General features: G+C 32.2%; 12 protein-coding genes and 1 pseudogene across 19 annotated transcripts; 6 read left to right on the top strand and 7 right to left on the bottom strand.

The window, feature by feature from the left end:
- The first annotated feature begins 1212 nt into the window (after nt 1-1212).
- Nucleotides 1213-2541, top strand: LOC133288935 (transcription repressor OFP5-like). Its single transcript, XM_061486778.1, has one exon. It carries the CDS (start codon nt 1220-1222, stop codon nt 2459-2461), a length of 1242 nt encoding a protein of 413 aa, XP_061342762.1. The 5' UTR covers nt 1213-1219; the 3' UTR covers nt 2462-2541.
- Nucleotides 2542-5277: 2736 nt separating this feature from the next.
- Nucleotides 5278-9391, bottom strand: LOC133288892 (heat stress transcription factor A-4c-like). Of its 7 annotated transcripts, none has more exons than XR_009748416.1 (4): nt 8712-9391; nt 7570-8617; nt 6627-6703; nt 5278-5816 (listed from the first exon to the last, which is right to left on the bottom strand). XR_009748416.1 is itself a non-coding variant. In XM_061486723.1 (2 exons), exons 1-2 carry the CDS (start codon nt 8925-8927, stop codon nt 7634-7636), a joined length of 1200 nt encoding a protein of 399 aa, XP_061342707.1. In that variant the 5' UTR covers nt 8928-9391; the 3' UTR covers nt 5949-7633. The 7 variants fall into 7 exon arrangements, 1 of the variants encoding a protein (XP_061342707.1); XR_009748418.1 differs by having other exon boundaries at nt 6627-6683; XR_009748415.1 differs by having other exon boundaries at nt 6627-8617.
- A 9202-nt stretch (nt 9392-18593) lies between these two features.
- On the bottom strand, nt 18594-23564 carry LOC133288921 (uncharacterized). Of its 2 annotated transcripts, none has more exons than XM_061486761.1 (4): nt 23439-23564; nt 21788-21835; nt 21365-21669; nt 18594-18922 (listed from the first exon to the last, which is right to left on the bottom strand). In XM_061486761.1, exons 3-4 carry the CDS (start codon nt 21633-21635, stop codon nt 18843-18845), a joined length of 351 nt encoding a protein of 116 aa, XP_061342745.1. In that variant the 5' UTR covers nt 21636-21669; nt 21788-21835; nt 23439-23564; the 3' UTR covers nt 18594-18842. The 2 variants fall into 2 exon arrangements, with proteins under 2 accessions (XP_061342745.1, XP_061342746.1); XM_061486762.1 differs by having other exon boundaries at nt 21788-21832.
- A 3603-nt stretch (nt 23565-27167) lies between these two features.
- LOC133288875 (uncharacterized) lies at nt 27168-34927 on the top strand (annotated as a pseudogene).
- A 1208-nt stretch (nt 34928-36135) lies between these two features.
- Nucleotides 36136-40843, bottom strand: LOC133288905 (uncharacterized). Its single transcript, XM_061486740.1, has 5 exons — nt 40495-40843; nt 39204-40130; nt 38326-38526; nt 37364-37559; nt 36136-36490 (listed from the first exon to the last, which is right to left on the bottom strand). Exons 1-5 carry the CDS (start codon nt 40606-40608, stop codon nt 36306-36308), a joined length of 1623 nt encoding a protein of 540 aa, XP_061342724.1. The 5' UTR covers nt 40609-40843; the 3' UTR covers nt 36136-36305.
- A 5957-nt stretch (nt 40844-46800) lies between these two features.
- On the bottom strand, nt 46801-47743 carry LOC133288938 (uncharacterized). Its single transcript, XM_061486780.1, has one exon. The coding sequence runs from the start codon at nt 47739-47741 to the stop codon at nt 46896-46898; it is 846 nt and encodes a 281-aa protein (XP_061342764.1). The 5' UTR covers nt 47742-47743; the 3' UTR covers nt 46801-46895.
- Nucleotides 47744-62779: 15036 nt separating this feature from the next.
- LOC133288907 (pyridoxal 5'-phosphate synthase subunit PDX1.3) lies at nt 62780-64183 on the top strand. The gene has a single exon (XM_061486742.1). The coding sequence runs from the start codon at nt 62952-62954 to the stop codon at nt 63879-63881; it is 930 nt and encodes a 309-aa protein (XP_061342726.1). The 5' UTR covers nt 62780-62951; the 3' UTR covers nt 63882-64183.
- A 4260-nt stretch (nt 64184-68443) lies between these two features.
- On the bottom strand, nt 68444-92901 carry LOC133288919 (nodulin-26-like). The gene is made up of 9 exons (XM_061486758.1): nt 92788-92901; nt 92310-92534; nt 92004-92201; nt 91594-91655; nt 91259-91461; nt 69467-69648; nt 69161-69358; nt 68798-68859; nt 68444-68663 (listed from the first exon to the last, which is right to left on the bottom strand). The coding sequence occupies exons 1-9, from the start codon at nt 92899-92901 to the stop codon at nt 68444-68446; spliced, it is 1464 nt and encodes a 487-aa protein (XP_061342742.1).
- Nucleotides 92902-103590: 10689 nt separating this feature from the next.
- Nucleotides 103591-105429, bottom strand: LOC133288901 (aquaporin NIP1-2-like). The gene is made up of 5 exons (XM_061486733.1): nt 105310-105429; nt 104945-105169; nt 104649-104846; nt 103943-104004; nt 103591-103810 (listed from the first exon to the last, which is right to left on the bottom strand). The coding sequence occupies exons 1-5, from the start codon at nt 105424-105426 to the stop codon at nt 103591-103593; spliced, it is 822 nt and encodes a 273-aa protein (XP_061342717.1). The 5' UTR covers nt 105427-105429.
- A 14204-nt stretch (nt 105430-119633) lies between these two features.
- Nucleotides 119634-120196, top strand: LOC133288873 (catalase-4-like). The gene is made up of 3 exons (XM_061486695.1): nt 119634-119693; nt 119770-119866; nt 119982-120196. Exons 1-3 carry the CDS (start codon nt 119679-119681, stop codon nt 120194-120196), a joined length of 327 nt encoding a protein of 108 aa, XP_061342679.1. The 5' UTR covers nt 119634-119678.
- Nucleotides 120197-127794: 7598 nt separating this feature from the next.
- On the top strand, nt 127795-128362 carry LOC133288928 (ATP synthase epsilon chain, chloroplastic). Its single transcript, XM_061486771.1, has one exon. The coding sequence runs from the start codon at nt 127924-127926 to the stop codon at nt 128323-128325; it is 402 nt and encodes a 133-aa protein (XP_061342755.1). The 5' UTR covers nt 127795-127923; the 3' UTR covers nt 128326-128362.
- A 5190-nt stretch (nt 128363-133552) lies between these two features.
- LOC133288899 (nodulin-26-like) lies at nt 133553-135257 on the top strand. The gene is made up of 5 exons (XM_061486731.1): nt 133553-133672; nt 133961-134185; nt 134294-134491; nt 134804-134865; nt 135038-135257. Exons 1-5 carry the CDS (start codon nt 133559-133561, stop codon nt 135255-135257), a joined length of 819 nt encoding a protein of 272 aa, XP_061342715.1. The 5' UTR covers nt 133553-133558.
- A 5630-nt stretch (nt 135258-140887) lies between these two features.
- LOC133288920 (seipin-2) lies at nt 140888-143958 on the bottom strand. Its single transcript, XM_061486760.1, has 2 exons — nt 142774-143958; nt 140888-141618 (listed from the first exon to the last, which is right to left on the bottom strand). Exons 1-2 carry the CDS (start codon nt 143881-143883, stop codon nt 141157-141159), a joined length of 1572 nt encoding a protein of 523 aa, XP_061342744.1. The 5' UTR covers nt 143884-143958; the 3' UTR covers nt 140888-141156.
- Nucleotides 143959-144179: the final 221 nt, after the last annotated feature.

Here is a 144179-nt window from a genome sequence, read left to right as displayed (position 1 = left end):
GAAAAAGAAAAAAATTGCACAATTTATCGAAGAATTTATAATAGGAAAAACTATTCTAATATAACATGAGAATAATTTTTCATATATATATATATATATATAGGGACATGTTATATTTACAAACTTTTTTGTTTACAAACTCTTACAAACTACACTATCTTTTTCCGGGAGAACACTAGTTACACTATCTTCTCCCGAAAGAAGATAGTATAATTTGTAAAAATTTATACAAAAAATTTGTAAATGGATCATTCCTCATATATATATATATATATATATAAAGCGGCTGTAGTGATTTTACCTATATATATATATATATGGGTTTTATAAGAGTTATGTTGTAGGAAAAATGATTGTATTATGTTATAGAGATTCGTTTTGCGTGCTGAAGTTTTTTTTTTTTTTTTGCTGTGGGCCCCACAAAATGTTGTGTGTGTAAAAAAATTTTGTGGTTATGTTAAATGATAGATTATAAACCTTATATATATATATAATGGGAGAAAAAGCAAAAGAGTTAGCTGACCGGGATGAGTACTTGCAAAATTGGAATACTCACCCCACAGTCCACCATAAAATCCAAAAAGAAACTCCAACAAGTTCTTTATTTTCTCTTTTTATTACAAAACCCTTCCCTTCACATGGTTTGTTGCAAAAACATAATATTTAAGTGAACTACTAATATATTAGCCACCCTAATCTTCCAGGCCAACCCCACTGACAACAACGCTCAGGGTCAATACTAAGTAGCTGTTAATGAAAATGACTAGGACCTGCTTACAGGTCTAGTTATGATTATTGCACTACTTACAGACAATGAGACATCCTCTTCTGTCTTAAATGTCCTTTAATAAAGCTCACCAAACATACTACCTTCATACGATGTTCTTTTCTCTCTCACACAAAGTAATTTTTGTTAATTAATATTAAAAATTGCCAATATGTAATGTAACCACTAATATATTATTACTCTGTGGGCCTAAAAAAGGGGGTCTCCCTCATTGGCACAGAAACTTTTTAACAAGCAGGAAAAGTGGGTAAGAGGTCACAGGATTTGAGGCGGGTTTCTCTTTTGAACGATGGCAGAAACCGTAGGAAACCCACGTTCCTATTTAACTTCCTAACCGTCCCACTAATTGCTTGATATCTCTCACTAGAAATCTCTTGTTTGTAAACTTTAACCAAATCAACAAGAAGAGAATCATCACCTTGCCAACAACAAATGATGAAGTGGGGAGGAAGAAAAACTTCTTCAGCTTCTTCTTCTTCTGGGACTTCTTCTTGTACCTCTCATGCATCTCTTTTTTCTTGGTTGTCCAAGTTCAAGCATATGAGAATCAATTCACAGCCAAATCCTGAAAATATTAAGCAGAAGGCAAAGCAGAATTCTGCTTCTGTTGGTTCACCACAGCATTCTTGTGAGACTAGAGACAGATTCTATGGAGGGGATGATGGTGCCTTCTGCAGAGTATCGTTTGATGAAGAGGGTCTTGAAGATAAGAAAAGTAAAGATATTGATGAGAATGTCATTCCATCCTCAAGTTTCCATGGTGGTAAAATGAATGCTAAGAAACATGGAAGAAGAGAAGGCACCCTCAAGTTAAAGGAGAAGGATGTTGGTTTAGGAGAAGAAAGAAAATTGCTGAATGATAGGAAGGTTTCAATGGAGATGGATGAGTACAATCGAGAAAAGGAATATGAAGACTTAAGGAGGAGATTTGAGAGGAAAGCACAAAAGGTTTTGCAAGAGCAACTCTTGAAATTAGAAAGAGAAGCAGAGGAAGTTGAATTTGAATCAAGTAAAACAGTGGAAAAAGATATGCTGCAATTTGAATTACCTAGAACAATTTGCACACCAAGAGCACATTTTTTTGCCTCTTCTTCAGATTCAAAGAATTCTAGCCTTGGAAATATTATAGAAGACGGTGTGTTAAGTACACAGAGCTTTGAGAAAACTGAAAGGGCATCTCATAAGAAATTGAGTTCTGATAGGCAAAATTTGATACAAACTGAGGAGTTGAAGATAAAGACTAACAAACAGAGGCAACCACTTCAGAGGAGGAAATCAAAGCACAGCTCCAAGGTCAGAATACATTCTCCAAAGATGGTTTCCAAAGTTGAAATATGCAAAATAAAGGCTCTAGAAGACATGAGGAAAGCAAAACTAAAGATGAAGAAAGAAAGGTTGGAAATTTTGGAAGAAAAACCAGGATTAGATAGCTTTGCTGTGATTAAATGTTCATTAGATCCGAAGCAAGATTTCAGAGATTCAATGATTGAGATGATCATAGAAAAACAGATTAGCCAGCCTGAAGAAATGGAAGAGCTATTAGCATGTTATCTGACATTGAATGCTGATGAATATCATGATCTCATCATCAAAGTATTCCGGCAGGTATGGTTTGACATGAGCCAACATGGTTTGGGTATTAAATCAGACATGCAATGTTGTTACTATGAATAACAACCTCTCACTAGTTGCTAGGCTTGACTTGAAATGTAAATAGTTCTACAAACAATTGTTGTTCTTTGCTTTAATTTTAACTGAAGCTCTATTCTCTTCACATCTGTCGCATAAATTTCAAGATTAATTGCATCAAGATTTCCACTAATTCTATGCTTCCAAATAACTACTCATAAGAGTTCTTTATGCATGCATATGTACATGACATATGCACTTAGTTGTTGACAATCAAATTGTGTTTATCTAGTAGATGTTTGGAAAATAACAGTCACTTCACCCCAAAAAAGTTAAGTCACAATTTACAGTGCCAGAATATGGTTACTTGGGATAGCTGTTAAAACTTAGAAGCAATGTAAGTTTTTTTAGCCTCTAAGAACTCAAATAGTGCAATCTACTTGAATCATGCTGCAACAGGCTTTGTGCTCAGTAACTTAAAATTTATAGTTACGTACCTTTGACATATACATATTAATTTTTTCTGAACATAAACAGAACTAGCTCCTTGATACTGAAATTCTTTCTGAAATAGCACGCTAAATAAGAGTCTCTTTCAGAGTCACATGATGCGTTTATTGAGCTAATGTCGTTCACAATAGGGAGGGCTATGCCCTGTGAGTTGATGTTACAAGTCTACCAGTATATAAACTTGAGTTGCATAGAGGATCAGGATGTGCTTTCCTTTTAGATGGCCCTTTAGCCACAAAATTAAATATAAAAAAATATGCTAAATCACTGGATAACATTTTAACGAATCCAAATACAAATGTGTAAAAATTGTGGATGGTGATTGAATATAAATGTGATAAATAAAAAGGAAGTATTTCATTGATGAAAGCAGGAAGCCAAGCCAAGTCATTGGTGGCTGAATTCGTTAAAAAAAATAAAATGTCTTAGCTTACAGCACTGTTGATTATATATATGTGTATGTGTGTGTTTATATATATATATATATATATATATATATATATAGAGAGAGAGAGGTAAGATCTTTTGACACCAGTGTCAAATTTGAAATTTGACACCTCATCTAAAAGCCGTTAAATCAAAAAAGATCAATGGTGTCACATGCTTACAAATCAGAGTCGTTAATCTTTTTTGATCTAACGATTTTTAGATGAGGTGTCAAATTTCAAATTTGACACCGGTGTCAAATTTCAAATTTGACACCGGGGTCAAAGGATCCTACCTCATATATATATATATATATATATATATATATATATATATATATATATATATATATATATATATATATATATTGAGACAGGATCCTTTGACACCGGTGTCAAAAAAAAAATTTGACACCTCATCTGAGAGCCGTTAGATTAAAAAAAATCAACGATTCTGATTTGTAAGCATGTGACACCATTGATTTTTTTTAATCTAACGGCTCTCAGATGAGGTGTCAAACTTTTCCTTTGACACCGGTGTCAAAGGATCCTGCCTCATATATATTATCTCTACTTTCTTTTGTAATTTTAGACACTCACGTTATTTTAATTTTTCCAAGCTAGTTATTATTCAATATGACTATTTGAGTACAAAAATATTGTTATTTGGTAATAAAAAAATACTTTCCTAATAAAAATTTAATAAACATGAAATTGAAATACATCTAATATTATTATATAAATGAAGGTTTTTGCCAATCCATTTCACATGACACCATTATATTCATTTATGTCCTCCAAAAATAACTTATATTATAAGCCTTTTCTTTTGAATTTATTATTTATAATAGTCTTTATCATTACACTCAATGCAAGTATGAATCAATTAATATAAGTATAAATCAATCAACATGTATAAAAAAAAATAAAGCAATCAATTGATTATTTGTATATCAATTTCAAGAACCTAAAATAATAGGGGGTCCACTCCCAGAAGAAAAATCACCCATGGGCTCGCAAACGTATCTTGGACCAGAACGAGGAGCAAAATCATCATAAGTACTTTTTTTGTTTATTTGTTTTAAAAATTTAAAACTGTTTCAGAAACAGCAATCAGACAAGCCGTTTAGGCTTTCTGTGAGATGTTTCGGTTTTTTGTCATCCATTGTAAGCGGGTTTGTCACCTTTATTATCAACTAAGGATTATGGTTCTTTTTGCATTTAACATTACTGGAATTTATGCATTCTTTGAATAAGATTAAGGTTAGTCTTAGGGTGAAATGTGTTGATCTAATTTTAATGTCATATTCTAGTCAAGAACCCAGTAATGTTATTGTTACACATAAGGTCTACTGAAACATTTTTGTATAACAATATCAAACTAACAAATATTGTTAAAATTAAATAAATTCTATATTGTTTCAGTTTTTTTTTTTTTTTGAAATATTTGTTGTTCGTGTTTGAAATTTTATTTACTCTATCTATCTTTTATTATCATTTGCATTTCTTTCTATATTTTTACTTTATTATTTTGACATTCTTACTATGATGTAATTTCAATTTTGTTCTAATATTGTATTTAAATAAGGTAGCATCCACTTGTCCAAAAAAAAAACAGAAATTAATGAGAAAGGTTTTTTTTAATATGTTAATAATGAACAAATTAAGTATATAATTATATTAATTCTTTAAAAATAAAATAATAAATTATTTATTACTTATAATAGATTAATCATATTTTATATTATTCTATGCCTCTCAGATATATTAATCTAATTTAATTTAATTTAAAAAGAAGGAATTGTTACCTTTCACTTCTTTTTCAATTAGAAGGCTTCAAATTCAAATCAATCATGAATAAATGAGTGCATTCAAAAACGTATCAAATCTCTTAGTAATTGAAACAACCAAATTGTGACACAACGCGAAGAATGCTGGAAAATAATATCAGTACACCAATGACGACCTAGAATTAAATAAAATAACATAATAATGTTCTTAATCTTATCTATATCCTAGATTTAAAATTATTATAATTGTAGAATGCGTGTGTAAACCAATGAATCATAGTCACGAGATTCATCAGACACCACTACGATTCGCCATGCCATCTTCCATGCCACTTTCGTCAAAGTCTAAGGTTAGTATTGCCTTTGACAGGGTCACATAGATATTATTTTTATTTTTATTTTGGAAATGAGTCACATAGATTACTTTGAATGAGGAACAAAAGAGCTTAATCCATTCCGTGCGTTGTGAAAGTGAATGGATTACAACCTGTGAGCAACTTCCTTTTTCTCTTTTACAAGTTGCAAGCAAAAGCATTTTATTGATTAGTAAGCTGACTTCATATATCTATATATATATATATATATATATATATATATATATATAGTTTTATTAATCTCATGTTAAAGGATATAAGTTATCTCATGTTATAGAGATAAATTTGTGAACTCCACGACCTGAAAAAAGAAAAGAAAAAATTGGCACAGTTATCTAAGAGTGTGTAAGAGATAAATTTATCACATGTAGAATAAGAATAATTTTTCCCATATATATATATATATATATATATATATATATATATGGGGTTTACATTTCTGCCGCTGTTATATGTGTAGCAATCAAATACTTGCCATATATATATATTTGAAAGCATTAAATGCGGAGAATCATAACCATACAAATGATGAAAGCATTAAATGTGGAGAATCATAACCATACACATGTCGTTTCTGTACGTAAAGCGGCTACAGAAATGATTTTATCTATATATATATATATTTTACTTTAATATAAGACCTTGTATAAACAAAGTGAAAAAGATGATAACAACGATTTATTCCGAATTTCTTTTAATATTTCTACGATACTCTTCTTCTATTCTTCTCCTTTCTACGAACTTAACTTAGAATAAAGACAAACTGCTAAATGCAGCAGGCAGCAGTAAAGTTAGGAGTCCACTAAGAACTTAAGTGCACATCATGTCATCACATAGTATAGCAGAAAGTTTCATGCCCAAAACAGACTAAACAGTAAAATTGAAACGAAGGCCAGAAACATAAATTGATTAACCAGAGATCCATGGTCATCAGCAATAGCAATAATCAATGGAAAAGCAGAGGGCAATTAGTAAAAATGGATAACTAGAGCCCTGAAAAGCTACAATTCAGCAATCAGAATTTTTTTAAACTTCCAACACAAGTTAAAAACCCATGTACAAGAAATATGATATTTACTAGAGGTTAATTTCACATCATAGTAGGTCTTACCACTCTATCTTGAATCTCTTTCCTCGCACCTTGTACTCGTCTGTGGTCAGCCTCATACTATATGTAGTTTTTGTGTGCTATAAAAATATAGTAAGATTGACGAAAAGATGGAAACATTTGAAACTTATTGAATGAAGAAAGTAGAACTAGAATTATACACTCACAAATAACAATATCTTGCATTCCCACTAATCTCTTGTTTAAATGCAATACTCTCAAGTCTCAATACATCCTGTGAAAATTATTGAATGAAGAAAATAGACCTAGAAGTTTACACTCACAATATCTTAGATTTACCAATATGAAAAACATTAATTTCCAGTAATCTCTTTTTAAATGTGACACGCTCAAGACTAGTTTTCATGTAAATGTAATAGACTCAAGTCTCACAAACTCATTATTCAACAGTTCTTTCTATTCTCATTAACGAATCAACACAACCATTCATAATCTCAAAAAAATATTGGCGTTCAGAGTGAATACAAGGGAACAAAAACTACCACTCCTCAACCTCAGTCCCAAACAACTGGAATTTACAACATTTCCTTCTTCACAAGCAGTAGGATATAGACAATAGAGTGCATATTCTTTTCTTACTTTACTTCTTTACGCCTAATATCAGGCCCTTTTACTCTATGGGGCATCAGTAATTCTAGAGCGCTAAAAAAACAATTTCCACTTTTGATATTGGGTATCTCCCTGCAGGAGATGGCAACCGAGGATATATGCAGTTGGCTTCTATTATATGGTAAAGTAAGATAAAGAATGGATCAAAGGGAGGGAAAAGTGCAGAAAAGCAAACCACATTTCTGTTCAGGTTTTGGCATAGTAGAACTATATGAGACTAGTGAGCTGTATAATAATTGACTAAATTATATACAGGATGCAAACATTCAAGCAAAAATATGGAATATGTATTTATAGCAGAGCCAACCACACATACCTACATTTATTACATGTAATTGCGAGGTGAGGCATCCAATTGCCACTAAATTTTCTTTGCTTGACTAAGAATGCCCCATCTGTTCTGGAAGGTTATTTACATTCCTAATGTTCCACCAAAATCTTCCATGGTCACCAGTTTTTCCATCATTATTTCTGCCATCAGAATCCTTTCTTCCTGACTGTGCTTCCTGCATTTCGGATGTACCGGGATTCTCTGTCAAAAATTGTTCCCAGAATACGTCATTAACACCAGTAGTAGCCACAGGGGTTGTTCCCACAGGTTGTTCTTTTGATGTAGCAAGATCAGGAACAGCAGCCACGGCTGGCTCAGAGTTCATGTCGATTCCAGATGACTTAGGCAGAACTTCAACATCTAGTTGCACACAAGATAAAGCTGGACTATCTGCACAACTTGTAGATTCATCAAAGTCCATGTTTGAATGACTTGGAACAAAGGAGTCAACAACATCATGTGCAATATTCTCCCAGAACACCACGGATGATTCAAGCAGATCCAATCGCTCCATGTTTACTGTGAAATCAGAGCAACTCTCTGCATGATCTCTAGGTAACACTTGCGAACTTTCCATGGGATCTTCAATGCTAGCTTCATCACTAAAGTGACCACTTCTCCGCAACCTTCGTTTTCTATCCATGTTTTCTATCAGCGGCAAGAGATTTAAGGCAATTCCAGGTTTGTGCAACACTTGAGAAACAGAAGAGAGCATATCTTGTTGCTTCTTTTCCAACTTTTCCAAACGATCCTTTGAGCACTGCATTTGTACCTCATACATTTTCCACTCCTCTTCATGTCTCTGCAACTCCAGAAGAAGTTGTTCTTTATCATGTTTAAGCTTCTCCATCTCATCTTTCAAACTCTGCCGTTCCGATTCAGTGAGTGGAGAAGCCCCTTGACCTTGGAGATTCTGCAAAGAATGGCTATGAACTGGTTTGCGCCTATGGATATTCTTCAAAAGATGTGGTTGACCTCTTACAAAATCATCATTTGCAAATTCCCATTGTTCTGGGTCAATCTTTCTAAAGCCCTGATAAACACAGAAAACCATGACACAATTCAACCAATCAAAGACAAAACAAGTTATCAAATCCAAGAGTATGAAAGAGATTGACTTTGCTTACATAAGTGTTCAGCTGTCTGATGAAACTAGAGAAGTTATTGTGCTTAAAGAATTTGGGCAACAAATCCCTTGCAAATTCTGGTGGGTTCAAGACAATGAAACTTTTATTGGTGGCACTCCATGAAACAATGGAATCAGTTGAAGGATCATCCACCATCTCATAAGTCTTGGCGAGGAAAGGTGGCAGGGAACTGGAACTGCCCTGAGCTTCATCCATCACGCAAGCTTTAATCCAATACAAAAATCTCACAGCAAAGTGAATCCTCAAACACCCCTTATATATACTTACTGAGCCGTCACAGAAAAACCCTTTTGCTTTTTCTCCAATCTAACCTAAACAAAACAATAAAAAACCTTCCTTTTCCTTTCTTGCTAGGTTTTATCAATCCCAGTTTATGTCAATCAATAATTCCCAAAAACGAAGGAGACCCCTTTTCTCCAATTCAATTCACAAACCCTCCAGCAACCAAATCAAAGCTCACACGCTTACCTCCACACTACCAGCTAATGATGAATCACAACCCACCCCCCCAAAGCTCACACGCTTTTGCAAATTCAAATGCTCAAAGCTGAAAGTGGAAGCAGCATAATACAATCACAGAAAAAGATTGTAAGCTTCTCCTCTAAATAATAAATATGCAAAGTTCATGTTTCTGTCCATATTTGCCAAAAAGCTCAAATGATTCTGACCGGCTTTTTCAACTGCATCAATTGGATTGGTTTTTCCAAAGAAAATGGAATATTATTTAATTTATTTATTTTTTAAAAGAAAAAAAAAACTTGTTCGTCAAGTAACAAACTAACAATAATCGGAAATTTAATTTCAATTTGAAAAAATTGAAAGACATTAAGATAAATAGCAAATGGTAACAAATGTTTTTGGGGCAACTGTTAATCAATTAAAATTTAAAAAATTTAAATAAAAAATAAAATCTTATGTTTTTTGTAAATTAAATATTACATTTTTAATGAAATATTTTATATTTTATAATCTTTTATCAAGTACTATTTTATGGAAATAAGTTATTCTTATAATGATGTAAGAATAAAAAATATCCCAGACCATTCATTCATATGAGGAACCGAAATAAATAAAAATAGATTTTTTTATATTTTATTTAATATGAATGCAAGAATTTTAATCATCTATCAATAAATTAAGGGAAAAGTATTTGTCTCTTTTAAATTATATAATCTGTATCATTTCATTCTTACAAAGAGATGAGATCTACACCTTTATAATTTTTTGTCCATTCTCTTTTCTTTTTTATCTATCACTTTCTTTCACTTAAAATAACACAACTTTATATTCTTTAAAATATATACAATTTATTCATAAATCAATGATAATAATTGTATAACTGTTAAACCATCATTTTGATGAGGTGAGCGTGTGAGAAGTTGAAGAAAAAAAAGGGGTTCTTTTGGTCTCTATGTGCTTCCAATCTTTTGGATCCTTCCAGGTCACGGGGTATACAACTTTGAATTTTCATCTTAAGCTATTTTCTTATTTTGTGGGCTTATTTATTCAACAAAAAAAGTACATAAAAATAATAAAAAGGGAAAATTCAAGAGCCATGGATTCTTTGGAGAATAGAAATTTTGTTACTTTGTCCTCTCGTGCATGGATTAAAATTTCAATAGCTTCTTCAAATTTGTCTCAATCTTGCATTTTTTTTTCTGTGAATATTTAATATAATTTTATAAGATACTAAAAAGTTAATATTAAATAATAAAAAAAAAGTATTATTATTTTATTTTATTTTTGCAAGTTTTCCTTGATGAAATAAGGTATTTACTTGCAAGTTTTTGGTAAGAAAAATCCAAATTTTCTTTTCATTTCCCCCCTCCCTTTCTTTGAGTCGGAAATTAATTAAAAAAGTTGATAAAAAAATCATATTTTTTGTGAGACAAATGAAAGAAAATAAAAAGTGAGAATGCTTATAAAATAAGATATACTTTACTCAATAACACTGACCCTAAACCCTAATTGTGTGGACGGAATGAGGGCTGAATAATATACATAAATACAATCTCTCTGCCTCGTTCCTGTCTCTATCTCGAAATTAATTGCTATTATTTTATTGCATATCATTATTTATTATTATATTTTGGTTGAAGCTACGGGATTTATCTTTAATTTGCACGAGGGTGACATATTGGTATGTGGTGGCTGCAGTTGAATTTAAGGGATCTGTCCCATAAATTTTTGGATGATCATAAAATATAAGAATATTATAACACATACATATATACGGGAAAGAGTTTTCCCACGTAATACATAGAGAAAAGGAAAAAGCTCCTTTGGTCATAAGTGAACGCCTGGCTTGCATCTATTTGGTTTAGTAAAATGAATGATTGAGATAAGTATTATGCTGGCCTATGATTTGAATTTTGTTATGATTATTTGATAGAAGAGAGACAAAGTTTGTGATTTGAAGAATACTAAGAGGAAATGCTATCAGCCCATCACTTTCAGGTTTCTCTATAATTCGTTGGGGTTAAATTTATAAAGTATAGGATTAAACTAGAAGCAAATGCATAGTGCAGATATATATCTATAAGAAAAAAGGTGTCAGAATATGTATAAATTATTCCATGTCTTTTTGTTTCTCTTTATATAGCAGTGCTATTTTTTTGAAGTTTCATTCATAGTAGTGCTTTTTATTATGAAAGATATACTGACAAGTCTTATACAAATATACATGGTTGTTGGTGGCATTTTTGTGATCTTTATATCTGTACTAAGAATTCAAGTAATTCGAAGAATCAGCACTAGTTTAAGACTGCTTTATTAGGGATTACTTAGTTCCAAAATTAATTTCAATATCTTGCATCTTTCTTGTAAATAGCCTTTTGGCAACAACAACAAAAAAGAGAGGGGTATATCATTGTGTGTGGGTACTCTACGACTTTGTAATATGTTTTGTTCCAAATTTCCAACACTCCCATCATAGTCCTTAGGTGAAAACTTTGTGTGGTATTCTTTGACTTTTATTAATTTATTTAGTTGATGTTGTTTATATTTTTACACACAAATTTTTTTACAGTAAATTATTGTTTTGGCCTCTAAAGATTAGGTTGACATCGAATTGGTTCTTAAAAAATATGAAGTAGGATTGTGCGGATATCGGGAGAAGTCAACTCGCCTAAAAGAGGTAATTAAGATTGAGTTAACTCCAAAAAAAAAATATGTATTATTAATTTAGTTCCTTAAAAACGAAGGTTAACACCAATTTAGTTCTTTAATTTATTAGTCTTGAAAAGTTTGATATTAATTAGTCCTTCAATCTTGTAGTTTGTATTCACAAGGATGATGTTACTTTTCATAATTGAGGAAATAAATTCACAAGGATGAGAGTTCAAAGTGATATTAATTCAATTATAGTTATCAGTATTTTACAATACACATACAAAATAACGATACACAAATAGTGATGCATGTTGTGAAGTGTATCCTAAAGGAGTTTATATCATACAGTACAAAATGTATCGTATATCATACGATACGAAAATTAAATCAAATTTTTTAATTTTTAATATTAAAAAAAAGAAATAAAAGTTTGATTTATAATCTAATTTAAAAATTTTTTAAAAATTATTATTAATAAGGAAAAGAAAATAAAGATTTGATTTGTGATTTAAACTCAAAAATCAATCTAAATTTTTTTTATTAATATAGAAAATAATTAAATAAATATTTTAATATATATTTTTAAATTACTTTTTATTATATATATGTATCTTATAATTCAATACGTTTCAGGATCCACAATACAAAAATCCAGCCAAACAGTACATAGTACGTATTGTGATTCGACAATCTTGAATTCAATCTTTCAAGAATTCAAATGGATGTTTACATTTGTTTTATAGGGAGGGTTATATTTATAAATTTTTACAAACTACACTATGTATTTTCGTAAGTACACTAGGTTACACTATGTACTTTCGGGAGTACATAATATAATTTGCCAAAATTTGTAAAAAATTTTTATAAATGGATCATTCTCATTGTTTAATTGGTCGTAAATGCCAATTTTTAATTAAGTGTGTGTTTGAGAGTTTTTTTTTTTAGTTTCTTTTTTCTTTATAAACAGAAGTTAGATCAAACACGATTTTACAAAAGATCTTATAATAAAAAGAGCTTTTTTATAATGAAGAAAAAAAATCAAAAAACAAAAATTTATAGGAGAATTTTGTGTTAAGTTGTATTAGTTTTTTTTTTAAAATGAATAGTTTTTAAGTAACTTTTAAGCTAAAATTTTTATATAATCATCGAATAATTTTTAACTTTATTTTTTCTAATTTTAGCTTAAAAGTAATTTTTAAGCTAAAATTAAAAAGGGTGCCAAAGCAGACTCTAAACAAATTATGTGTATATAATTTAAACTACAAAATTTTGCAAGAATAAATCCCAATTTCACTTTCATTTTAAAATAGTTATCATGCATTCCTTTCTGATGCTTTTTGAAAGTCATTGATTTTCTTTATTAATGAAAAAAAAGTCGATGTCATATCTGCGGTGATGAAAGAAACAATAGACGGAATATCTTCTTCTTTTTAATTATGATGTCATTATCATTACTAACTTGCTTATTAATCAATTAATAAAACATCGCATGTATGCAATTGTAATAAAACAGCTAACTAAAATACCTCGTTAAATAAAATAACATAATGTATAACTCTAGTCACGGATCTACAACACGTAGACCGGACCAACTATCAGTTTATACAACCAAACTCAAAAGTACTAACGACATAGTGGCATGGACAACTCTCATGCTCACCCAAATAGGGCAACAAAGCCCAACATAAGTCTCAACATGAACAACATATAACAGTGCGGAAAACATAAACAGCTTCCAATCCAGTCATGCTAGCAAATAAGCAGTAATATTATAATCAGCTAAGCTCTGGCCTCCTGCCGCCAGAGGCATCAGTCACCATACTACCTGAACCTGAAATAAGCATTCCCCAAACGTGGGGTGAGATCTCTAAACAAGACATCTCAGTAAGTCAAGGGCTCCTCAAGGATCTTCCACCCCAAGCTCACTTACATGTGCAATATAAGTTTAAAAGCAGTTCATCAATGTCATTTCTAAAACAGTGCAATGCAGCAGGTAATCATGTCATGTGTGTCAATTCTATTCTACTGGCCAGAGAAATGCAGGATTTATATACGCCAAATACCCACACATAGTGCAAGACGCCACTTGCATTCACCCCGGATCACCATATCGTATGATGTCACATACTCAGGCTTACCGTCTAGATGAAACAACACATGCATATTAAAAGTCATCACACATAAAGCTCAACAGCAGTTCAAATATTCAAAGCATGTAACACAGCATGCTTATAACTACACCCCCATGGGACATGGTGGAACCACAACATGGCTAAACCGAGGACACGAAAGCTTACTTTGCAAGCTAACACCCAAAGCCAAGAGTCCACAGCTCAAAGTCCAAACACAGCAGATTCACAATCTGTTATGGACCAATACTATATCAAAAATAATGCACCACAAGCATATAACTTAAAGACAACGCCTTTCCTTTACGTTTTACGTCTTAAGGCTCCATACCAAGCCATAAGCCCTTAATCACTTGGTTCTGACTTAGTTCATTAATTACAGAAGTTCAACTTCATCAATCTAGGGTCCACAAACCCCCAATAGCCTACTGTACACACAGCACAACTACTGTTCTACGAAATCCCAGAATATCCGGATATTCCTCGGGACCATATCCGGATATTCAATATCCGGATATTTCACTGCACATATCCAGATATACAATATCCGGATATCCAGATTCCCATATCCGGATATCCAAATCCAATATCCGGATATTTCTCGCACAGATATCCGGATATTTCACGACAGAATGCAAAAACTGCATTTCGTGAAGATATCCTTCCAATGTTGGGTTTTTACCGATTTTCAACACCTAAACATGCATTTCTAGGTGTGTTTGACATTACCCAACGTTAAGTTATCATCTTTTAACCTATACATGCATCAAGGTTTCATTTTTAAGCATCAAAACACAAGTTCAAGGGTTCAACCACTCACCCAAGCTTCAAACAGAAAATAGGGATGCTCTTGGAGCTCACTACCAACACCAAAGGTTCTGACTCCTTCAAGAACGAAAATGTAAGTTGAAGGTTGGTCCTTTCTCCACAAAGAACACACCTTGAAGCTTAACAAGCCAACTCCAAGGTTCCCACAACTCAACTCTCCAACTCAGCCCTCAAAGCTGACTTCCAACAGCCTCTCAACTCAGAACAAGAGCTCTCTACACACTCACAAGGCCACTCACACAAGGCTCAAGTGTTTGGAGGTGAAGAAACCAAGCAAAAGGTGATTACTTGGCCAAGAAATGGAGAAGAAGGCCTTTGGACACTATTCTGGTCAGTCACCCTCTCCCAAGCCTTGTACATGCATAAGTTATTTAGGGTTTTGTGCCCAAGTGTGCCTATTTATAGTGATTTAACATTTAAACACACAGTATTAACTTTAATTGCTATGCTTATCATTTTAATCTCAAACTCTGGATTCTTAACCTACTCAATTTTACAAGAATTATCGTATTTTTCTTATAATTTTCGGAGCACCTTTCCGGTACGCGCTTTTCAAAGCCAGTACCGATTTCTAGCACCAGTTCTCATTATTTGGACTTGAAACTCGTTTTACCATTCCTATATATTAATCAAGTAATTATCATGCACTTATTATAATTTTCCGGAGTACTTTTCGATACACATTTATACTGACTAGCAGAACCGACATTTGCACTTTTCTTCCGAAAAGCGACTTTCAGTGTTCTTAATCACTTACTATAATTATTAAAGCCTCATAATAATTATTAGGGTCAATTATGGAATCATTTCCTATTTTCTCATAATTTATTAATTAAATTCCTTAATTAACGGTGCGGGTTCTTACACTATGTATTCCCGTAAGTACACTAGGTTACACTATGTACTTTCGGGATTACATAATATAATTTGTCAAAATTTGTAAAAAAATTTTGTAAACGGATCATTCTCATTGTTTTATTGGTCGTAAATGCCAATTTTTAATTAAGTGTGTTTGAGAGTTTTCTTTTAGTTTCTTTTTTTCTTATAAACAGAAGTTAGGTCAAACACAATTTTACAAAAGATCTTATAATAAAAAGAGCTTTTTTATAATGAAGAAAAAAAAATCAAAAAACAAAAATTTATAGGAGAATATTTTGTTAAGTTGTATTAGTTTTTTTCTTAAATGAATAGTTTTTAAGTAACTTTTAAGCTAAAAATTTTATATAATCATCGAATAATTTTTAACTTTATTTTTTCTAATTTTAGCTTAAAAGTAATTTTTTGCTAAAAATAAAAGGGTGCCAAAGCAGACTCTAAATCAAATTATGTGTATATAATTTAATCTACAAAATTTTGCAAGAATAAATCCCAATTTCACTTTCATTTTAAAATAGTTATCATGCATTCCTTTCTGATGCTTTTTGAATGTCATTGATTTTTTTTTTTTTTTTTTGGTATGCGTCATTGATTTTCTTTACTAATGAAAAAAAAGTCGATGTCATATCTGCGATGATGAAAGAAACACAACTTTTTTTGCAAGTTATCTCCATATTAGTGGAACAATAGACGGCAATTTTTTCATGTTTAAAATCTTGAAAATTAATATTACTCATTTTTATAACTCAAGTCATATGCTTAATATAATTGTAAAATAAAATGGTAGAATAATGAGTAAAAATTGTCGAAGTATGTTTGTATATATATTTTCCCATTATTTAACTTTAATTAGAACACCTTTAATTAAAAAAAAAATCTTCGCAAGAGTTCCTAAAGTTCTATTAATGTACAAAAAAAATAAAATTATTTATCAAAAAAAATAAAATTTCAAGGACAATGGGTTTTACATCTCTTTCTATTTTTTTTTCTTCTGTTTTTACTCTGATTTATTAAAAAAACTTAGGAAGTCAAAGGATGAATGTTTTATTATTTAAATATCGTCTCATATTACTGAACCGGTTTTGATAAAAAAAAAAAAAAAAAAAAAAAAGATTGTTGAAATTCTCATTCGTAGTTGATGATTGCAAATTGTTCATATCTGAATCCTGTAGTTAGAGAGAAGTAGACTCAACTATAAATTCGAAAATCATGAGACTCACCTCTTAAACTCATATATCTACGTCCACCCGCAGAGGATAAATCCAAATTATTTCCTATTAGGCCAATAAGCTCCTAATCTTGCCAATTATATAACAAGGTCATGTTATCATGACTTAGCTAAGGACAAACATGTAAAATAAACGTTATCATTATATTTTAAGACAAGTTTAGAGTCATTTTGAATATTTTATGTGTTTAACAATAATATTGTACAGTCTTAAAAGTTAAAAGGCAACCGTTTGACTTTTTCGTGTGTTAATCCTACTGCTCTTCCAAAATGCAGGCCTTATCTTTTTTATTTCTTCCTCTACTATTGCTTCGATTTCTCTCTCTTGATCTCACATAAACCTATTAAATAAAAACATCACTGTGTACTGTGTAGGGCCACCATAAATTTAAATGATCGCAAAAAACTATTATCTTAAGCCCTCGATAATTTTGAAATAAAAAATGCACGATTGAAAGTAATTGTTGTAATAGGTTATTGGAAGCTTAGGTTTAAAAACTTCAGCCTCAATAATGAAAATTAGTTATTTCTTGAACAGTTCTGTGTACCCTTAAATTTTATTCCAAGTAATTACAAGAGTAAATACCTTTTTTGGTCCCTGGCAATATCTACGAAATTTTTTTTAATCCCTAGCAATAAAAAAGGACCAAATTGGTCCCTAAAATTATGAAAAAAGGGCCACATTAGTCCTTATGTCAACTCCTCCGTCACTAACGTGACCCTTTTTTCATACTGTTAAGGACCAATTTGATCCTTTTTTATTGCCAGGGACTAAAAAAGATTTCATAGATATTGTCAAGGACCAAAAATGGTGTTTACTCTAATTATAATTCAGTTGCGCACGAGGAGACGGATTACCGTGAGTATTAGAACAAAAAAAAAAAAAAAAATCCAATAATGGAATATTGGTTCTAAATCATCTTCGGCATGAATCAACAATTTAAATTGTTTTTTTTTTTTCAAGCCGGCATTTATATATAAATGTAAAATGCTCTGTTTGGCAAATCAGAAATTCCTTGGTATCTCTTCATATGTAAAGGATTTTCGATGTGAAAACACTGACAAAATGTTGATATTTGAATAGGAAAAAGAATGAATCCGCAAGTTACCAAATGAAAACTCATCCTCATCATCATAAATATTCTACTTGCCTCGAAATGACCCGAAGTGCAACATTTGTAGTTCTGTAATCTCTTCATGTATTAAAACAAAGGGTTTAGTATTTATCTTTTTAAAGAACATAAATTATGTCATTTTAAGTGAGAGAAACATACACAATAAAAATCATGATAGGAGAAAGTAAATAATTCTTTTAATTTACATTTTAAATAAAAAAACACTAATTTTAATTAAAATACCCATCCTTTAAAAGAAGAAACATTTTCCCCTAAAACAAATTACATTTTTGAAACTATTTCAGATTATTTTTTCTGCCAAAACAAATATGACCCTTTTATTTTAAAGCAAAAGCCGGGTGCAGAATTCGCAACTTATTCCGCAAGGCTACCTTCACATTTACTAGCAAAAGAATTCAACTATAACAGAAGAAAAGAAATGATCGAATCTGAGAACATCTCTCACTTAACAGCACGGAAACTGTAACAAGGGAGTCAGCCCCAAATTTACCCTATCGTAAACCTAGTCAGAGGCAAACATTTGTCAAGAGTTGATCTCACCTCATTAATATGGGTCAGTTTAAGGGGACAAGAGAGGCACAAAGGCAATATTGCCTAATGGAAGAATTTCATGCTATACTTTTAAGGTAATTTTCTAATCTCACAAAACTTTAAAGCATAAATTTTCCAAATTTTGTCACTGCATTAACTACATATATAACAAATATGATTACACTTTTCTATAATTTATTCAATCTATGCCATTGAAGCATATAAGTACCAACCAAATTTGATCGAGTTTTCAAGGAACAGCTCTAATGCTCTAATAATCAGGAATGGCAGAAAAGCGGTATCCTTTGGCACCCCGCCATGCATAATACGCAAGTCGAGTCTCATAAAAGCCTGTATCCAGAAATCAATAAAAGTTTGGTGCAGGTTTAGCAAACAAAAGATCATCATGACAGAAAAGTTAATCTCTACGGAGTTAAATGGTGTTAAACAAAAAAAGGCGGCATGGTAAATACAAACTAAAATTTTCTCTCGGATTCCAGGTGCATCTATAAACAAAAAGTAGTTAGACATTCAAAGCCCTAGAACAAACCAAATAGGTAAAAAATCATGTCAAGCAACATCATTCCACATATTAATATGATTTAAGGAAATCATTAATTCGTAATGATAGCTGATAAACCTTTAGTTTATCTTATTTTATAGACTAAATTAATATAAAATATCAAGTTAAATAAGTCAAAAACTAGGGTTTAATTTAATAATCATGAACATTATCTGTTTGTTGGAACTAATTAATATATTTGTTATTTTTAAAGGGATTGATAACAAATGATTCAAATATGAAGATTTGGATAAAGGGAGATCAAATCAGATAAGATATGGATAGATGGAAAGCAAAACAAAAATATCTGAAGATCTTATCAAGATTCCCAAGTTGTTAGAAGAGGGAGCTTAAGCCCCCATTCTGAAGCTTAAGCTCCCTAAAAACGCAAATAGCTACTGCCTCTGGGCGCTTAAGCCCCCAACTCAGGGCTTAAGCGCGCCACAAGAAGAAAATGTTGTCGCGAGGGGAGCGCTTAAGCTCCCTCCAGAGCGCTTCAGCACGCAACGCGAGTCAGAATTCACTGTCCTAGGGCGCTTAAGCGCGCTACAACAGGCTTAAGCGCCCAGACAGACCCAACTTAGGCCCATTCGAGTTTTCTACTAGGATACGAACTCTTGGCCAATAAAAGGGCCATTGGGGACCAGGAATACATAACTTTTACATTGCTAAACAACTCTTGGGTGCTCGGAGGCTGAAGGAACGCAAAGAAACATCAGATTCATGTTCGTGAGCGGCGGAGACGGATCAACGTCAAATGTTCACTGGAGATATTGAAGATCCACCAATCACTTATGGAGTTTGGGGGAGCTTTTCTATTTTCTTTTGTTCTTGATTTTGCCATGTCCGGCTAGTTCTTTAAGTAGTTAGGGTTAGATGGATTTTAGTCGATTTATTATGCTTTGAACAATTCGTACGTTAATTTTCCTTTTTATTATGAATGAAGTTATCTGTTTTTAATGCTTTATATAGGCTTGAATCTTATATAATGATCATCGGTAAATGCATGACAATAGGAATGTTGGTGTGTGATCCATATCTGATAACTTCATCGTAAACGCTATGATTCTAGGGATAGACATAGAATTTGCGTAACCTTAAGATTCTTGAACTTAATGCTTGCATTCTTGGGGAATAACCGGGGAACTAGGGTTCTTTCAAGTTTGTAAAGGTTTTAGGGTAACAAGGGATTGAGCTCTAATAACACGCGAAAGAATTGGTTAGATTGATATTAAGGACGGTTAACGTAAAGAAGGACTTCGAATCATAATAAGGAGATTAAAGGAAATCGAACCCCTAGCTACGTTCTTTTACATTCTTAAATCACATCTTTAATTTCACGTCTTTAATTCTGCGAGTAATTAGCTTTAATATTTAATATTTTAATTTTGCAATTCAAATCCTGTTTCCGAATACAACTTCGATTGTCCAACTAAGTTTGCGATAGTGAATTAGTGTTTGAACCGTAATCCTCGTGGGAACGATCTCTTACTTAATCAGTATATTACTTGTACGATCGGTGCACTTGCCGTGAGTAGCAACAGTAGCCATAATCATAGAGAAGGAGATCGCCTGTCCCCATTCCATGCCCATTTCCTCTCCAACTCCCTCCAATTAGAAACTATGATACCTAAACATTAGAGTTAGTTAACTAAATTGTGTTACTATTAATGACACTTTATGTCTAGGTGGCATATTTTAAGTGGTGAGAACAGGCGATCTGGATACATAATTGTAAGCCTCTCATTATGTGCAATTCTAGTTCAGAAACAGTATGTTACCTTTTCATTGTAAAGCAGCAGCTTTTCTATGGGACAATCAATTTACAGTTCTCAATGAGTGTTGGTATGTCCCATTTCTTTGGAACATTTTTTTATGATTCATTGTAAAGGTGTTGCTAAATACAAGATGGTTGCGTAGTTTATGATTTATGAATTCTCTGCTAATCATGAAGTGTATCCACTATCCCCAATTTGACCAAATTCATTTGAATACTGACAAAATTTAGAGATGTATGCTTGTTTGTGCTTCTGATTGTAAAGCTAAAAGCATTTGCAGCAAAAATATCTTTGTGGCTCTTAAAGCATATGTATCAACAAATTCGTCCAAAGGCATATTTACGTCTCACAGGAGCTGAAAAAATAATCAATTTCCTTGTTCTTTATATTAATTAAACTAGAATTCTTAGCGTAAATAAACAATGCATATGACATTCTGGGAATCAAACATACCTGGGAGAAAGCTAAGAAACCCAAGGGCTAAAAGGCCATAAGCTTGAGACCGTTCTCCACCCATATGACCAGTGAAGATAAAGTATGAAAGAAACAGAAGTCCTGTACCAAGGAATAACAGGAAAAGTGCAAGAACAATGGATTTCCAGGGAACTTTATCCAAAGATTTCGGCATATAATCAAATCGAGCATCAAATGGTCTATTCCTATCACCAACATAGTCATCCTCATCCGTGGCAAGAGGGGTGTAGCGAACGCGTTTAGTTGCCATATCAAATTTCCCGAGTTCTTTCTTTAACCCAAAACTGAGACCCTCAACCCAAACAAAAAAGTGCTATTTTAGATTTAGATCTGACGGGTGCTGCGAAAGAACTGAACCAGAAACTTGAACAGAACAAAGTAGAAGGGTAGGAAAAGACTTACACTTAATTGGCAGGTTGTTGAAGATTGAGGCTATCCAGACAAGTTCTGCTGCATATGAAAACAAATCTCTCACTTCATTCTAACAAATATATATTTTTAACACATAAAAGTTTAGATTAGAGGAAGATATGACCCATTGCATGATCAAGGAAGATCACCAACCTTAATGAGGGCTTACGGTGGGATTACATATTGCTTACCAAAGAGGAAAACCTGAGAATTGAACCCAAGCCACAGCTAACGTGGGTGGAAGGTTCAACCAGGTGTGCCAACCCTCATTCTAACAAAGTTATAAACAAAGGAGATACAATAGTATGCCCAATTTCAATATTTAAATAATAATTTAATCAACATTGCATTTGAGACCAAAAGGTTCTCTATGCAAACTGTAATTTAGAACCAAAATTCAATTATGTGATTATAGGAGGCTTATGAGTCAGTTTGCAAAGACTTTGCAAAAGACACTCATTTTGATATAAAAACTAGATGTATAATGAATAAATGCATCATCTATCCGATTCCAATGTTTGAACAATTTTAAATCCACTGATATTAAGTATAGTCTTGCTTACAGAATATAGATACGTAATAGTTCTGTCTTCAATTCCATTTTTGGTTCTACGCCATATTGAAATTGTACTAGGGCGTAACTGTTAAAGATTGTAACAGGTTATCATTCACTGACACAAGGGAATAAAATTAAAAACTGAATATTGATCGTTTATTTTGCTACTATTGATTCAAATTAAATTCCTTGAATTTCTCAGCACTAGAATTCCTTCAAAGTTACTTGGCAGAATAAACAGAACTGAAGATAATTTCGAATCAAAACTCAGATAGGTTGGATATCATTATCATCTCAAACATTTTTAAAATATCCAAGGGAACTGTTTCCCAGTAAGATCAACTCAAAGATTCTCATACAACTTTGAAAAATCTTGGGAGTTAATTTTAAGAGCACCTATAATCATTAAGTAAAAAAACTCTCTTAAGTCTTAAATATTTTTTGAAAAAAAAAAAATACTCCCAGGGTGAGGGCAATCCTTGTGCATAGCTTAATCCTAGTGTAAACAGGCCTAGTAGTTTAAGAAAAAAAAAAGACTAATCTAAAGAGCTTACTAACCTCAAACTCCTAGAGTCACTAAACTTCCTAGACAAAAAAAAAATTGTGCCTTAGCCTTTCTAATACGTCCAAATTTCTACCAGATGTTTTCCCAACTGCCATGAATGATTGAGTAGGCTTGAACATATCCAACCTCCACATATTTATGCAATTTCCAAACCACAAGTTGTATAGATTTTTCACGAAATTTCTCATTCATAAAACCAGAAAAGGCTTTTTCACTCTATCACGCAAACGCAATTCCAATAATCCCAAGGACTAGTCTAAGATCCCCAAAATATCACATAAGATTCTGAGAAAACATGAAAAAAAAAAATAATTTATAGATATATAAATCGTTCTTTTTTGGAGGAAGCAATAGAGAATAGGTTGTTTTTGTGAAAGAAAGAGTAGATCGTAGAATGACTTGTGTCGAAATGCATGGAAAGGAAGCGGGAAATAGGTAAATCAATCACATATAGCGATGCCATGAAATTGATTAGGGTGAAGATGTGTAGAGAAATTATGAAAAGGTGAAAGTGAAGAAACCTTGAGGTAAAGCCTGTTCGCGTTCGCGTTCGAGTAAGGAACGAATTGGAGGCTTACTCAAAAGAGCTTCGACCTTCTTTGCTTCGGATCCGACCCGGTCGCAACTTCTGCATGCGCATACTGCCTCCACAATTAAACGCTTATCCATTTTATTATAAAATTTATATTCGTAAAAGATGAGATTAGATTAAAAAAAATTAAAAAAATGTTTTCATCCAGTCTTATGTCTTCTTAATAGGATAACGTAGCGTCTTTTTTATATCCATTTTATATATACTGTTAAATCATAACCTCAACCGATCTCATATCTTTTCTCTCATCCAGTTGGTTAAAATTGTGATATAATAATATGCATAAAAATAGGTAGACTCTCACATCACTGTTTGTTAAAATTGTGATTTAATAATGTGGATAAAAATAGATAGAGTAGATATAAAAAAATAGATATATTATCCCATTTTTTAACATGTTTTGTAAAGTAAAAATAAGATATTATGTCTATATTTTTTTATATCTATTTTATCTACTTTTATTCCGTTAAAATAAAGATAGGCATAATACTTTATGCCATAAAAATAATACAAACTAAAATACCCATAATAACTATTATATGATCAAGGAAACGTGTTTAATTATTATATATTAAACATTTTGTGGCTTTTCTTAGATGACATTTTTATGTGGCTTTTAATATTAAGTAATAGATATTATTAACATTGACTATTCAAAATTTCAACTTAAAATACATCTCTTTTTGGTATGCAAACATAGCTCTAAGCAAAGTTATGTATCCTTTAAAGTGAATTTATTTTTAAAGTGTAGGTGTATTTATTCTTGAATTTTAGAGATAGTTTTATTTTATGATACACACACAATCGAAATCTTTTAGTATAACAGTAATACTATGTTTGTAAAATATAAATTCATGTAAGTTATTCAAATATTTCCTCGGCAACCAATTCTAAACAGTTCAAATCATTTTATTATTTACAAACATCATAAAAAATTATCATGTGATAAATATTATACCTATCGAATTTTGTTGCAATATTGATTTTGTTTTTCTTCATTTGTCTTGTTGTAGTGTGAACTAGCGAGCCTCGATTAAGAAGACTTGTATTTTTGTTTCAGCTCCAGTGCATAGTTTGCTCTATACTTTTGGTTTGTTAGAATGCTCCAAAGATTGTTGGCGTAGTAACAGTGAAAGTACTTTAAAGATACCTTGACGCCTACGTAAATAAAAATCTAATGTAGTTCAGAGGTTTAACGTATAAAGAGAACGTAACAGTATTTAAATATTTTTATCTCTAACCTGCCTTACACTTTAAATTAATCTCATAATCACCTCAAAAAATTAAAATTTGTAAGAATGTCGGGGAGCCAAAAAAAAATTAAAAATTAAAAAAGAACATAACATGAGTTTCATAAACTGGGTTGTATTGCCTTAACCGAGTATACGCTTTTTACCTAAAAGGGTTTTGGATTGAGGATCCAATATCATGCTCCGAGGCCCATGTCAGGTGGCATTGGGCCTTGTTTCGATAGTCTAGTACAGTCCAACTTGCAACAAGTTCATGGGGATGGCATGTTACAGAATGATAATTCTATCCACTCTCAAGTCATAGGTCGTGATATGCATGGCTGAATGCGTAGGATGTTCAATCGATCCCATGATGAAAATGCCCGAATTTACTGGATCCGGTTCATGTTAGTTCTATATCTAATTCCCAAGTGCTAGCTTTACATAAGAAAAAGACACGAGCATTTGTAGATAGGGAAGAGTATTGATATAGATGCAAGGTAAACGGGATAAATTATAATTATATTTGGATTCTTATGATTTTATTGTAATTTTCGTATGAAGTATTCACCAACTATGTAAAAATCAATTCAATCCAAAAGTTTAAACTATTGGGTGATGTTACATTAATGGTTTTATTTTTTTCTAATATGTCCCCTCATACGAGAGTTTATTGGGGTTGAAAGGTGGATGACGCATTAGGCCCAGTTTACCTGTGATAAGAAATTTTATAATATTTAATTTTTTATTAACACAACGGGGGCAGCTGACCACTTAGTCATGTCAGATCTGATACCATATAAAAACTTGAGCGGTTAGGTGTGATGGTTGCTTTACATAGTATTAAAGCTTATGTGATCATGAGGTCACGAGTTAGATTTTCATCGTCTTCACTTTCTGATGAAATTAAGTCAGTACAAAATGGGCATATGCAATATTCTCGTTTCAAGTCCAAAAGTCTCTTGCATAACAGTATATGTTAGAGATATATAATATAAAAAATCATTAAGATACTTCGTATCTTAAGTTTTTAAGTGAGATGATTGTTTAATATGGTATCAAAGCTTCTGTGACCACAGAATCACATCTTAAGTTTTTTTGTTTCGTAATCTAAAAGTATGAAAAAGAAATGTATGTTTATTAAGCCCAAATATGCCAAACTTATACTCTTGATACTTGTTAGGGGTGGCGGCCCTTCTAATAAGATACAAACACAACACAAGATTTTTGTGTTAGAGTTATTTGGTATTCACATTCGTGTCTTGTTTGTATTAATAAAAGTTAAATTATATGAAAAAAATTTGCAATGTGTTGTGTGTTAATTATGTTTTTGATTAGCGAACTATTCATGTTGTGTTGTATTGTGTGGTATTATTATTTTACTATTGTTATTATTATTAACTACTAAAAGCAATATTCAATACACGAGCTATTCAGTATACAAGTTATTCATATTATGTTGTATCAATCACCAAAATAAGTGAGTCATATTTGTATTGAAGATTTTAACACGAAAAAAAAATGGTGTCATGTTCAGGTTAAGTGAATCAATGTTCATGTTAGATTTAATATCCAAAAAAAAATGTTCATGTTAGACCTTGACCCTTTACGAACATGACCTAATAACACAAATTATCACCCTATTCTAGTTTAAATTTTTTATAATATTAAATATAAGACTTTATGTTAATAAATAATGTCTTTAACGTTGCATTCATCCAAATTGATGACTTAAATTAATTTTGATTGTACTAGATTTATATGAAATTAATTTTACATGTCTTTCAAATATTATATATGTATTCACATAAATCATTTGTCGGACTCATATTGGTAGGACTTTTTCAAAATTATTCTTTCTATTTCCACGACTCGATTTTGAAATCTCTCATTAAGCGTACCAATTTTTTTTATCATTTGAACTCAATGATTGTTGATACAATGATTTTCCAAGTGCCCGCAGAAAAGGAGACACACGAGATTATTATTTCCCTTTATAAATACAAACAGATGTGAAGGTCAAAAGAGATCATGTGAATATAGAACCCTCAAAATGAGGTACAAATAGAAATTTTAGAAGGTATACGGTATACCCTTCTAGATGTGGGTATTGAGAAGGCCAATAGGCACAACCACAAAACACGACGAACAAAAAATGTTCCAAATTAAAAGCAAACCTCTAACTTTAATTATTCTTGCTTATGCCCTTTATTAGTAAAATAAGCAAGGCATATATATATGCTCAAAATAATTAAGCAAAGCATATGCGTGATTCCTTTCCAAAATATAACAAGACATTGTAATCAATCATGAATTCCATCACTAGTGCTACTGCTATCAGTAAGTTAAATTAATTTGAGCAAGCTAGTAGTGAGAAAGACGGAAAGAAAGAAACAATGATGACAAGGCAGATTGGGCCAATTGAAAAAATGAGAAAGCCTTATATATTGGCGAAGAGATACGATTGGAAAGGTTTCAAGGAATTTTTCAGTGAACACAGAGATCTATTGGAGAAGCATATTGACTTGCATCAAAGCACTCCATTTCATTATGCAGCTCATTGTGGCAGCCCAATAATGTATAAGGAGATGCTTCAAATGGTGGATCCCTCAAACATTCAGCATGTGCTGAGGATGCAGGATGACATGGGGAACACACCACTTCACGATGTGGCCTTCACTGGAGAGGTGGAAATGACTGAGAGCATACTGTTTTACCAATCCATGGACATAGAGTCACAACAGTATGAGCCATTGTTACAAATGAGAAACAAACTTGGAGAAACCGCAGTGTACAGAGCAGCTGCTCTTGGCAAGACAGACTTGCTCAAGTACTTCGTTGAAGACTTGGACATAAACCTAAGTGACCATTTTCACCGGACTGGGGATAAAATGTCCATTCTTCACACTGCTGTCATCGACCAATTCTTTGGTTTCTTTCTATCTCTCTCTCTCTCTACTCTCTTTTGCAATTCGTATGCATGCACTCTGCACCCTTCTTTCGCATGGAATAGTATATATGATCATTGTTTTTCTTTCAATGTTGTTGCAATTTGAGTAGAAAATAGGAGTCACAACAATTGTGCATGCTTGGCTATATAATGCATAAAGAAGTTTTTGGGATTAATAATATTATTTTCATTATACTATTTTGAGAAATATGTATATAATTACACTGAATTTTTATCTTTCTGCGTATTAGCATCATAAACTTTAAAAGATTTCGAATCTGCCTCTGAATTATAATTGTTCTACCAATGGATCCTTTTCTCTGGTTGTCGTTAACCTATTAAAGAATACGACATGGTATGGTACAATCTCTATTTGTCGTTTGTAGGGGTGTTAAAAGAGGAAGCGACTTTTTGAATTGTTGGACACACATTTGTGTGTAAACGTTCATTTAATAAAAAGATCCTAGACTATAATTGAAAAATCTAGCCTTAGAGCTATTTAGGTTGGCATGATATAGTAATTCTTATTTTTATTTTGTATTTCTTATACTACTTATTCATTAAACTCAACCTAATTTTCACTTCGTGGTCCATGATCATTCTACTTTAGTTTATTGGTTAAATAGATTTTTTGAATGATTTCGTTTTATATTATATTATTTTGAATATACATTAAATTTATGAATCTTTATAAAATTATTAGTGTTGTTGATCGTATTTCTATTCGAATAAATTTTTGTTGTCTTTTTTTTTAACAGATTAAACCAAACTTTTATTTTTTTTAAATAAGTCAAGCCACAGATCAATAATTATTTATAATAAAGTACAAGTTAAGTCAATTTGATACATTTAAATGTAAATTTAACTTTTCAAGACTAAAGCTTAGCCCAGCGCGATCCATTAACATCACTAGTTGTTTGTATGGTATTTGCAGCATCTATTAAATTATTACTTCAATTCTTAGAAAATAAATAAATAAAATATAAAATAATAATAATAATGAAACATAATAAATAATTAAAATATTTAATAATTAATGTATGGAATGAACAATTATTAATTTTTAATTTCATAATTTTAATTCCGTATTAAAAAAATTTAAAAATATAGTACTAATAATAGTATTTTTATTTTTAATACATACTCACACACATACACGCACCTTAATAAGTCATACATTAATTTAGAACCATTAAATATAAATGAAATTAATAATAAGTTTAAGACTAAAACTTAAAATATTATCTTAGTACTACACTATATTACACAAAGTGGTACTATCTTATTAGCTGAATCTATACAATTTGTATCAATCGATGGTATACAAAAAAGTTTCATGAAGAGGCAAAGTTTTTTTTTGAAAATCTTGCATGAATAGTAGTTTTCCTTTATCTTTTTCTTATTCCGTTCTCTTTAGAAAGGAAAATGAAGTTGGCTAGCTGATGATTTTCAACGCAGGCACAGCTCTATGGATATTGAAAAGGTATGGGGAACTCGCTAATTCAAAGGAAGACAATGGACTGACTACTCTGCAATTGCTAGCGAAAATGCCCTCCGCATTTAAGAGTCAAACCAAAATGGGAACCTTCAAAAAATTCATATATCCTTGTAAGTTGTAAATCTCTGCCAACATTATTATCTCTGATTTTAGCTTTTGTAACAAGCATGCAAATACTCAGAAAGGCGCACCGATTTTATTAGGGGGGTAAAAAAAGAAACACTATCAAATCAAATCTAAGCTTGTATAGTGACATACAAAAACACCTTATACTTTGCTAATAACATGTTGGTTTTGCATAATTAGGCTAAGCTAAGGGAATCTTGATAGGTCCATAATCACAGATTGATGCAACTAATTGCAGAGGCCATAAAAATTGAGATGTTACCGCTGCCGTAATTGAAAACTTCGATTTCTAATTATATAGCAACTTTAGCTAATAGTTGTGATATCGTGACACAGTGCTTCCCGATTATCAAGATTATAAATACTACCTTCAAAATAAGGATGACACTAGAAGAGGAAGAGATTTGGAAGGAAGCCGGAAGGACAGAAATCAGCCGCTTCAAACTCAGAGGAATCTCTCAGGTATGTTTTCATCGGTAAAATTTATAAATAAAAACACACCCACAGACGACATTTTTTTTTGTAGCTAAATTGAAGTTTCACGTACAAAAATAAACCTTCAATTTAAATGTTTCGTATTTTCTGTCGTCAATATAGATAAGTTATTTATATTGAGCTTAAAACGATGTTATTTTGAGGCTGAAATTATAATATTTTTATAATTATAATTTATTCCAGAGTTATAATAGTCTTTTTTATTATAACTTTTTAGTCTTTCAACCCAAAATGACGTCGTTTTGAGAGTGAATGTAGATAACTTATCTACATTCACTGTAAAAACATTAAAGCCTCAATTTAATTACACTTATATAAATGTGTTTTTTTTCCGTATTTTCGGTCACATTAACATACTAATATATTTTACTAAAAAAAGCATTTAATTGATCCTTCTAGAAAATTCTAATGCTGAAAAATACAGAGTGACTTTTTTTTAGCCTCTTTGACCTATTTAGAGCTTTTGACCCCTTAATATCCGAATTTAGTATTTGGTTGATATATTTTATCGTTCGGGGGTTCCGTGGGGGCACAACGAGTTTGAGACCCGCCCCACCCTCCACGGAACAATTTTTTTTCCTCCGAAACAGTCCGCTAACCCCCGCCCTAGCATAATTGTTTGAATTTGAAATTCTCTTCCACGAGTTTTGCCCCTTTCCCTCGGGGAGCTCTTTTTTTTTTTAAAGTAAGTTCTGCCCCCACACCCCGCCCTTGGAACTCAAATGACCTATAATGGCTCCACGAACTCCCCCTCCAACCCTTTCACTCCTATTTCATTTCAAATTTTCCATACCTCTTCTTCTCTAATATTTTTGTTGTTCTATTCTAGAAATGGGGTCAGTTTTTGCAATCATATATTACAGTGGTAGAATATATGAAAGTGCTACTGGATGGACATTTGAGGGACAAACCAAAGGAATACAAATACGACGCGGGGTGAGATTACAAGATTTAAAATCAAAGATTGCAGAGAAATTGAAGCTCGGTCCCAATCAATCGGTGTCTCGAATAACCGGCCGATATCGTACAATTGAAAAATTTGTTGTGCTGGAAATTGCTGATGATGATGATGTTGATATGATGTTCAATCTATTTCAACAACAGTCTTTTCGACAACAATCTAGAATGACGATGCTTGAGTTGTATGCTGACATTGCTTGTGCTGGAAGTTCTTCATTGCTGGTTGAATCATTAGATCTAAATTTGCCACATTATGATGCTCCATCACATTGCTGGCAGAATACATCTGTGGAGAATGAAGATGATGCAGTTTATGTGGATATTGATTTGGGTGCCTCAAATGAAGATGTATATGAAGAAATTCCTCTTGAGGGTAGTTACTCTGATCCTGACATGGACGTCAATAATGTCCAAAATGTTGTCCCGACCAATTAGTTATTTAACATTGTGATTCTTGTATTTTACATGTTGTATTCATGTGTTAGTTGAATGTGATAGAGTGTTAGTGTGTATAGGTTAATCTAATACTTCATTCTGGAATACTAGTCCGCACTATACTTATATTAATTGGGAACACTCAGATCAAGAACCAATTGTTGTTGGGGGGAATAATGGTTCTTGGCAATTGGGGGATGAATTATATGTTAATCAAGAATTTAAGAGCAAGGAAGCGATACAGAAGGAAATCAAATGTTATTGTATAAGAATTATCATACTGTTTTTGTGAAGGAAAGCCAAAAAAGTAAACTGCATATGAAAGGTTGTGGAAGGGTAGTTGGAAATGAAAGGGGTGTGAAAGAATTACCATACTGCTTTTGTGGAAGAATAATGTGTCAAACCTCTCTTAATACCAAGGTAGATCATTAAAGGTTGTCTTATGTCTGATCCCTCCACAAAAAATTTCATATAAACAATAAATATCACATAATAGATATAACAATCAAACATGACATATTGCTTTAACATACCTTACACCAACAAGTGTGGTATTATCGAATTATGGGATATGTGGAATAATCTCTGGAGCAATGGTCAGAAACCTAGCCCAAGCCCACACTGCATCGGATATTTCAATATGATCAGGTGTTGTGGCAATGCACAGCTCCCGATAAAAGAAGGCCAACATCGTCGATCCCCAGCTATATTGTCTACATGCATCCAAGTCACTAAGAAATTAGGGGTGTGCATGTTCAGTTCAATTTCTTTGCCTAATCGAACTGAATTGGAAAAAACAATCCAATTCTTAGAAGTGAATTGGTTTCTTAGTCCAATTCAGTGCGGAACTCGTTCATGATCAGTTCGGTTCAATTCAAAATCGGTTCTGAATTAGTTTTTAAAATTAATTTTTGAATCCAAATAAAAATTATAAAAAGATTGAAAGAAATATATATATTTATAAATAAATAATATTGAAATTAAAAAAAAAATTAAATAAGAAATAAAAATAAATAAGAGAAAAAAAAATAACCAGGTACTAACCTTTATTTGGATTGAGGAATGTGCAGATGATAATTAATATATAGAGATTGGTTTGTGAAGAAATTTTGGTGTGAGAGAATAAGAGAAGAATGAATTATGAATGAATGAGTAAGGAGAGAATGAATTATGAATGGATGGTTATTTATAAGGTAAAGAAAAGGACTTTGATAGCTGGGATTGTGTCATGTGGTATGTTGTCCAAGTTCCTCGTAGGGCCGAACTTACTTTAAAAAAAAAAATCCCCAGAAAAGGGGGCGAAACTCCTTTGAAGGAATTTCAAATTCAAAGAAAAAAAAATAAACTTGTTCCGCAAAGGACGGATCTCAAACCTCACGGGCCTCCCACGACACCAAAAACTCCTCAAATGTAAAATGTATCAACCCAATACCAAATCGGGATATTAAGGGGTTAAAGACCCCAAATGGTTCAAAGAGAATTATTTATGCCGTGTTAATTTATATGTAATATTATGTCCTCATACATCTAACCATGTAAAAATGTTAAAAAATGAAATTGCAGTTTTTTCATGGATGTGGCATACTATGTGGAAGGCTCTAGCGAAAGGTGCAAGCTGTCATAAATTGTTTCATGATACATTTCTTCAAACAAAAAATATTTCTGGTTAGATTGTTTTGACATTATTTTTGCATGTTTTGTTCATGTTCAGAATGGAAGGGGATTGAAAAACTTTGGAGGAAAAAGGAAATGCATAAGTTAGCAGAGGAACTTGTTTACTTGTTAGCAAAGAAAGATATTTCATGGCAAAACAGTTGTATAGCAAGGGATAGAACAGTTTCCATGGGGAGATCACATCATGCAGCCAATGAACCCCAAGAAAAGCAACAAGCAGAGAAACAAGAAGCTCCTGACAAACCTATTATTTATACCCCCTTGCTTATGGCTGCTTGCAGTGGAATTACAGAGATTGTTGAAGTAATAATTCATTTGCATCCTCAGTCAATTGAGCATGTTAGTGAAGACGAGCAGAACATACTGTATATGGCTGTCAAATACCGCCAGATAGAAATTTTCCGAATCTTAAAGAAATTGAAAATGGTTAGAAGTCTTGCTGGAAAAATAGACAAGGAAAGTAACACTGTCCTACACTACACTGCAGATTTTAAAGGTGGATCCCAACCTGGTTATGCTCTGCAACTGCAAGAGGAGTTGCATTGGTTCGACGTAAGTATGGTTTTGAATTTTTTATTATGTCAAAATCAGAAATAATATTTATGGGAATTATCATCTCATGTCTTATTTTAATACGATGGAGTCACGTGGGAAGATTTCGTTTATCCATGAATTTTAAGGTTTTTTCATCTTTTTACACCTTGTTAATTATTTAATAATCATTTTGTCCCTTATTGCAAACTATCGACTGATATGTCCCTCTTTAATCGATTAAATTGAATATTTAATCGATTAAATGTATTGAATATTTAATCGATTAAATGGTCAAATGAAGATTTAATCGATTAAATCTTCAACTTAATCGATTAAATCTTCCTCTTTATCAGAAAAACAACCTTATGCATGGGAGATTTAATCGATTAAATAGGGAGATTTAATCGACTAAATCTTCAAGTCAACAATTTTTGCCTATTTTCACCATTTAATCAATTAAATTTTTGGTTTAATCGATTAAAGAGGGACAGATTGATAGATAGTTCTAAATAAGAAGCAAAATGGTTATTAAATAATTAATGAGGGACAAAATGGTAAAAAACCCTGAATTTTTTATGACAAATCAACATTGTACCACATTAAGGCTATATAAATTTTGTTTAGCCTTAATGACAAATCCATAATTTTTAATTTCTAACCATTGATTATGTCATTAGCTATCCAATAATTTATGCATTGAAAATTTTGAGCATATAGCAAAAGTAAAGATATGAAAGAGAAAAACAAGATTGACCTTGCTGGCACATACATATATTATACTTCTCTAATTGATGCCTAGGACCACGTATCTAACTCTCAACTCTATCTTTGTATCCATATTGTGTATGCATAAACAGCGCATAGAGAAGAGACTCCCTTATCATTACACCATTCACTACAACAAGAACAACCAAACAGCTGAGCAACTTTTTGTGGAAAAGCATGGACAACTGCTCAAGGATGCTCGAGAATGGATAAAAGAGACTGCTCAATCATGTTCTGCAGTGGCTGTGCTTGTTGCCACTGTTGTCTTTGCAGCTGCATACACTGTCCCTGGAGGCACAGATGACAATGGCCTCCCTAGATTTCTTCATCATCCTATATTCTTAGTGTTCACAGTGATGGATGTGGTGTCCCTTGCAAGTTCATTGGCTTCGGTGGTTATGTTCCTCTCAATCCTCACATCACCCTGTGAGTTGTGGGATTTTCGGAGGTCTCTACCTCGGAAACTAATGGCAGGATTTGCCTTGCTGTTCTTCTCCATGACCACCACCATGCTGGCATTTAGTGCAACAGTTTTGATCAACATCAAGTTGGAGAAGAACAAATGGACTTCAACCTTAACATATAGTGCAGCTTTCTTCCCTGTCAGTGTATTTGCAATGATGCAGTTCCCTTTATATATTGCCATGAAAGGATGTATGCGGGGCCTCCTTAAGGGACTTAAGAAGATCATTCCTCGTTTCTTCCTCAAACTGGTCAAAAGGAGTAAGAAAAAGAAATTATGGGACTTTTGAATTGATAGCTGTCTTTGTCTAGTCCCCCACCCCCCATATTTTTATTTTGACACTTTTTCTTCAACCATGATTTCTTTTGGTCGTGTGTGTTTGGCTATAACATTTTACTTTTTTCAAGGTCGTCCACACAGGATGATTGTATAGGCTATTTGTGGTAAAATAACCATTGGACATGGACATTGATGAATAAGAGCATACCTTACCTTTTCTCTATATGGTACGTTTTTGTTGTGATGCAATGTTGAACTGAACCATTCAATGGACTATCAAACTCCCCCGATCCCTCCTCCTTGAAATCCCCAACAGCTACAGTTGGAAATCTGCTAATCTCTAATGTTTAAAACGTAAAAAAATTATGCTCATTGTTTCTTCACAAACTTCAATCCACTAGTTGGTTTATTCAAGTTTGTTTAAACTCTGACGTAGATTCCCAAGGTTTGTGTTTTGATTGCAACAACTCAAATCTAGACATCGGGATCATTAAGATTACAGAAAGGGACAAAGATCCATGATGTTCAAATCAGCTTGATTGAAGTCCAAATAATACTCGGGGTTTAAAAAGCCGATTTTAGGCACCATGTGATACTGACTGAAAACTCAACACTGTATGAAGGGTGAAAATAAAGTAATATCTCATTCTAGTCTTACGAGAGTGCTTCGAGTATCACTATTCCAGTACAAATTCCATGAACTATATATATTAGAAAGGCTAACTCTAATTCAAATATGCACTCATTTTGTAGTTTATGAAAAAGGGACCAGTCATCCTATATCTATACAAGCAGCATATTTTTGCTGACATGGTCTTGCAGGCTACAAATATGCTACAATATTCGTTATGCCATATGATTTGATCTCGCGTTTTGTTATGTTAAAATGTGCCGTACACGTTATGAAACAGTGCCAGGTGTGGTTTAGCAGACAGGGAAATTGGCACACATCTTCATCCACTTACCTATGCATAATAAATTTGAAAATAATTTTTAAAATTTTATTTATCTTCATTTCATTAACTTGATTAAATATAAAAACTTCCATAATATAAATTTTAAATAAAAAATAAAAAGTAATATAGTTGATAAATTCTTGTTGGTATGGCCATTAATATAGTTGCGGAACCTTTTTAAGTCTCATTGTATCATCAATTAATTATATGACAACTCTAGTCCACGGTGTAGCCAAATTAAATTAACCTTAAAACAGGTCACCAATCATCCTCCATTTACAATATATTTACATTGACAAATAATGACACGAGGAACCTTTACAATATGAGTGCAACTCAGCTGTACAAATTATTGAAAGGTGCAATAATTCTTTTCCATAATGCCAATGTCCGAAAAGAGAAAGGAAGGAAATACAATGTTGAACCATTCAATTAACCGTCAAGCTTCGCATACAAATCTGCAAGAGCACGGTAGAGAATGGCAGCAGCAGGTGGCCTAGGCAACGAGCCAAGAAGTATATCTGTTGCAGTTATAGATTGACTGCCATAGAAACGGGAATTTTCTTGTGTGCGAGTGGTCACAATACTGCTTTCAAGTGAACATCCAACAAATGCACCTGCAAGTAATCGAGCGGTCAAACACTATCCTACAGGAGTTACTGCAACCTCCCCAAGCAAATACACACAAATAGACTCAAGTCATCTAAGCCAAAAACTCAAATAGAAGAAAGAACCAAGAAGTTCAATTCCAGAATTTAAGTGCTACATTATTAACTTTCTAGCATTACTCTGAGAAGTTTATGAGCTGATCTGGCATTTAAAATTTTCAATTGCAGCAGGCTTGTTCACTGTTACCAGTTTTCGGTGTATCTTGCTAAATGAGAATCGGTCAAGTCCATATCAGCCTTCTATGGGTTCCATATTGAAGTCGATTTTAACCATCACATGACACTGAAACCTGAAGACTCTATGGAGAGGAAGGATATCTAAAAAAATAGAAGGGAGAACACTTTGCTGGTTTGCTCTGATATTTTCCTGTAACAAGCATTTATAATTAAGAAGTTGAGCTACACCAATGGCAGATGGGATTTAGCAGTCAAAGTCTCAGATTAGGCATTCCTCTCCTCTCTTCCACCCTCAAGAAAACCTTCAACGGAACTATGCACACTTAAGAGGGGAACACACACACATACACACACACACACACACCCACACACATATATAAGAGACGATGATAATATCTTGCATCACTAAAATTTTCATGAATGGTATTGCAATAATTTACAACCACTCCGGTTCAAATATGTATTCTTGGTAGTTCATTGAAAACAAATCAGTCATTCGATCCTATAGGTAGACTAGAGAGTATATTGCACTACCAGACTAAGAAATATTTATGTTGAATTAGCAAAGAAAAGGTCAAATAAAATACTGATACCAAGAACAAGGAGAGTTTCAGTACACTAGATGATCAAAAACAAGAAACAGACCTTTACTGCAGCTGTATGTATAACAAGCAGCATAGCCACCATCACCAGCTCGAACATCAGCTTCAACTGACCTTCCAACAATGCCAACTGCAGCACTCAAACCAGCTCCAAGTGAAAGATGCACATTACCACTAAATGTATTGACAGCCTCATTTGTTCTCAGAACAATAAGGAAGTCTGTTAACTCTCCTCCAGCCTATGTGGTGAAAAAAATAAGCAACACTTCAGAAGATATGAAAATAAATGGGTATCAATAAAACCTTGAGACAGGCTGCATATATGTGGAGTATAAAGCTGGAACCAGTGCTTTGTATAGTTGAGGAGTAACCAGAATAATAATAAAATGAAGAACCGTATAGAAACTTGGCTATTGTGTAATATGTCATAAATATTTCTGTAAGTTTCATTAAAAGTTACTATGAAATATATTTTGCTAAAGTCCTACTAATGCATTATGGAGAAGCAAATTTATGGATTATTGTGTTATTTAGGAATTATTATGCTATTCTTAGAAATTTTAACAGACTATGTTCTTAGGAAAATAATATCATGTTAAGATTTATTGTTTGATTAGGAATTTATTGGGATTTATCTAAGACTTTCATGTTTAATAAGGATTTATCCAGGATCTTTATATTTTTGGGTTATAAATAACCTTTAGGTACCATATGCATTTCGGACTTTTGCATAACTGATAACTGATATTTCGTTATTTCAGAGAGTATATGAAACTTGAGTTGAAGGAGCACTCTAGGTTTATCAGGGGAGTATATTCTATCAAGAGGACAACTCTTGGATTGCCCTACATCACCAACAAAATGAAATATTCTAGCATTAGAGTTGACTGGAAACGGTATGTACAGCGCATGGTGATAGATTCTTGGCTTTCAATCCATATTCATAAGCAAAGTCATTATTAACTAGACTGTTTGATCAATATTGTAACAGAATAGTTGCTTCACCTGAGCCCCCCACCCTGCACCAAATGTGGAGACGGCAGATGGTGGAGACCATGAACCATCTTCCCTACGTGCAACCACAAGTCCTGTTCCAATATTATAAGTAACCACCACTCCTACTTTGACCACAGTGATAATTGCAAGGCCTTTTGCTTGCCTTAGAATGAAATCTGGAATTGACTTCTCAGGCTTCAATAAACCTATCTGCAACAGCGAAATTCTTCATGAAGTAAAACTCATTTTGGCACATAAAATACATTTGCAGACTGCAACGGGTAGAATTCCACAACCATGCCATTTTTACATAAGTAATACCACTAAGAACTTAAACTTTTAATCTTGAAAATTACGAAATATGTCAAAGTGTCAACATCAAGCAATATACAGAGTTACCTAGACTAACATCTGTGTAAATATGATATCATGCCGTGACACACAATGAGATTTACTTTTTGGGGGGAGGGGGGAGAGAGAGAGAGAAAGAGAGAGTGTTATCACATGCAGTTGAATAGTGAGGGAGACAGGCAATCAGCATAGCTGCTGAATTTTTTATTGTCACCAAGTAATTACATAGCATCTCTGGCCAGCATTGTACTAGATTAACCTTTAAGCTATGTCACCACACCAGTTCTATAATAAAAGAGCCACTGGTACTGTGTATTTTTTAGAACAACACACTTTCCAAAAAAAAAAAAACTAAGAATCCTCAACAAAATAACAGGATTATTTTTCATTGCTTTTCTAGGTCAGATAATCATTGGAGAAGGTTCTTTATAGATATAAACCCCATAATAATTATAGCATGAATCATGAATGGCTTCAGCTCCAGCAGGAAAATTAGGGAAAATAAATAACTAAATAAAAAAAATATGAACCAATACCCGATTATAAGCTTTGATAGTGTTAGTTGCCTTGTAAATTTCATATTCCATGGACTGCCCCCAAGGAAAATTAACCCACGATCTCAGAGTGCTTAGGTCGGTCAGGTCGCGGGTTGGCAACTGAGCAGCATTACTTACATGATCCATCAAATGAGGCTGTACAGACTCAAGTCGGACACAGCATACATCGCAGACTCTTTGGGGATCAGAAACTCGGAACTTTGATGGCAACAAGCTCCTTCCTTTGGAGCATTCACCACAAAAAATTCCTCCACAAAACCGGCAGTGATGTCGGGAGCACATGATAGGATGAAACCTCACACCACAAAGCATACAAGAAGAAGCAGCACTATCTGCCAACCATTTTGGAGGTTCTGCTTCTAGTAGTTCCTTCACATTCCCAAAGTTGGCCTCTGTAAGAGTCTGTGCCATCTCTCTCCAAGCTTGTTCAAGTACATGGCTGGATATCCATGAAAAGCTACACGTATGAATATCTCCTGATGCCAAAGAAGTCATTTTCCCTCTAGCTACAAGTAACATTTCTGCTAGCACATCCCACATAGTCAATTCCCTTTCTTCTCCAACGTACTGATTCCATCCCATGTCATCATCAGGGAAATAGCCACCATTTGAATGAAAACCTTTGGCCCACTCTTTGTGATCATCTTCCAACATAGGTGGAACTGAAACTGGTATCCAAACTCCAGTATCTTCAAACAGTGGAGTATCATAATAGAAGTACTTTCCCTGCTTCTGACAATTACCTGAAGACTCCATGTTCTCTTTATTATTTTCCAATGGTTCTTCAGGTAATTCAGGATATAATCTGGATGAATTCATACTAAGCCCTTTATTGCCAGCAGTGGAAAAAGAATCAGAATACTCTTTAGTAACATGATTCCTCCTATTATCATCCACCTCATCATCCTGTCAATGATATCAAAGGCAAAGCACAATAAATCAACCACATAAACCATAGAGCACCTACAAACACCCAGTCTTAAAAAGGCAAAATCCATAAATTAATATTATTTAAAGTAATATAATATAATCAGATGTCTGCAAATAATCCATGAAATAGTTTCCTTAATCCACTTTCTCTTTCAGTTTCATATTTAAATGCAACAGCACACCAAATCACCGGGGGGGGGGGGGGGGGGGGAGGAAAGGAAAAGAAAGATATTCAAAGTCAAATTCCACAAACAACACAAAATCCAAAAAGTGAAGAAATTTCCAAATTCATCAAACATAACACACGCATATCTATTGAGGGAAAGAGGAGAAAATTTACCTGAAGAGAACCGGAATTGGATATCTGGTCCTTAAGGGAGAAACTAGAAACCCTTGTAGATAAATTTTCTACAACATGCACCTGATTATTAGAATCCAAATTTCTGTCCTCCATTGGTACACCTAAAACAAACACCAAAATAGGGCATATATATGTATATGCAGTATCTACATATATTATCAGTCAAAAAGAAAATTTTGCACTGAAAATTTCAATTTCGGGCCAAAAGAACGAAACTTTGAGAACGTAGACGAAAAAGGTCTGAGATAGAATTAGAATTAGAGCTTCAATTGCGTCTCATCATTGATGATTTCCCCAAGGTTTACGTCTCCCTTGCGTGCAGAACCTGAATATTCAACTTTCCTCTCGTCTCTTCGCTGTAGTTTTAATTTGGTATATATATGATTTTATTTGCTTATCAAATTCTTACGGAAAAATAATAATTTTATTTTTAGACAATTTTTAAATAATAATTAATATTAAATATTTAAAATAATACAATTTAATCCACATATGAGAAATTATTTTAAAATTTATTTTTAGGATTATTGTCGTAAACCTGTTATGGAGACTACAGTGATGAATAAAAATTAAATACAAATATAAATTAAAAAAAATTGTTTTAGTTAGGTTGGTTATATTGCATACACTTCAATCTTCATACTCTTATTACGTCTATCATCCATAGTTAGATAAAATTCAAATTAACCATTTCAAATACCACAAAATTAAATAAAAATAAGGAATTAGTATTTATCCTTTGATAGAATTATATTATTTTAATCAAAATTATAGTATTTTATAATGAGAAAAATAATTACACAATAGAAATTATGATAGAAGGAAGTAAGAAAAAAAAATTAAATATTAAATAAAAAATAATCATTTTAACTAAAAAAAATTGTGCTTTTTAAAAAAACAAACATTTTTTCATTAATTACACATCTCACGTCTTTATCTCTTCTTTCAAACACAACAAACTAAAAAAACTGTTACAGAAAGCCTGTTTATTTTAGATTTATCTCATCTGATTACTTTAAATTCTTCTGTATTTTCTCTGTCCGTTAATCTGTTTCTGTTTAATTTTTTTTTATTTTTGCTGGCTAGGCCCTCTACATATACCAAAAAAAAAAAGACAGTTACACTCTTGACCCTATACTTACTTTCTCTCTCTTTTTTCTCATTTAAGAACTATGTTCTTCTATCCTAGAAAAAGTACAATTAAGAAGCTCAAATGTAATAATATGCAATTTAAATGTTTGTAATATTTTAATTTAATAATAATTTTTTTTAAAAAGAAAAAGAAAAAAAAAAGAACGAAAGTGTAGGATAAAGAGTATAACATTTTTTTAGTTTGCTGGGCTTAGGAAGGAGAAGATACATGATATAAGAGAGGTACAGATGTGGAATCCATGGACATAATGTTTTATTTTATTTTATTTTATTGTATTTAAAATTATTAATTTGAATATAATTTAACGGTGAAAAAAATAATAAGAGTAGACAGATTTAAGTCATAGACAATATAATTCGCTCTTAATCTTTAGTATTTAATTTTATTATAATTTTAATAGATAGCATTATAATAAGAGTATATGATAAAAACTAAAATAATCAAATTAAAAATGAGTAAATATATTTTAACTTTTTAATTATTTTTTTAACATTCAAAACTGGAAACGATGTCGTTTTGTACTAGGAATTTAAAATTTATCAGATGAACAAGACAAACGCTTGCCGTGTTAAACGGCGTTTCTTGTGTTCAACGACGTACACCGGAGAAGGGTAGGAAAGAAAAAACGCGTTATATTATGCACAACCTCGTCAATATGCTTCAAACCTAAAATGGAAAGGAAACTTTTTCTATTGTGCGTGTCAGAAGAGCCTTTAGCAACTTCAAAGCTTTGAACTTTAACTCAAGCTCAGTTGGGTGCAAGCGAATTAAGTGTATCGGAAAAAATTTTGGTTCGATTTTCACCAATATTATATTGAGAAGTTACATAAAACTTTTGTACTCGAAATTAGTTCAAAGAACTAAAATTTGTGAAATACCTGCATGAGCCTGCTCGTAGTAAATAAATAATGGGCTCGTGGTTTCTCTTTTCGCTGTTGATGAAAAAAGTTGCAGCAAATTATTAACACTAGTATAATGAGTTGTATTTTGGCATAAAAAAAACACATCAGAATTCAGACACGTATCTTAAAAAAAAAAATGTTAATGTACTTTTTTCTATCTGCACTGACATGAGAAGAATATAACCCATAAATAATTTGGGTAGCTATAAGAAAAAAAAAGCTTTGAACTTTCATTTCATCCATGGCGTTCTCTCTCTTCATCCCCAATCAACCATCCACTTTGGTACCAATCCTCCTTCTTATTGTTCTCCTTCATGCTTTTCTCTGTCAACCCTCTCATGGGTTATCTAGATATGGCCGTGGAATTTCTGAGGATGGTTCAACTTTCCAGCGGGACACTCATCTCCCCAACAATTGTGGAGTGCTTGCGGTGCAGTCCCACTGTTCGCAGAACTCAAAGTGCAGCTGGTGTACAAGCCAGGACCTTGATGACATGTGCTTCACTAAATCCGAGGCATGGAGGTTGCCGCACCAGGTTTTCTCTTGCGGTTTGATCCGGTGAGATCCATTTTATTTTGCTCTTTTTGTATTTGGATCTGTGCTACCGAGATCATGCTATTTGTGTTGTACTTTCGCTTCTTCTTCTTCTTTTTTTAAGAAAAAAATCTCACTGTGTATGCAATCATGAATTGATAGAAGGTGTTGTTGTACTTGTATTTGATTGATGTTGTTTTATTGATTCAATCTATTATTTTTAAAGTTTGAAACATGGTTAGAATAGCAGAGACAAGAGGAGATGAATACATTTGATCTTTTGTTGTGTGTGTCATTTGGTCCCTGAGAAAGATTTTAAAATATTTGCCTTCAGTTCTGATGTTTTTTTTGCAAGCTACTGACTTTGCCAAAGCTTCATTAAATCTCATGAATTTTTCATCCGTTCAGCATCAAACCTGATGTTTAGCTGACAGTGCAAATGCTTCAATAAAATGTGCTAAATAATTTATCTGTTGTTTATCAGTTTATTTTGCTAGATTGGTGATGAGATAGTTACAGCACCACCCCCTTCGCCATTGGACCTTCCTCTCTTTTTCTTTTTTTGAGTTCTTAGAAGATTACTTTTCCATTATTACTAGATATGCTTCATGTCATTAGAAAGATTGTTGACAAACGTTTAAATTGATATTCTGGCCAGGAAAAGAAATTTGTATTTTTCGTTTCATTTTTACATTTTAGCAGGCTTACCTTATCAATTTTTGGAGGTGAATAATTCTGCTGTGCTGAGTGTGCATGGAACGACTGAAATTTGGGGGAGTTAAGTGGGGAGAAGGGGCGGTAGTAGTAACAGTCTGGATGCTATTTGCTAATCTATTAAGCTAGTATTATGTGCAAATGAATTGTCAATTTTCATACTAAATGAGTGGATGCTATTGTGTTAAATAAAACATGATATGATCATGTAGAAGAATAATAACCATACAAAAGTGATTAATGATAATAAAGGAAGAGAGAAAAATATATATTAAAATAGGTAATTACAAAATTAACACCATTGATTTATCTTTATATAGTTATGATTTTCCATATGAGCATGTCATAATTTATTTAACATGAAGGGATCCATTTCCACCGAGGCAACTAGGCTAGCACTTGACTACTACCTGTGCAGTTGAATCTGAGATGGATTGACCAAGATTAACATCAGTAATACATAATCCAGAAATGACAATAAAGGAAAGTCAGGTCTTTCATTTCCTTCTTGTGTAGTTGACAATGAACCATTATAACTTAGTTTACAATGAATCATCATAACTTTAAAGCCCAGTTTCATGATGATAAACAGAGTCGCGTCAATCAATATATGCAGTGCCTGAAATCTGCATTTTTGTGCCATCTGCCTAACAACCAAGTCTAAGTACTCTTTAAAGGCCCAATCTTTTCTTTTCTTTTTTGTAATAAAGGCCCAATCTTTGATGCTACGTATGTAATATATTCCTCTCCCTTGCTGTGTTTCTTGGAGAAATTCTAAGGTGCTCCATGAGCATGAGGTTCCTCTTGCTCTTTAGTCTTTACCATTGAATGTGTATTATTTCAGCGTAACATTAAAAATGTAGTTAAAAGTTGGAGAAAAGAATGGCTCACATAGTTGAGGTGCTATACATTTCATAGTACACCAGAAGCACTTAAGAATTTCTGGTGTTTCTTATGATCGACCTTCACCGAGCAATGTGCAATTTGACGAGCTTCATTTTCTATGTGATTATTTAAAGTTGATCATGAAATTTTCCATGCTACATGAATGTGCAATGCTTCAAACAATCAAACGTACTGATGAACAGAGAAGATGTAGTTTGCCTTTAAGGATCAACTTTCGTACGATCAGTGCTCAAAACGAGGGTGTACTTCTTCCTCCAAGAACACACTGGTGGTAAAGAATATGGTGGGAAAAGACTACGCCCAATTTCCAATAGAAAATTTTCTCTTTCCAGCGGATGGGGATGGGGGATTTTCATACAGAACAGGGGTGGCCTAGTGTTCCTTAACAAGTTATAATTTAGCTGTGGCCGATGTGAAAATGTGCTAAAAACCCATTTGGTGCCATCGTGTGACTTAGCCAAAATCTCAGTTCTGCAGTCAAAACATCTCTAGAATTTATTATGCCAATATCAATCCTGAAATTGTAGTTGATCAAGTTGGAAGATCTTTCGTGAATGTCTTATGATTGTATTTTTCTTAATCTCTATGCTGGAACCTAATTGTGCTTTCTGTTATAAGTGTGCGAATGAAATGTGCAATCTTCAATCCAAACACACAGCCAATCTCAAACCTGCATAATGAAAAGGAAAAGGGAAAAAATATATTGTCAGAAGAGTTTGTATGGTAATTCCGGCAGCTACCCTTATTTCCCGAAGAGTTGGATCATGGAATTGGAAACAGCCATTGTCGTTATAAGACAAAAATTCGACCTTGAATACGAGACATTCTGTTTGACAGACTGAAGCAGAAGGGAAGGCATTTCCTTCTGAACAAGGTGCAACCCCAAGATTGTGGTTGTTCACACCAATCTCTTGGTACTAAGAGGTACTGAGCGTTTGTGGTTGAACCTATTAAAAGGCATCTTGATAGATAAATACGGTTCTGGACTTCCCTTTCTTCACTAACTAAGCATCTTACTCCACCACTTTCTTTCAACTTCCTTTTATTACATATAACTATCCACTAAGCACACTGTTACCGCTAGTTACTTGCAAAACTACCAACTATGTACAGAAATTCTTAATGTACTTCATCTATATATGGCCCCCATAACAAAGGAGGGGAGAAATTCTTGATCATTCATAGATTCATAAGGCTTATCACCATGGTTATAAGCATTCACACTCACATATCTTGTGACTAGGTTCAACTATTTGCCATTCTTGAGGACTTTAAAATCTTTGAATCAAATCACAATATGGATTTTATTGTTAATCTATTTATAATGTAAAATCATTACAAATTATGTCCTTCAGTTTATTTAAAAACTAATAAATTTATTTATACCAAATCTTAAATATTGTAGTGATGTCATTTTTCTTGTTTGGTGGTAAGATTAAAACTTATCTGTTTGACATTGATATGTCTGAATGAAAAACATCAAAAGTTTTATCAAACACATTCCATGTAACCAACTATCCAATTTCTTTGTACATCCTTGGTGTATGAGCTTGTGTAAATGAAACTGTAGTTTCACAAATGAGGAGAATGGAATCGCTATACCACTTTGCCAGGCATTCCAAATTTGATGAAACTCTGAACATTTTCTTCTCCAAGAAAATTTCCAAATCTGATCTGAGTCAATCAAACTTGTCATTTCATTATTTCCATCAAGTAAACCCATACTGAAAGAAAAGTTTTAACTAACATAGCAATTGAATAATTAGTAATACAGAACATCATCCCTGTGTTCTTTTTTTGTCACTTGACATTGAACAAATCATTGTTCAACTAACCAAACATTTTGGAACAGACGGTAAGGAGTCTGGGCGTTTAATTAGAGGACTCGAGTTTGAGCCTCGCAAAGGAAAAATGAATTTAGGAGAGCTGCCCCGTAACGAGCACATATAATAAAGAGTTTGGACCCTTTAACCAGTCTTCGATTCAAGTCCTGAAAATGAAAAAAAAAAAAAGAATTTGGGAGAACGGTCCCTTTAATGAGATCCGATAAAATTACTCGAACCGAATGTAATCCGAAGAATGAATCTATTGAGAAACTAAAAAAAAAAAAATCATTGTTCAACTCACATAATTTTTTTATTTTTTTCACCATAACAACTCACATGAACTTTCTAACATTGTGCTTGCACCGTAAAGTAGTTCTTCACAGCATCCCTCATATCATCAAAGCAATCAGTTCCATCAAAAAACCTTCTCAACTTCCAAAGCTCCCGGTCGCAAGGATCATCAACAAAGGCCTGAATCAGAATCGCATTCTCGGGTTGATTCGCGAACGAATTCGGGTTATCATCAACAATGACGACCCGTTTCAAATCCCGACCAATCTCCGACAAGTCCTTCACCAGCTTCCCATCCACTTGGCGGCACGAGTCACGGTAAAGACGGTGCGAGATGAACCGGTTCCGGTCGAGCCGGTCCAGTACCAAGGACGCGTACTCCTTGATCGCGGCGGTGAACACAACCACCTCGAACTTCGCCGCCAGCGATTGCAAGAACTCGTCGACCCCCGGCCTCTTCAGCACGTAGAAATCCATGGGCTCGCCGTCGATGACCGGCCGGACGACGAAGTCGAAGCGGTCTGGCGGCGGCGTAGCCATGGAATGGATGAGGGTCTCGTCGAGGTCGAGGATGACGGTTCTCCGGTTGGAGAGGGAAGGTGGAAGGAGTGAGAGGGTGGTGGTGTCGAAGACTAGGGTTCGGCAAATGTCGTTGAGGGATTCTCGTTCCTCATCGCAACGGAAATGGGTGGTTGTTTTCTTGAGGATCTTGTAGCTTGTTCTGTTTTTGTGAGTGGTGCTGAGGCGTGTCAATTTGGAGAAGAGTTTCGTGATGCGGCGGTGGATGGAGGAGAGGACGGCGGAGGAAGCCGCCACCACTTTTTTAATTGGAGATTTCCGCCGCGAACGGCGGATGCTCCGGATTGATTTGATTGGGGTTTTCTTCACCTTTGAAACCATTGCTTGGATTTCTTGGATTTGGATATCAGAAACAGAGAGAGAGAGAGAGAGAGAGAGAGAGAGAAAGCAGAGGATGTGCTTTGCGCTTAGTTCAGGGCAATTTTAAGTTTAGGTATTGTACAACGGTCACCAGCAGCTTCGGAACCGAAGCTAAATTCTTGCCTTTGGTATATCCTTTTGATTTGTTAATTGACAGCTGTCAGTGTTATGCTCTTGCAATTGCAACTGTTTATGTGTCATCTGCTTATCTTCGGTTTCCAGAAGTTTGTTTATTTGTTATCTTCTTCTTTTTTCCTTGAAATTTATTAAGAATATGAAGAAGAAAAAAACAAACTTTTAAGTTATAAGAGCTGATTTTGTTAATAATGGAGTTTTAATAGTATATAAATTAGTTCTGAATTTTAAAAAACTACTTAAAAAAAATTATCCTAAATGTATATTTTTGTTCTCTTAATTTAAATATATATATATATATATATATATATATATTTATGAAAAATGATTCGTTTACAAATTTTTGCAAATTATACTATGTACTCTCGAGAGAACGTAGTATAACCTAGTGTTCTCCCGGGAAAACATAATATAGGGTGTAAGAGTTTATAAACAAAATATTTGTAAATGTAACCCTCTCCTATATATATATATATATATATATATATATATATATATATATATATATATATATATATATATATATGAAGTAGGATCCTTTGACACCTCATCTGATAGTCATTAGATCAAAAAAGATCAACGACTCTGATTTGTAAACATGTGACACCATTGATCTTTTTTTATCTAATGACTCTCAGATGAGGTGTTAAATTTGAAACTTGACACTGGTGTCAAAAGATCCTACCTCATATATATATATATTAAGGGACAAATGTTTGTCATTTTAAATGACATAAAGATATGTCATTTTAAGAGAGAGATAGACACAAAATAATATTTTTTTATTTAAAATTTAAATTAAAAAAATCACTCACTTTCTTCACATGATTTATGTTCCCTTGTGTCTATCTCTCTCCTAAAATGACATAATTTATGTTATTTAAAATGACAAACATCACACTCATATATTAAACACAATATTTTAAAAATCGAACCAGACCCTCCAATAGAATCAATCAGATTATGAAGCAGTTATTTATGTTTTCGGTTCCATTAATTGCTTCTTATTTCATTTTTCAATTTAATTACGATTCGACCACAAATTATTTTTGTTAAAGCAATCAAAATTAATTATGGGAGAGGTTATACTTACTACTTCTTCTTTTTTTTATTACATCTTACTATCAAATCTTAATCGTTGATTTTCATCAATCTAACAGTTATAATTTATTGAAAATTAATAATTAATTAATAAATATGACCCAATAAATTACAACCGTTAGATTGCTGGAAATCAACATTTAAGATTTAATAGTAGGAAGAAGTAAGAAAAAGAGGTAGTAACTATAACGTTGAATTTAACTATTAACTATGTCACAGTTTCAAATTTGAGTTTTGAAATATTAAATGAAAATGGATTTAAACTTAAATTCAAGTGCCTAATTGAATATTAGATTATATTTTTTTAATTTCTATTCATTTCAAAAATTGTTTGCAATCTCTCTAATTCTTTATCTTTTTACATAAGCATTATTTGAATACTTGAGCTTATTTAAATTTACACTTTGCATACTACTTGCTTGTATTAATTTCTACTGTTTAAACTTTGCTTGTGTAAAAATTATATTAACTCAAGAAAATCTTTTTCAAGAAAGAAAGTGAGGCATTTTGCAAAAATATTTTTAAAACTCAATTCACCTTATGTCGCAATTGTCTTTCCCATGCAAATTACGTCACAGTTTGCAAGGGAATTTTTTCCTCACAAATTTTCCTCGCTATTCGCGACTTTTCTAGTAGTGCCCCCTCTTGAGTTTGAGGTAACTTGTCCAACACAATTTAACTATAAAATAATATACAATCTTCATATTATGCATGGCATTAAAATCATCAACAATTGAAACAAGTCATACAATTTTGGAATTGAATCAACTCAGAAATTTAACCATTCCGGTCATCAACATATATATCATACTTTAATACCAAAATTCAAACAATTTGTGAGCAATTACCGGACTTAAGATTTCACATTCAATCTTGATTCCATCAACATCACAAAATGTGTTTATGATAACACAACTTGTTTAAGAATCATACTAAACCACAAAAACAAAAGCTTTGTCAAAGTCATTAGAATTACTTTGACTGAAACATCACTAAGATAGCTCTTTAAAATTCATATATTATTAAATATTTCACTAGATATAAGACTTTTATACCCATCAAAGCACATAGTGCATTTTAGGCAAGGATTATCATTTGCCTAAATCATAAAGTCAAAATTACACATATCTAACTATATTATGTATAAAAACCAATGCATATCACTTTTAAATTTTAAAGGAACAGTTGCAATGTTCATAACCGTCAATAACAAAACTGTGATGGTGAATGCTCTTTAGGGCTTCAGAGTACTCTACGATGCAATTTGGCTAAGATGGTGCCTTGTGTAGCATTGTTCAGTTATATATAAGGCTCCTTAAGATGATTATTGTAAAAGAAGAATATACCCAGAACGGTTATCTTGCAGGCGATGAATGTGAGTGTGGAAGATGAGATACATGATCATAGATCACAGACCCACGTTCCGGGCTGACGAGCTTATGCCTTAGTCGGGTCAACCTCCTCAGGTGAGAGGCCCAACTCTAGAGCGGGTTAGCTAGGATTCTGCCTGGCTTAATGTTTCAAACTCATCACTTCCATCCTTGTGATGGATGACACACTAGCTATAATGCGAGAATTTATTATGTTCAAACTTGAAAATCAATGGTATGAGTGATAGAATATTGAGACACGTAAAAAATATTGAAAAAGGAATACTATATTTCTTCAACACATCAAGCCTATTAATAGGCAACATAAAAAACTGAAAGTACTAATCAAGAGTCTCATAACACCCTCATAACACTACTAATTAACTACTCATAATGTCATAACGTCAGTCATTATATCCCTAATAAACATAATAATTTAACTTCATAACTCACATAAGAAAAACCAAAAGACAATTAACTCTTCAATATTGTAACTGACACAAGAAACTAAAACATTCCCTCCCTTGAACTGATGTTTGCTAACAGTCAATTTAAAGTATACAGACACCTAATAATCTTCTTAACTTCACAAATGACTCCATCTTGAGAGCTTTAGTGAAAATATCAGCAATCTGGTCTTCACTCCTGATTGTATCATGTCTCGCAACAGGAGAAAAAACTTCTGTATAATCAATCCCATATTGTTCCTTGTACCCTTGACAACCAAGCGTGCTTTGTGCTTGTCAATTTCACCATTTTCCTTTAACTTTGTTTTGAACACTCACTTCACACTAATAGTTTTGTGTCCATTTGGAAGATCAGTTAACTCCCAAGTATCATTCCTCTCAATTGCATCAATTTCAGCATCCATTGCTTTTGGCCATTTTTCTTCTTTGACAGCACTCTCAAAAGTCACGGGATCACATTCTAAAAACAAAGTAAAGTGAGTAATTGGATCTTCAATTCCAGTTACCTCATAATCTTCCATCCAAGCAGGCCTTCTTCTAACACGACGAAGAGATTGAGTTCCTTCTTCGTTAACTCCAACTACTGTTGGTGAGGATTGACTAGCTGAAGAAGTTGCAATGGACGAATTTTCAGGCATACTAGATGCTGAAATTTGTTCTTGTTCAGAATCAATATCACAAAGAACTTGGGTAGGCTGCTGCATATTCCAATCCCAAGTGTTTTCTTCATCAAAAACAACATCCCTGCTAACCACAATTTTTTTTGTCAGTGGATTAAATAATTTATATGCTTTAGATGTATCACTTACAAGTTACACCTAGAAAGACATATTTTTCAGCCTTGTCATCAAGTTTTTTCCTTTTATGATCTGGGACATGAGCATATACAATGCATCCAAAAATTCTAAAGTGATCCACATTTGGTTTTCTCCCACTCCAAGCCTCTTCTAGCGTCATATTTCGAACTGCAAAGGTTGGACTTCTGTTCAAGACATGAATGCACCAGTTTACTGCTTCTGGCCAAAACGTCTTTGGAACTCTTCCTCTTGCCAACAAGCTTCTAACCATGTTGAGGATGGTTCTATTCTTCCTCTCTGATACACCATTTTGTTGTGGTGTATACGCAGTTGTAAGCTCTTTTCGGATGCCATGTTCTTCACAAAAAGCTTCAAATTCTTTTGAGCAATATTCACCACCACGATCTGTGCGAAGTGTCTGAATCATCCTTCCTGTCTCATTCTCCACACGAGCTCTGAAATTTTTAAATGTAGAGAAAGCTTCTGACTTTTCCTATAAAAAATAAACCCACATTTTTCTAGAAAAATCACCAATGAAGGTGATTAAATAATTTTTACCTCCATTAGAAATTAGATTTATTGGACCACAAATGTCTGAATGCACCAATTGCAAAATTCCCTTTGCTTTCCATGAGTTCCCTTTTGCAAATTCAGAACGATTTTGTTTGCTAACAACACATTCTTCACATACTAAGGAATGAGGAATTGTGATTTGAGGGAGGCCTGTCACCATATTTTTCTGTTGGAGCATCTTCAACCCACCAAAGCTCAAATGGTCATAGCGAAAATGCCACAACCATGAAGGATCTTTCATTTCAGCCATTAAACTAGATTGGATTCCTTCAATCTTTAATGGAAACAATCTGTTTGAACTCATCTGAATAACAACAATAACACCTCTAACAGAATCATATATTTCACAAACACCATTTTTAATAGTGAGCACATAACCCTTTTCTTGTAATTGGCCACCACTCAATAAATTACTTTTCAAATCAGGAACATACAATACATTAGATATTGTTTCACAAAACCATTCTTGGTTTTTATTTTAATGTCACATTTTCCCATTACTTTCACAATAAAATGATCACCAAAACTCACAGTAGATTGAAAATTTTCATTCAGATGAGAGAAAGAAGACTTACTACCACTCATGTGGTTGCTGCAGCCAGTATCCACATACCAAACATCTGGCTCAATTTTCTTTTCATCTTTAGCAACCATCAATAAGGTTTCACCTTCTTCCTTTTCTGCAAAGTTTGAACTTTCTCATTTTTCTTTGCTATTTGGCAGCCTAGTATAACATTCAGATTGATAATGACCAAATTTATGACACCTGAAACATTCTACCTTGGATTTATCAGGGGCTCCTCCTCTGCCTCTGCCTTGAAATTGATCGTTATTGGCTCTGAAATTAATGGACCTTCCTATGCCTCTGCCTCTACCCCTTCCTTGAAAATTGTTGGAACGAGTATCGGTAGAAGCCTTTAATGCTTGCTCATCTGTGTCTTCCTGTTTGAACTTTTGTTCATGCACCACCAATGAGCTCTGCAATTCATCAAGTGACAAATCATCTATATCTTTAGATTCTTCTATAGCACAAAGAATAAAGTTAAATTTTGCTGTTAATGATCGAAGAATTTTTTCTATGACAGTTATTTCTTCTGTATTGTCTCCATGAATTCGCATTTTATTGACAATGGTCATCACGCGAGAGAAATAATCTGCAATTGATTCTCCCGAATTCATTCGAAGTGTTTCGAATTCCGAGCGTAAAGCTTGAAGCTGCTGCCTCTTTGCTCTTGCAGAGCCTTGATACTTCTTTTTCATGGAGTCCCAAATATCCTTGGAAGAATCTTTGCAAAGAATCGTTTCCAAGATGGAACGATCAACGGCCTGAAAGAGATAATTTTTCGCCTTTAAATCCTTTAGTTTTGCCGCTTCATGAGTTGCTCGTTGTGAAGCTGTCAACTGAACTCCTTATGCTGATTCGGCAATGCCATTGATAACAATGTCCCAATATTCCTTGGATTGAAGGAAATTCTCCATCAACATGCTCCAATGATCATAATGACCATCGAAACGTGGAATGACTGCTTGCACAAAATTAGAATCTGTGGCCATGACTCTTCACTTTTTTTTTTTCACAACTCTATTCCCTCATGTGTTTAACTATCAATCTGGCTCTTGATACACTGATAGAATATTGAGACACGTAAAAAATATTGAAAAGGGAATACTATATTTCTTCAACATATCAAGCCTATTAATAGGCAACATAAAAAATTGAAAGTACTAATCAAGAGTCTCATAACACCACTAATTAACTACTCATAATGCATGTCATAACGTCAACCATCATATCCCTAATAAACATAATAATTTAACTTCATAACTCACATAAGAAAAATCAAAAGACAATTAACTTTTCAATATTGTAACCGACACAAAAAACTAAAAAGACTTGAGAAGGGACTGTAATGGTAAAATATCATAAAAAAAAATCTAAACAGTGAATTGAAAACATTAAGAGATTGAATGCCCTAAAATAATAGTGAAAATGAAAATCCTTTTTTTTTTTTTATAAATTAGGTTTTCGAGTCTCGTATTATGATTTATTTGGTCTGTTAGTGTTTTTAATTTCCTAAAATTTTCAACTGTGGATTCTAATCTTTATCATAATTCAAGTTTAATTTGGGTTAGATCTCCTGTCACTAAAGCTTTTCTAAAATGATGCGAAATATGATAAATTGAAATAAAACTATAAAATGTATAGAAAAGATAAAATGTTAAAAATTTAAGTAAAATTAGAAAATCAAATTATATAAAAAAAAGTAAAAAAAACCACTTAAAAATAAATCATTTTCTTATATGGAATTTTTCATCACATCAATATTATATAGTGTGTTAACCTATTATCAATAAAGAATGCATTCATTATTTTATAGATTTATCCAATAAAAACAAGACATTAATATTTTATTTTACTTTTGGTAACAAACAAGACATCAATATTGATATGTTATTATGTTAGCAGTGAGGAGAAAGGAAAAAAACAAAAAAAACGACGTCTACAAGTGGTTGTGAGCACTAAATATGCTCTCCTAATGTAACATTGATTGCGAGACAATTTTTTTGGGATTTAACAATTAATATATCTCGCGCCAATTATGGAAGATGTAATGATCTTTTATCGTCTACAAGTGGGAGAAAAGGATGTAGATTCGTATCTCGCTTTTACATCTGAGATTTTGAGTTTAGAAACCATTTGTGGCTTGATTCACTTTTCGCATAATCCTCTGGCTGTGGCACAAATGGGGAAAACAGTGTTCGGTTTATTGGGATGCGGGCGTGCGCTGGATGCATGCAAGTGATTATTCTAATAAGGCTGTGGGATAATAATTAATAAGACCTCCCATCAAGTGAATAATTTAAGGATTAAAGAATATATGATAAGAATATTTTTTAGGAAAAACTTTAAAAGAGTTTTCTCAATTATCATTTACCCCTTCACAAATTTTTTGAATCATTTATATTTTTATTTAAATTTTTTTTATCACTTACTTCCATTTAAAGTTTCTTTATCATTTACCCTTTCACTTAGGGGTAAATGATTAAACAACTTTAAATCAGGAGGTAAATGATTACGAGAAAAGTTATAGAGTTTTTTTTGAAATTTTCTCTATTTTTTATAATAAATATATTGGTCCTATTAAAATGCGAAAGTAAAAAAATAGTGGGATTTATATATTTATTGTGTGTATAGAAAAAAAAATATTCTTATGGAACATAAATTTTTTTTAACCCATTATTATTTTGAAAGATTTTAACCCATTATTCTAATATTTAAACCATGGTCTTCTTTTTATGAACAAGACCCATGTCCAATTCTGTCGGGCGTCACGTGCCTTTAATGGCAAGGGAGTTAAAAATGCAACAATCTAGTAATAGAATTGAAAAATAAAAAATCATATAAATTTAGAAAATAATAAAAACTTTAATTAAATATAATCTGATTTGAAATTTTATATATATTTTAAAAATGATATTTTACTTAAATTTTTCTACATTATTAATGGGTAAATCAAAAGTTATATAACATAATTTTTCTACATATAATTGAGATGAGAAAGAGAAAAATCACGGAATGAGATTCATATAAAATTATGTGTGTAAAAATATTGTTATATTATGTAATATAACTTTTGATTTACCCCTTATTAATACTTATTTAAGAAGTTTATTGTTATACGTTAAATTAAACTTAATTTCTTTAATTGAATTTTTATACATGCATGTTGCAGGATTGACACATAATTTTGAAATGTATTTGAAATTTACATTTGTATTTTAGTGTATTTTGATGAATTTGTTACAACTTGTATTGATTGTTGCCTATAAAGAATATGATTTTACTGGTTCAGAGATATTACAGTTACACATTTGAATGTTGTCAACTTCTTTGAAGATAATAATTGATGTTATGTTATTTAATTAGTTTGTTTCTTTTAAGAGAAAAATGTTTGTCATTTTAAATGACAGAAAATTATGTCATTTTAAATGACAGAAAATTATGTCATTTTAAGAGAGATACAGACACAGAAAATTTGAATTTTAAATTAAAAAAAACCTCTCATTTTCTCTTTCCCATGATTTTTATTTTTCTGTGTCTATCTCTCTCCTAAAATGACATAACTTATTTCATTTAAAATGACAAACACCAAACCCTTCTTTTAAATGTAATTTTTCTTTTAGTTTTATTTCTTTTCCTCTACATGTCTTTTGATGCATATTATTTTAATGAAGAACACAAATATTTATTAATCAACATGTTTATTTTAAATGTAATTTTTTCCTTATAATTTTATTTCTTTTCATCTACATATCTTTTAATGTATTTTATTTTATTTTAACGAAGAATATGGATTTTTTCAAACATTCAAATGGACCCAAGATCAATGAAGATGACATATGTCTCGTAAATAGTGCTACCACCCACACAATACTAAGGGATAAAAAAATATTTTTCTTATTTAATAATGGAATAAGGATATGTTAATATAATAATCGGTGGTACAAAATTTGATTGGAAGCTCTAGAAGAGCTAGTCTATAATCATCAAGGGATGCCAAATTAACTACGAATAATATTATGTTGAGACTACAAATGATGGTAAGATTAAATATATCTTTACCTTACTACACAAACTTTCACATGGTTGAAATTATGCATTGGTAAATCAAAAGAATATTCATTCATTATAATGATTTTATTATTTGGCATGATCGGTTGGACCATTGCGGATCAAATATGATGTAAAAATTATTGAAATTCGTATGATTATACATTGAAGAGCTAGAAAATTATTCAACTTATTGAATTTTCTTGTGCCCCTTGTTCTCAAGGGAATTAGACCAGCTAAAGTTGAGATTCAACCTCCTGCAATTTTAAAAATGCATAAAGGGTGAAACATATGGGCACATTCACGCATGATGCGAACTTTTCAAATATTATGAGTTTAATATATGCATCTATGAAATGGCCACATGTATAACATTTGTGAGAATGATAACACTATGAGCACAATTCCTAGATTATATAATAAAGACAAATCATCTTGATAATGCTGGTGTCACACCTGAAATGGTTTAACAGATTATTTATTAAATGTCTCTAATTAATAGCTAGATCGTTGCGTATGAGAACAATACTCCCATTTCAACATGAAAATGTGTTATTTTACATACTGCATTACAATTGACTTATGGTTAGGAGACAAATATTTGTGATCTTATAGTTTTAGATGTGCGATTCTTGTTCTAATTACTCTACCACAATGCACAAAGATGAATCCCTAAATATAGTTGGGAATATATGTTGGATATGAATCTCCTTTTATAATATCTTGAAATAATAACTCGAGATTTGGTTAAATCAATATTTGATTATTGTTAAACTTTCCAATACGAGGGGGAGAGAATAAACGACTGGAAAAAATATTAATTAAAATGCATTCTCATTATCTCATATAGATCCTCGCACAAAACAAATATGAGAAAAAGATATTATACATAGACTGCCAGATGGTTTAAACTTTAAATAACCAATAAGTCTAATATTCCAATTGTAAATGCTCTAATTCATATTGATAAACTACACTTAAAAAATGAAAAAAAATGATCGGTTCCAAAGATAAAAATCCTCAAAGAGAGGAAAGAAACAAATGATCAAGATGGTCATAATATTGAGACAATTGTTAATCCTGAAGACATAACTTTGATTAAACCTCGAGGGAGATTCATGTACCTAAAAATAATGAAAATGAAGAGATCTCTTTTAGTTATGTCATTATATAAACACGACTTGTAGCACAATGATTTTAGACCTATAATCCAAACACATGAAGGTGTAAAGCTAGTGAGGTACAAATGTGCAAAAATGTAATGAGAAAAATGAAATCATAAGATGTAAAACACGACTTGTAGCATAATGATTTTTGCAAAAGTCTCCCATTTATTATGTGAAATATATATATTCTCTTGTGGTGGATGTGATCACCTTCAGATATCTTACTAATATAGCAATATATGAAAAATTGGCATGTGTCTAATGGATGTTATTATAACCTATTTATATTCTTATTCAATCGATAATGAAATTTATATGAAAATCCTATAAGGATTCAAAATTCTTGAAGCATATAAAAATTTCCAAAAAAATTGTTGAATAAAGCTTCAAATATCATTAAATGGAATAAAGAAATAAAGGCATATATGGCATAATCGCCTTAATAAATATTTATTTGTCAGTTGACTTGTAATTTAAACTTTAAAGAGATTTTACATGGATAAAGCAAATTAATTGAGTACCCCAATGGTTGTGAGATCGCTTGACATAAATAAACGTCCATTTCAACGCTATGAAAATGGGGAAGAACTTCTTGGTCCCGAAGTGCCATATCTTAGTGCAATTGAGACACTAATGTATCTTACTAATAATACACATCCTAATATAGCATTTTCTGTAAATCTATTAGCAAGATTTAGTTCTTCTCCAACACGAAGACAATGGAATGGCGTTAAGCATATATTTCGATACCTTCGAGGAAATACTGATACGGGTTTACTTTATTCAAATGATTGTGGACATCAACTTGTTGGTTTTGCAAATGCATGATATTTATTTGATCCACTCAAAGCTATATCCGAAACAGGATATTTATTCACAAATGGAAGCACGACTATTTCATGGCGTTTAACAAAGCAAACTATAACAGTCACTTCTTCAAATCATGCAAAGATTATAGTGATTCATGAAGCAAGTCAAGAATGTGTTTGGTTAAGGTCAATGACGCAACACATCCGAAAAGCATGCTGTCTTCAATTAGAAAAAAAGGTTCCAACAATATTGCACGAAGATAATATTGCGTGCATAGCTCAATTAAAGGGAATATACATAAAAGGAGATAGAACAAAGCATATTTCACAAAAAATTCTTCACTCACGATCTTCAACAAAATGGTGAGATTGATGTTCAACAAATTCGTTTAAGTGATAATATGATAGATTTATTTACCGAGGCATTACATACTTTAAGTTTTGAGAAGCTTGTATACAAGATTGAGATGCATAAACTGAGAGATATTAAATAATGTTATTATCAGGGGGAGTGAGATATGTGCTGCACTCTTTTTTCCTTCACCATGATTTTGTCCCATTGATCAGTCTTCCTAGTAAGATTTTTAATGAAACAACTTCTAATACGTATTTCCTTCCAATAGGATTTTTTTTGGTTGTTTATTGAACATCCAAAGTGGAGTGTTATATATAAAATGATTGTTAGATGTCCATAATCCCAAAATAATGGCTTTGTTTGATTGTTGTTTTTAAGAACAGTTTTTTAGTTTTCAGAACAAAAAAAACTCGTTTGGTAAGGCCTGTTTTGTAAAAAATGTTTTGAAAACTATAACTGTTTTTTTGTTTTTAGAATCAAATTTAGAGAACATGTCTGAGTTGTTTTTGTTTTCTGTTTTGGTTTTTAACTTTCAAAAATTAAAAAATATAGAAAACAACTGTTTCCATAACTATTTTACAAAACAGTTTTAAGAACAAAAAAACCAGAACACAATCAAACAGACCCAATATGACTTTTGGATATTTAATTCTAAATCATAACCACTAAAGAGGTGTAATTCTGGTCATTTATTCTATTGTAACATACCTTGTCTTGTGAGTCTATAAATAGAAGCATGTACAAAGCTTCAAAAGATACTATGGTACAAGAAGATGATATTCCTCTACATCTCTCTCTTATCTTTATATTCTGTTACAATTATTTCTTCTTTGTCTATTTTTCTCCTAGTTACTTTTGTTTTACAGCATAACTTAAGTTTTAAAATAATTTTTAAGCTATAATTTTTAAATAATCACCAAAAAAATTTGTAACTTTATTAATTCTCATTTGCAACTTCAAGAGAAAGTAATTAAAGAAGAGAGCGACAAATACGAGACAACTCAATTTGAAAGATTTTTCAATATTACAATTTAAAAGAAAAGGTAAATGGTCTAAAGTGAGTCAAAATTACAAGCAAAGTAAGATTCTGGCAAAGAGATTTGGAACTCTAATTGGTTGAGTTAGGCCCGGGTCGAATAAATTAAAACAAGAGAACAATTGATAATTGTTTTATGGGTTTGATGTTTGTCATTTTAAATGACATAAGTTATGTCATTTTATTTTTATAAAGACATGAGATTCATACTTTTTTTTTTGTCCACTGTCTTCTATCATTTATTTCTTTTTCTCATTTAAAATGATATAATTTTATTTCTTTTAAAATAATATACACATTTCCCATTGTTTTATTACGTAGAAATTGAGTGACCGTTTGGTACGTGACTTTTGGCAGGATTCTCGAGAAACTGATTTTTTTTAAATTTTAAATTTTTGGATATTTCGTAAACTGAATGTAAAAATCATATTTTTGAAAATCAAAATTCTCGGAAAAAAAAAATTTATTTTCTACCAAATATCCCGCAAAAATAAAAATACAAAAGTGGAGAGAGGTGGAGGAGTGGACAAGTTGAATTCCACAACCCACTAATATTCCTGTGGGGAAGGAAAGAAACTCAGGATTGGAAACCACTGGCCCCCCTTCATTCCTTTATCTCGTCTTCTTAAGCTAATTATAGCCTTTATTTCACATATTGCCAATTCTCCTTTTTTTTTTCTTTGGTTTTTTTTTTTCTGTTTAAAATTGTCATTTGTCCATAGCAAAACTTTTAAAGAAGAAAATTCAATTGTCATTTTTTTAATATAAAAAAATGCAGCTATTACCTCTAGCGAAAGGAGTGTTTAAATATTTTGATAGTAAAGTTCTCAATATAGTTTATATTTTACTTGTTTTATAGTTTATAATTTTATTTTAATTTTGTGTAATTATATTCTGTATTCTGTATTATATTTTTAGGAATTCAATGTAAAATATTTCTTTTTCTTATTTATAAGATAACTACAAAAGCAGTCACGTTAAGGTAAGCCACCGATTTTTCTTTCCTTTCTCCCCTTTCTGTTGGCCTAGGATATGCCACCAGTGCTTAAAAATATTTCAAGAAAATCTGTCTGTGTTTTCCGTTTAAATATGGTTGCCATCCTTGCTTTCTTGTCTTTATATTCAACATTAAAAAAAATAAATAATTGGTTTTTTTCACACCTGATATTCAAAAAATAAGAATGAAATGAACTGGATGAAATAAAATTAAAAATTTCATTTTTTTAATATCATCTAATATTATGTTAAGCCTTTATTTAATAATTTTAATTATATTGTTAATAATATAAATATCAAACTTATTAAATAGCGTAACATTACATGATCACATATAAGTAAAATACACTTTTAAACTGGTTACCAAAAAAAAAAAAAATACACTTTTAAATGTTTACCAAATATATATATTCAAACCAATGAATTGAATATTAATTAATACCTAATCAATCAAATACTACTTGAAAATAGTTATTTTACTTTTAAAATGAAATGTTCCAAATAATTTTTATTCTCACTGGACCATTTATTTTATTTTTTTCCAGAAACAAAAGACTTATTTATTTTTTAGTACGTAAACAAGAGGCTAAATGCATATAACACAACTACAAGAAATGAATACACGAGTTCCGTAGATCTCTTGTTAGTTGGGAAAAGAATCTAACACAAATCGATTTTTTTGAAAAACACGTGGCGAAAAAATTGAATTTGATTTGATAATGTACGGCTGATAAAAAAAAATGTATCATAATTTTTTTTTTTTTGTCTTTAAGGTTTACATTTTATTGGAAATTCCTCGTGGTCAGGACCACCCAATTAAATGTGTAAATGAAGATTAGTTTCACAAAGTTGCAAACATAAATTATAAAAACATATGCAGCGAAAATTAATTATAGTTTTAGACAAATTTATTTAAATTTTTGTATTACTGTTTTAAAATGAATTTTATAGAATCATTTTTAGTTTGAAATATACGAGAACTTGATAAAAGAAAAAAAATTCATAAGGAATCAAGAAATTTTATTTTATTTAGTACATAATATTAATGTAAAACAAAATCACAATTATTTAATATATAACATAAATGAAATTACTATATATTAAAAAATGAATTCCATTTCTAAAATTATTTCATTCCTTCTTCAGAGAACAACCATCATTCAAAGTGTTTTAATAGAATCAGAGATAATAATAAATCACCATCTGTGTGTAGCTTCTTGCCAAACATAAGAACCTTTGTCTGATAAAATATAGTAAGAAATCAAAATATCAAATGGACTTCAATGCGCATTATGTGATGGCTTTATCTATGATATGATGGGCGATTTTTCGGAACAATTTTATTTTATTTTATTTGTACATTAAAAGTAGCGAAACTAATAATAGCATAAAAAAAAGGGAAATATCTTTACACATAGTTAAAAAAAGAAAACTAGAATAATAATTTGAGAGGGAGAGAAAAAAAAAAGAAAGATAATTATCATTTATCAGTTATCACTTAGCGCAAAGTAATGCGTGGCTGTTTTTCATTCGAAGGGTTTGAAGGCAACGATTCATTTAAGAGAGAGATGTGAGCGCTACTTAACCCTCACATTTCTTTTCCTTCACAACTTCACATTCCTCGCCTCCATCATCCATAACGCTTCTCCCTCTCTTCTCTTCTCTCCTTAGGCCATACACTCACACACATTCACATAAACCTTCTTTTCCCTCTCTTTTCTGTCTCTGTGTGTTTTATCATCTTAACCTTCTCAATGGAAGGATCTGGGGTTGTAACCGTCTATGGCAACGGCGCAATTACCGAGACTAAGAAGTCACCATTCTCCGTGAAGGTGGGCCTGGCCCAGATGCTCCGCGGCGGAGTCATCATGGACGTTGTCAACGCGGAACAGGCCCGCATCGCCGAGGAGGCTGGGGCCTGCGCCGTCATGGCCTTGGAGCGCGTCCCTGCGGATATCCGGGCCCAAGGCGGCGTGGCCCGAATGAGCGACCCTCAGCTTATCAAGGAAATTAAGCAGGCCGTTACCATCCCTGTCATGGCCAAGGCCCGCATCGGCCACTTCGTTGAGGCCCAGATCCTCGAAGCCATCGGAGTCGATTACGTCGACGAGAGCGAGGTTCTCACCCTCGCCGACGATGACAACCACATCAACAAACACAACTTCCGCATCCCCTTCGTCTGCGGCTGCCGCAACCTCGGCGAGGCCCTCCGCCGCATTCGCGAGGGCGCCGCCATGATCCGCACCAAAGGAGAAGCCGGCACCGGCAACATCATCGAGGCCGTTAGGCACGTGAGGTCCGTCATGGGTGACATTAGGGTTCTCAGGAACATGGATGACGATGAGGTCTTCACGTTTTCCAAGAAAATTGCTGCTCCTTATGACCTCGTTATGCAGACCAAGCAGCTCGGGAGGCTTCCGGTGGTTCACTTCGCCGCCGGCGGTGTTGCTACTCCCGCCGATGCGGCGTTGATGATGCAGTTGGGTTGCGATGGTGTGTTCGTTGGTTCAGGAGTTTTCAAGAGCGGTGACCCTGCGAAACGTGCGAGGGCGATTGTGCAGGCTGTTACTCATTACAGTGACCCTGAGGTGTTGGCTGAGGTTAGCTGTGGGTTGGGTGAGGCCATGGTTGGTCTCAATTTGACGGACAACAAGGTTGAGAGGTTCGCTAATCGGTCAGAATGAGTTTCATCACATGCTGCTCTGTTGCTATTGATGATTCTGAGAGGGTTTTCTAGTAGTGCTTTTAGTTCTTTGTTATTTCATTATAATAAGCTTATGTTCTTGCTTCTTATGTTTGAACCATGTTAGTTGGCAGAAGAGGAAAAAAAAAAAAAAGCTAGCAATTTGGGCCTTGTAATATGCCGATACTTGTTTTACACATTCAACGTCAAAGTGTTTCATCAAGTATGTCGAGTCAGTGCATTCATCATAAACTATAAGCATTCTCGTTTGAATATTGAATTCTATTGTTGATTTTGGATGCCGAAGGTGATTTTTCTGAGTACCATTTTATGTCTCTGATATCTATTGTGTCATTTGTAATTTATGTTTATCAATTGAACATGGAATAAAATCTATATGCTTACTGTCTTGGATAGTTTTGCAATACTTTATACAGATTGAGATATGACTGAGGATAATCTTTTTGTTTCCAGCTTGGATAGTATTATCTCTTCAACTATGTCTATGATGTCATTCTATTACAAGCCAGACCCCTTATTTTCGGTTTTAATGTATCAATAAAATATAGAGTGATAGGTATAAGATGTATGTTACTTCTTTCTGAAGAAATGACCAAGCTAAAATAGATGAAAGAGAGCAAAACTAGTGAAGGGAACTCAGAAACTTCTAGGGCTGTATCAAAATTAATTTAAACCCTATCTGGATTCTTTTCCTGCTGTAGCTGTGTCAGAGCATGTTACTGTAATCTCAAGTAACAATAGCTTCGTCCCTTCCCAAATTCTATTCCTATTATGTGGCAATCTGCTGGTGAATTCATCTCACAGCTTAATGTCATGTACCTTCTTTGGGGGAAGCATTGCTAACATCATCAAGGTTTGAATTTTTTATTCTCTCCTGTATCTGTTCACCTGTTTCAACTTCCTTTAACGGCTTCCATTCTATTGTAGAGAGTGACATACCAGGGAGTGGTAGACACTTGGGCAAACCATATAGACAGAGCTAAGAGAATTCCGACGTGGATGTAGTATTTACATGTTTACCATTGGGTACATTGAAAAAGAGTCAATCAAGAGCAATGACTGTTCGTTTGGTTTTTTCTTTTGTAATAAGTGTCTATGTCGTTTAGTTTGTTGAGGGTATTTATGTTGTTTTATTTTTTCCTTGTAATAAGTGTGTATTGTTTGCTATCAAAAGATAGTTATTTTGGGTGATAAGAATTTAGTTACGAGAGACCAGCTGTTTGTGGTTTATTGGCTAGGTATTGTAACATAATATGTGTAAAAAAAGTTTGGAACTTGTATCTTGGTTATTCTCTTACCCTATCTAACAATCCTTCTAGAAATGTTGGCAGTCTTAAATTGTTGTTGATTAATTGATGATTTTCTTGGTTAGACCTTAGCTTCTATGACTACGAGTGCACCAATTGATAAACCCTATGGTCTATCAAAGAGATCTTCAATTAATCAAACCGTCAACAACTCTAGAAGAATTTTACAATGGGAATGAGATTATAACCATAATATGAGTTCTAGATTCTTATTCCTTAGTTTGGCGCAAAACCTATATATATATATATATATATGTTACAATACCTAGCCACTAAGTCACAAACACTAATCTATCCTAACTATTCATCACACCTGTCAAATGACATAACACACTTATTAGAAGAAAAAACAAAAACAAACTAAATGACAGGAGACACTTGTTACAAGAGAAAAAACTAAACCAATTGTCTTGCTCTTAGTCGACTCTTATTCATTGTCTACTAGGTCCACATAGAAATTCCTCATCAACATTAGTTTTATTTTAGCTTTCTTTCTCTATTTGCCATATGTGGTTTACTTAGGTGCCTATCAAGGAAGTTCCAAAATCTGTTTCTTCAGTAGTTTCATTCTCAGTTTTTGGTTCCCAAAGCTAGAGTCCCAGCAGATGGGCATGACTATTATAAGTATCATTCTCATTTTTGTTCCCCAGTTCTTGAGTTATTGCCATTAACAATGACTATGTTACTGCGGTTTTATTCATCTATGAATCTTTTGATTTGCTGATGTTCTTCCATTTTCTCCTATCTATCCCTCCTATACTCGCCCAATATTATAAAGGCCAGTTATTGCCACTTAGTTTCTCTCTATTTTTACGGATATATTGGCCGATACTTTGGCTTCCTTTGCATTGTATATAAAATTTTATGCGTGAAGTCCATCCAATTGTTTTGAACGAAGACAGGAGCCTGCGTGTTGGATGTAAACCCCCAAGATCCTGGATATGTATCCACTTTTATAAGAATCGAAATATAACTATAATGTATGCAGTTTATCTTACATAATCTGTATTCTTATCTACAAATGCTAGTGTTTTTTCATATTTAAAGCTGGCACAAGGGAAATTGGATATGAATTAACATAGAACCAGATACAGTAGCTCATGACATGGTAATGCATGTCAATAGTTTGAGACTTTTTAGAGTTATTACTACTTTTGTTGTAATCTGGTGCATATGGTTGAACTTGAAATGAATACGCTTTCAAGGGCCTCGCTTTATCATATGTTCGTTTTATGGCTTCGATGTGCACAGAGAGATTGTACATGTTTATTAGCTATCTGGATCTTTAGCGTGCCTGATTAGCAGTATATGAATGCGTTGCTGCTAACACGTCTCGTCTTCTGTGTTTAAATACAAATTTTCGTTTTACCCTCCTCCCCCTTTTAAAAAGGAAAGATCTGTTGAAGGTAAGGTTATGATATGTTTGTGATGTTTGGATTGTTGAGGAACTAAAACATTGTAGAGTGCTGTTCCATTAAATATTCAATTTTTAGAAAAAGATTACTCACTTTTGATTCGGATCTGATATCAATGGTAAAAAAGCCTTCAAAATACAAATTCTTCACAGGCATCCCCGTGACTGCTTAAACAAAAAGTTCAAACCATTTTGTCCTCAATTCGATCCCATTTCTGAAGGTAGGGATGGCTTAACATGCAAAGGAGAAAACCATTAGCCTTAATAGTTTCACGTGCAAAAAACTTATGTCGGTTCAACCAATTTATATTTGAGAGAAATATGTATTAAGACGAGGGTTATATTTATAAATTTTTTTGTTTACAAATTCTTACAAATTATACTATGTTTTTTCGGGAGAATACTAGGTTACATTATATTCTCCCGAGAGTATATAGTGTAATTTGCAAAAACTTATAAAAAATATTTATAAACGGATCCTTCTCCGTGTATTAAACATTGTGCTACGCTGGTGACTTCTTGCGTTTGTCCGACATTGGCTGTTCGGACTTCATAACGAAACTTATAGGGAAGGAAATTTCATATGATAAGATTAGTGAAATTCTATAAGAGATGGAATTATTAGTGAAACTTATAACGAAACTTACGATTAGTGATGGGAAGGAAATTTCTCATTTAAAAATGCATTAATTATGGTTCTATTAAATTTTTTTGAATATTTATAGGGAAAAATATAAACAAAAATTTCATATGATAAGATTAGTGAAATTCTATAAGAGATGGATCGATTTTCATTACGTGGAAATAGATCCTCTGTGGAGATGGAAAAGTCAGACTCCTAGGTTAAAAGCCCAATAAGGGCAAAGTACAAATGGATTTGAGTATGGAAAACCACACCTTAGAGAATCCCTGTTACCTTGCACAGATGATGTTGATCTTCTCTTGCTGGGAGTCATGTTTGACTCCATATTGTTATTGGATGATGATCATTTTGCAACTTCCGTACCTTTCACGTTCTTTTAACGCCTCAGCGTTTTGTAATTGCATGCCTTATTATTTTTGTAAAACTTTCGAATTTTTAAAATCGTTAATCTCTATTTACAAAGATTAGAATCTTTTATTTACTAAAAAAAAAATTAGAAACTATATGATAAGGAAAAAAAGGTAATAAGTATAACCTCCCCATTATTGAAACATAAAGTTATTTTTTTAATCAAATAACTTAGTATTAGCAATATTTTAATAACTTTAGTTTATTACATTTAACGAACAGAAAACATGAGTTCAGTTTTAATAAAGAGAAAAAAATAGCTTTGTTATTTAGTATATTCATTAATTTTTAGTTATTTAATTATAGATAAAAAATGTTCGAACATTTGATATGTGAATTTATTGATAGTATTTAATTTGGTAGGAGGCGTAATACATGCTTAAAAGTGCAAAACCTTTTCATGTTGAATTTTCGTTGTAAAATATCTTAATCATCAATATTTTGGGACGAAGAGCGTGATTACATAATGTTGTTTAGTTTAGAGTATATATTGTAGATGTAGCGGAACCACATTACTAAATAGGATTTGTATAGATTACCAAAAAAAAAAAAAAAGATTTGTATCTACGTATGATTTTTCCACGTATGCTACTTTCATATACTCTAGCGTTTTATTGACGGGTTCTATTAATAAATAGCAAAATTTAAATGAATAATTTTGACTCGTTTATCTGGCTTGTTATAAGTCATGACTTTTGCACGTTAAACAAAACTTCAGTATTGATCACTTTTAAAAGAGAGAAAAGAACATTGTTGCATTTGCTATTACATCACTCAGCTCCACCACTTCCTTTTCCTTTGAGGAAAGAGGCACTCTTGGTGAGCTCACGCATTGGCTTGTTTGTGTATCTGATGAAATTATAGGCCCATGTACCAGCCACAGCTCCCAGAATGGGTGAGACCAAGTATATCCATATTCCTCTGTATTCACTGTGCACAATAGCAGGCCCCAAGCTTCTTGCTGGATTCATTGATGCTCCAGTGATTGGCCTGTCACATATTATTCACGCACAAATGAGTTCTAAGTTTGTCCTTGCTTCAAAAAGGTGTAACATCTTGATTTTATTGAATAACAGTAATCTAAACTGTTATATATTAAGTTAAGTTTTGGAATAAGTTAATACCCTGCAAACATCACATTTAGGAGTACCGTTGACCCAACTGCAAGCCCAGCCAACTCACCAATCTGCAGGATTTCCAAAATAAAATAAATAAGCCAAAGCTATGAAATATGGGCGAAAAATATTCAAATATAGATTTTGATACGCGTGAAATGCGCCTTGTGATGTAAATTTCTAGCATGCATTCCAAGTGATTCGAAATGTTACAAATATGTTTATACAGTTGGTCAATTTAAATAACCCGTTTTTTATGTCAAAGGTTAGAGAAATTTTCTAGGTGCTTTGCCAACCCCCATATGCTAAACAAGTCTTAATCAAAATGTTCAATAGAAAATATGACAGCAAACAAGTAAGAATTTTCATTACCGCTCTGTTATCGGTGGCAACTCCAGAAATGATGAACATTAGGTAGAAAGTGATAATGAATTCGACCACAAAAGCTTGCAGGTTAGATCCGGCGGGAAGTGTTCCAGCAAAATGGTCATCCTTTCCCATGAATATAAGTCTTAGTGTTCCACTTGCAAGTGTGGATCCAACCACCTGAGCTATTATATATGCTGGCACCTGCAACACCAAATGAAGGAAAATTCAATATTAATTTAAGACAAACTGAGACATTTAAGTGTTTTAATTATTTGGATATGAATATTATGGTTAATTAATTTGGTTGACCTGCTTCCATGGAAATCTTTTGGTGGAAGCATGAGCAAGTGTGACAGCTGGGTTGAAATGAGCACCAGAGATGTGTCCAACTGAATAAACCAATACCATAACAGCGAGTCCCCAAACAATGGAAATCCCGGGAAGAGTCACCACCTTGTCGTTGTTAAGGTTCACAACCACCGAACCACATCCTGCAAATATCAAGAAGTACGTCCCCACCACCTCTGTCACCACCTACATTCGATCAATACGGATGATCAAATTTAACCATTAGTTAAGTTTTGGTATTCTAATCCAATTTCCAAGCTCAATATATATATATATAATCGATAAAAACAACAAAAAAGTTTGGAATTTTATCAGGGACAACAATTCATTTTTGTAAAACCCATATGGGTTGGGAAACACAGCATTTGAATGATTTTTGGGTAGAGAAGAAACCACTTTTTTGTATATGGAAAGAAAAGATTAGGAGAGACACCTTCTGCAAAAATGGCACACAGTCTTCCTCGATGCCGTCACACTTTTTGGAGGCATCACCGTTTAAATTTAAAACCACTTCGTTGTTGCCATTGCTTGATGAATTATCAGCCATCGCCGACGGAGAATATGGAAAAAAGCTAAGAAATGAAGTGAGATGAATGTTCTACTTTGTCAAAGGGATGCAATGTTTTTGTATCCAAGACAAAAAGTGATGAAGAACCGAGCGAGCAATTACTCCAATTTATGGGCACCCCAAAGTCCTAAACGAGGAAGAGACAGGCCATAGGGGACTTGTGTAGTTAGAGAGATTAAGAGATTGGACTTTTTCAATTTTTTTCAAAGATGACAACCACTTCTACGTGTCAATATATTTTTGGGTACATACCCCTTTTCAATATCTTACTTTTTAGCAAGTAAACTCCCTTATGCTCTACCCCTTATCGTAACTTTTGGATAAAATCATTGTCTTGCATATATAGGATGTATCGATGGAAACAGTGATATTTGTAACTTGTGAGATGTGATCTAAGAAAAGCATTTGAAAGCTTGTCCAACTGCCCAATGGAAATGTAGAAAGGAGCATGAATGGCACTCAACATTAATTATTTTTGGGTAATATCTCCTGTTTTGTCTAGTGTATAATAATATGAGGTACGGCACGGTAAAGATTTTTATTGTAAAACGGGGTTGGCAAAGCAAAATTGAAATGAAAGCAGACTCTAATTCGAGTACATGCAAGAACTCTAATTTTATGTCATTCTTTTTATAGTTTGCCATACTTTTCTTTGATAAATCAAATCGCTTGAGAAGATATATAAACAGATACGAATGTTGACCGTAGAAATATCTTTTAAGTTTGCAAATAATTGTCATTTACGTATTACTCTTTTTTAAGGAAACAGTTACGTATTACTCTTATTATTTACCTAAAAGGATAGCTTACCTTGGTCTTCGAACAAATATGTGCAACAACTTTGAAATCGTGGAAGCTCGTTCCTCTTAAATTATGACCCATCGGAACAAAATATTACATCTGCTAAAGTTAAAATTAAGCCAACGATACACTAATGAACAGCTAATTATTTTAACAATAAAGTGAAATAAAATTAGTTAAAAATTAAGAAGATAAGATTGTTTACTATTAATGTTTTACCTTCATGTTATATTTTTATAAATTCTTTTCATTACTTCAAATAATAAGTATTGAAATACTAAAGTAAAAAAAATCTAATGTTTTAAAAACTTATAAAGCATTTAATAATTTATTTTCAAATCATTTAGAGGATTATAAAATTTATGTTGTTCATATATATATATGAACAACGTAACTTTTCTATCTGCTTTAAGGGGACGTTTGGTATGAGAGATATTTTTTTTACCAAGGAAAAAAGATGGGAAGGGATTTGGTAGGAATTTTTTAGCCTGGGTAAGTTACGAAAAAGAATTTGGTTGGCCAAAATTTTGCCGGAAAAGTTGGGTTCATTTTACTGATGTTATATTTGATTAATGGTAAAATATTGATGAGAATGTGAATCGGAAATACTAAAATACCCTTTAATTCTTTGAATATGAAAAGTTATTCATGTTCAAACGTTCATATTAGTTTTCATTACTTCAAATAATAAGTATTGAAATACTAAAGTTAAAAAAAATCTAATGTTTTAAAAACTTATAAGCATTTAATAATTTATTTTCAAATCATTTAGAGGATTATAAAATTTATGTTGTTCATATATATATATATATATATATATATATATATATATATATATGAACAACATAACTTTTCTGTCTGCTTTAAGAGACGTTTGGTATGAGAGATATATTTTTTACCAAGAAAAAAAGATGGTTAGGGATTTAGTAGGAATTTTTTTAGCCCGGGTAAGTTACGAAAAAGAATTTGGTTGGCCAAAAGTTTGCCGGAAAAGTTGGGTTCATTTTACTGATACTATATTTGGTTAATGATAAAATATTGATGAAAATGTGAATTAAAAAATATCAAAATACCCTTTAATTCTTTGAATATGAAAAGTTATTCATATTCAAACGTTCTTATTAGTTTTCATTACTTCAAATAATAAGTATTGAAATACTAAAGTTAAAAAAACTCTAATGTTTTAAAAACTTACAAAGCATTTAATAATTTATTTTCAAATCATTTAGAGGATTATAAAATTTATGTTGTTCATATATATATATATATATGAACAACATAACTTTTCTGTCTGCTTTAAGGGGACGTTTGGTATGAGAGATATTTTGTTTACCAAGGAAAAAAGATGGTTAGGGATTTGGTAAGAATTTTTTTAGCCCGGGTAAGTTACGAAAAAGAAATTGGTTGGCCAAAACTTTGCCGTAAAAGTTGGGTTCATTTTACTGATGCTATATTTGGTTAATCATAAAATATTGATGAGAATGTGAATCGGAAATACCAAAATACCTTTTAATTCTTTGAATATGAAAAGTTATTCATATTCAAACGTTCATATTAGTTTTCATTACTTCAAATAATAAGTATTGAAATATTAAAGTTAAAAAAAATCTAATGTTTTAAAAACTTATAAAGCATTTAATAATTTATTTTCAAATCATTTAGAGGATTATGAAATTTATGTTGTTCATATATATATATATATATATATATATATATATATATATATGAACAACATAACTTTTCTGTTTGCTTTAAGAGGATGTTTGGTATGAGAGATATTTTTTTTACCAAGAAAAAAAGATGGTTAGGGATTTGGTAGGAATTTTTTTAATTAGCTCAGGTAAATTACGAAAAAGAATTTGGTTGGCCAAAATTTTGCCGGAAAAGTTGGATTCATTTTACTGATGCTATATTTGGTTAATGATAAAATATTGATGAGAATGTGAATCGAAAATACCAAAATACCCTTTAATTTTTTGAATATGAATAACTATTCATATTCAAACGTTCATATTTCTAAGGCTGTCTCTGCGGAGCAAACCAAGATGTAGTGAGAACCCATAGTTTGACTGACCTACCACCCACCTACCAGCCACACCACCGAGTTTGTCGCAGACGAAGACCAAGAACGCGAAAGTGACGATGGCGTGCTTCTGTGATAAATCTATTGACCACATGCGGTCATAAATCAGAAGGGTGTTTTTGACTCAACATATTATATTCACAATCCAAGACCATAGGCAAAAAAAAAAATACCAAAGGATCAGTAGGATAATTACTTGCCTTTGTGTAGTTGAAAAGGGAAGTACCGGGGAAAAATATTTGCTGAGATTTTTTTCACAATACCCATACCAAACATGGTAATTAATTATTCCCCACTCCACTTCCCCATCATTCCATACCAAATACCCATACCAAACACCCCATAAGTTTTTTTTTTAGATTTTCCCAACAATTATTTTGCCCCCTTTTTACATACCAACGTATTGGGGATCTACACTTTCTTTCATAAAGTGCCTCATATGGAGCCATTCCAATATTAGAGTGGAAACTATTGTTATAGGCAAACTCTATTAATGACAAGTATATATCCCAGCTATCTCTATATTCAAGAATATAAGCTATAAGTATATCCTCTAAAGTTTGAATGGTTCTTTTAGTTTGACCATCAATTTGAGGATGGTAAGCTATATTAAGTCTCAATTTAGTTCCAAAGGCTCGCTGCAAATCTAAAGGTAAATCTAGGGTCTCTATCTGACACAATACTTAGAGATACCCAATGAAGTTTGACAATTTCTTTTATATACAGTTGGGCTAACCTTTCAATGGAATATTGGGCTCTAATTGGTAGAAAATGAGAAGATTTGGTTAATCGATTAATGATTACCCAAATTGTATCATACCCCTCTTGAGTTCTTGGTAAACCCATCACAAAATCAGTGGCTACACTTTTCCACTTCTATTCTGGTTTGTCTAATGATTGAAGTATTCCTGAAGGCTTTTGATGTTCAATTTTCATTTTTTGACAAACTAAACATTTTGAAATATACTTGATAACTCATATTTTATTGCACTTATTAGTTACTCTTGATTAGTATTTTTAGGATTTATTTGAATAAAATAATGATGTTTTGAGTTAATTTAGATTTTTAGTTTTTGATTGGTTTAATTTATTTTCGTCAGAATTTTTCAGCATTACGTTACTTATGTATTTTGGCCATATCTTGGTCCACAGTTGTCGGATTGACTCCTTTCTTGTTGGGTTTTTCAGATAACATAGAGAGATACAACTCTTATGAAGATCTAGAAGCCCAATTCGAACTGGAAGCTGGTCTATTTCTGACGCCAAGTTGGACGCGTTTTGCTGAAGTTTTATTTTAGTATTGGACTTGTAATTTAAATTAGAACCCAATTACTTAAGTGGCCCAAAGCCAAGTTTTAGTTTTATTTTATTTTTTATTTATTTTATTTCGTATTATAGATGGGCCGATCAGAACTGAGCCCTAACCCGATTTGGGTAGGGGTATATGACAGCAGAGTAGGAAACTTTTATTCATTCTGTAATTTTCGAATTTGAGGATCAAAGCAAATTTATCTGAAGCGTTCTTCGCGTTCTTCATCTTGTTCTTCTTCTTTTTATTTTATTTTAATTTTTAATCATGTTTATCCTAGCCATGCTAGGCTAAAACCCCTTTAATCAACCTAAGGGGAAGGGATTCCATGGATCTGTCTGGAGGATACGCGATCACTCTCTAATCAGATTCGTTTCTTTACCCTAACTCAAATCGATATCGTGCGATTGTGGATATTCGATCTGAGGTTCGCGATTGCGTTTATGGGAAAAGAATGATCATCAGATTTGATGATCAGATTGTTCTCAATTGAAAATAAGGATTCTGATTCAATTGAGTTTAATCACGAATTTGGTAATTTTTATCCAATGAAGGACATCCTAGGAACCCTAACCTTAGGTTGGTTAATTTTTAATTACGAGTTTTTAATCCCAATTTTTATACTCTGTCTTTTAATTATTCAAACAAAAATCCAAAACCCCCTTTTAATTTTCTGTTCTCATAAGCGATTTTAACCAAAACAATTTCCTTGAGAGACGACTTAGGGTTTCCACTTTACTGCAAATTTTCTGAACCCTAATTAATTTTTTTTTAATTTGCGCGGGTTCGACAGCTCGTGTCAATACTTAGCAATATCCTTTTTCATTCTTGGTCACCAAAACATATTTTTCAAATCCTGATACATTTTAGTGGAATCAGGGTGAACTGTGAACTTATTGCTATGTGCCTTATCTAAAACTTCTTTCACTAGTTCTTCCTTCTTAGGTACAACAATTCTTCCTTGAAATTTCACCAAACTATCTTCCTTTTTGGTAAATCCTTCCTGTTCTAAAATTTTTCCTAACTTAGATTCCTTCTGTTAAGCTTTTCTAATTTTGTCTATTTGCTCACTATGCACTCGTATTTCACTAATAAACAAACTTCGAGGCAACACAGTCACAGATAATCTCATATCTCTACATTTTTCTAATAACTCCATTTCTTTGATCACCAAATGTGACTTGTGTAAAAATTTTCTACTTAAAGCATCAGCTACCACATTTGCTTTTCATGGATGATATTTAAGTTCAAAATCACTATTTCAAAAATTCCGTTCTTCTCCTTTGCCTTATATTTAACTCTTTTTGATCAAATAAATATTTAAGACTCTTATGATCACTAAAAACCTCAAACTTGACTCCATACAAATAATGTTTCCAAATCTTAAGTGCAAAAACTACTGCAGCCAATTCTAAGTCATGAGTTGGATAATTTTCCTCATAAGGTCTTAATTGTCTTAACACATAAGCGACAACTTTTCTTTCTTGCATTAAAACACATCCTAATCCCTTCCTAGATGCATCACTGTAAACCTCCAATTTTCCTAATGGATCAAGGATTATAAAAATTGGTGTGGTTGTCAGCTTATTTTTCAAATCTTGAAAACAATTCTCATATGCTTGTGCCCACACAAAAGGAATTCTCTTTCTAGTTAACCTAGTTAAAGGTAATATTAATTGTGAAAATCTCTTTATAAATCTTCTATAATATCCTGCCAATCCTAGGAAACTTCTAATCTCAGTGATAGTCTTAGGCCTCTCTCAGTGCATTACAGTCTCATTTTTACTAGGATCAACTAATATTCATTATTTTGATATAACATGCCCTAAGAATTTAACTTCTTCCATCCAGAATTCACATTTTTAAAGTTTAGCATACAATTGCTTATCTTTTAAAATTCTAAAACTATCCTCAGATGCTCTTTATGTTCTTCTTCATTCTTAAAGTATATTAAAATATCATCAATAAATACCACTAAAAATTAATCCAAATAAGGCCTAAAAATTCTATTCATCTTATCCATAAATACAGCTGGAGCATTTGTCAATCCAAAAGGCATCACTAGATACTCATAGTGTCCATACCTAGTTCTAAAAGTCGTCTTTGGAATATCTTCGGTCTTAATTCTTATCTGATGATATCCTTGACCTTAAATCTATTTTAGAAAACACCTTGGCTCCTCTCAATTGATCTAGAAGGTCATCTATCCTAGGCAAATGATATTTATTTTTAATGGTGAATTTGTTCAATTGCTTATAATCTACACATAACCTCATACTTCCGTCATTTTTCTTGGCAAAAAGCACTGGTGCTCTCCAGAGTGACACACTGGGCCTTATGAACTATTTTGATAGAAGTTCCTCTAATTGTTTCTTTAGTTTAACAAGTTTTACGAGTGACATTATGTAAAGTGCAATGGAAATTGGCCCTACTCCAGGTATCAAATCAATAGAAAATTCAATTTCTCTGGTTGGGGGTAATCTTGGAATTTCATCCAGAAAAACCTCTGAGTATTCAGAGACAATAGGAATACTGGCTGTATTAGGTTTAACCTTTGTTTATGAAAGATTAACGAGAACATATCTTTGTGCTTCTTCTAAAAACTCTTCCTAAGTTGAGATGTTGACAACAATAAAGATTCTTTGGAAAGTTCTAACTATTTTGGGAAAATTATCTTTTTATTTTGACAATCAATGACCACACAATTGGAAGTTAACCAATTCATACCAAGAACAACATCTATGTCAGTCATAGACAGACAAACTAGATCTATTTCAAACAATTTTCCTTCAATTTGAAGAGGACAATTTCTACATACTTGAAATGTGATGAGTTTTTGTCCAGTAGGAAGAAAGATTTCAAGGTAAGAAGATAAAATGGAAATTGATAATTTTAACTTTTGATTACAAGATAGGGAGCTGAAAGAATGGGTAGCCCCAGAATCAAATAGTACAATATAAGAGAATCTTGTATTAGGCCCGTACTTGAACTAAATTTAAAGCTTAAGTCGCATCGTGGCACTAAAAGTGAAAACTCTTCTTCTTGCTGCAGGTTGGTTTAATGAATTGTGACCCTGATTCTGCAGACATTGCTTCAACATATGACCAGGTTTTCCATATTTAAAACACACTCCTGTTCTTGCTAAGCATTCTCCAACATGATTCTTCTTGCATCTCGGACAAATCTAAATTTGAGAATTCGTCTGACCCGTATTCTTCCTCCCTCAATTGCTAGCAAAATTGTTTCCCAAATTTTGTGTCCGTGGAAACCTTCCTTTGTTATTCCTTCTTCAATTTGAAGATTTGCCTTTCTCTCTTACCTCCTCAACTTCCTTCATGCTTGCTTCAATGTCTCTACACCTATTTATAAGTGATAAAAAATTCCTAATCTGATATCCTATTATCATACATTTTAGTTCAAGTTTTAATCCAGATTCAATTTTAGTTGTCAACCATTCTTCATTAGCTTGGTTCTGTACATGGTTAGAATATCTCGATAATTCATCAAATTTTGCCACATATTCACAACAGTCATATTTCTTTGTTTCAGTTCAAGAAATTCTATTTCTTTTATGTTTTTCACACTTTGAGGAAGATATTTTTTCAATAAGGCATCTTTAAAGATTGTCCAAGTAACCTCCGTTCCTTGACTTTGGAAATATCTTTTGGTATTTGTCCACAATGTTCTGCTTCTCCAATTAACAAGTATGTGGCAAAATTTACACGAAGAATATTAGGACAGTCCATTACCAGGAATATTTTCACAAGTTCTTTCACCCATTTTATAACTGCCTCAGGGTTATAATCTCTGTGAAAAATGGAAGGTTAATGCTTACGGAATTCAGTGAGTCCCTTATAATCAAAATGATCCTCCCTGAACATTTGCAGCTCTAGGTCCATTTTAACTTTTAGAGTTAAGGGTATGGTTTATGGTTGCATGATCCTCCCTCAACTCCTGAGTAATTTGTTGATTAGTTACAGTCTGATCTCTAAGAGCTTTTGCCACCCGAGTAAACGCATTAGTTAATGGGTTAACTTCTGGTTCAGAAGTTGAAGATATCTGCCTTGTATCTCAGGGGCGGACGGAGTAGGGGGGGTTAGGGTGGGCCCTCGCCCCCCTTAAATTTGGAAATTTTTTTTATATAATATATGTAAAAATATGTGATGATGAAACTATTGTGTTGTACATGCTTTTCCCTTCAATTTTCCATGCTTCTGCTCACGCTCTTACCGAAAATATCTATAGTACTACTATTGTACCATTCGCTCAGTGCATCTATCCAATAAAAAATGAGAAATAATTGTCATGTTTGTATAGAAAGGAGAGAAAAATATTTTTTTTATCCAAGTGTCACCTGTTAAATGACAGATATACCTACTACAAATGTACATAAGATGACCTCGCTCTTTCCATATATTTCTTTGATTACATGCATTGAAAAAGAAATTGTTTTGAGTTTTAGTATGGATTTAATTATAGATGAGTTTAACAATATGAAAACACGTAGAGCAAGAGTCAAGTGAAATGATATTAAGTTCTATAATAGATTTTTTTTTTTCGATTTTTTGTATATTAAATTTGTATTGTATTTTAAGTACTTTTATTTATGATATAATATTTTTTATTTTCGCCCCCTCTTATTAAAATTCCTGCGTCCGCCACTGTTGTATCTCTCATAGATCTACATATATTGTTTCATGGTAGTGAGTTAACCAGACTCAGACTAATTCAAAATATACATAATCTGTGACAAAATATCAAGCAACTATAATAATTTAGGTCGTTTATTTACCAAAAACGATGCTCTGATACCGTAAAAATAACATCCTTTATTTTTAACTAGAATAGAGAATATAATATTATTTCTTAAACTATACCATAATTGTAATAAAAATAGATAAATGTAATTTTTTTAGAATTTAAAACTGATAAAGAAAACACTTCTCATTACTTTATACATTGATACTGAGTTAGCACAAAGCTTTTACATTCTACATATTTTACATATCAATCTACTTCATAAGCTATCACTTGGGGCACTTATATATTACATTACAACTACTTAAAATTACAATTTATACATTGCATTAACTTCATATAGTCTGCTCTGTAGGTAAATGCTTCCACTCTATCAGGATAAAACACAACAACCACTTATTTATTCCCTAATATAATGTAAAACTCTAATCGATCTTCATAAAAATAGATGAAAATTCCCTAATTCTAGCTGATAAAACACACACTAGGCATGTTGATTTTCTGGAATGATTAGTACATGTAAAACAAACAAAACGTGAGTAAAACCTCAGTAATATTTAGATTTTCTAACTATAATCATTCCAACCGTAATAACAAAAAATAACATTCTCTCAGGTACATTCATGAAAATGAAATAATGTTAGAAATAATAACAAATAATAAATTGTGTAATATTTAACTGAAACTAATTAAATTTCCAATTTTGTGGGTCTCAACATGTGAAATAAGCTGATTGGCAAAGTTCAAGCCAAGATAGGGCATTCCTTACCCTTTACAGTCTGATCCCAAACTTTGTGGGTCAGTTCACAGCAGTATTATATAGTTAAAAATTGCACATTCTATTAGCATTTATTTGGTAACAAAAGAAATAATCTTATACTAAACTCCATACACTAATACTTTAAAATGAAAACAATAGATAAACTATGATACTGAAAATAAAAGAAAGTTAAAACAAAACTCCAGAGGAAAGCTGCCAACGAAACAATATATTTTCAATTTTTAAAAAAGTATAACTTTAAGAGTAAAAGAAGAGAAACGAGAGAAAGCGTTATTTGTTTCTCTCAATATCACCTTTGTCGTTTCTTTCCCCTCGTTTTCTTCTTTGATTTCTCCTTTCCTTTTTTCTTTCAGTTCATCTCTTTCACTGTTTTCTTTCCTTTCTTTTGTTTTTTTACAGTAATGTAGATAACTTATTTACATTGAGCCCAAAACAACATCGTTTTAAGGTAGAAATCAAGGTATTTTTGTAATTATAATTTATTTCAGGATTATCGATAATTGTCTTTTTCATTATAATTTTTTAATTTTTCAATCCAAAATGACGTCATTTTGAGAACAAATGTAGATAACTTATTTACATCTCACATTAAAGTCACACATATATATATATATATATGATCCTTACCCATATATATATATATATATATATATATATATATATATATATATATATATATAGAGAGAGAGAGAGAGAGAGAGACTTGCTGACTTTTTTTTGACTTAATCATTTCATTTAGTTTGTTTCAACCAAACTAATTAAATTCCATAACGAAACATTAACGAAATAATCATTACATGTTAAAAAAATCTTGACATTTTTATCTCTGTGACTCCACGTAGCTCTTCCAGATTTTTCTACATTCTATTTATTTACTTACTTTTGTTTTATTACTTTTATATTTTATCTATATTTATATATTGTTTTACTCATTTGTTTTTATTTAATTTATTATTTATATATTTATTATATTTTAATATTTAATTAATTATTTTATTATATATATATATATATATATATATATATAAATTTATATTTTGGGAGGATTAAGGCTTTTTGTTTTGTATAGCCACTTGGCCAAATAGAATACCTTTTTAAGGATTTTTCCATTGTTATCCCCTTTAAGCCTAAGACTTGGTTATTATATCCATCCTATACTGTTTACTTAGCCCATATCCCAGTTACTCCTACATTTGAATGAGATTGGAATATTGTTTTATCAAGATTCAAGGTGAAGTTATTCAAAAATATGTTAAGTGACAAGAGGAATAAAGAGGGCAAGAATAGGAATAAAGAGGGTTAAGATTCACAATTGACATATTGGGATCTTGATAGGTAGACAACAATTCTTGGAGCAAAGTTTCTGTGGTCCCGGACCAGAAATCATTTGGTGGGACTGTGGTGAGAGAAAGGAAGAAAAGGTTGAGGAGAGAGGAGAGAGAAAAAAGGAAAAAATAAATTAATCCAGGTGTCAATATTTTAGTGGAAGGACTATGGTGGTCCTGAACCACATTAAAAAATTCTCAATTCTTGCATGATCTAGACATAGACTTGTAAGAATTGCGAACTTATGTAATTCATCGCTCTTGAGGCTTAATCCAAAAGGAATTACTAACACATTAGGATACCAATTGGTTTAAAGAACTAAGACATTAGGATTTAACCAATTAATTATTAGATGATGAATTATTCAAATCAATTGAGATAAAATATTATTGAATTGAATTAGATTACCAAGGTGAATTGAAGGTGAAGTTGACCTTAGCTACAGTTTTCATTATCGATTTTTAATCCAACCTTTAATTTGTTGCATTTTGTTCGTGTGTTTGTTATTACTGAGTAATCATTAATTGTTCCTTTTATAATTTTCTTTCATTCAGTTTAATCATTACTCTTTTCAAACCAATTTACGATTTGTTCAAATTAAGGGGACTCGTAAGAATAATGTTTGCAGTATATAATCTTCGTGGGAACGATACTATCTCATCACTTTATTACTCGTTTGACCGATATATTTCCCCAGAGCGTAACATCATGTTCCATTAATTATTTAATTTTTAGAAAAAGATTACTCACTTTTGATTCCTATCTGATCATTGGCAAAAAAGTATTCAAAATACAAATTCTGCACCAGCAGCCCCGTGACTGCTTAAACAACTAGAGTTCAGAGTTAAACCATTTTGTCCTCAACTGACTCCCATTTCTAAAGGTAGGGATGGCTTAACATGCAAAGGAGAAAACCATTAGCCTTAATAGTTTCTCGTGCAAAAAACTTATGTCGGTTCAACCAATTTTTTATTTGAGAGAAATATGCATCAAACATTGTGATACACCGGTGACTTTTTGCGTTTGTCCGACATTGGCTGTTCGGACTGCGTAACGAAACTTTGGATTATCAACGGGAAGGAAATTTAGCATGTTAGATTTTATAATTTTTTTTTTTGTTTTTGGTCTCTTCTTACATGCATTAATTATGGTTCTATCAAATTTTTTGAATATTTATAGGGATAAATATAAACAAAAATTTTATATGATAAGATTAGTGAAATTTTAATGTGAAATTCTATATGAGATGGGTCCATTTTCATTACGTGGGAATACATCATCTGTGGAGGTGGAAAAGTAAGACTGCAAGGTCAAAAGCCCAATAAGAGCAAGGTACAAATGGAATTGAGTATGGGAAACAAAACCTTAGGGAATCCCTGTTACCTTGCATTGATGACGTGGATCTTCTCTTGTTGGGAGTCATGTTTGACTCAATATTGGTATTGGATGATGATTTTTTTGACACTTCCGTACCTTTCACGTTCTTTTAACGCCTCAGCGTTTTGCAATTGCAAGCCTTATTATTTTTGTAAAACTCTTTCGAATTTTTAAGATCGTTAATCTATATTTACAAAAATTAGAAACTTTGGCATCTTTGTTTTTTTTAAACAGAAAGTTAATATTATTTTTATATCAAATAACTTAGTATTAGAAATATTTTAACAACTTAATATTATTACATCTTATGAACAGAAAATTTGAGTTCAGTTTTAATAAAGAGAAAAAAAATAGCTTTGTTATTTAGTATATTCATTAATTTTTACTTATTAAATTATACATTTAAAGTGTTCAAACATTTGATATATGAATTTATTGATAATATTTAATTTGGTAGGAGGCGTAATACATACTTAAAAGTGCAAAACCTTTTCATGTTAAATTTTCGTTGTAAAATATCTTAATCATCAATATTTTGGGACAAAGAGCATGATTACATAATGTTGTTTAGTTTAGAGTATACTAGTTGATTACCCGTGCGATGCACGGAGAAAAAAAAATCTGTTTGTTTGTCCCGTAAACGAATTAATAAGAAAATCGGCTTGTTCGTATGACATAAACGTGTAACTTTTAAGGTAGGAACAAAAAAAAGAATATAATAATTTAAACACATTAAATTCCATGGTTGACAGCAAAATCTCCATTAAAAAATATAAATGTCATGTTGACAACAATATAATAAGAAATATGCCCAACCGATACTCACAACAGTTGTAAAATATCGTCCGCCATGCACTATTGGTATTTGCTGTTGTTCGCAATGAATCATAAACAATATATAAACAATATTTGGAAAAGAAAAAATTATTGAAGGGAATTATATAGTTTAGGCAGATGAATAATTCAGAATTACAATGAAAAACCTTTGACTCTGAAAAATGACAAGGGAATAATATACTGAATGTGCCTCGAATACTGAATCTGCATAACAATAAAAAATTAGCAGAAAAATAGGCATAACAACTAAAGGAAATCAACAAAGAAGATTAAAAAATATTTTCTGAAGTATCAGCATCTTCAATCCATGTCTGCTCTTTACTCTAGATAGTGCCACATATAATTGCCCATGAGTGAAGACAGACCTAGGAAGATAAATGCCAACATGAGACAGCGACTGTCCTTGACTTTTGTTGATAGTCATCGCAAACGAAACTACCAAGGGGAATTGTCTTCTTTGGAAGTTTACTGGAAATGTATGACCCGATGGGCTGATCGTCATTCTAGGGATTAACACAGTATCTCCTATATTGTTTCCTGTAAGAACAATTGCCTCAACAACATGATTCCCCAACTTTGTAATAAGTAATCTCGTACCGTTGCATAAACCTCTTGATTGATCAATATTTCTCAATAGCATCATCGGTACTTTAACCTTCAAAGTTAATTTATGATCAGGAATCCCCGAACATGAGAATGTATTTAAGATATCAGAGGAGATTTCGTCATCCTCAAGAGATGAATTACCGTCTTGTCTCAAAACCTTATCTGAACTCAATAATGTCCTTTCTTCACCCGGAATCACAGCCATTAGGTGCTCGTTTAACATGGCAACATCGGACAATTTAGGAGTCAGAAGAGCACGTTCTTTAAAGAAAGTAGGATCTAATATATTATCCATCAGATTCGGGTAAACAAAATCAACAATATCTGAAAGTGGGCCTTCTGAACCTTTGATCAAAAATTCATCTGGAATTGTTATAATAGATTCTCCATCAACATCATCCCCAAGATCACCATTTCCTATTTTAAGCAGCCACTCAGAAAATTCTTTTATTTCCAACAAATTATTAGTGTTACTTCCAGAATTGAGACACATATTCTTGGTCAAAGATAACAGATGACAATGAGACCATAGATAGGAAGAATTGATGGTTGCATGAACTATATCTTGTCTACTGCCATTTGGAATGACATGTAATATTTGCCGAAAGTCACCTCCTAGAACGACAACTTTTCCACCAAAGGGCATATCAACACAGCTAAGAACATCTCTAAGTGTTCTATCAAGAGTCTCAAAGCAAAATTTGTGTACCCTCGGTGCTTCATCCCAAATGATTAACTTTGTTTTTGACAACAACTCTGCCAAAGTAGAATTTTGTTTTATATTACATGTTGAATCTTCGGTGATCTGTATAGGAATACGAAATCTAGAATGTGCCGTACGTCCTCCAGGAAGAAGAAGTGAAGCAATTCCGCTAGAAGCAACATTAAGCACTATTTCAGCTCGAGATCGAACAAATGCTGACAGGGTGTTCCAAATAAATGTTTTTCCAGTCCCACCAAAGCCGTACAGGAAAAAAAATCCTCCTTTACCTACCGAAACAGCTGAAATTATTTTGTCATAAACAACCCTCTACTCATCAGGGAGTGAATTCAGTAGTCTGTCATGCTCTTCTTTCAAAGAGAAACTGTCATACAACAATTCATCCATCACCAATCTATTCTGCATATCCAATAAAGATTCACCCATGATGCTCGGCATGGATGGGTAATCAGAGAGGCATTTACCGTTGCTTTGCAATAGCTTATCGATTTCTGCCAGGGTTATGTTTTTTATAGAATCCTCTGTAAGCAAAGCATCTAAAAAAAATTGAAAAATACAAAAAAAAGGATTAACAAAGACAAAGTTGGTGAGGAAAGAAAAATAAAGCGAAATTATGAACAAAGTAGAGGGTGTGAAACATAACAAATTTTTTTAACCAAATATTAAGAATATGACGGTGTATAATGTATAGATGTAATTTTATTATGAAGGAACAAAAAATGCTCACATTTTTTCGAAGATCAAGTGAATTAAACATAAGCAAACTGTTTGCATAAATGAATGCACGATACAGAACGGCAAGAATATTAATTATAGTGCACAATACACATAAATGAATGCACAAAATTTGTTCCGGACAATTACCTTCACGTCCAATTCTTTGCCTATGCCGATAAAGAACATCGTCAGATAGTAATTCCTAGCATTTTTGGAAAACATTTTCAGGCCTGTTCATTGAGTTACCAAAAAACAATAAGGCAAACAAATTTCTCAGATAAGTTGCTGACCCCCAAGAACTTGCCTCCTTAATTGCATCAATGTACTCATTGTCATCATCCTAAAGCCCCAAAGAATAGCAGGCATCCTTATATGTAAGAAAAAGCACCTCATTGACCGTTCTCAAATCTTCATAACTTGTACAACCCCTTTTGAAAATTAAGTAAAGTTCGGATATAGGAATCTTCTCCATTATTGGCAGAAAAACGATTTATTCTTCCAATTGAAAATCCTTGTTTTTTGGGATGCCATTCATGCGTACTTTCTTTATATACAAATTGAGTTGGATACTCTGCATAAGTAAGATTCCTACCTTCTGGATATTTTTTATTTGCATCCATCCAAGACTCGATCATTGATTGTCTAGACTCCGCCCTAGTCTTGACATCGGTTATTGAAGCATGATCACTAAGAACAATGCTTTTTTCATTGGGTAGGTGAAATGGCAATCGCTGAACAGGGGAGAGTATGTAATGAATCTCAAATCTGAATATTCTCCAAGCAGCTTCACATGCGGACACATACCTATCATATATAAGCAATAAATTCAAATTAAGTTAGAAAAAGGTTATTCCAAGTAACGAAAGGAAACATAACCGATATGAATTCAACAATCTGCAATCATAAAACATTTTGATTTCATCATCTGAATGATTTATAGCAGCTGTCACCCTGTCTTGCCCTTTATGGATGTATTTAAAGAGATATCTAATGGCACTACTTTGACAAGTATATTCAACATTGATATGCGCTTGGTATTTTAGAAGAAGTTTTGCATTATACGGCACAACATAACAATTATCAAGTTCAACGCCGTTCTTTTTGACAACACTTCCATCATTTATTCTTCTATAATGAGGGAATCCATCATCATCAATAAAAGTACGGGAGCAGAACTTCTTGGGAAATTTCTTTGAACAATGTCTGTTCTTCATGCAAGGAGACTTGTAATTGTCAGGACCACAGGGTCCATGCATCATATAACTCGTGACAGCTGCAAAAAGTGAAGGATTGGAATCTTTGTTAGGAATCTCAGCTGAAATCAAATTATCAATGTCAAGTCCAGTATTAGGCTTTTCGGAGGGATGCAAGAAAAGTAGAATATGAGCATGAGGCAGTCCACGTTTTTGAAATTCAACTGTACAAACATCTGTTACATTAAACAAACAGACAGAGTTAGTTAAAATCAATAAATTGGTTTTTTTCGATTTTTATTTTGAATTTTTTTGGTAGGATACATAAAATTGTGATCCGGTTTGTCCAATTATTTTCTATATATCAATGTGTAAATTTTGTCATAAAAATCGAAAAAAAATAATCTCAACAATACACTTACGTGCATTAACCGTGCCAAGAACACGACCCTTTTTTAAATCATGTAGCAATTCGTCCAATTTGAACTTGAATACTCGGCATAGAATATCAGGACGATCTTCAGCGTTGAGTTTTCTTGCCTTAAGAAATCTGGTAATCTCTGGCCACTTAGGATTGAAGGTGATCGTTATAAACAGATGAGGATATCCAGCCCAACGACAGATTGCAAAGGCATCTTTACAATTCTCAGCCATATATCTAGGTCCGCCTGTGAACGAAGAAGGAATAATCATACGCTTTCCAGTGTTTATAGCTTCATCTTCACCCCTGTCAAATGCATTTTTAATAATTTTGTATAACTCTAACCTGAGATGACTCTGGTTATATCGAATAAAATTCAGCCGATCAGACTCAACCATAGTGTAAGCATCAACTAAAAATTGTTGAAAAAGCTTCCTTGAGTGATGGAGAACTTAGGACTCTCCTGATCTCATTTGAATTCTGAACGAAAAGAATTCTCGCATGCTAACAGTGGATCTTGGATTAGTCCTACCATGGGATGTATAAGATCGCTCGACATCATCACGATAACCATCTTCACCACGGGCAGTCCACGTTTCTTTTTGTAATAATTTTTATATATTTTTTGTAAACTACAGCTACATAAAAAACCAAAAATCTTTTTTCTAAAAAGCAAAAAATTTTAATTTAAAAAAAAGCAGAATTCAAAAATCAAATATTTTTTTAAAATCTATTTTTTTTTGTAAAAAATATTTCTAAAATTAAAAGGCATAACTTTTTTTTTTTATAAGTCAATTCAAATAGACCCTTAATTATTTTTATTTTCTCACAAAATCGGTTCAAAATAAGTTCAAAAATGGTTTAGAAGCTATTTATATTTCAGAAGCGGTTCATACTTCAGAACCAGATCAAAATTCATTTTAGTATTTAGTTGATTCAATTTAATTTTTAAATTTATTTATAAAATCAGTTCAATTCTTAAAATTAGTTGAGAAAAATGTGTTTCCATTCCATTCGATTCAATTTGATTTGGTTCGATTATTTTACATGTCTTAATTACAACGTAGAATGTGAGGTTTATGTTGTGGAGTCAATCACCCCTTAACAATGGGTGGGAAAAAATAGAAGGAAACGCAAGCTTTTAAAATAAAGTTTCATTATTTTATTTTAGATAAAAAAAGGTTATCACTATAGTAAAATTAAAAGTATCTTCTATGTACCGAAAAAAAAATATCTTCTACTATATTTTCTTTTTCGATAATAGATTTGCCTTCAGCTAATATTCTTTTCCCACCATCCATATTTAAATTCAAAATTTTAAACCATTTCAAATTTCAAATTTTAGATCAGACGGCCAATTACAACATAAAAAGCAATTAAAACACCTGATTATCCAATTAAAATAATGAATGAACAATAAGCAGCACATGACAAATTACCTATTAAGTCTTCCATTCGAGTTATATTGTCTACATTAATAAAACGCCTAGAATTCTTCTTTTCAGCCAGTATGCTTTTTTGTCTCATTCTAGCATTTTTGGTATCTATCAAAAAATATGAGGACACCAATTTTTTGAACCAAATGAATTACGAAGCAAACGATAAAATTAAATACTTACGGAGCTATTTTTTTATCAAACCAAATGAATTTAATTGACACAACCTTTGTTTCATCAAACAGAGAAAGTAATGTTACCGTTAACAATATTACGAAGCTGTTGTCTGTTACAGCTCAACTGATTGTGTACATTGCCTACTTCGTAAAGTCTACATGTTATAAAAAACAACAATCAGAAACAACATCGAATGGAACTAAAAGGGATTTGAAATCAACCATTAGAACACAACACAAAAAGAACTCAGAGCGAAATAAAAAATACCTGCTGGCCTGGGTGTCAGTGAACGGAGATATATTCTCTACAAAAGAGAACAAATACACAACCAATAAACGTTTGTTCTGTATACTGATATGAACTCATACACGTTGAAGAAAAAAATTTAATAACATTTACATACGAAGAATTATATCATATTAATTTTTTAGGGTTTAAACTACAAATACTTTTCTACAATTTAACAGTGAACGTAATGTTACCGTTAGTAATATTACGAAGCTGTTGTCTATTGCAGCTCAACTGATTGTGTACATTGCTTACTTCAGAAAGTCTACATGTTATAAAAAGCAACAATCAGAAATAACATCTAATGGAACTAAAAAGGATTTGAAATCAACCATTACAAAGCAACACAAAAAGAACTCAGAGCGAAATAAAAAATACATGCTGGCCTGGGTGTCAGTGAACGGAGATAGATTCTCTACAATATGACAAACAAAAGAAACTTATCAAAGTCTGCATACGAAGAAATATATTTATTTATATATTTTTTGTAAACTACAGCTACATGTAATAGGGATATGTTATGACTGAAAAAAAAAAAAAAGCAGCTTATATATGTTCATAGTGAAATGAGTAAAAAAGAAGCGTGACTTATGTTCATAGTAAGCATTGTAAAAAGAAATGAACAACAAAGAAACTTCTGTAACAGAAAATAAACATACGAACCATGAACAGGTCGAAGGATAGCGTTTCACACTTACTAGTAAAGGGAGACAACACACGACAGCCTGAGGTCGAAGAATCACTCAGAATATTTTTTAAACGGTCCGTCCTTCTTCTCTTATTTTGGGGAGTTTGGAAATCTGATTGATGTTTATTCATGACAGCGCCCAACTTGCTTGGAAGAACTTTTGATTAAGGGAAAAGAGAAGATAAATTAAGAACTTTTTAAACTCTCCTTTATATATATATAGATGTGCTTCAACGGAAAAGCGAAGAGAAAAGAGAGATACTCCCAAAAATACCAGAAAAATAGAAAAGAAAAGTCCGCGAGATCAAAAAAACTCAGTGTGCAGAAATGACAGTGTCGTATTCGATCAAAAAAACTCAGGGTGAAAAGAACGAAATAGAGACGCTTCCAAATACCTATTTATACACGAATATGCACTATTCGATTTAAAAATGGTCATTTAATTATTCGATTTAAAAAATTAAAATTAGATTTTTAAAAGAAATTTTTTTCCCACCATCCATATTTAAATTCAAAATTTTAAACCATTTCGAATTTTAGATCAGATGACGCATTCCAACATAAAAAACAATTAAATCAGCTGATTTCTTTTAGGATATCAATGTGATGGGAAGTGGGACATTCAATGTCTTGTCTGCCACCACAAATGGTCATTTAATTATTCGATTTAAAGATTAAAATTTGATTTTTAAAAGAATTTCTTTTCCCACCATCCATATTTAAATTCAAAATTTTAAACCATTTCAAATTTCGAATTTCAGATCAGACGACCAATTCCAACATAAAAAGCAATTAAAACACCTGATTATCTAATTTATTTTGTCTGTCAGCTCTCTTGATTCTTGATTGTTATGATATTTGAATTAATTATATAACAAAGATAATGTCTTTGTTATATCATTATTGTGTATATATTTTTTAAAAAATAACCATAACGAAATTGTGAATTGAATGACGATCAGGTCTTCAACAATTGTGAAATTTGTTTTTGTTTCTATTGATCTCCATGAATAGAGATCGTGAATGCATGTCCGTGAAAAGAGTTTTCTTTTTATTGAATTTAAAATTTTGAATTTCACATTGTGCAAAATAAATACATAATTTCGAAATTTAATTGATAAACCATTTAAAATTTCGAATTTCAGATGAGATGACCAAAATTCCAACATAAAAATCAATTAAAACAGCTGATTTTTTTTTGGATACCAATGTGATGGGCAGTGGGACATTCAATGCCTTGTCTGCAACTATTATTCGATTTAAAAATTAAAATTCAATTTTTATTCCAATTTACCCAATAAAGAAAGTTTGTATATAACCAAATTGTAGAATTAACCAGGGAGTGACACTTGGCAAAACTTTCCAGCCGTGAACTCTCTATAGATAGATAGATATTGTAGATTTAGCGGAACCAAATTACTAAATAGGATTTGTATCTTCTTCGTAAGATTTTTCCACGTATGCTACTTTCATATACTCTAGCGTTTTATTTATTGATCGGTTCTATTAATAGATAGCAAAATGTAAATGAATTATTATGACTCGTTTATCTGGCTTTTTATAAGTCATGACTTTTACATGTTAAACAAAACTATAGTATTCATAACTTTTAAAAGAGAGAAAAGAACATTCTTGCATTTACTGTTACATCACTCAGCTCCACCACTTCCTTTTCCTTTGAGAAAAGAGGCATTCTTGGTGAGCTCACGCACTGGCTTGTTTGTGTATCTGACGAAATTATATGTCCATGTACCAGCCACAGCACCCAGAATGGGTGAGACCAAGTATATCCATATTCCTTTGTATTCACTGTGCACAATAGCAGGCCCCAAGCTTCTTGCTGGATTCATTGATGCTCCAGTGATTGGCCTGTCACATATTATTCACGCACAAATGAGTTCTGAGTTTGTCCTTGCTTCAAAAAGGTGTAACATCTTTTATTTTATTGAATAACGTAATTTAAAACGGTATATTAAATTAAGTTTCGGGAGGAGTTAATACCCGGCAAACATCACATTTAGCAGTACCGTTGACCCAACTGCAAGCCCAGCCAACTCACCAATCTGCAGGATTTCCAAAATAATTGAATAAAGAAAAGCGATAAAATAGGGTTGAAAATTATTCTAAAATATAGATTTTTTTTTTTTGGAGATATAAAGGAAAGTAAACATGGATTTTGATACGCGTGAAATGCGCCTTGTGATGTAAATTTCTAGCATGCATTCCAATTTCCAAGTGATTCGAAATGTTACAAATATGTTTATACAATTGGTCAATTTAAATAACCCGTTTTTTATGTCAAAGGTTAGAGAAATTTTCTAGGTGCTTTGCCAACCCCCATATGCTAAACAAGTCTTAATCAAAATGTTCAATAGAAAATATGACAGCAAACAAGTAAGAATTTTCATTACCGCTCTGTTATCGGTGGCAACTCCAGAAATGATGAACATTAGGTAGAAAGTGATAATGAATTCGACCACAAAAGCTTGCAGGTTAGATCCGGCGGGAAGTGTTCCGGCAAAATGGTCATCCTTTCCCATGAATATAAGTCTTAGTGTTCCACTTGCAAGTGTGGATCCAACCACCTGAGCTATTATATATGCTGGCACCTGCAACACCAAATGAAGGAAAATTCAATATTAATTTAAGACAAACTGAGACATTTAAGTGTTTTAATTATTTGGATATGAATATTATGGTTAATTAATTTGGTTGACCTGCTTCCATGGAAATCTTTTGGTGGAAGCATGAGCAAGTGTGACAGCTGGGTTGAAATGAGCACCAGAGATGTGTCCAACTGAATAAACCAATACCATAACAGCGAGTCCCCAAACAATGGAAATCCCGGGAAGAGTCACCACCTTGTCGTTGTTAAGATTCACAACCACCGAACCACATCCTGCAAATATCAAGAAGTACGTCCCCACCACCTCTGTCACCACCTACATTCGATCAATACGAATGATCAAATTTAACCATTAGTTAAGTTTTGGTATTCTAATCCAATTTCCAAGCTCAATATATATATATATATATATAATCGATAAAAACAACAAAAAAGTTTGGAATTTTATCAGGGACAACAATTCATTTTTGTAAAACCCATATGGGTTGGGAAACACAGCATTTGAATGATTTTTGGGTAGAGAAGAAACCACTTTTTTGTATATGGAAAGAAAAGATTAGGAGAGACACCTTCTGCAAAAATGGCACACAGTCTTCTTCGATGCCGTCACACTTTTTGGAGGCATCACCGTTTAAATTTAAAACCACTTCGTTGTTTCCATTGCTTGATGAATTATCAGCCATCACTGACGGAGAATAAGGAAAAAAGCTAAGAAATGAAGTGAGATGAAATCTCTACTTTGTCAAAGGGAAGCAATGTTTTTTTATCCGAGACAAAAAGTGATGAAGAACCGAGCGAGCAATTACTCCAATTTATGGGCACCCCAAAGTCCTAAAAGAGGAAGAGACAGGCCACAGGGGACTTGTTAGTTAGAGAGATTAAGAGATTGGACTTTTTCCATTTTTTTCAAAGATGACAACAACTTCTACGTGTAACGTGTCAATATATTTTTGGGTACATAGCCCTTTTCGATATCTTATTTTTTAGCAAGTAAACTCCCTTATCGTAACTTTTGGATAAAATCATTGTCTTGCATATGTAGGATGTAATATCGATGGAAACAGTGATATTTGTTACATGTGAGTTGTGATCTAAGAAAAGCAGTTGAAAGCTTGTCCAACTACCCAATGGAAATGCGGAAAGGAGCATGAATGGCACTCAACATCAATTATTTTTGGGTAATATCTCCTGTTTTGTCTAATGTATAATAATATAGGCAAAGCAAAATTGAAATGAAAGCAGACTAGGCTTTGAATAGTTTTGGTTCATGGTAAAAACTGTATAAGGTGACCTGAATAGATAAGTACTCTAATTTGGGTACATGCAATAACTCTAATTTTATGTCATTCTTTTTTTATAGTTTGCCATACATTTCTTTGATAAATCAAATCCCTTGAGAAGATATATAAACAGATACGTATGTTGACGGAAGAAATATCTTTTAAGTTTGCAAATAATTGTCATTTACGTATTACTCTTATATAACTAAAAGGATAGCTTACCTTAGTCTTCCTAATGAACAGCTACTTATTTGAATAAAAAAGTGAAACAAAATTAGTTAAAAATTAAGAAGATAAGATTGTTTACTATTAATGTTATACCTTCATGTTAAATTTTCATAAATTCTTTTAATGAATTAAAATGATAAGTATTGATATACAAAAGTATAAAAAGTCTAACGTTTTTAAAACTTATAAAGCATTTAATAATTTATTTTCAAATCTTTAAGAGGATTATTAAAATAATTCATAAAAATTTATAATTATTCTATTTTTTACAAATAGAATTTAATTATAAAAAGATAAAAAGGGTACTATTTAGCATTTGATGATTTAAATCCACTGCATAATTGCATTTGAATCATTTGAATGCTTTGTTATATATCTTGGACTATTTAATGCCTTTTGATGTTGCCTAAGGGGAAGAATAAATGTCAATTGAGAAAATGTAGTACGCTTCTACCTAACATGTGGAGAAAAGGTAAAATCAAAGATGAAAATGGGAGAATGTACTAAAAAGGTAAAAGTGAGGTTTGTTGACCCCAGAATTCCCGTACTTTTGTTTTTGAAACCATTCATGGATTAAGGGAAAGTATTGTTAGTTGCTTTGATATTTTTGCTTTGTTGCTAAATAACATATGGTCTTTATTACCATGATTAACGGATATTTGTTATGTTGCTCACAAATTCATATGTTTAACATGATTTATGTTTTTTGATGTTTTCAAAAGGGGGAGAAATATATGAAAATTGAGAAAATTATATTCTCTCATCGTACACATACATATTGGTTTGTAATGCTTCACTTTGATAAATATAACATTTTCAAACCATTCATAAATTGAGAGGGAGTACATCAATACATTATTTGAAAATATTTGTTATACTAACCCTTTCTTAATTTTAAGTTTGTCATTATCAAAAAGGGGAAGATTATAGATACAAGATATGTTTCGATGATAACAAAGTGGCAAACACAAAAAGATAAGAGCATTGATTAAGAGCAAAAAACATCAACCATATATGGATTTGAAGATGTATGATGTAGTCACACAAGAAGAGTAATGCCATATCAAAGTGGCAAGATCATTGGATTAGGAGCAACAAAGAATAATTAGAAGAACAACACCAAGATCAAAGACAAAAACCCATGGACAACTTCTATGAGAAGCTCAATATCACAATCATGGTGAAAAATGATCAAAACCAACAAAGTGTAAAGCATTGCCATATCCAACAAGTTAAAACATTAAGCTCAAGTGAAGATCCAAGACACAAGACATGAAGCCCAGTCTAAAATCATATTTGAAATATATCTTTAGGACTTAGACTCGTATGTAAAGGTATATGGTAGATTGCATTGCATGAGCTCAAAGTTTTTCTCAAAGTAAATGTATTTTTCAAATTACATAATCCATAACCTTTATATACTTGAAAGAAATTTAAAAAACACATGTAAAAGATCCTTGACAGGGTTTATAACTTCAAAACTTGTTTATCAAATCAAGATCTTTCATAAAAGTTGTTGGAAACAAGTTGGAATGTATTTAAACTCAAATTTGCTGCATAATTTTGGATTCTATCTTCCGACCCATTTTTCATATCCATGATGATTGACATGGATCTTTTGTTCTGCATATAAGTTGTAGATATTTCTTTTATCTTTCTAATGAAACCAAGATCACATTAATCCGATAAGAATAGTTCAAGTTATGGCCAAAATACGAAACATTATTCATGCTGTCGAATTTCCAACCTGCAATAGGTTGGGAATCGGTTCCCTCACATTAGAAAGGTTTTGGGAATCAATTCCCCAAGCATGGAAATCGATTCCCTGTGCAGTAGAAAGCCTATAACGGCTAGTTTTGGGAAAAATCACTATATATACATTCTCAAAGGCTCTAAAACTGATTGGGCATCATTCCTACACATCTTAAGCATACTTTGAGAGTCTTGACACTATCATTAGCATATTCTTTCATATCTTTCAAAAATCAAATATATTTGAGCTCATATTGCAAAAATTCATATACCATAGTGCTTCAAGTTGTATATCCACACTTTGAGAGTGTATATTTATTTTCAAATACTTCCTCCAATGTATTCTTGAGTTGAGAGAGTTGTGAGACCAATTGCATTTGAAAGGTACCCAAATACCTATGTAAATTTAGAATGGAAGGAATCTAAGAGCCCGAAGTCTTAGAAGATTGCAGTGGTTTGTTAAGCACCCGTGAAGCTTGACAAATAGTAAAAAAATTTGTTGATTGGCTTCAGTCTAGACGTAGGTCCCAAGTGGTAGTGACCGAACCAAGATATATTGAATTTGCATTTTTTTAAACCCTCACTCTTTATTTCTAGCACTTTAATTGCTTTTTTGATATCTTGTATGTGCTAGCATAGGCTTTATAATTGTGATAGATTATATATTAAGGATTGTTTGAATGCATTGATTAGCTTTTCATATATCAAAGTGTGCTTGAAATGATTATTTAGAAACTAGAAGGGGACTTTTGCGAAAAATCTTGTAATACTCAATTCACCCCCCCTTTTGAGTATGGAAGCCACATTCCTAATAATTTTTATATGTTGACAACATGCTGATTTTAGGGCAAGACAAAATAAGGATAGCCACCCTGAAGAAGGCGTTAAGCTCATCCTTTGCTATGAAGGACCTTGGCCCTGCAAAGCAGATACTCGGAATCAAGATTGTCCGAGACCGACCTAAAAGGCTACTATGGCTGAGTCAAGAGAAAAACATTGAGAAGATATTGAAGAGATTTATACTGGACAAAGCCAACACAGTGAGCACCCCCTTAGTCGAACACATTAAGTTGAGTCAGAAGCAGTGTACGAGGCCTGATGAGGAGAAAAAGGAGATGCTAAAGATCTCATACCAATCCGCTGTCAAAATCTTGATATATGTTATGGTTTGTACGAGACCCAACTTGGCGTTTATAGTTGGAATTGTCAGTCGGTATCTGTCCAACCCCTGGAAAGAGCATTGGGAAGCTGTGAAATGGATTTTCAAGTATTTTAGAAGAATAACAAATTTATGCCTCCGCTTTGAAGAAGGTAAGGTCGAGTTGTAAAGCTTTACGAATGTAAATTTAATGGGAGATGTCGACTATAGAAGTCGACAACATGATATCTAAGGACTTTTGTAAGAGTTGTCTCCTAGCAATCTAAATTGCAGAAGTGTGTGGAACTTTCGACGATTGAGGCTGAGTACATAGCCATAACCGAGGCTTGCAAAGAATTATTGTGGATAAAAAAGTTTATCTTGGAACTCGGCCATAATCAAGACAAGTACGAGATGAAATGAGATAATCAAAGTGCAATTCATCTTGCGAACAACTCGACTTATCACTCCCGCACTAAACATATTAAAGAAAGATATCATTGGATTCAGGATATGGTGGAAGACGGACAACTCGAACTTAGTCAAAGTACACACCGATATCTCAATTGGTCTGACATGATGACTGAGCTAGTACCAGCAAAAAAATTTGAAAATTATTGCGAAGGTGTCGTGCCGCAGCTGATGCCAACGCATTGAAGTCGGAAGGGAGAGATTTTTTAGACCATTCCTCCTTCAATGCTACCCTAGGCCCAATGTTGTTTTTGTGAGGCTCAAGAAACCCTAGTCCTTACTTTCATATTCTAGAAATTTTCCTTCCTCTCTTATATAAGTTTGAGGTATGTGGAAGTTTAGGGTTAGACAATTTTTTAGAGACATTTGAAGAAAGGCTTAGAGCCTAGAATCTGAGAGCACTTACAGGGAGAAGCTTAAGCACTAGACCTCTTTATGAAAGGTTGAGAGAATACCACCATTAAAGGTGATATTTGAGTGTACCACCATTTGTTGGTGAAGTTTAATCCTTTTGTAACCCATTATTTACATAGTGGAAGTTTGATTCTGGACTAGTGTCCCGTGAGTTTTTTACTTCTTCATATTGGAGAAGGTTTTCCCACGTTAAACAACTTGACTGTGTTCTTCTCTCTATTTCTCTCCTTTGTATTTTTTTCATTTTTTGTTGTGTGCTGGCCGATCTGGTGATTCAAACCGACCTCTAATTGGAGAGCAGAGCTCTGAGCTTGATGTTCGACTTAAACGCTTCCTCATTGTGTTGAGGGAATCGAGTTCCCTACACAACACGTCCAACTCTTACTTGATGGAAAATTTGTCGATGCGGCTTTTGTGTGACGATGAAGAAGTTGATCGAGCTGTTACAACTGCATATTATCCAAATGAATTTAAAATCACTGAGAAGGAATAATCTGTGTTGGAAAAATTACTTCAACAATATTTTCAGTTCTATGAAATACACACAAGAAATTGAAACATGCAATAACACATAGTTAAAGCATACTGTACAAAAATATATGAATGCCACAAGAGAAAATCTGAGCCTAGTGTTAGACATTATGACCTTAAGACAATATTGTCTTCTCTATGGTACCCAAGATTTGTGGAGAATTATCTCCCACAATAGAACATATTACCTCTATTTGATAAGTGTCAAAGACACTACGTTTATTGGACCAAAGATATGTTAAATGATGTTAAAAATGGTCAAGAACATAGTGTAAATTAATTAAATGCAAAAGAATTAGAGTTTTAATATTTGAGTATGATTATGGCTTCTTTTTTTGTTATTTTCAGGTTTAATGTGATAAATTATAATTATGAAGAATTATTGAAGTTGGAAGATATGAAATTCAAGAAGAATTAAAGAATTAAGGAAAAACCAGTATTATTGTATGCTTGTTGGGTAGTATTTTTCTCAAAAGAAAGAGTTATCGTTCTCAGGGAACAGGTTGTTTAGTTTTCCTTTTTTAATTCCTATTTCTAATTTCTTGAAATTAAGTGATCAATCTTTTAAAACTAAAAAAATTCTAAATCAAACAAGGTATTTATCAAACTTGCATTAAACAAAATTTAACAGAGAGATATCTAATCACAAATGTAACAATTATAAGGTTCTGGAATTCTTTGAATCATGGATGAAGGAAAAATTTCGCATTCCTGCGTTTTTTAACTGCTACGGCACTTTAGTATCAGAATTCGAATTACTATGGCTCTATTTTATCTGAAACTTCCCAGTTCCAGATTTTAATCTTTAGAAGGATCTTTTCCCAAAGTCTTCTAAATCTTTAAAAATTGTATCAAAGACCTCCTTGGGTTATCCCTAACCTCAAGGGTTCAATTAACAAGGGACATAACCTGATTTCCCAATCACAGTTATGCAAAAATTATTCAAGACCCATTCCCATGGTGTTCTTGAACTTAAAATCAAAATCTTGTTAATCAAATGAAACTAAAGCAAACCATCACAGTATTCAGAAAAATAAAAGATCACCCAATCATCGTGAATCCCAGAAAGGAAAAGATCAGAAACCCATATTCAAAAATATTACAAATCTAAAAGTAAAGAAACATGCATCACAAACATTCATGAAAGAAAACTCAAAGTAAAGTTACAAACCGGTTCTTAACGAGTCAAAGTTCCTAAACTAGAGCTAGGAAGAAAAAGATTAGAAATGTGAAAACAGGAGCTCGTATGCAGATCCGTGGTTCCTTTCCTTGAAGTTGCGTTGTCAATGCACTTCGAGATCAAGAATTGAAGAACATGCACCAGCTTTCAAGACAAACACTCAGATTCGAAGAGAGAAAATAAAAAACTCTAAACGTAAACTGAAACTAAAAGTACGGTATCTGACCCTAAATGACTCAGACTTCTATTTAACTAAAAACTAAAAAGCTGCCTCAAAATGCATTGTTGTCCATCCAATGGTTCAGATTTGATCTTGCTTTCAAAAAGTTGATCTTGCTTTCAAACTGCAGTAAAAATAACAAAAGAGAATAGTAAATCATCAAATTACCTCTTTCTCTCTTTCTTTTTTACCTTTGGGCTGATTGGTACTCATTTGGCCCATTACCATGCACTAATATCCAGCCTTCACCTCAAATATTATAAAAACTAAGCCATTAAAATTAGTCATAATTGATAGCTAACAATGCTCACTTACTTGCTCGAACGAGCAAGCAATTGAGCGAGATATCTAATTTTCCTTTCCAGTTTGCTTGAATAAGAGAGCAACGTCGTAAATGGAGGCCCATGGATATTTTTATTAAAAAATGATGATCTAGGGTTATTCCATTCGTTCATCTGGGGCTAGAGACTCAAGGGGAAGGAGATGAGAGCTTTTGGAGAGGAGAAAAAGGAAGGAAACATCAAGGCTTCACCGTGGATCATCTCTAATCAAGTTTTATCATGAACTTTCTTTACTTTTCATCTTTTATTCTTTTTTATGAACATGCTAGGCTAAGTCTTTTTATGTAGTTAGGGTGAGACGAAACCAATGGATTCCTAAACGTTATTTAATTCTTGATGTAATTATTATTTGTATTTCAACTATGCAATTAATCAATTTTAAACTCTTAGTCTTGTTTATGATCTGATCAATCTTGAATGAGCATTAGATTCTTGTATGTTAATAGGCATATTACATTCTTGATTCTGATTAGTGAATTGCTATAATTTCTATGTCCTAGGCAAATGGTTTATAAATTTTATGACTTATGATTCTTGACCTTAATGCTCGCTCTGGAAAAAGGCTTTAAGAGATTAGGGTCTTGGGCTACGGTGAAGAACTAAAATCACCAAGGGATTGGAGATTTAGTTAAATTAGAAAGGATTGTCAATATTGATTTGAAAGTTAGACTCGCTATGAAACCATTAGGGAAGTTGAATCCCTAATTACGTTTGTTCTTAATTAAAAGTAAACATTTTTCTTGCGTTCTTTGTTCTTGTAAACTGTTCTTGATTCTTAACATTAAAAATTAAAAATACTTTCTTTAAAAATTTTGTTTTACAATTCAAATCAATATTAACAAATCATTTTAAGATCGATCCAAATTTAGTTGCATAGATAAGTTACTACTTGGTCAATCAGTCTTCGTGAGAACGACAACTCCACTTATTTTCACTATATTACTTGTATGACCGGTGTACTTTCCGAAGTCGCAACACTATTCTTATCGCGAAATACTTCCACGTTGAATAGCCCTGTCGAACTCAACCTATACTTGACCAATCGCACTAGAGTAGAAAAATGCAAATGCAAATAATGTACAAAAACCAATAAGAAAAACTCTATTTAAAACTCTGATTGTCTATCTATTTATAGAAAACATAGGGTCATGATTAAAAAGACACTTGTTCAATGAAGAAATAACATGTTCGTTAGGATGAAGAAACATATTCGTTGCGATGAAATGACACATCTTTTCAAATCAAACTTCTTATTCATAAAAATAATTAATTTAAAAAATTAATTCCAACACTGCACACAAACACATTCGATCATGGACCTTGGCCAAAGATGACAGCCTATGAAAGACAAAAGGTATTATTGCATCCTGCTGATCTGTTTGAAAAGCATAATAATGAGCTTGCTACACTTGAGAACTAAGACAGTGGGAAACCAATCACGCAAGCAACACAAGAACTAGCTCAGAGAATGCATGGCACATTGACAGTAATGACTTACATTATGTTATTCATTGGGTTGTCCTTTGTTCTATTTGGGATCCAGGCGATTCTTCATTTTTTTTCCTATTGGACCTCGAGGACAAGGTCTGTTTCGATGGAGGTGGTAATGTTACGATATGACATAGTTGTTAGAGGATGACGCAAAGATTAAGCTGTCATATTTAGAAGAGAAAGAGTCGATGTTGTTGAAGGATTTCGTAGCATAACAGAAGAGTGCTAGTGTTAGTTAGGTGTAAAGTGCAATGTAATAGTAGTAGAAGTCTGTTACATGCAGTTACATCTGCAAGCAGTAGTTACGTTAGTTAGGTCCCAAGTGTGTATATAAAAGAAAAAACTATTATGCAGAAGAGTTATCTGAAGAATAATAATTAATTTGTTGATTTGTTTCTTTATTTTTTCTTGTTATGAACCATCTGGGGGACATTCCAACATAGGATATTTGGGGTGTCTTATGTTAAGATGTCTGATGAGTCAGCACTAGGATGACAGTGCTATCATGGCAGCGCTGATGTTGTTGGGTTAGTATAATAAAGGCTATATGGGCCTTTGATATTAGACCATCAATATTAAGCTAACCAATTGGGTTGGGTGGAACGAAATCCCCCCAGCTTGGTAGCATGTGAAGTCATGGTGCCAAGATGAATGTGAGGGTGAATTTAATAGTCGGGTTTAAGTGGTCAAGTAGGACACATGTGTGCTACTCGGTATTGTCATTTCTGACTGGTATATGGACATTGGTTACGTTGACTAATGTTTTCCGATATTGAGCTTATCTTTACAATAAGAGAGGCTTTATGACCAACCGAAATAAGTATGATCGGTAACGAACCGTCCGGTCAGTTACAGGGATCTTGTCTGTAACTCATGATTTGGGATGGCCAGATGAAGTGCTTTGATCCTAGTTGCATTAGACCGTTAGGAAGTTGAGGTGGTTTTCTTGCTTTGCCATCTCAAAAGTTATGGTTATGCTATGTCATCTTGCACAGCAGCTTTACTGCTTGGTGGCTGCTCGTGGCCACATGTAAGCCTTTTAATGGGGAGCATTTCTCATTTTTTGAAATGCATCATCAATAGTTGTTGGGGTAATTTCCTTATGCGTGAAAGAATTAAAGGTGACATGATGTCGCGCATTTAACGTGACGTGGTACTGTAGGTGTTGTCCGATCTTTAGTGAAATTACAATATTGTCCCTTATATATCATTGATTTAAACATTTACTTTAATCTAACGCCAATGATTTTGACATGTTGTCTTCTAGTCCTTATTTAAGGGATTTCCTTTCCTTCATTTCGACCCACAGACTATTCCAATGAACTGTTAGTGCATGAGAGAATCACATATGTATCCCCAATAGGTGAAAAATGTCGCTATAGGGGTGTCTTTGATAGCAATGGTATAAACTAAAGCTATGTAAAGATTTCCTAAATGCGGTGTATAACAATGGGCCGAGAGGAGGTGTTGAACGACTACAATGACTCTATTTTAACAGAGTATCAACTCATGAAATAGTGAATAATGTGTATTTACAGTGAATAAAGAGGGGATATTTATAGGTAGGGTTGGGCTCTTTGCATGTAGGGGGAAGGGCTAAGTCAACAGGTTTGGGGAAAACCATTGTAGCCTGACCTCGCTAGGCAAGGCATCTTGCAACTGCTATCAGTGATGCACTGATTGCTGCAGGAAAGTGAAGAAGGACATTTCAATGTAAGACATTTGGGATGTCTTACGTTGGGATTCTGATGAGTCAGCACTGAGATGGCAATGCTATTATGGCAGTGTTGACGCTGCTGGATTGGGATAACAAAAACTATATGAGCCTTTGATATCAGGCTAGCAATATTGGGCTAGCTAATTGGGCTGCCGGAACAACATTTAATGAATAGAAAACTTGAGTTCAATTTTAATAAAGAGGAAAAAATAGCTTTGTTATGTACTATATTCATTAATTTTTAGTTATTTAACTATAGATCGAACATTTGATATATGAATTTATTGATAGTATTTAATTTGGGAGGAGGCGTAATACATACTTAAAAGTGCAAAACCTTTAACCCCCAAGGGTAGCTCAGTTGGCAACTGAGAGAGTTTGCTTGAGTCAGGGGTTCAAACCCTACCTCAAGCAAATTCTTGGAAAATCTTTGCGGGCCAGAGGATGTGCCTTCCTCTTCGAATGAGGGATTAATCTCATCCTTCCTCCGGTAGCGAAGCTCAATGCACCCGCTGTTCCAATGAGGAGCTAGTCTACATGGCCGTACCCCGAGGGCAAGGTGATAACTATTAAATAAGAGAAAAGAACATTCTTCCATTTGTTGTTACATCACTCAGCTCCACCACTTCTTTTTCCTTTGAGGAAAGAGGCGCTCTTGGTGAGCTCACGCACTGGCTTGTTTGTGTATCTGATGAAATTATAGGCCCATGTACCAGCCACAGCACCCAGAATGGGTGAGACCAAGTATATCCATATTCCTCTGTATTCACTGTGCACAATAGCAGGCCCCAAGCTTCTTGCTGGATTCATTGATGCTCCAGTGATTGGCCTGTCACATATTATTCACGCACAAATAAGTTCTAAGTTTGTCCTTGCTTCAAAAAGGTGTAACATCTTTCATTTTATTCAATAACGTAATCTGAAATGGTAAATTAAGTTAAGTTTTGGGAGGAGTTAATACCCTGCAAACATCACATTTAGCAGTACCGTTGACCCAACTGCAAGCCCAGTCAACTCACCAATCTGCAGGATTTAAAAATAAGATGAATGATTCTTCCTTTGTGGTTCAATTGGCTAAAGATCAGTTAAACAAGGCTCCACTTGAAAGCATTGTACAAGAAATTCACAAATGGAGATATCAGAATTGGGCGCCGTAGTTCAACCATACTGGCAGAGCATCAAATTGCTGTGCTGATTGGATGACATCATTTGCTGTCAAGAGAAATCTAGATTCAGAATTGTTTTTTTCAGTTCCTGATGGCATTAAGCTGTTTATAGAGTTTGATAGGATAGGATTGTCTTAGTTTTATCTTCTTTATTTGTTGTTTGGGCTATGTCCTCCTTGTTTACGGAAAAAATTAAAATGAATAAGCCAAAGCTATGAAATAGGGTCGAAAATTATTCAAATATAGATTTGGATACGCGTGAAATGCGCCTTGTGATGTAAACTTCTAGCATTCATTCCAAGTGATTCGTAATGTTACAAATATGTTTATACAAGTCTTAATCAAAATGTTACAAATATTTTTATGTCAAAGGTCAGAGAAATTTTCAAGGCGATTTGCCAACCCTCATATGCTAAACAAGTCTTAAATCAAAATGTTCAATAGAAAATATGACCCAATAATAAGCAAACAAGATTTTTTTAAAAAAACAGGAGAGATTACCGCTCTGTTATCGGTGGCAACTCCAGAAATGATGAACATTAGGTAGAAAGTTATTATGAATTCGACCACAAAAGCTTGCAGGTTAGATCCAGCAGGAAGTGTTCCTGCAAAATGGTCATCCTTTCCACTGAATATAAGTCTTAGTGTTCCACTTGCAAGTGTTGATCCAACCACCTGAGCTACTATATATGCTAGCACCTGCAACACCAAATGAAGGAAAATTCAATATTAATTTAAGACAAACTGAGACATTTAAGTGTTTTATTTGGATATGAATTATGGTTAATTTGGTTGACCTGTTTCCAGGAAAATCTTTTGGTGGAAGCATGAGCAAGTGTGACAGCTGGGTTGAAATGAGCACCAGAGATGTGTCCAACAGAATAAAACAATACCATAACAGCAAGACCCCAAACAATCGAAATCCCAGGATGAGTCACCACCTTGTCGTTGTTAAGGTTCACAACCACCGAAGCACATCCTGCAAATATCAAGAAGTACGTCCCCACCAGCTCTGCCACCAACTACATTCAATAGGGATCAAAACCATTAGTTTTGGTATTCTAATCAAATTTTCAAGCTCAATATAATCCATAAATTGATTCCAAAAGAGACTATATTGTTCGAGGATTATAAAAACAACAAAAAAGAAATTAGGAGACACCTTCAGCAAAAATGGCACACAGTCTTCGATGCCTGAGTCGTCAAACTTTTTGGAGTCATCCCTGTTTACATTTAAAACCACCTCGTGGTTTCCATTGCTTGATGAATTACCAGCCATCACCGACAGAGAATAATGATAAATCTAAGAAATGGAGTGAGATAGGAATGCTCTTCTTTGATAAAGGGTGCTATACCAAAAGTGATGAAGAACCGAGCGAGCAATTACTCCAATTTATGTGCACCCCAAATTCCTAAAAGAGGAAGAGACAGGCCACAGGGGACTTGTTAGTTAGAGAGATTAAGAAATTGGACTTTTTCAAAAAAAATAAAATTCAAAGATGACAATCACTTCTACGTGTCAATATGTTTTTGGGTACATACACCTTTTCGATATCTTATTTTTCAGCAAGTAAAATCCCTTATGCTCTGCCCCCTTATCGTAAATTCTGGATAAAATCATTGTCTTGCGTAGGATGTATCGATGGAAACAGTGATATTTGTAACTTGTGAGTTGTGATCTAAGAAAAGTGTTTGAAAGCTTGTCCAACTACCCAATGGAAATGCAGAAAGGAGCATGAATAGCACTCAACATTATTTTAATTGGAAAACGGGTTTGGCAAAGCAAAATTGAAATGAAAGCATACTAGGCTTTGAATAGTTTTGGTTCATGGTAAAAACTGGATAATATGACCTGAATAGATAATGACTCTAATTTGAGCACATGCAAGAACTCTTGAATAAGTCATTTTTTTTTTTATATTTTGCCATACTTTTCTTTGATAAATCAAATCCCTTGAGAAGATATATAAACAGATAAGAATGTTGACGGTAGAAATATCTTTTAAGTTTGCAAATAATTGTCATTTACGTATTACTCTTTTTTTCGGAAACATTTACGTAATACTCTTATTTAACTAAAAGGATAGCTTACCTTAGTCTTTGAACAAATATGTGCAACAATTTTTAAATCGTGGAAGCTCGTTCCTCTTAAATATGACCCATCGGCACAAAATATTACATCAGCAAAAGTTAAAGTTAAACCAACATACACTAATGAACAGCTAATTATTGTAATAAAAAAGTGAAATAAAATTAGTCAAAGATTAAGAAGATAATATTGTTTACTATTAATGTTATACCTTCATGTTAAATTTTCATAAATTTTTTTAATTACTTCAAATAATAAGTATTGATATACAAAATTAAAAAAATAATATTTTTAAAACTTATAAAGCATTTAATTATTTGTTTTCAAATCATTAAGAGGATTATTAAAATAAAAAAATATAATTATTCAATTGTTTATAAATAGAATGTAATTATAAAAAGAAAAAAGCACTATTTTTGTTTTTGAAAGTAAAAGTATGAAAAATAGAAGTATATATATTGAGCCGAAATATGTCAAACTTCTATCCTAGAATACGACGATGGTCATCATGAGACTCTTATCTAATTTTTTACAATATTAAATATGAAAGTTTCATGTTAATAAATAATGCCTTTAATGTTGACGATGTTGAATTAATGTTGATTTTACTAACTTTATATGTAATTGTACAAGTCTTTCAAATATTCTGCAGCACGTATCATTTGTACTTTTTCAAAGATAAAAAGCATATGTACTTTTACTAAATTACAATTGTTTATTAGCGTATTATTGCATGTTTATATCATTTTACAATTATTTATATGTATATTATTTGTTCTCTGTAGTTATTCAATTATATACTCAATTTCATATTGTATTTTACATACTTACAATTTTAATTTTAACATATACTTTAGATGTTTTAGATATAAAAACTATGTGCGATTTTATATATTATAGTTTAAATTTTCAAAATATTTAATCGTGTTGTTATTGATTTTTAGACCATGTTGAAATTTTATGGTTTAAATAATGAAAAGCAAAAGGAAAGAATAACTGTTAACAATGAATTATGAAATCCAGTGAGGTGTTACTCAATAACATAATAATCTGATGCAGCTTTTTTTTTTTTTTTGGTATCCAATGCAGCTATTTAACTAACCGAAGTCCACCACTAATTCAACTAATAAACCTAATGTCTTCTAACTATCGCAACTATTATCTCAATTATATATTCTCCACTCAACTATGACATTTGTAAGCTATAATTGTTGGGTATGACTCATTCTTCGCATTCAGATGGGAAATTTTGTTGGCGGAGTCAACAGAAAGCCAACTGGGGTCCCGCTTATTTTAAGTAGAGGTCTGGTACTATTATGGGCCTCTAATTTATTGCAATTTTCTTTTCTTTTTTAGTAATTTGGGTTTAGGTCCATAAATTTCTGCTGTTAGGATTTTCTAAATCCTATTTATATTCTCTTGTAAATCGAGTGACTTGTAATGAGTGGCGGTAGTGAAGTTAATATAGTATAGACAAGCTGGACGTAACCTATATTGGGTGAACCAGGGTAAACGTCTGTGTGAATTTCTCTTCCCTTTCTTTTTTCTATTTTCTCGATTTGTGAGAGTTAGGGTTGGGCTTGAGCTAGCCTAGTGTTTGACTAGAGGTGGGTTGAGTACTTGGACCTGGGGTACTCGGTTAAGGGAGAACATATCAATGTGGGTTTCACACTTGAAGGGGAGATTGTTGGAATATCCAAGTGTGATGAGTCTTACATTGGTTGACAATTGACTAAGTGAAGTCCATGAACCCAATGTCTTAAGGTTTTGGATTGAGATATGGTATCAGACTCACTTGATATATGATGGTGTAGTCTTAATTCAATGGTGATGACTGATGATCCCCTGTCACGAGCTTCCACTGGACCCACTTCACAATAATATGTGTTTAAAGAACAAATAAAACTTTATGTAATTAATATACATTAATTGTAAGAGTGGTGCCGTAAAGAACCAATTCAACCCAAAAGCTTAAGCTGTTGGGTGAGGCTACATTAATGGTTTTATATGTCTCAACATGCCCCCTCACACGAGAGCCCATTGGGCTTCAAGGGTGGACAATGCACAGGTCCACCTATCTGTACGAAGAAAAAAATTTCACTAGAAAGAAAGTTGGGGCGGTGAGGATCGAACCCGGTACACTAAGGCTCTGATACCATGTAAAGAACCAATTCAACCCAAAAACTTAAGGTGTTGGGTAAGACTACATTAGTGATTTTATATATCTCAACAGGTGGCTAATGATAGCTTGACTTTGATGTTAGTGATATTTATCCTTTAGAATTAGAATTGCATCTCTGAGTGACTGACAAAGATATGATGGAATAAAAGCTGGACTCTCATCATTCACAACATATTTACCAAAATGCAATGATCCATAAATTTTGCTATCAAGCCTGCAAGACAATTTTGGGTGCTTTATTGGAATTAGAGGTTGAAACCAAGTGAAAGAAAGAAACGACAAGAAATGATACAATAAAAAAGAGCAGAACAGGTTTACCAAAAAAATAAAGAACAGAAGAGAGAAGTAAAAGAGTTATAACTCTTTGTTTTGTATTATTCAATTAAAAAGAAGTAATACTTTCCTTCCATTAATGGGTTTCATAAAGCAAAGCAACGTAATTGAATTATAAATGTACATAAATATATAATGAAATTCACAAAAATTACTTCGGCCTATGAAAATTTATCCTCCGTATCTTTTCCTCTTCGTTTTTGAAGTGCCATCAAATAAGGAATGAATTGTATTCCCTTACCCTTTTCTTTCCTTTCCTTTCATTCTTAAAAGGTATACCAAACAAAGCGTAAGGGATGGATGCGGCTTGGTGATTGAAAAAGATGAAAAAGCTCTTATAGAGTACTTTTTTGGGAGAGCTAGTACCGCCATAATAATACTATTCTCGGTTCAAACAGATTTTTTTTTTTTTGATAACAGGTTCAAACAGATTTTACCTATCATGGAAGATACATGTAATTTAAAAAAAAAAGAAACTATAGGGTATTCTTCTTTAATTATCTAGTAGCGTGATAATTCGATTTGGCTTTGTTGCTTTTGCAAAATAGTTTGGACATTGGACTAGCTACACCTTGTTCTTTGCATAAACGGGGTGTACAGCGTTGACTCCCTATATACCATATCATTCATTAGGACTCTATTCGTTCGGTATTCAAGTATAGATTCGGGCTAATTATCCTACAGTTTACATCTATGAAGCACAGATACTTCAAAAATCTTGATGGGTCGTGTCCGACATTTCCCGACACTCTCGGACACTCCGACACTCTCCGACACTCCAACACGCGTTATAGAAATTCAAAAAAAGGTTCAAAGGTTGCGTTGCGTTGAGTTTTTAGTTCCAACTATTAGATTCGTTGTATTACGATTATGATTTTATTGAGTTTAATATAAATAGTTGGCATATCTTATGTTTCTTTGCAAAATTTATGAATATTATAAGATTAGATTCATTTTTTTATTAAATTATTGAATATTAAATAAAATATTCACTACATAAATTAAAAATATTATTTAATATCAAAACGTGTCCTAACGTGTCGAAATCTAATATTTTTTAGAATTAACGTGTCGGAGTGTCGTATCGTGTCACGTGCCCCGTGTCGGTATCGATGCTACATAGGTTTACATGATTCGAATATACATATATATATATAAAGTCGTCGATCTTTTTTGATCTAACGGCTCTCAGATGAGGTGTTAAATTTTGAAATTTGACACCAAATCCTAATCGTTGATTTATGTCAATCAACGGTTATAATTTATTGGGAATTAATAATTAATTAATAAGTTTGATTCCCAATAATGATAAACGTTGATTGGCGGAAATCAAAAGCTAGGATTTGGTGTCAAATTTCAAAATTTGACACTGGTGTCTAAAGGTCCTGCCCCTATATATATATATATATATATATATATATGTAGAGAGAGAGAGAGAGAGAGAAATATTTATACAGTTAATGCAGATAAGTTATCTGCATTTACTTTCAAAACGATGTCATTTTGAGATTGAAAGATTAAAAAATATAATTATAAAACTATAATAACCCTGAAATAAATTAAATTACAAAAAAATCATGATTTTCGCCCCAATACGACGTCGTTTTGGGGCGGATATCATGGTGTTTTTATAATTTAATTTATTTCAGGGTTATTATAGTCTTTATAATTATAATTTTTTACTTTCAATCCCAAAACGACGTCGTTTTAGAAGTAAATGCAGATAACTTATCTGCATTAAGTGCAGAAATATTTTTTCATATCTATATATATAAATATATATATAAAGGAGAGTTCAATGTTGGAAACTTTTGCCATGTGTCACTCCCTGCTTAATTCTGGGGTTTCTGTTCACACTATATGGCAACTGCAAACTTTCCTTCTTTGGTAAGTTGGAAAAAAAAATTCTTTTAAAAATCGAAAAATCAGTTTTTAAATTCTAAAAAATAAAAACAATTGTGGTGGCAGACAAGTCATTGAATGTCCCATTGGAATTGGACATCTGATTTAATTGCTTTTTACATTGGAAATCTAAAATTTAAATTTTGAAATGGAATGACTCAGCTGTTTTAATTGCTCATCTAATCTAAAAATTCAAATTTTGAAATAGAATGACTCAGCTGTTTTAATTTCTTATTGCTCATCTGATCTAAAATTCGAATTTTAAAATGGTTTCAAATTTTGAATTTAAAATATGGATGGTGGGAAAAGATTTGGAGAGTTTTGGGTGGCATTCAATATCAAAAGAAGGTAAAAGTTTTCAAGCTTTTTCAATTTTTGTTGAAACTGAAAACAGAAATGATTTTATTAAAATACAATTATTATGAATCTTGGGATTTTGTTGCATGGGAAAGGATTTGGAAATAAAAAATTAAATAATAATTTCTTTTAAAAATTGAAATAAAAAATCAATGGAAAATTAAGTTAATCATTTGTGGTGGCAGACAAGTCATTGAATGTCCCATTGGAATTGGACATCTGATTTAATTGCTTTTTACATTGGAAATCTAAAATTTAAATTTTGAAATGGAATGACTCAGCTGTTTTAATTGCTCATCTAATCTAAAAATTCAAATTTTGAAATTGAATGACTCAGCTGTTTTAATTTCTTATTGCTCATCTGATCTAAAATTCGAATTTTAAAATGGTTTCAAATTTTGAATTTAAAATATGGATGGTGGGAAAAGATTTGGAGAGTTTTGGGTGGCATTCAATATCAGAAGAAGGTAAAAGTTTTCAAGCTTTTTCAATTTTTGTTGAAACTGAAAACAGAAATGATTTTATTAAAATACAATTATTATGAATCTTGGGATTTTGTTGCATGGGAAAGGATTTGGAAATAAAAAATTAAATAATAATTTCTTTTAAAAATTGAAATAAAAAATTAATGGAAAATTAAGTTAATCATTTATGGTGGCAGACAACTCATTTAATGTCCCACTGATTTGTACATTGGAATTACTCAGATCTTTTAAATGCTTTCTACATTAGAATTGTTCACTTTTTTGAAATTCGAATTCTAAATTGATTTCAAATTTTGGATTTCAATTTTAAATTTCAAATTGTAATGGTGGGAAAGGATTTGGAAATAAAAAATTAAATAGATAATAATTTCTTTTAAAAATCAAAATAAAAATCAATGAAAACTTAAGTTAATCATTTATGGTGGTAGACAACTCATTCAATGTCCCACTGATTTGTACATTGGAATTACTCAGCTCTTTTAGATGCTTTCTACATTGGAATTGCTCACTATTTTGAAATTCAAATTCTGAATTGATTTCAAATTTTGGATTTCAATTTTAAATTTCAAATTGTAATTGCGGGAAAGGATTTGGAAATAAAAAATTAAATAATTAATAATTTCTTTTCAAAAAATCAATGAAAAATTAAGTTAATCATTTATGGTGACAGACAACTCATTCAATGTCCCACCGATTTGTACATTGAAATTACTCAACTCTTTTAAATGCTTTCTACATTGGAATTGCTCACTCTTTTGAAATTCGAATTCTGAATTGATTTTGAATTTTGGTTTTCAATTTTAAATTTCAAATTGGAATGGTGGGAAAGGATTTGGAAATAAAAAATTAAATAAATAATAATTTCTTTTAAAAATCTAAATTAAAAATAATGGAAAATTAAGTTAATCATTTATGGTGGTAGACAACTCATTCAATGTCCCACTGATTTGTACATTTGAATTACTCAGCCCTTTTAAATGCTTTCTATATTGGAATCGCTCACTCTTTTGAAATTCAAATTCTGAATTGATTTCAAATTTTGGATTTCAATTTTAAATTTCAAATTGGAATGGTGGAAAAGGATTTGGAAATAAAAAAATTAAATAAATAATTATTTATTTTAAAAATCAATGGAAAATTAAGTTAGTCATTTATTGTGGCAGACAACTCATTTAATGTCCCACTACTTTTTTGTTATTGTATATTATGAGTAAAAAAGACCTATACTTTTCTTTTGTTGTATATCCACTATTTTTTACATGGATAATTGTTAGCCCTATTAATGCTGAATAAAAAAACAAAACATTAAAAAAATTGTAAAATAACAAAATTATTTATTTGTAAAATAAATTTGAAATTTGAAAATAAATTAAATGAAAAATTATGTGAACTTGATATGTGGGAAAAGAATTCAGCATTTAATATTTATACAGTGGAAAAAGATATATATAATAAATTTGAATTTAATATAAAATTATAGATTAAACAATAAAATATTTAAAATTATAAAAAAAAACATTTATAGTGGATAAAAAGTATTTAAAATTTAAAATTTAAAAGAAAAAATAAGAAATGGCATAATTTATACTTTACAAAAAATAAATTAAAATTTTAACATAAAATTTTTAAATATACATGTATAACCAATTAAAATAATATACATGTATTTTTTTTTAAAAATATTTAACATAAAAATTTTAAATATACATGTATAACCAATTAAAAAAAATAAAAATCATAAATTAAAATAGAAAAAATTATATTTAAAAAAATGTGATTATTATAAAAAGTTTTAAATTTTAAATTTAAATAAAAGATGACGTCTGTCATTCTGTAAAAAAAAATTATTAAAATTTAAGAACTATAAAAACTAAAATTTTAATTTAGAACATAAGAAAGAAATTAAACTTTCATATTTTTTATAAACAAAATTTCAGTTTTTTTATTGCAATAGTATAATTAACACAAATACTTGCAAAAAATAATTATTTCCTGAAATGCTGACAGTTAAAGGTGGAAAACTGGGCTCGGCCCGGAGGACCGGCCCGCCAATATATTTTTATAATTCAATTGAAATTTTATCTTCCTTCTTTTATAATTAAATTACTAAATCTGATTTCAATTTTTGTAAATACAAATTTGTGAAATTTCAAAGACTAACGACACTAATCCTTGCAAAAAAAAAATTGCAAGTATAAAATGCTGATAGTTAGAGGTGAAAAATTGGGCTCGGCCCGGAGGGCTGGCCCGCTAATATATTTTTATAATTCAACTGAAATTTTATCCTTCTTCTTTTATAATTAAATTTCTAAATCTGATTTCAATTTTTGTAAATATAAATTTGTGAAATTCCAAAGACTATCGACACAAATCCTCGCAAAAAAATTATTTATTATTATTTTATAAATCTTATTGTAGTAAATGAAAGTTCATCTCCGGGATAAAATATAAAAACCTAGACGCAACTATACAAATCTTTTTTTATTGATAAATATAAAAACCTATTACATGCTGATAGTTAGAGGTGACAAACTGGACTCGGCCCGGAGGGCCGACCCACAAACACATTTTTATAATTACATTAAAATTTCATCATTTTTCTTTTATAATTAAATTCCTAAATCTGATTTTAATTTTTGTAAATACAAATTTGTAGAATTCCAAATACTAACGACACGAATCCTTGCAAATAATAATTATTTATTATTTTTTTTTAAATGTGATTACAATAAATGATAGTCTATCTCAAAGATTAGTGTAGTTGCTTTGATTCTGTTCATATGCATTTGTTGCAATATAAGCAAAAAATATGACTTATACATGCTTATTTGATTAAGTTGCATTCAAATCCCGTTCAGACAACATTTTTTTTGGTCCTTAAAAAATTTAATCCATTTTTTTTTTTTGCTGATACTATGACTTTTGGGTGTTAACATATTAGTGTTACTTATTTAATGAGTTTTTTCCTTCTGTATCGTAGGCACAAGGAACGAAAATCACACAAGAAATGACATATTTAGTAAGTGTTGAACTCATACCTCCAATGATTGCTATGAAATGACACTGAATGAATAGCGTTTTCATATTATAGGTAAAAGCTGATATTTTAAATCCATATTTGCTTGGTGTTATTTTTACCTTGATTTTGTTGATGAATGTTATAGTTAGCAATGATTTGTACGCATTTTTCTTTTTATATCCCTTTCTCATGTTAACATGGTGTATTATAACGTATTATGGTGTATTATGATATAGTTGTATGCAAAATTATTTATCCCTCTGAATAGCAGATTTTTGTTTGTTGTTGATATTTGTAAAGCTCTATGTCAATGCTGTAATTTTTTTCACCTGAAATATAGAACAAAATAATAACACAATTTTTTGTAAATATAAGGTTTGCAGTGCGATTAACCAATCACGACGGACGACAAAAATTTTAATCTTTTTACTCGGTGCATCGCACGGGTAATATACTAGTATATATATATATATGGGTTCGCTTTTTCTACAGTCAATGTAGATAATTTATCTACATTAAGACCAAAATGACTTTATTTTGAGGCAGAAATCAAGGTATTTTTATAATTATAATTTATTTTAGGGTTATAATAGTTTTTTTTATTATAAATTTTTAATTTTTCAATCCAAAACTACATCGTTTTAGCAGCGAATGTAGATAACTTATCTACATTCACTTTAAACATTAAAGCCTATATATATATGGAATAGGTTACAGTTACAACCTTTTTTTTTACAACCTCTTACAACCATATATCATAACCGTTGATTTTCGCCAATCAACAGTTATGATTTTCGCAAATTAAATTTATTAATTAATTATTAATTCATAATAAATGACAATCGTTGATTGGCGGAAATCAACGGTTATGATATATGATTGCAAGAGGTTGTAAAAATAAAAGGTTGTAAGTATAACCTTCCTATATATATATATATATATATATATATATATATATATATTTATAGGATTTAAAATTTAAATTCTCTTCGGTGACAGAAATTTTTATATCTCTCCTGCTGAAACTTCGAATTCCGTGTTTGCTTTTTTCTACTTTTTTACAAATAAAGGGTCCCACCATTTTTTCTATCAGTAGGAAAATGAAAAATCTCTCTTGCAAAAGGAGAGACATAAAACTCATATATATATATATATATATATATATATATATATATATATGACTTTAATATTTCTAAAGTGAATGTAGATAAGTTATCTACATTCACTCCCAAAATGACGTCATTTTGGGTTAAAAATTAAAAAAAAGACTATTATAACCCTGAAATAAATTATAATTACAAAAATACCTTGATTTTCGCTTCAAAACGACGTCATTTTGGGCTCACTGTAGATAAGTTATCTACATTGACTGTAAAAAAAGCGAACCCTATATATATAATATATATACTTTAATGTTTCTAAAGTGAATGTAGATAAGTTATCTACATTCGCTCTCAAAACGACGTCATTTTGGGTAAAAATATTAAAAAATTATAATGAAAAAAACTATTATAACCCTGAAATAAATTACAATTATAAAAATACCTTGATTTCCGCTTCAAAACGACGTCATTTTAAGCTCATTAATGTAGATAAATTATCTATAGTAAAAGCGAATCCATATATGAGAAAATATACTCTTATGTTGTAGAATAATATTTTTCTCCTACACATACATCGATTTTCGTGTTACATTTTTATCTTTTTTTCCTTTTTCTATAAATGAATGGGTCCCACAACACATGATTGTCTCTCTAACATGAGAGAACTTCTCTTCTATTCCATGATATTAATAAAACCCACCATATATATATATATATATATATATATGGCTAAATCTTTTCTTATGTTACAGGCAATTTTTTGTCTCATGCCATAGAAACAATGTTCTGGTGGGTCCCACCATTATTTTGAAAACATAAAAAAAAGTTAAAGAAAAAAAAAACTATTATGAGGTGACAGGAGATGATTTTTCTTCAATGACAGAAAAATCATCTCCAAAATATATATATATATATATATATATATATATATATATATATATATATATATATATATATATATATATATATATATATATATATATATATATATATATGGAGATGATTTTTCTTCAATATATATATAAAGGGTTCGCTTTTTCTGCAGTTACTGCATATAAGTTATCTGCAGTAAGCCCAATACGACGTCGTTTTAAGGCGGAAATCATGTTGTTTTTGTAATTTTAATTTATTTCAGGGTTATAACAGTCTTTATATTTATAATTTTTTAAGATTTCAATACCACAACGATGTCGTTTTGGAAAAAATGCAGATAACTTGTCTGCAGTAACTGGAGAAACATTTTTCCCATATATATATATATATATATATATATATATATATATATATATATATACAAATGATAGTCTCATGCTACATAAGATACATATCTCATGTCATACACCCATAGAATTTTGTGCCAATTTTTTCTTTTCTTTTTAAATTGTGAACCCCACATATTTGTATCACCCACATGAGAGTAGGGGTGACAATACGGGTCAACCCGACACGGCACGCGTTTGACACGTACACGAAACGACACGACCCGTAAACGACACGCATTGTTAACGGGTCAAAAAATATGTACCCTGACACGACCGTTGCGGGTCATGGGTCGACACGACACGCAAAATTTGAAATTAATAAAAAAACAAAAAAAATAATTTTTTTTAAATAAATTAAAAACAACCAAAAATAGACAAGTAATAATAACCTTATCCTAAAGAAAGTTTTTACACTTTTCAATGAAAATGACCAAAATATTATATCCAAAAATAAAAAAATTATCAAAATATCCACTATATGAGTTGACACGCGAATCCGCGGGTTAACCCGTGACCCGAGCCGAATAAAAACGTGTCAATTTTTTTAAACTCGTACACGATCCTAGTGACCCGCGGGTTGACACGACACACATTTTGACAGGTCGTGTCACGCGTCAACCCGCAGGTCAGAACCTATTTTGCCACCCATACATGAAAGTACTATCTCATGTAAGATGAAATTAGTAAATCTCATATATATATATATATATATATATGTGAAAAAACTACTCGTCATGTCAAAAACGTTGCAACGAAGTTCAGCCATCAAATTAGACCTTGACGTTTACGCAGCATCCGTATCTTTCAGACTTTTACGTTCTCGTATGCTTCGCCTCGTGAATTAATTGATAGTTCTTTTGACGTGTCTGCAGAACTGCATTTCCTATTAATCATGTGAAGTTCTTTCGAATTTTCAAGATTGTTAAACTCTCTATTACAGTTTTTACATCTTTGTTTTGAACAAAAATAATAATAAAATAATAAGTAATAATAGTATTTTAATAATTTAATATTACTAAATTCAAAGAAGAAAGAAAACACTTGAATTCAATTTTAATAAAGAGAGAAAATTTAGTCATTAATTTTTTATAATTAAATTATAGATAAAATTTGTTCAAGTATTCAATATATGAACTTATTTATTTAATAAAAAATAAAAAAGGATAAAATAAATAAAGAAAATAAAAAAATCAAAACAAATATTTTAACTAAAAACAAAATCCGACATACAGAATAAAATTAAATTATTGATCAATTATGTTAATTGTTATTTAATAAAAATTTCTTATCAAAATCAAACTGAATTGTAAAATTAAATTTAATATAAAATTTTCATTAATAATATTAATTAATATTTAATGATTAAATTGTAGATTAAAATTGTTGAAATATTTAATATATAACTTATCAATTGATTAAAAAAATCATAAAAAAATACAGCACAAAATAATTAATAAATAAATTTTAAAAAACAATTTTAATAACCTAGGATTATTGATTTTAATAAAAGAAGAAGATATGACATTGTTATCAATTATATTAATTACCTTTTATTTAATAATTTCTACACTAAAATATGCTAAAACGTTTAATGTGTAATTTTTTAAGGAAAACATTTAGAATGATGAAATACGCAGCATCATATTAAATAATAAACAAATAAAATTTCAAGTAAAGGATAATTCAACACCATCGTGTTTGATGTTTTTTTACACAGACACACAAAAGTGAGAAGATTTAATTTTACTTTTATAATCGTACACGTGTTAAGATTAGATATAAATAAAATTACTTCAAACTGTTTACCAAAATAAAAAATTACTTCAAACTATTCATATAAGATTGAATTGTTAAAATTAATTCCTCATCACCTCTTATACTCTCACCTTTTATATATATATATATATATATATATATATATATATATATATATATATTTGCATTTGTCATTTAACACGACATAACAAAATTTTCTACACACGCAATATTTTGTGGGGTCCACACTTTTTGAAAGAAAAAAAACACTACAGCACGCAAAACGAATCGCTATAAATTCGCAATCACTTTTCCTACAACATAACTCTTATAAAACCCTATAAATATATATATATATATATATATATATATATATATATATATATATATATATATATAATATTTTTCTTGTGACAGGAGATAACATTATTTTCTACAACCGAAAATGTATGGTTTTGGGATTTAGTACTAAAAATAAAAGGTACTTTAGAAAATTTACATTCCTTCTTGTACCTTAAATTTTACTAAAATATTCTTTATTTTTAATCTTTAACTTCAAAATGATATTATTTTAAGATTATAAGAAATAACTTTATCTCATATGACACGAGAAACTATCATCCTTAAATATATGAGTAAACACCCTTTTTAGTCCCTGACAATATCTACGAAGTCCTTTTTAGTCCCTAACAATAAAAAATGACTAAATTGGTCCCTAAAATAACAAAAAAAGGGCCACGTTAGTCTTTCTGTGAACTCCACTGTAACGGTCAAACTAACGGTACCCACGTGGCACGTTAGTGTGATGACGCGGCTTGGACGTTGGACAGCCTGGAAGGAGAGACGACGTCGTTTAGGTATCTTTTAATTTTTTTTCTTTCTTTCTTCTTCTTCTTCTTTCTTTCACCCATTTCCTAGTTTCTGAAGGATATTTACTCTCTCTTTTTTCCTTTCTTTCTTCTTCTTCTTTCTTTCACCACTGCAGTGACCGCATTTTCACCACAAAATTCATCTCTATCTTCTCTGCAGAGCCACGAAGAAGCCATGGATCCCTACAAGGTAACTTTCTGTTCGTTAATTGGGTAGATTTTTGTTTGCTTTCACTTATTAAGATTTTAACTGATTCCTGATGCAGCACTGTCCATCAAGCGCGTTCAATTCTCCGTTCTGGACCACTAATTCTGGTGCTCCTGTTTGGAACAATAACTCATCGCTATCCGTTGGATCTCGAGGTATCAATTATCTATATGCTATTGAAAATTTTGAAACAGAGTAAATTGATTTTTGATTTTGATTTTGTGGTTGTGAATTTGGAGAAATGATTTTTTTTGTTTTTTGTTTTGGCAGGTCCAATTCTTCTGGAGGATTATCATCTAGTGGAGAAGCTTGCAAACTTTGATAGGGAAAGGATCCCAGAACGTGTTGTTCATGCCATAGGAGCTAGTGCAAAAGGTTTCTTTGAAGTCACACATGACATTTCAAAGGGTAATAGATGGCAATGGGATATCCTGTTTGCTTTCAATCTCCCCACGCTCATCATCATCACCAATATCGCCAGATGAGGTTGTTGTGCAGTCATCAAGTCACAACATAGTTATAAGCCAACTCATTTCTAGAATCGTACATTGTTCGAAATACGATAACAGTTAAAAAAATTAAAATTAAAATGTGTTAAAAAAATGGATTCTAATTAAAAGGTTTAACTTTCCACATACCACTATCATTCTCAAGCATTGAAATAAAGGAATCTCCATCATCCTTTAAATATTGTTGCCTTTGGCTTTCAACCTGATCAACCCTCTCTGTCTAGAAAACAGAGTTGCATGAATTGAATACAATTAGCTAGCACATTGATGGTTATCATATATCAATTATCAATTATCATATTGTATTAATTAATAAAGTGCGTGCATTTATGTACCGTGTCAATTAGGTTTAGATTGAAGTGGTTGTGGCTGAGAACGTGAGATATCTCGCTTCTCATGATGTTCTCACTTTCCTGAATAGTAGCTTCGCTCACACCCTCTTCTAACAAACGTTGCCTCAACCTGTGTGTGGAAATCACCATTGACTCTGCTTCTGAGATTGACTCTGCAATGGAGTTGGACGTACGAGGAAACACGTCCTTGACGGAGAGCATGGCCTCCACCCATGTGTTCCTATCCTCCTTGGTCTCTGCCCTCAAATGGAGCCTCTTCTTCATTCCGGTATACACACAGAACCTCTTCTCATTTGACTTGTGCTCTCGTACGGAACACACCTATATATAACACCAAACGAAACGAAACGAAACAATAATGATCACGTGCATGAAGTTTAATTAGTACTGTATGATAATACAATAATGCTTAGGTAGAAGAAGAAAAAAAATGGAGAAGAATTAATCAAAAGGTGAAATTAACCATGAGGTGGACTTGGCCGAGGGGTTTGCGGTGGGTGAGAGTAGAATCGCTATGTGTGGCAACGTCGATGTGGCGGAAGCCGATGACCTTGGAGGCGGAGTGACGATTTCGCGGTTGTAATAAGAGAGAACGCCGTCGTGGAGGATGAACCAACGAGGGCGCCACCCTCGGGCGTAATTGACCCATTTATAGAGAAGGCCATATATTTCGTTTCCTCTTACGGTTGTAGTGTCGTTTAGCTGATTGATGAAGCTGGGGAGGGACCTGAACGACGACGTCGTTGTCGTTGGGGGATGATGCATGTAATGCAAGTCGGTGTTGGAGCGTAAGGGATGCATCATGCATAGCATAGCATAGAAGAGCAATGGAATGGAAAAGCATGGGAATGTATGTAGATCAGGACTACTGCTTCGAAAAAGTAAAGCTTCAAAGCAGAAGAGGGTTTAAGGAGATGTTTGATATTTGAGGAATCTAATGTGAAAGAAAAGCGAAGAAGGTTACCTTGTAGGGATCCATGGCTTCTTCGTGGCTCTGCAGAGAAGATAGAGATGAATTTTATGGTGAAAATGCGGTCACTGCAGTGGTGAAAGAAAGAAGAAGAAGAAAGAAAGGAAAAAAAAAAGTAAATATCCTTCAGAAACCAGGAAATGGGTGAAAGAAAGAAGAAGAAGAAGAAGAAAGAAAAAATAAATAAATTAAAAGATACCTAAACGACGTCGTCTCTTCTTCAACGTCCAGTCCGCGTCAGCAGACTAACGTGCCACATGGGCACCGTTAGTTTGACCGTGACGGAGGAGTTGACAGAAGGACTAACGTGGCCCTTTTTCATAATTTTAGGGACCAATTTGGTCCTTTTTTATTGCCAGGGACTAAAAAGAATTTCGTGGATATTGCCAGGGACCAAAAAGGGTGTTTACTCTAAATATATATAATAGAGGAAAAATTTCTGAAGAGAGACATAGAGACAAAGAGTAGAGTAGACAAATAGGGTAGAATTCTGATTCTTATTCAGCTCATATTTTCCAATACAAGCATCATGTATATATAGAGATATAACCATGAATAGGGAATTGATGCTCCACTAGTGTAGTGGTTACAAAATTATAAGTGAGAGATAATTGTGTCGTTAATGCCAACGGTAACACCATCCACAACTGCATCATTAGTGCCAACGGTAACGTCATTCATATTTTACAATACGCCCGCTTGGATGACTATACACTATGGATATGCCTCATTAAAACCTTGCTAAGAAAAATCCAGTGAGATAAAAGCTTAGCGAAGTAAAATGAGTACAATATTAATAAACAAGCTCTTGTTATACGTTAACATAGACTACCTCGTTAAAAACCGTTCCAAGAAAAATTTAGTGGGATAAAAACTTGGTAAAGGAAAAAAGAGTACAGTGTGTATAACTCCCCCTCAATTAAGCCATATAACTACTGTTGGAGCTAAGGCAGTGGAGTAATAGTTACAATTTTCCATAATAGCAATTTCATAATCTTCTCCATAGTAAATTGTAATTATATCAATTTATAACATTTCCTATGGACATCGCTACACTAATATTCATGCCTCGTTAAACCTTGCTAGAAAAATCTAGTGGGAAAAAACTAGCGAAGAAAAAAGAGTATATGACATGCGCTACCAAATCATTACATAAACTACATCATTAAAAATTTGTAGCTAAGAAAAACCTGTTGGAAAAAAAATTAACAAAGGAAAAGAGTATAGTAATAAACCTTCAGGGATCTATCCTTCAGGGTCATAATTTATTCGCTCTCCCTACAATCTATCAAGGAAGTAGCGACTAGGCTTAACTTTACAGCCTTTCATAACATTGTGGTACTTCAACAGAGAGATGCATCTCTAATCTGTGATTATATAGTCAACACCAAAATATTTCACCAATGTAGAATCTTCACATCATGGATGGATCCTTGAAGATAACCAAAATATGATTAACGTAATTCCAATTTAATAAAAGAAAACACTATGTCTAGTTAGAACTTTCACTGCAAATGCAATATTAGGCCTGATTGCAATTTGCAAAGTATAGTGTTGTTATGACATTTTAGATTAGGAGTTTCACGTCCCAATCCTTTCTCGTTATTTTCTTTTGGTCTAAATGGATCTGTATTCACTTCTAGTGAATGGATCGTCATTAGGTCATTTATATAGAAACACTGGTGAAATAACCAATTTTGGAAAATGCTCAACGTTTGATCTGCAAGCCAAGATAATAATATGTTTAAGACCATCATTTAATGATCTTTGCGGCTCGATGTTAAATATGTTGCGAATTTCATTATTTTCCACATGTTATATAGGAAATCCTTCAAGAATTTTCATATAAATATCACTAAGGGTGTTAATGGGTTGAGCTTTGATCTTAAAAAGCTAAGCATGTGTTTAAATGTGTCAGTCTGGCCTAACTTGTTACCTGTTATGAACATAGTTATCGGCCTGTGGCCTGACTTATTTACAAAAAATAAAAGCCTGGTTTAGCCTGTTAAAAATAAATAAGACAATAAAAATTTATCTAAACAGAATATACGATCAACAACACTAATAATTTCATAAAGATTCATAAATTCAATGTATATCCAAACAACATAATATAGAATAAAATCATTCAAAAAGTTTGTTTAACCAATAAAATGGGGTGAAATGGATTGAGGAGAGAAGAGGGCTATTATCAGTAGTATAAAAAATATGAAATAAAAATAAAAGTTAGTATACTAGGTTAGCCTAAGAGGCTCTAAGGTCAAGCTTTTGAATTGGACACTGATGCGTTTTTATTAAATGAGCTTTTATGTAAGTCTAAGCCTGGTTCTAACAATCAATTTTAGACATGTAAGCTCATGCCTTCACGAGCCGGGTCAAAGGCCCCTGATTCATTCACCACCCCTAAATATCACCATCAAATAAGCCATATATATATGTGTGTCATCAAAACGTTCATAAGACGTATTTCCAGTCTTTCAGAGACTATTAGGCAAATTAGAAAATGAAATGTAATCATATCCATTATAGGTGAATATGTCTCTTCATAATCAATCTCAAGTCTTTGAGAGAACCCTTGGGTGATGAGTCGAACTTTATATCTCAACCTCATTTTCACATTTCGTTTTCAGACAAATACCCATTTATATCCAACAAGCTTTACAATGTCGAGGATTCAAGTTATGAGCCCAAAAACTTCTTGTTTGGCTAAGGAAGCTAATTCAACCTTGAATGCTTCCTCCCATTTAGCCTAATCTTGCCTTTGATGACATTCAATAATAGAATATGGCTCATAATCATATGTAATAATTTTTATAAGTAACTGAGAACGCAAAAACATCATCAACAATGATTTCATTCTAATCCCCACTTTCATAATAATATTCAATGGAATTCTCAGTATTCCTAAGGTATAGAGAATCCTTCGGGGATTTTCAAATATCATAGTCAAGTGACCTTGCAGTCACGACGTCCAGTAAATGCATCTTAATATGCATCTTAGTTGCACTACTGATCAAGTAACAGAACATGATAGAATTCATTACAGGAGAATAAACATCAAATTGATGTAGGATCTCTGCAAAAACCCTTGTTCATTCTTAATTGTCTTCTTCCATTCATTCCCATTTGAATGCTTCTAGAATTCTTGAATGGTTTACGGTTCTAGATCCAGATTATCTCTTGAGACAGTAAAACTTACTGAGAAGGCAATAATGTCGCCGATGACAGATGATATTATCATATTTTCTCCTATATCACTATAGTGTATTGCAACTATTATGTCAACATCAACCAAATCTTTGTCGTTTCACACGACATTCAGATTTGATTGTTCCATATTCCCGGGATTTGTTGCAATTAGCAGCCCTGCATTTATTTCACCGGGTTTGCTTTCTTCATAATTAACCTTTTCAGGAGGCGCGATAAGTGACTTATTTTTATTTTTTGCTGATTTATGTCTTTAGTCTCATTATTGCTTCCGGTGTTATCTAGACTCAACCAAATTTTTATCTCATTAAATTCTCCACTACAAGTGGCTCTTTTTCTTTTGTAGGGATATGAGATTTAGTCACTCCTTTGTGATCAGTAAATATATATGGCATTTTTGTTACTAATGATTGCAAGCTAATGATATTTTGAACTTCAAGTTCAATTATACTTGTACATGGGCCATAATAATTCATTTGGTTTTTCATTCAAAATAATTTCTCGGGATTCATTAAGCTGTTGGCTTTCTCCCCCTAATGTCGGGAAATGTCTTTCATTAAATATTTAATCAATGAATCATATAAACAAGTCTCCCATCAGGGGCTCCAAATACTTGATTCTGTATATTGAGTCTCAAAAAACTCGTGTAAATGTCAAACCTTCCGATGACATAAGGACATATATAAATCAACCAAAAATGAGCATATGGGAAACATCATGTTCACATCCACGTACAAGTTCAAGGGGGTATGCTTAAAAGCATATAAGCTAGTGAACTTCAGGTTCATAATCATTTGGCATATAATAGGACGAATAATTCATTAATTCATCTAAATAAATAATCAGCTCTTCTAGAGCTATTGAGCTATTGCAAATATTGTTGCAGACATGCCCATGACCATATTCATGATTATGTAAATATATTGCGTTCACTTCAAGGAATGACAAAGAAATTGGTCAAAATTCTACAGAATCAAATAATCTTTTTGCCATAAATATCTGACTTTAAGATCATTATATAAATGATGAAGAAACATTATTTCATTGGCATTCTTTTGTTAGGAGATATTATCTTATTGCTTGATTACTTTTCATAATACAAGCTCTTCTAGAGCCTTCAATCAAGTTCGTAGAACTTGATTTAGTCATATCTAGGATGATATGTTAGATCAGCTATAAATGTTAGATCAGTTAGATCATGCTATGAAGTTATAGTTCTTCAGGAACAATACCATGAATATTCATAATAATGATGGCCAAAAAAATCATTCATTTTTAAGCAATCCTTCTGGGATATATATAATGTAGGTGTATTTTCAATGGCGCAAAATTCATCATTCTTGCCCTTATTTAATTAGCCATATGAATTTCATTAGCCACTTTCGTTTGGCTTATTTCCTTTTCATTATTTGATCTAGTGTTAAATTTTCTATCATTCCTTCAGAGGTTATATCATAACTTATGCTTATAACCCTCAAAATAGCTAGATTATTTCATAAATTTGGCATTTACTTTAAGCAATACTTGTGAACCAACAAATCAAAAATTATAATTATTTTCACTCACTTCAAGGACGTGAAAATATGGTTTTTACAATGTTTGACATAACACTATATTGAAAAATCCGTAAATCAATAATAAGGATTGTTGTCAGACATTCACTACTACTTCAAAAGCAAAATTATATAATTTCTCAAATATCCAATAAGAATATTTTTAAACATGAGATACTCACTACTACTCCAGAGCAGCAGGAAGATGATATATTGTCAAATATCTTTTGACACTTCGTCAAATATGTCATTGAATTATTATCATTTATACATATAACCAAGTAATTCAAAGAAATTAAAATGACAATGATTGTAATGTTATGATGAAGAATCGAACAAACTTCAATGAAAACTTTCTGTAAAGAAAAATTGGACATAAAGTCCAAGTGGTGGGGTCCCTACAATACCACTATTGCACATATTATTAAGCAATCAAAACATTTCCACCCACTATATAAACAATTATTTAATTGCACACAAACACAATCATTTGGAAGCAAATTATACAATGAGTTGCTAGTAAAATAAATCAACATGTCTCGTGGAAGCAAATCTATGCATTTGGCATTTTCTTTGACACGTGAAGTCTGGCTAGACCCACATATTAATTTATAAGCAATAGAAATATATTATCTTACCTAATATTTCCTTTTCTTGGAATATTGATCTTGAGTGGGTACCAATACCATTTGTCATTTTGAGTAAAAACCAATTATCATGGGCGTACTACCAGCAATTAAGTAATCAAGTGAGACATAACTTTAAATACTTACATCTGTTGGGTTCTGAAGAAATAAACAAGCACTTTCTTCCAATTAGTGAAGTAACCCAACTTCTTTGCTCATTTACCGTTGCAGGCCATTTCAGGGAAATGAACCCCATTAAATTTAACTTATAATCTTTTAATATATGGAAAAAGTGTTTGTCATTTTAAATAACACAACTTATATTTTTTCACTCTCACAAAGAAGTGGAACTCACATCTTTATATTTTTTTGTCCACTCTCTCTTCTCCTTTATCTATCTCTTTCTCTCACTTAAAATGACATAATTTTACATCCTTTATACACATTTTTCTCTTAATATATTAGTAAAGATGTATAATATATGGGGTTTGCATTTGTCATTTAACATGACACAACAAACTTTCTTACACACACAACATCTTGTGGGGCCCACACTTTTTGAAGAAAAAAGAAAAAAAAATTACGGTACACAAAAGGAATCTCTATAACATTACGCAGTCATTTTTCCTGCAACATAACTCTTATAAAACCCATAATATATAAGGGTTAACTGTTTGTCGTTTAAAATGATAGATATTTTTTTTCAATATATAATAATTTTATATTTTTTTGTATAAAATAATAATTTTATATTTAATGAGCCAAAACATGCACGAAAAATAGAGCATTTCTTATCACAGCCGTTTTTCGTAGCAGAAGTATTTACAGGTTCGTCGGGGAAATATGTTGGTCTAGCAAAAACAATTAGAGGGTTTAAATTGATTCTTTCTGGAGAATTAGATGGTCTTCCCGAACAATCCTTTTATTTGGTAGGTAATATTGATGAAGCTACTGCGAAGGCTACGAACTTAGAAATGGAGAGCAAATTGAAGAAATGACTTTAAATCTTTGTGTATTAACCCCCAATCGAATTGTTTGGGATTCAGAAGTGAGGGAAATTATTTTATCTACTAATAGTGGACAAATTGGAGTATTACCAAATCATGCACCTATTGCCACAGCTATAGATATAGGTATTTTGAGAATCCGCCTTAACGACCGATGGTTAACAATGGCTCTAATGGGAGGTTTTGCTAGAATAGGCAATAATGAAATCATTGTTTTAGTAAATGATGCAGAGAGGGGTAGTGACATTGATCCGCAAGAAGCACAACAAACTCTTGAACTAGCAGAAGCTAACTTGAATAAGGCTAAGGGCAAGAGACAAACAATTGAGGCAAATCTAGTTCTCCGACGAGCTAGAACACGAGTAGAGGCTATCAATATGATTTCGTAACAAGTTGGTGTGTCCTAATAATTACAAATTCTAAATTAAAAAGTTAAAATTTAAAAGGAACAAAAAAAAAAGAAGAAGGGTGAGAAAAGATAAAAAAGAAGAATAAGTAAACAAAACAAGGTGGGTCGAAAAACTTATTAGATACCGGAATCGATGAGGAACAACTTATGTGATAATATGTCCACCGCTACTGCAGTCTCCAATGGTCATATTTTGTACCGATCGCCATCCCCAGTCGAGCTCTTCAACAGACAGGCCTGCATCAACTCTTCTCCATCGCACACCGCTTATCAGCACCAAACAGATCCAGAACTCCACTTGAAAACCATACTTGAGGAAAACCCCAAGAGGAGTGAGGATGATGGAATGGAGGATGTCGATGCAGGTGGTTGTGCTGTCGTCAGCCATTTTATTTTATTTTTTAAATCAAAGATCTCTTCTCAAATGATTGATTGATGAGAAAAATAAATTTATGGTATACTGTATACCGTAGCGGATCCAAAAAATTAACGAAGGGTGGGCACTAAGTTCAAGTACATATAGATCTAGTTCTGGTCTGAACTGTGACTTGCGAGCAGCTGCCGACTGTATGGGTCTGGTTTAGATCTAGATATTTGACGGATTGCGACTCAACTGGATCGATGATGGAGGAAGAAGCAAATATTCCATCTTCCAATAATGGAGATTGAGGTTTGAGAGAAGATGAATCAGTATCTAGATGCAAATGATGGGTCTGTAATAGAGTTTTCCGCTGTTAAGTTTAAATAATGAAGGTGGAGGAGAGAAAAAATCACGAAAAAATAAAATAGAAGGAGGAAAATTAAAGGGGTAGGTACAAAGTTGAAAATAAATATAAAGTATTAAATATGGGGAATCATAACCATACAAAGATGAAAATAAATATAACCATTGGATCAACATAATTGATCTAACAGTGAAATTGATTAGTAGTAATATTGGTAGTAACCCTAATTGGTTGTTATAATATCCTACCCCGAAATTAAATTGGAAAAACTTGAATTTTAAGATAAAGATATTTTTGTATTTCTACATCAAATTTCAAGGGTGGGCACTTACCCCCTTCTCTTGTATGTGGATCCGCCTATGGGTATACATCAACAGAAAGACTAAGATGGAGCAAGAGTGACAAGGTGTACGGGTAGAGAAGCCTTCAGGGAGAAAGGCTATATAGACTAGACTACCGTGCCTTGATAATTTGTTATAAAATAGAGGAAAAGAGACTAATGAGAGACATGGGGACAAAAAGTAGAGCAGACAGACAGGGTAAAATTCTGATTCTGTTTCAGCTCACATTTTTTCAATACAAGCATAATGTATATATAGAGATACACTCATAAATGGAGAATTGATGCTCCACTAGTATAGTAGTTACAAAATCATAAATGATGTAAAATTGATTAAAAATATAGGGTAAAATTTATTTTTCTAATTTTTATTCTATATTAGTATAATAGTATCAATTAAAAGTATAACAAAATTAATTAGAAATTATTTGTTCAAAAGTTATGGTAAATTTAATAATTTATTTAAAAATTAAAAATATTATTTAAGAGAATCAAAAGCCTATTATCTTAAAAATGTATTTACGAGAAATAAATTAAAATAATTTTTAAAAAATTTCTTTATTTTTATCATAAAAATAAATTTAAGGCAAATATTATTTTATTGTATTTTAATTTTTATTTGACATCATTATAATATTATCAATGAAAATACATTTAAATAAATGAATTTTTAATATAATTCTTCTTTAATTTATCTCAAATAATATTTTTAGTTTTAAAGATTTTTTCCTTAATAAATAAAAAAAAATTTAAGATGGTTTTTAAAATACTTTCAAAATAAATAATTTTTAATTTAATCTTAAATACTTAATTTTATTGTAATTTTCATTGGCAATATTATAATTATATAAGATCAAAATAAAAATAAAAAAAGAGTTTTATATGAATAGGTCGACAAATGGTTTAAGTGATATATCTTGTAACTACAATGGTGTAAGTGAAAGATTAAAACCTGTGTTATAAAAACCGACATGACCCGGTCAAAGTGACCTGTTGACTTATAAGTCGGACCCCTGACCAATGCAGTTTAGGCATTGGACTGGTTATGCACTTGACCTAATATAAAATTGGTAAATCGATCCTGAACTAGGTCTTGTAAAATTTTGGACAAAATACTTGAAAAATACCATTAATGAGATTTGAATCTACCATGTGGATCATATTACAACACTTGTCAGTAAACTAACTCTATTTATTAGTTATAATTCTTATAATTTTAATTTATTATATTTTTTTATATATTCATTTAAGTAATTGAACCAGTAACTCATTGGTTGAACCAGCAACGAATTGACTTAATACCCGACCAAGTCGTAAACCGATTCGAATTTGATAACACTGATTGAAATCATGGTGGATAAAATGATATATTATGCAACCACATACGGTAAAAGTGAAATTTTTCCTAAATTTAATTATGTAAGTAAATAGAATATATAAAATATATGTCTAAATAATTGTAAAACCATATAATTAATTAAAAATTATATAAACGTGAGATAATACGCATATAAATAATAGTAGCATTGTAAAAGTACATATATCTTAATTTTATCTTTGAAAAAGTACAAGATATGTGTAAATGCATGTATAATATATTTGAAAGAAAAAAGAAGGAAAAAATTCGCTTGATAAAATTGTTTTTAAAAGAGTTTTAAAACTTAAAAAAAAAAAAAAAAATTTGCTTGATAATTTTTTTTTGGAAACATATTTTCAAAATTAGAAAACAGAAAACTCGTTTGATTATTTTCAACTTCATTTTGTAGTTTTTTTTAACTATATGTAAAATTTTAAATATATTTTTAACACCATGACAAATCATATTATAATTATTTTTTAAGATTAAAGTAAATCACGTTGCAAACTAATGAAAACAAAATAAAATTTTCAATTGTTATTTAAAATAATTTTTAATCAAATGAAAGTTAATTATTATGCTATTGACTTATTAAACATAAAAATAAAATAAAAATTGAATGAACTTATATGTATGTGGTTATTACCCACTTGAAGTCCTACCAAAATTATTGGATTTTCTCAATATGTTAACCATCAAGTTGTACAGTTCAGGAGAATGCTCATATCCCATTTGCGCTTTTGCCCACTTGAAAAACCCAAAAGCTGGGATTCAATCATTGGTGAATCTCTTCGGAATCTGCTCATCCAAACTGTTTGATCCTTGAAAACCACGTCAGTCAAGTGCTTAAGTAACTTTCCTCAGAGAAGAATGTTGTTCCTTTAGAACAGTGCTGATTGTTTAGATATATTGAAAACTCAGATATATTGCAAAATCTACTTTCAAACGAACAAGGAATTATTTTCCTTCTTTCTCCGTGAATATTGATTGAAGAGGATAATGATAACAGGAGAGAGACAGAGGGATTGAGAGGAAAATTAGAGGTGCAAAGAATGAAGAAGAAGGGAAAAAAATTGAAATTGTAAATGACTTATAATAATATATTAGTATTTACACTATTGCCATTAATGAAAACAGAGTGTTCTCTGTATTTTCATAATTCTCAAAACAAAAAATGCAAAAATCAAAACGAAAACAACTCAAAGGTGTTCTGAGATTTTTGTTCTAAAAACTGAAAACCGGTGATTGTTTTTAAATCTATTTTGAGGAAACACTTTTATCAAATAATTTTTTCTTCTAATTTTCAAAACAAAACAAAAAACTATTTTCTAAAACACTAATCAAACAGACCCTAAGTCATCAATTTGGACGGATGCAGCATTTTTTTGTTTTTAATACAGGACGGATGCAACATTAAATCACTGTTTATTTACTCGAAATTTTTATATTTAATAATATCGTGAAACTTAAATAAGAGTCCAATAAGATGATGACCATTAAACAACTATATTTTCAGCGTGTATCTAAAATATAAGTTTGACATAGTTCGGCTTAATTAAATATACCTTCATTTTCATACTGTTAGTTTCAAAAACTAAAAAGATCTGTTTTTATTTTTTATAATTAAATTTCAATTGTAAACAATAGAATAATTATATATTTTTAATGATTCTTTTTAATAGTCCTAAAAGAAACTATTAAATGCTTTATGAGTTTTTAAAACATTAATTTTTTTACTTTTATTTATTAATACTTACTATTGGAAGTAATTCAAAGGATTTATGAAAATTCAATATCAAGATATAACATTAATAGCAAACAATCTTATCTTTTCAAGGGATTTGATATCAAAGAAAAGTATGGCAAACTTTAAATAAAAAAATAAATAAAATAAAGAAACAGCGAAAATTAGTTTTAATCCATGGTTTATTGCATGTACTAAAATTAGAGTCCTCATCTATTGACTCGATCTTATCCACTTTTTACCATGTTTTGTTTTTAATTTTTGTATTGCCAACCCCGTTTTCCAATTAAACCTTTGCCAGACATTAGACAATATAGGAGATATTGCCCAAAAATAAGCCTGAATCTCGTCTTACGTTAATGCTGAGTCCCGAGTGCCATTCATGATCCTTTCTGTATTTCCGGTGGGTAGTTGGGCTCTTGGACTAGCTTTCAATGCTTTTTTTGAAAATGAATTCTCTCATGTGTAATTTAACATGATCATGTCATGTGGGAGGATCTTAACCATTAATAATTAAATCAACGGTGATTATTGTGTAACTTCTTATTCTTATATTTTTTCTCTCTTCTCCCTTATCACCGTTAACTCACCCCATATATGGTTATGATTGTCTCACATAACATGATCATGTTAATTAGCACATGAGAGGATCCACTCCCGCTTTTCTTAGATCACAATTCACAACTCACAATCTACCAATGTCACACTTTCCATCGTTATATCTATGCATCATCCAGAAATTAAAATAAGGGAAAGAGCATAAGGTAGTTTGCCCGGTGAGAAAAAATATATAAAAAATTCATTGACACATCAGAATCTCTGGAAAAACCGAAAAAGTCCAATCTCTAAATCTGTCCCTCCTTGTGCACACTGTCTCTCCCTCTTTTAGGACTTTGGGGTGCCCATAAATTGGAGTAGTTGCTCGCTCGGTTCTTCATCACTTTTTGTCTCGATCGGATTCAAAAACATTGCATCCCTTTGACAAAGTAGAGCATTCATCTCACACTCGCTTCATTTCTTAGCTTTTTTCCTTATTCTCTGTCGGTGATGGCTGATAATTCATCAAGCAATGGAAACAACGAAGTGGTTTTAAATTTAAACGGTGATGCCTCCAAAAAGTGTGACGGCATCGAGGAAGACTGTGTGCCATTTTTGCAGAAGGTGTCTCTCCTAATCTTTTCTTTCCATATACAAAAAGTGGTTTCTTCTCTACCCAAAAATCATTCAAATGCTGTGTTTCCCAACCCATATGGGTTTTACAAAAATGAATTGTTGTCCCTGATAAAATTCCAAACTTTTTTGTTGTTTTTTTAATCCCCGACCAGTATATATAGACTCTTTTCGAATCAATTTATCGATTATATATATATATTGAGCTTGGAAATTGGATTAGAATACCAAAACTTAAACTAATGGTTAAATTTGATCATCCGTATTGATCGAATGTAGGTGGTGACAGAGGTGGTGGGGACGTACTTCTTGATATTTGCAGGATGTGGTTCGGTGGTTGTGAACCTTAACAACGACAAGGTGGTGACTCTTCCCGGGATTTCTATTGTTTGGGGACTCGCTGTTATGGTATTGGTTTATTCAGTTGGACACATCTCTGGTGCTCATTTCAACCCAGCTGTCACACTTGCTCATGCTTCCACCAAAAGATTTCCCTGGAAGCAGGTCAACCAAATTAACTAACCATAATATTCATATCCAAATAATTAAAACACTTAAATGTCTCACTTTGTCTTACATTAATATTGAATTTTCCTTCATTTGGTGTTGCAGGTGCCAGCATATATAGTAGCTCAGGTGGTTGGATCCACACTTGCAAGTGGAACACTAAGACTTATATTCATGGGAAAGGATGACCATTTTGCTGGAACACTTCCCGCTGGATCTAACCTGCAAGCTTTTGTGGTCGAATTCATTATCACTTTCTACCTAATGTTCATCATTTCTGGAGTTGCCACCGATAACAGAGCGGTAATCTCTCCTGTTCTTATAAAAAAAAATCTTGCTTGTTTGCTTATTATTGGGTCATATTATCTTTTGAGTAATTTGATTGAGATTTGTTAAGCAGACGGGGGTTGGCAAATCAGCTTGCCAAATTCTTTGACCTTTGACATAAAAAATGGTTGCTTAAATTGACCAATTGTATAAACATATGAATCACTTGGAATAAAGGGTAGAAGTTCACATCACAAGTCGCACTCGATGCGTCTCAATCTATATTTGAATAATTTTCGACCCTACTTCATAGCTTTTGTTTATTTATTTTATTTTTAAATGATGCAGATTGGTGAGTTGGCTGGGCTTGCAGTTGGGTCAACGGTACTGCTAAATGTGATGTTTGCAGGGTATTAACTTATCCCAAAACTTTATTTAATATAGCATTTTAGAGTAGGATTTTACGTTATTCAATTAAATCAAGATGTTACACCTTTTTGAAGTAAGGAAAAACTTAGAACTCATATGTGCATGAATAATATGTGACTTAGAACTCATTTGTGCGTGAATAATATGTGACAGGCCAATCACTGGAGCATCAATGAATCCAGCAAGAAGCTTGGGGCCTGCTATTGTGCACAGTGAATACAGAGGAATATGGATATACTTGGTCTCACCCATTCTGGGTGCTGTGGCCGGTACTTGGGCCTATAACTTCATCAGATACACAAACAAGCCAGTGCGTGAGCTCACCAAGAGTGCCTCTTTCCTCAAAGGAAAAGGAAGTGGTGGAGCTGAGTGATGTAATAGCAAATGCAACAATTTTCTTTTCTCTTCATTTTCTTACTTAAAGATCACCATGTATTAGGGCTGAAACGTAAGGAAGAATCACCACTTTAGAATGGTAAATAACCCTGTAATACATCTAGAGAAAATGAAAGGTACAGCAGTTTCTTCTTATCCATGTATCAATCGTCATATTTGTTTTTAATTAATTAAATTAAAAATCGTAATATGCAAATTTGAATTTACCACCTTATATTTTGTACCACCAAAATTGTGTTGCATGAGTATCAGATCCATGCTGATAAGAAAATGTAAGATAGCTTAAACGTCTACATGATTTATTTTATTTTATTTTTAAAAAAAAATTGATCTAGACAAAAAATATGGGCCACCAAAAAGGCTAAGGCATAAACCCATTAAGGGATTAAGGCCGGGCCAAGCCAAGACTTAACAACTAAAAAACGCATAGGATGCATGTGCACGCCATACTGCGAATTCCCAGCATCCTACTTAGCTGGAAACATGTTTATGCCAAATAAAATTGGGTTTTATAATTCTCATTCAACATGAGAATTCAAATTTTCCTACACACCCTTTGATTCCCGTGTTAACATGGGTCCTACATATAATTTTTTCTAATACATGGGTCTCACATGTTTTTTATTGGGGTTTAATTTTCTCATGTTGAATGAGAATTGAAGAGAATTGAGCTTAATAATAAGTCATGTCACACAATATAAATAAGAGAGACTAAGACTAGGTACTTTCATCTTCTCCTTATTACTTAACCTCATTGATTCATAAACTAATTGGAGCATCAGAATGCCTTGTTTATACCCACTCCAACCTGTTCCAATCAAATCAACCATTTGCGGCATCCATATTTCATCAAGCAATGTCGTCTCGCATAACAACTCTTGATCCAGAAGATAACAAGTTTCAACACTAAAATATATCAACTTAAAGCAAGCTTAACCGTGTACAATTAGACCCAAATGTGATCAATAATTAACAGACTCCAGTATCCTACAAACTTGGCTAGCTCAACACCTAAAAAGTTCTATTGAAGATGGACTCTTCTATTCTCTGTTCAGGTTTGGTGCCCCATTTTATTAAATATAATACCAATCTTTTGACATGTATACTAAATTCATTTATGCTCAATTAATGTCATGTAATTTTTATTCTTTTTTTAATTATTAAATATTTAAATTATTAATAAATAAGTTTACTATTTTTTAATTGATAAAATTTGCAAAGTTGGTTGTTATTTGAATAGATGTAGATATAGTTGGTAGTTATTAATTAAGAGAGAATGATTTCCTTGGAGAAATAAATATTTATTACATTGATTAATTATTAACATGGAAGTATTATTTTATTTTATTTTTTCTGGTGAAAATGGCAGTATTATTTAAGTTGAGCGTATGAAGAGATGAAAGGGATTTCTTTTGGGGTTTAATGAAAAATATGCAGAATGGGGTAACCTACGCATGAAGAAGAGTATATTGTATAGTACTTGCCCAACTTCAAGAATATGAAGCATTTAAGGGAAACATGGTATAGAAATTTTTTGGCGATGAGTTGATGATAAGAAGTAGATATTAATTGAACAAAGAAGAAGTTTATCCAGAAATTTTTGTAGTGATTGGAGCGGATAAGATCAGATATGGCTGAATTGTTGAACATATATACTGCGTCAAAAGATTTCCAGAATCACGTGAATGCACGAGATAATGCACTGATTCTGTAGGTGTGTATAATTGGTTTATATTATAACCCCGTGATCATGAAATTTTAAAATCGATACTTCCTTTCAATTCTTGAAAAATAAAAAAAAGAGAAGTGAAGGAAGAAGGAAACAAAAATCTTTCTTCCTTTTCATTGAACGAAAAAAAAAACTAAAATCCTTGTTCTGATTAGTTAAACATGAATTAATAATAATCTTTGAAGAAGTTATTTGAAATATTTGGCAGTAGAAAATCATATCGCTAACTTATGGCCAGCCAGACGAACACAATAGTAGCAAGCCAGCAAGAAAACGTAGCTTTGTTGAGCTCTTATTATTGTCTAAAATAAATATGTAATTAAGATAAAACTCAGGGAATTTGTTATTCTATATATATATATATATATATATATATATATATATATATATATGTCAAGATTATTTTACATCGATTTGAGTTACATTCTCAATATTGATTATTGATTCTATTTATATTTAACGATTTTTATGTATTAGATATTTGAGCTATTAATATAAATAAATCAATTATTTAGATTGGGTGTAAGACTTTTTATTCTTATCCTGATATAAGAATCTCAAATCCACCAACCAACGAAGTGATAGTGTTTAAGTAATAAGTTACAATTAGGGGTGAAACTGGGCTGTGTTGGGCCAACCTTTATCCTGAAAAGTCCAAGCCTACACCAAAAATTTTAATTTGGCATGACTCAAGTCGTCTAATTGTTACCCTGGTTTGACCTGTTTATAAAAAAACAAATGGTCTGGCCTAGCCTGTTAGTCCGTTAATTTGTAACTTTCAAGCAGAACCATGAATTAACTTTACAAAATACTCAAATTCTCTTGCTAAATCAAAAATCATAATTTCAACATCCAAACAGAATCATGAATCACAACAAAACTCATATAATCTGCATTTAAGTCAATTTCAAAAGCAAAATGCTCAAACTAACTAACATATATTTCATCAGATCTAACAAACAAATACATACTATGTAAATTAAAATAACTACATGAATTCAACAAACACATTATGATGCTTGTAGTAAGTATAACCTTTTCTAAAAACCTTTTAATATATTCATATACACAATCTAACATGCTGAGATGTTGGCTCCTCCTACATAAGAAATAAAATTAGATTTCTATTAAAATATAATCGAATATAATTAAGTTATAAATAATTGCAATTGATTAAATTTATATCTTTTGTTTTTTCTTCAAGGCATACTTATTATATTCTATTTTATTTAAAATAAATAGTACAATATAGGCCGGCCTGTAGGCTTATAGGTCAGGTCTTGTGAAAGTGGGTCTATGATCTTTTTATTAAACAAGTTTTTTCAAAGCCTAAACCTGACTTATTTTACAAAATATACTAGGTCAGATCTGACCTTACGTAGTCCAAGCCGTAAGTCACTGTAGGCTAGCCCGACCAGTTTCACCCGTAGTTACAATCAATTCAACAGGGCAATTGTTAAGAAGATGCCGAAACAAAAAGATATCTGAGAAAGATCAACACAGAGCGGACAAGAGATAAGGACAAGGAACATTATAATAACTCATCTGGATCTTAGATATATATACTTCTGCAAGTTTTGTGCGACATTGTAATTAAAAATGTAACATCCCATCGACGAGTTAGACTCACTTGATCGCTTTCACATAGCCTTTATATATATATATATATATATATATATATATATATATATATATATATATGATGTAAGATCCTTTGACACCGGTGTCAAATTTAAAGTTTAACACTTAATCTGAGAGCCGTTAGATCAAAAAAGATCAATGACTCTGATTTGTAAGTATGTGACACCGTTGATCTTTTTTGATATAACGGCTCTTAGACGAGGTGTCAAACTTCAAATTTGACACCGGTGTCAAAGGATCCTATATATATATATATATATATATATATATATATATATATATATGTAGGGTTTAGTGTGTGTCATTTAAAATTGTGTCCTTTTAGTAACTTACACAGAGTATGACCGGTCATACACTGTGTAATTCTGAAAAGTTGTTTTTTTTCACTTTACACGTCAGCAATGTGACTGAGGAGAGAGAAAAAAAAAAGTAACTTTGTGTAATTCTGAAAAGTTGTTTTTTTTCATTTTACACGTCAGCGATGTGACTGAAGAGAGACAAAAAAAAGTAACTTTTATGATTTACACAAAGGATACATCTTGTGTCCTTTAAAATGATAGTTCTTTTTTCCATATATATATATATATATATATGTAGGATTCTTTGACACCGGTGTCAAATTTGAAATTTGACAACTCATCTGAGAGCCCTTAGATTAAAAAAGATCAATGGTGTCACATGCTTACAAATCAGAGCCGTTGATCTTTTTGATCTAATGGCTCTCATATGAGGTGTAAAACTTCAAATTTGACACCGGTGTCAAAGATCTTGCCTCACATATATATATATATATATATATATATATATATATATATATATATATATATATATATAAGAAATCCTTCGGTACACGACTCACAGCAAATATATATATCTAAGAAATCCTTCGGTACACGACTCACAGCAAAGGGTTTTTTTTATCAATTAAGCCAACTCATATTCATTATCTTAAAATTCTATTATCCATAACCAGGTCATTAAAATTCAATTATCTAATCGATAACCATTACATTTACAATTTCCCCATATCTTTACCAATACTTTTATTTTGGTTAATATGCAAAATTCATGACTTATAACAAGCTAGATAAACGACTCAATTTTTGCATGCAACAATGTCAAAATTATTCATTTAAATTTTCTATCTACTAATATAACCGATCCATAAAACATAAAAGTATATGAAAATATCATACTTGAAAAAATCACATGAAGATACAAATATTATTTAGTAATGTATTTCAGCCACATCTACATTTTTCCCCTCAGTTTGATTTTCTAAAGAAAGAAAATTCATCATGAACAAAGCCAAATAAAACTCAAATTGAAAAAGATACATTAGACCTAAAGAGAGAAAGAAACAAATACAATATACTCTAAACTAAACAATGATATGTACTTTGGCTTTATCAAAAAAATATTGATGACTAAGCGTATTTCAAAGTGAAGACTAATTAACATAGAAAGTGTTGCAGTTTAAAGAATGTATTATGCCTCCCAAAGTAGATATGAAATTCTCATCTATGCACACCCGATATATAAAAGGGACTATAAAGCCACAATATCTAACATTGAGAAGGATATACTGACAACCATTCTCAAAATCTAATAAATCTAATCAATTCATTGAAAATAATAATAATAAATGGCACGCTTGGAGCAATGGATAAGATTGCTCTTTATGATCGGAAAATAGAGTACAGAAAATAATTTCTTTACAAAAATACAATGTTTACCATTTTCTGTAATTTATTGAAAAAATCACACACAAAATAAAAAGAGATTGGGGGATATCTAGAAGATAAAGAAGATATAAGATGAAGAAATTTCTAGAAGGGATATCTTGATCAACGACTTCTATTATTTATTATTTCATTCATAGATGAATGATCATAATTTTAATTAGAACGAAATTGTTTATTAGAAAGTATAGATAACCCAATCCGTATCTATTTATATTAACTTATTTATTAGAAAGTAATGATTTCCAAAAAAAAAATTATTTTGTATTTAAAATTTCTTGTAATTAAAATCTCAAGGCATGGAGCTTTGGAAATTAAAAATAAAAATAAAATTAAATGAGTCAAAATCAAACATGCACTTAATGCTTAATACTATCTGGGTAAAAAGTAGATTTAGTCCAACTTTATATATACATTCGTGAAGTTCAATATCCCATAAGGACCAAATGCAAACTGTATTGAACACATACAGGAGTAATCAAACAATGTGTCCTTTATTATTAATCATTACATCCAAATCAATGTATATTTTCGTCATTACAACAGCAAAAGGTTAGCTACATTATATAAATTACATTATACCTGACGTGCTATTAAACATGTACATTGTGATTGTAAGGGTAATTTAACTAGGATGCCTCACTAAACATAGATCACATGTCGGAACATGCTATAGGTTAAACTGTTAAACAAAAACCTTACTTCCATCGTTGTAATAAAGCCTGGGAAATGAATACTATCAAACTTTGCGCCTGAAGATTGTTTTACGTTGCAGGACCGCGAGCAGAAGTCACTCTTTGCCTTGTTCTCGGAATTATTAGAGGCCTACAACATAATAGAACAAAAAATAACTCCGTGACGAATGCCATCATCGTGGTCCATATAAATATGGTCATCTTCCAAAGCCAAATAATCCTCTTGAAAAAGGGAAGTTCGGACTCAATAACCAGAGATGCATCATATATTTCAGGAATGCCAGCACCAGGTTGGTATTCTGCTCGTTGCTCAAGTGTGACTTTCAAGCACGAAGTAGGTACATTCCCTTCAACGAAACCTCTCATCTTGACATTCAGAGTCTGGGATTCGGATATATAGCCAGTAACAAGAGGAGCAATCTTGAGGAAAGTCATGATTAGGCGGATAGGCTCACTTGTGAATCTTAACATGCAAGGTTGACTTAAGCTTGCAATAGTTTTGCCATTAGACAATAGGAAATCTACCCTGGCCTATAATAAAAGAACATAAGTCAAAGCAGAAACTTAAAGCAAATAACAGGAAACTATGAACTGTAATTATCATCAGTAGTTCTACTTGTCTAAGACTCATACAAATTACAGAGAAATGACAATTTTTACATCATGCACTAAGAAGATGAGTGACGAAATCATGATCAACAGTCATGAAACAAGTACAATTAATTCCTTCTTTGTCTAATAAATATAACATATTTTAGAGCACCTACAACGTACTGATAGGAACCATTGCAGAAAAAAAATGACATGCCAAAGAACCACTTCACCTAAAAGTTTGAGCTAATAAGCAAAGGCCTGTGAAAAGTTTTATTGTCTAACACAAAATTCATAGGAAAGTCCACATGGTTTGAAATATGGAAAAGGATTGTCTGAGAGCTCAATACTATATGTTCTTATATACTAAAAATAGCTTGACAAGGACACTGAGAATAGAACTCTAAGCCACTTAAACTCCTAATAAATGAAGCTCTTGAACTCCTTTGAAGCAACATTTGTTCGTAAAGTTCTAAAATCATGCATACAAGAATTTGTTGTCTCCCTCCAACAATACTCAAATAATGGAAATGATAAGCTATCGGGAGTTACCATACAGAACTTACTTCTGATCAACGAGTTGCCTCAAACCCTTTAAAGTTTCCAAAAACAACTATCTTCAAAAGTCAAAACTAGTGGTTGCAAATAACATATTCCCCATCGAAGGTCCCTATTCTACCATAGTAATGCATAATGTTTCATCAGACAATCAACATCCTTCCATGTAGTTTATCCTATCCCTATTCTACCACTGTGAGGTCCTTAGCACAAAATCAAGAGGAAAAGCAAATAGAGTATCTTATTAATTGAAGTCTCAAAGAGCAATCAGAACAACAGAACAAGTAAAATGCTAAAATTCCTTCCCGGCTTACTCAACAAAGCTATAATATACACATTCTGTGGCATAATAAACAAAATTTCTTACAACTAAGAAATTTGCAAGTAAAACTACATTCTTACCCTATATACATTAAAATCCAGAGAAGATTTTGAACAAGTAAACTACATAACGACAGAGAGCAAGAAAATTTGCAGAGAAGTTCATGCCAAGCCAAATTTTGTTTACAATGAAATGAATCAGATAGAGATAGGCACCTGAAAGACCCCAAGATTTCTGTTGTATCCTGAGTCTGGCACTCTTAATGAAACAGTGACTTGCACTTTGCGTTTAGAAGGTATAACCCGTTCACCCATCCACTTCCTAACATCAACGTTACTTTCAGAATTTTTCCCAACATCAACACCAGCACATGATATTATGGGCACATATGCCACGGGACTGTGCTTGGTGTAATCAAAATTCAAAACCTCCCTTATCTGAATTGGCTTCTCCACTAAGCACTTCATCAAAAATCCACTAAACACAAACGATGAAACCAGGAGACCAAACAAAATGCAACAAACATAGATTGACCACAAGAAGCCCCATCCAAATCGAAATGCCACGCTCCAAATTGACTCGTTTTCCTTAAACAATCTATTAGTAAATGGGCTAATGCACACAAACACAACACCATGCACTCTGCACAAAATCCCTATCAAAAAATCCTTGCCCCTCCTCGCTGTCCCAAAAGGGTCGATGCAAAACATGCAACAGTGAAATATGAACAACAACGGATAAGTCACAAACATATAGATTAAATGGATCTGAAACCCTAACGCCTTAATCACCAACCCCGCTATGAATTCAAGAAAATTCGAAGACGAGTCACTGAGTCGAGGCGCCGAGTCAGCGGAATCGACAGCTGCATCATCATTCGCAGCAGTAGTTAGTGTCGATTCATCATTGTTCTCCTCCGTCACAGCAATTGGAGCTAGCGAGGTGCTAACTTGTTGTGCTTCATCCGAATCGGGTTTCGCACCCAAATTCTCATCTTCCTTGAGATTTCTATACCTTGATCGATGTCGGAAGCTCCTTCTCGCGCCATTGATCAAATCTCTATCGGAACTGATGGAAGATTCGATACCGGAATCTGACGATTCCTTACCCGGTATTCCGCGACGGATCGGCCGGCGCCGGATTATGGACGCCGGAGACGGTGGAGTGGGTAGCGAATCTCCAGGTTCGGATAAAACGGGTTGAGGATCCGAAACGGTGGATTCCGGTAGGTCCTCGGCGGTGGCGTTGAAAGTGAGGCAGGAGTCAAGAGCATCGGAGAAAACGTCGTCGTTTTCATGTTCCTGGATTGAAGCTGACGGGTCCATTCAGAATCTGACCTTCGGGTTTCATTAGGGGGGGTATTGCCCAATAGTTCTTTTTCTTTTTTCTTTTTTTAAGCCACCATATGAGAAATTGGAAGAGAACAAAAACAAATTATTGTTAACTGAAGAGTTAAAACTTAAAACAGAAAAATTACTAAAAAAATCATTTGTGAATTTCCGGAAACATAATTCATCTCGTTTTGCATCAATTATTAATTTATGTATAGTGGACGACCGTGCAGATTTTGAAAATGAAGTCAAAATGACAAAATAAAAATTATTATTCTATATAGATTTCA

The sequence above is a fragment of the Gastrolobium bilobum genome, unplaced genomic scaffold (genome assembly GCF_033153095.1).
Source record: "Gastrolobium bilobum isolate Gb01-03AN ecotype WA unplaced genomic scaffold, APGP_CSIRO_Gbil_v1 utg714, whole genome shotgun sequence".
NCBI lineage: Eukaryota > Viridiplantae > Streptophyta > Magnoliopsida > Fabales > Fabaceae > Gastrolobium > Gastrolobium bilobum.
This window is presented reverse-complemented; position numbering and strand designations above follow the sequence as displayed.

What these genes read in the sequence shown, in the direction of transcription:
- LOC133288935 (XM_061486778.1), top strand. Translation starts at nt 1,220, where the DNA reads ATGATGAAGTGGGGAGGAAGAAAAACTTCTTCAGCTTCTTCTTCTTCT.
- LOC133288892 (XM_061486723.1), bottom strand. Translation starts at nt 8,927, where the DNA reads ATGGATGAAGCTCAGGGCAGTTCCAGTTCCCTGCCACCTTTCCTCGCC. An exon ending in TCAGACAGCTGAACACTTAT is followed by an intron (nt 8,618 to 8,711) that starts GTAAGCAAAGTC and finishes TGTGTTTATCAG; the next exon opens with GGCTTTAGAAAGATTGACCC.
- LOC133288921 (XM_061486761.1), bottom strand. Translation starts at nt 21,635, where the DNA reads ATGGCAACTAAACGCGTTCGCTACACCCCTCTTGCCACGGATGAGGAT. An exon ending in GTTTCTTAGCTTTCTCCCAG is followed by an intron (nt 18,923 to 21,364) that starts GTATGTTTGATT and finishes TTCTGGATACAG; the next exon opens with GCTTTTATGAGACTCGACTT.
- LOC133288905 (XM_061486740.1), bottom strand. Translation starts at nt 40,608, where the DNA reads ATGGAGGACAGAAATTTGGATTCTAATAATCAGGTGCATGTTGTAGAA. An exon ending in CTATCAAAGCTTATAATCGG is followed by an intron (nt 38,527 to 39,203) that starts GTATTGGTTCAT and finishes TCGCTGTTGCAG; the next exon opens with ATAGGTTTATTGAAGCCTGA. An exon ending in TACATACAGCTGCAGTAAAG is followed by an intron (nt 36,491 to 37,363) that starts GTCTGTTTCTTG and finishes GATTACTTGCAG; the next exon opens with GTGCATTTGTTGGATGTTCA.
- LOC133288938 (XM_061486780.1), bottom strand. Translation starts at nt 47,741, where the DNA reads ATGGTTTCAAAGGTGAAGAAAACCCCAATCAAATCAATCCGGAGCATC.
- LOC133288907 (XM_061486742.1), top strand. Translation starts at nt 62,952, where the DNA reads ATGGAAGGATCTGGGGTTGTAACCGTCTATGGCAACGGCGCAATTACC.
- LOC133288919 (XM_061486758.1), bottom strand. Translation starts at nt 92,901, where the DNA reads ATGGCTGATAATTCATCAAGCAATGGAAACAACGAAGTGGTTTTAAAT. An exon ending in CTAAATGTGATGTTTGCCGG is followed by an intron (nt 91,462 to 91,593) that starts GTATTAACTCCT and finishes AATATGTGACAG; the next exon opens with GCCAATCACTGGAGCATCAA. An exon ending in TTTTCTCAAAGGAAAAGGAA is followed by an intron (nt 69,649 to 91,258) that starts GTGGTGGAGCTG and finishes TGATATTTGCAG; the next exon opens with GATGTGGTTCGGTGGTTGTG.
- LOC133288901 (XM_061486733.1), bottom strand. Translation starts at nt 105,426, where the DNA reads ATGGCTGGTAATTCATCAAGCAATGGAAACCACGAGGTGGTTTTAAAT. An exon ending in AAAGATTTTCCTGGAAACAG is followed by an intron (nt 104,847 to 104,944) that starts GTCAACCAAATT and finishes TTGGTGTTGCAG; the next exon opens with GTGCTAGCATATATAGTAGC. An exon ending in CTAAATGTGATGTTTGCAGG is followed by an intron (nt 103,811 to 103,942) that starts GTATTAACTCCT and finishes AATATGTGACAG; the next exon opens with GCCAATCACTGGAGCATCAA.
- LOC133288873 (XM_061486695.1), top strand. An exon ending in GCTATCCGTTGGATCTCGAG is followed by an intron (nt 119,867 to 119,981) that starts GTATCAATTATC and finishes TTGTTTTGGCAG; the next exon opens with GTCCAATTCTTCTGGAGGAT.
- LOC133288928 (XM_061486771.1), top strand. Translation starts at nt 127,924, where the DNA reads ATGACTTTAAATCTTTGTGTATTAACCCCCAATCGAATTGTTTGGGAT.
- LOC133288899 (XM_061486731.1), top strand. Translation starts at nt 133,559, where the DNA reads ATGGCTGATAATTCATCAAGCAATGGAAACAACGAAGTGGTTTTAAAT. An exon ending in AAAGATTTCCCTGGAAGCAG is followed by an intron (nt 134,186 to 134,293) that starts GTCAACCAAATT and finishes TTGGTGTTGCAG; the next exon opens with GTGCCAGCATATATAGTAGC. An exon ending in TTGCCACCGATAACAGAGCG is followed by an intron (nt 134,492 to 134,803) that starts GTAATCTCTCCT and finishes TAAATGATGCAG; the next exon opens with ATTGGTGAGTTGGCTGGGCT.
- LOC133288920 (XM_061486760.1), bottom strand. Translation starts at nt 143,883, where the DNA reads ATGGACCCGTCAGCTTCAATCCAGGAACATGAAAACGACGACGTTTTC. An exon ending in GAAATCTTGGGGTCTTTCAG is followed by an intron (nt 141,619 to 142,773) that starts GTGCCTATCTCT and finishes CTTTTATTATAG; the next exon opens with GCCAGGGTAGATTTCCTATT.